The sequence below is a fragment of the Mytilus edulis genome, chromosome 7 (genome assembly GCF_963676685.1).
Source record: "Mytilus edulis chromosome 7, xbMytEdul2.2, whole genome shotgun sequence".
Classification (NCBI taxonomy): Eukaryota; Metazoa; Mollusca; class Bivalvia; order Mytilida; family Mytilidae; genus Mytilus; species Mytilus edulis.
In genome coordinates this window covers 65,272,988-65,417,166 of record NC_092350.1, presented here as the reverse complement: position 1 = coordinate 65,417,166, position 144,179 = coordinate 65,272,988, and the positions used below count along the sequence as shown (strand labels likewise).

General features: G+C 33.2%; 7 protein-coding genes across 11 annotated transcripts; 5 read left to right on the top strand and 2 right to left on the bottom strand.

Annotated features, from left to right (window-relative positions):
* Positions 1 to 26,695: 26,695 nt before the first annotated feature.
* LOC139483335 (uncharacterized) lies at positions 26,696 to 27,193 on the top strand. The gene has a single exon (XM_071267359.1). The coding sequence runs from the start codon at positions 26,696 to 26,698 to the stop codon at positions 27,191 to 27,193; it is 498 nt and encodes a 165-aa protein (XP_071123460.1).
* Positions 27,194 to 27,244: 51 nt separating this feature from the next.
* On the top strand, positions 27,245 to 27,829 carry LOC139483333 (uncharacterized). Its single transcript, XM_071267358.1, has one exon. It carries the CDS (start codon positions 27,245 to 27,247, stop codon positions 27,827 to 27,829), a length of 585 nt encoding a protein of 194 aa, XP_071123459.1.
* Positions 27,830 to 35,957: 8,128 nt separating this feature from the next.
* On the top strand, positions 35,958 to 53,327 carry LOC139481998 (uncharacterized). 3 transcript variants are annotated; one of them, XM_071265630.1, is made up of 9 exons: positions 35,958 to 36,045; positions 40,060 to 40,161; positions 41,559 to 41,855; positions 42,456 to 42,636; positions 43,102 to 43,244; positions 44,793 to 44,954; positions 46,347 to 46,493; positions 47,958 to 51,141; positions 52,417 to 53,327. In XM_071265630.1, the coding sequence occupies exons 2-8, from the start codon at positions 40,077 to 40,079 to the stop codon at positions 48,254 to 48,256; spliced, it is 1,314 nt and encodes a 437-aa protein (XP_071121731.1). In that variant the 5' UTR covers positions 35,958 to 36,045; positions 40,060 to 40,076; the 3' UTR covers positions 48,257 to 51,141; positions 52,417 to 53,327. The 3 variants fall into 3 exon arrangements, with proteins under 3 accessions (XP_071121731.1, XP_071121729.1, XP_071121730.1); XM_071265628.1 differs by lacking the exon at positions 35,958 to 36,045 and adding an exon at positions 36,943 to 37,080; XM_071265629.1 differs by lacking the exon at positions 35,958 to 36,045 and adding an exon at positions 36,951 to 37,080 and having other exon boundaries at positions 47,958 to 51,201; positions 52,436 to 53,327.
* Positions 53,328 to 54,953: 1,626 nt separating this feature from the next.
* LOC139481999 (DNA repair protein XRCC4-like) lies at positions 54,954 to 68,094 on the bottom strand. 2 transcript variants are annotated; one of them, XM_071265631.1, is made up of 11 exons: positions 67,818 to 68,094; positions 66,459 to 66,603; positions 65,419 to 65,609; positions 64,036 to 64,200; positions 62,697 to 62,753; positions 62,142 to 62,199; positions 61,036 to 61,126; positions 59,856 to 59,886; positions 59,416 to 59,519; positions 57,150 to 57,233; positions 54,954 to 55,206 (listed from the first exon to the last, which is right to left on the bottom strand). In XM_071265631.1, exons 2-11 carry the CDS (start codon positions 66,586 to 66,588, stop codon positions 55,086 to 55,088), a joined length of 1,032 nt encoding a protein of 343 aa, XP_071121732.1. In that variant the 5' UTR covers positions 66,589 to 66,603; positions 67,818 to 68,094; the 3' UTR covers positions 54,954 to 55,085. The 2 variants fall into 2 exon arrangements, with proteins under 2 accessions (XP_071121732.1, XP_071121733.1); XM_071265632.1 differs by having other exon boundaries at positions 67,801 to 67,917.
* A 51-nt stretch (positions 68,095 to 68,145) lies between these two features.
* LOC139481997 (putative GTP-binding protein 6) lies at positions 68,146 to 84,006 on the top strand. 2 transcript variants are annotated; one of them, XM_071265627.1, is made up of 12 exons: positions 68,146 to 68,268; positions 70,211 to 70,462; positions 70,882 to 70,977; positions 72,660 to 72,766; positions 73,007 to 73,194; positions 73,764 to 73,853; positions 74,227 to 74,344; positions 78,673 to 78,793; positions 80,777 to 80,985; positions 81,853 to 81,998; positions 82,801 to 82,956; positions 83,837 to 84,006. In XM_071265627.1, the coding sequence occupies exons 2-12, from the start codon at positions 70,222 to 70,224 to the stop codon at positions 83,994 to 83,996; spliced, it is 1,632 nt and encodes a 543-aa protein (XP_071121728.1). In that variant the 5' UTR covers positions 68,146 to 68,268; positions 70,211 to 70,221; the 3' UTR covers positions 83,997 to 84,006. The 2 variants fall into 2 exon arrangements, with proteins under 2 accessions (XP_071121728.1, XP_071121727.1); XM_071265626.1 differs by having other exon boundaries at positions 68,156 to 68,276.
* Positions 84,007 to 90,526: 6,520 nt separating this feature from the next.
* On the top strand, positions 90,527 to 101,025 carry LOC139483584 (uncharacterized). Its single transcript, XM_071267589.1, has 8 exons — positions 90,527 to 90,647; positions 91,979 to 92,037; positions 93,251 to 93,362; positions 93,938 to 93,996; positions 97,216 to 97,284; positions 98,838 to 98,924; positions 99,383 to 99,475; positions 100,592 to 101,025. The coding sequence occupies exons 1-8, from the start codon at positions 90,559 to 90,561 to the stop codon at positions 100,951 to 100,953; spliced, it is 930 nt and encodes a 309-aa protein (XP_071123690.1). The 5' UTR covers positions 90,527 to 90,558; the 3' UTR covers positions 100,954 to 101,025.
* Positions 101,026 to 105,079: 4,054 nt separating this feature from the next.
* On the bottom strand, positions 105,080 to 132,879 carry LOC139483332 (uncharacterized). Its single transcript, XM_071267357.1, has 17 exons — positions 132,754 to 132,879; positions 129,496 to 129,679; positions 127,224 to 127,526; positions 126,222 to 126,294; positions 125,281 to 125,342; positions 123,671 to 123,752; positions 122,508 to 122,515; positions 121,926 to 122,249; positions 121,176 to 121,463; positions 120,456 to 120,743; positions 119,610 to 119,927; positions 117,594 to 117,920; positions 117,052 to 117,258; positions 115,040 to 115,114; positions 113,859 to 114,100; positions 112,475 to 112,664; positions 105,080 to 112,083 (listed from the first exon to the last, which is right to left on the bottom strand). The coding sequence occupies exons 1-17, from the start codon at positions 132,778 to 132,780 to the stop codon at positions 105,080 to 105,082; spliced, it is 10,002 nt and encodes a 3,333-aa protein (XP_071123458.1). The 5' UTR covers positions 132,781 to 132,879.
* Between the last annotated feature and the right edge of the window lie 11,300 nt (positions 132,880 to 144,179).

Below are 144,179 nucleotides of genomic sequence, written 5' to 3'. Positions count from 1 at the left end.
GCTGCATTGAAGACCTATTGGTGACCTTCTGCTGTTGTCTGTTCTATGGTCGGGTTGTTGTCTCTTTGACACATTCCCTGTTTCCATTCCCAAATTTATGTTCAACAAATTTCAGATTTACTATAAGAATTGTACTCAGAATTTGGCAAAACTATGAAATCAAATATCCATTAAAATTTTTATTTTTTCTCAATCCGCCAAAATAGATACCAACAAAAATAAATGAATCGAAATTGAAAAGAAATTATGATGTTTTATATACTTGAATGGCTAAGTTTACTAAAAAAAAAGTGTATGTAAACATTCTTGTAAAACAAATCTTTATAAATGTACTGCTGTTGAATTAGTGTTTTCCCTTACTCTAATTTGCTGATATGTTTTCCTGTATACAATGCACTTAACTACAAGAGCTCTAGTTAGAACTTCAGCCACCTAACAGTGCAAATGCAAAGGGAAACCCGTACAGAAAAGAATTAAGAAAAATAGTTTTTTCGTGGATACTGAATTTTGTTGCTTTACAAAAGTCCTCATACAATGCCTATGGCAAATTTGTTCTTTGTTGAACATTTAAATTCTTGGTTCATCGTACGCACAAAATCCATGAACAAATTTATATCCCACAAATAAAACAAATAATAATGAATCCACGGTAAAACACAACATAAGCATACTAAGGGGTTTCACTGTAGTAATTAGAAATGTGTGCATGTTGACCTATAATGGGTTACTTTTAATTGTTACTTGGATGGAGAGTTGTCTCATTTGCACTCATACCACATCTTCTGATATCTATATGTGGTACAAAAAAAACATGTTTTTTTGTATTGATTGTTAAATCCCAAATATTTTTTGTAGAATTATAGAATTTTTTAGATTTATATAAATCTTTAATCTAAGAGCCAATCTAACAACCATTCCTCAATCTTCTCCATTGTAAGAACCACATGGTCAAAGTAAAATATGTACAATTTCCCCCTTATACCTATGTAAATTAATGTATGTATCAATAAAAGTCAATGAATATATTCATTCATATCTTTTCTTTTAGTATTGCCAACCCTTGATACTTGATACTATGTGTCAGGAGTGTGCCTGTGTCATGATTGTTGGAGAAGTAGGAGACTTAGAAGAAAGATGTCAGTCAACATTTAAAGGGAAAGAAGTTACTCATATAATTCTTTCTGGTTCCAAGGATAAGAAGAAAATAAATCCAAATAAAACCAGTTGCAATGGGGATAGGAAGTGGAGAAATTTCATTTTTTAAGTAAAAAAGGCTTGCCAAAGCTAGAAAGAAGGGGTTCTAGTGATCCTGAAGAACAAATGTTAACAAGTGTCTAATTGTTTTTATACACATATATGTTTTGTATATGTACACCAAATTGAATGTTTTTCTACAAAATTTGTAACTTCTTATTTTATATATGATATTTTTATAGTTCTCTTTAAACTTATATGATATGATCTTTATTTTAATATTTTTGTATTATATGTGATTTATGTCAACCACACAATTTTTATATTTACACAAACATAGCATAGAGAGACCAAAATCTCTCTAATACAGAAACCTATATACTTTGGATTTATTTATTTTCGGGGGTACCAATTTTCGTGGATTGAGGAAAACCACCATATTCGTGGATTTGGCAAAGTTTGCATACATTCCTTTAGAAAATTTGTTATTCGTTGAACATTCAAATTCGTGGTTCCGCAGTACCCACGAAATCCACAAAAAATAGTACCTAACAAATATTGATGAATCCACAGTTTACTGAACTTTTGCATTGGAGAAGAAACTGAACATCCTACATTACTTTGATTTGTGTAATCAAACCCTCATTTCAATCCTTGAAACAGTCAAGGGCATTATCTTAACTAGTCACGTTAAAAAATATTCAATATATGTTTACAACAAATGGAAGTTTTTAACGACTTTGACTGGCTATACAGCCCTTGCACGGTTGGTGTTATGTGAAAAACTATCTGATTATTAGTAAATTTCTCAATCAGGAATTACAGGCTAGCTTTTTCTGTAATGATGCTTGTATAGATTCTCAATTAGCTGTGTTGTCCCAAGATCCTTCATTGTAGTGAGAGCCAATACAGTAAACATTGAGAGTCCATAACAGACAGCCAGTAAATCACAATAAAATCTTGGATTGTTTTGATAACAATGATGTTTTGTCATCCAATGATGTGTGTGATGTTTGTGTTGTAAATGTTACTTCGTCTTATTCTAGTCCTATAATGACTATAAACTGCAGCTCATAGTTTTATCATGTTTACTCAAGAATATTTATACATATATACATATTATAAATTGTTGCTAGTAACTTACGACAAATTTATGATTGGTTAAATTTTAGCAATCCTAACCTATCTTTTTTATTCTTGTATATAAATTATAAATATGTAATAGTTTACTTTGGATAGCAAATTAAAGAGTAAAACGTTAAAATTTTGAAAATATTTAATTTATCAATAGCTGCCTTTACATTGATTTTGTTTTCTTCTGGAATTAGAATTAAAATACATGTATAACTATATTATACCTTGATATTATTTAAACAATATATCTAGTCTTTTATTCAATAAAACTTTTTTTGTTTTATTCAAAATATTTGATTTCTTTTTAATGGTTTGAAATATACAAACTACAGGAAACTTACAACTGCTGGTCATCCACAATATTAACCAATAAAAAAAGGTTTCTTAGAAAATATATCTGTATTACTACCGGATGTTGAGAAAACACCAATCAAAACAATTGTACTGGAAAAATCATTGAAAACTGCAGACATGCCAACTATCCCGAATTATGGTCATAGGGGATATAAATTTGACCTAAATTTTAAAATTCTTTATTTGATAAACTGAGAACATCAAAACAGCCATTCAAACGAGTTAAAAGGGTATTTAAACACCAATCTAATTAAAAACCGATCTCTCATCGCTCCTGTTTCTGATATGTCGCGTGACATATCAGAAACAGGAGCGATGAGAGATCGGTTTTTAATTAGATTGTTTAAACACCTACATACTCATTCAAACGATTTAATGGTCATAGGGGATATAAATTTGACTTGCATTTTAAAATTCTTTATTTGATAAACTGAGAAAATCAAAACAGCCATTCAAACGAGTTAAAAGGGTATTTAAACACCTACATACTCATTCAAACGATTTAATGGTCATAGGGAATATCAATTTGACCTGAATTTTTAAATTCTTTATTTGATAAACTGAAAACATCAAAACAGCCATTCAAACGAGTTAAAAGGTTATTTAAATACATACATACTCATTCAAACGATTTAATGGTCATAGGGGATATAAATTTGACCTGAATTTTAAAATTCTTTGTTTGATAAACTGAAAACATCAAAACAGCCATTCAAACGAGTTAAAAGGGTATTTAAATACATACATACTCATTCAAACGATTTAATGGTCATAGGGGATATAAATTTGACCTGAATTTTTAAATTCTTTATTTGATAAACTGAGAACATCAAAACAGCCATTCAAACGAGTTAAAATGGTATTTAAACACATACATACGCATTCAAACGATTTAATTATAGATTAATGACACTTGTAACAATAAAAGAGGAGCATATTGAGTTCCTCTTGCGCTTAAAATCAGATTTTGAAAAGTTGGCAGGTATGGACTAATTAAAAGTGCTTTTTGAATTTGGTTTTGACAAAAATTGTATATATATACATATATAAAATCTTAATTCATTTTGTCGTTCAAAGTATTTTCTTATTTATAATAGAACTATAACACAATGACGGGATCTTTTAAAGTACAGAGTCGCGTTATTAGAACCAAAGAAACACAAAAAGTCGCATATACAAAACACACCAGCAAAATTGAAAGATAATACAAACACATTGACGGGATGTATAAGTACCGAGCCACGTCAAATGGATATCACAGAAAACAATCCAAACAGTAAAAGTAATATTAATATTAGAACAAAGACAAATAAAAGAACAATATAACACGTTGTTATAAGAATGATGATAAACAACGTCAGTAAGTGTTTTATTGCATATGTAACGTGTTTGGCTTATGAACTATATGTTCGTATCCGTTTTCACAGAATCTGAGACACTCCAATATCAATCTTTTAATTAACTCAAAAACCCAACTACAACTTGGAGGCTTTACTTAAAACTACAAGACAAACTTTGAAACTTAATAAAGAAATAACACTATTTACACAAATAACTTTGTATCAAAAAGTAGTCTGAAAACTAGAACCTCAATTTATCCTTGATCCTTTCACTGACTCCGAGGTCCCAACTGATTTGACAAACAATTATATTAAACTTAAGAATAAGCTTCAAAAATCCTAGGTTCCTGAAACACCTAGTCCCGAGACACCCAGTCTCTGAGACAACTAGTCTCTGAAGCACCTAGTTCCTGAGACAACTAGTTTTGAAGCACCTAGTCCCCGGATCACCTAAGTCACCAGATTATTACAAGCTATATGTTCGAGGGACTGCGACCATTCCCGAAAGAAATTACAGTTTCGGAACAACGCGGTAGCTTGCAATAATTGTAATACTTAGTCTCCGAAGCACCAAAGTCACCAGACTTTTACAAACCACCTGTTCGAGGGACTGCGACCATTCCCGAGGGAAATTACAGTATCGGAACAACCCGGTAGCTTGCAACAATCGTAAAGACTTCAAACACCGCTTGCTTCAAAACCACAAGCTTTCAACTCAAACTAGGTTTACAAACTTTCCTTTTAAAATACTTTATTGGCTGGTATTCACTTTCCGATGTTCATCCGTCGACGGCCAATTAATAAATCAGCGACTTGCAATGAATCGGTGTCTTTATATACCAAGAGCGCGGACCTCGAAGAGAGCACCCTAGCAACAATTAACGCGTCTCATAACAACCAAGGATAAAAGACTGATTTTATATGTATTATTCGTTAACGCATTGTTCAAACGGGTAATTTATTATGGATAACAATTCAACGATAAATTACAAATACTAGTATTGTCTTATGCCTAAACTGCATTTTTGTCACATTACCCACGCCTCCGATTTCATGCGTCCTCGCATGACTAACATACTTTTTTTTCTGTTATAACGTCTGTAATTTTGAGCGTTACTGTCAAAGAATAAGTTTAAAATGTCCATAACAAATTTTGCCTCTGCAGCGGCCCCAAGGAGCCTACTCTTAACGAAATCTGCAGGAGGGGTCTTTTACATGCACAGGGCATGACATGTTCCTGTACATGGGGCCTCGGATTTAACGTCCCCGTCCGACGGACTCTACATATATATCTATATATTTTTTTTCTCTTTGCTGAGTGTATTTCAACAGACCTCAACAGTTACAATAACAATAACATTTTATAAAAAACAACAACCAAACATTGCTATCTCAATAACCATTTAAACTCAACAAAATATAGAAAATTCTTCCTGAACTGTGTGTTTTGATTCTTTATTATTTCCAATATATCTATTAACAGTTACGAGAAATTTCAAAAGATTAAGTGATTTTTCATTTCTTGGAGCCACAAATTTCACTGGTCCTGACGGCCTTATTGTGCTCCTCGTTTTAAGACACATTTTATTAACAGTCTCCACATCTGTTTTGGGCTCTCTAACAACTTTTTCTTGTATCAGACTGTTTTCGTCATTATTGGCCAAGTTCTTCAACTCTACAAGATCTGACATCTCTTTTCCACTGTCGTGTGTTTCATCTTGATCTTTTGGTAGCTCAAAGATTTCAGCACCATTAACCTGGTGACACCTTGTCATATGACGTCTATGATATGCTGTCTTTTTATACCGTCTGTTACACTGGTTGCATATCAACTTGCTCTTCTCTTGATCTTTGTTTATAATTATAATACCAACTTCTGGCTTTGGTATAACAGGTTTTTTATGTTTCTAGACACCATTACGTCACTAGTAGGAGGCAGTTTTATAGTTGTTGCAACATCTACCCTGTAGCAGCCTATCTGACCTTCAAAATGTAAACGGTTCTCTCTTCCGTTTACCCAAATGCTACCTTTAGTGATATTTATTACACAATTATGGCTTCTTTGAAAGTCTATTCCCAATATACCATCTACGTTTAGGTCTGCTACTACAGCAATGTTTGAACAAACATGTCCATTTAAGTCAATGTCAATTATAGTTTTCCCAAACAGAATTAAGGGAGAACCATTTGCAGTCAGTATTTCTCTGTCCATTGGTGACAGAACCTGAGATTTCATACTGTCAAACATCTTTTTTGAAATAAGGGATACTGTCGCCCCTGTGTCTATAAGAATCTTTGCTTTACAACCATTGACCTTAGCCTCTATAAACATACCAGCCTCATTTGCTAATTTGTTAACTCCTATTACACCGTTCTGTTTTTCATGTGAAACTTCGGGTAGGTTTTGGGAGTTTGGATGTCCTCTTTTCACACTACTATCGGGACAATAGTTCTTGAAGTGTCCAAATTTTCCACAATTGAAACATCCTCGATTCTTGTGATTCTGGTATTGCGCCCGAGTCTGCTTTAAAGCTCTAACTTCTTGCTGCAGATCAGTCAAAGCTGTCTGCATGTTTTTAAGTAGCTCTACTGTTTTGTCGCTAGCGTCACTGTTGGTCCCGTCTCTCGTTATAGCCCCTGAATAGCCCTTCCCATTATCTTGCTTAATTTCGGCCTTATTAAAAGCTTCAAGTTCAACAGCGTGTCGAATCGCGTCGTTCAAGTCAGCAGGTCTAGCTTGTTTTATCCTTAGCCTCATGTCTACACTCATGAGTCCGTCTATAAACTGCTCTTTAGCAAGTGTTTCCCTAACGTCATTTGGGGCTGTTGGATATGAAAGGTTCACTAAGCGTCTTATGTCCTGACCTAATTCCGGAAGGCTTTCTGAAGCCTTTTGACGACGCTCCCGTAATTGTGTTCGGTACAATTCCGTTTGATTGGCAGGCGAAAATCTCTCTTCAAGAGACATGACAAGCTCTTTAAAATCTTGTCTTTTATCTGTGGGTAAATTTCCTAGTACCCCCTGGGCCTGTCCTCTCAATGAGACTGCCAAATATAAACCCTTTTCTGACTCTGTCCAGCCATTTATACGCGAACAGGCATCAAAATGAGACTTGTAATCTATCAATGATCCTTGGCCGTTAAACGTAGCGGGCTTTATGATATTTTTGCTTTTGTTGTCTCCCCTATATGCACCTAATTTATCTTGTGGTTTTGGCAAATTTTTCTTTAACCTTTCAGTAACAAAATTTGTCTCGAAAACAGAGTCTGAATAATTTTTCATCTCTGGAGCTAACTTTATCGAAGCTGGGATATGTTTATCAGGTATTGCAGGCCGTGGCATAACTTTTGACTTAGCCGCCCCTTTCCCAACATTTGAACTTTGGAGTATATTGCTGCCTGTAACAAAGTCGGGGTCTGGAATAATGGAAGTACGAAATCCAGAGTCAGATTGTCTTGGCCATGTTGCTTGATTGATAGGAATTGACTGAGAAAAGTCTGGGGCATTCTCAAAACTCTTAGATCTTTAGCATTCTATTTCCTTGTTTAATCTATCTAACTCCCTGGTCAAATTTCTTGTTTCGACACTGTAAGGGTCATACAACATTTTATCTTCTTTGTATGTTCGGGACATATTTTGAAGAATAAATTAAACAATTTTCCAAATATATTTTATTAAACAATTTGACAATCAATGTATTTACAAAACAGTGTGTTGCTTCTTGCAATTAAGGACAAATAGGAAATAATGACAATAAAACAATGTGATTATTTACATATAATACTGAAGTTTCTCAGATCCCACCGCTGCCACCAATTTTGTAACGTGTTTGGCTTCTGAACTATATGTTCGTATCCGTTTTCACAGAATCTGAGACACTCCAATATCAATCTTTTAATTAACTCAAAAACCCAACTACAACTTGGAGGCTTTACTTAGAACTACAAGACCAACTTTGAAACTTAATAAAGAAATAACACTATTTACACAAATAACTTTGTATCAAAAAGTAGTCTGAAAACTAGAACCTCAATTTATCCTTGATCCTTTCACTGACTCCGAGGTCCCAACTGATTTGACAAACAATTATATTAAACTTAAGAATAAGCTTCAAAAATCCTAGGTTCCTGAAACACCTAGTCCTGAGACACCCAGTCTCTGAGACAACTAGTCTCTGAAGCACCTAGTTCCTGAGACAACTAGTTTTGAAGCACCTAGTCCCCAGATCACCTAAGTCACCAGATTATTACAAGCTATCTGTTCGAGGGACTGCGACCATTCCCGAGAGAAATTACAGTTTCGGAACAACGCGGTAGCTTGCAATAATTGTAATACTTAGTCTCCGAAGCACCAAAGTCACCAGACTTTAACAAACCACCTGTTCGAGGGACTGCGACCATTCCCGAGGGAAATTACAGTATCGGAACAACCCGGTAGCTTGCAACAATCGTAAAGACTTCAAAAACCGCTTGCTTCAAAACCACAAGCTTTCAACTCAAACTAGGTTTACAAACTTTCCTTTTAAACTACTTTATTGGCTGGTATTCACTTTCCGATGTTCATCCGTCGACGGCCAATTAATAAATCAGCGACTTGTATGTGGTGGTGTTTAACGACCTTGACTGGCTATACAGCCCTCGCACGGTCGGCTCGGTGCCCGAAGGCGATTGGTGAGCGTTTGAATAATTTCTGCCGTGGGTCAGGAACAGGTAGTAAGGACGCCGAATGGAGGCCGCCATCTTGGTTTTGTTGAGTTGATTTTGCTTTGTTTACTATTTTGGATTTTACTTCTTCACAACGGCTGCTTTCAGGGCCAGTTTGGTCAGCTTGGCAGCCCGCTAACCTCGATGAGTGAGTACTGGTAGATGAATGGTGGACGTAGTTCTAAAGATGACAGGAAGCGTTATCAGGACCAAAGCCGTGAGGCAGTGAAATGAAGGTCGTATCACCCAACAGCCTAGGATACAGCCCTCGGACGTTAATCGGCATAACACTCCCCATGATACAATGGTTTTGGAGTGCATGTTAACGCGGGTACGCCAACTACTACGTCTATCTGTACGGCATGGATTGGTTTCTGTCATCTTAAGTAGTATGTCGTTGTTCATCTAACTGTAAACCCTCATCGAAGATAGCGGGTAAAGGAGAGCTGGCCCAGCACGTCCGTTCCGCTGTAATGACTGAGACGTGACTGATACTTGCAATGAATCGGTGTCTTTATATACCAAGAGCGCGGACCTCGAAGAGAGCACCCTAGCAACAATTAACGCGTCTCATAACAACCAAGGATAAAAGACTGATTTTATATGTATTATTCGTTAACGCATTGTTCAAACGGGTAATTTATTATGGATAACAATTCAACGATAAATTACAAATATTGTCTTATGCCTAAACTGCATTTTTGTCACACATACACGAATGTAAAAAATACGAAGGAGTAAACCCAAAATACCCGACCAAAATAAAACTGCGGGAAATTTTATTTTTCAAAACACTATCAAGCATTTAAAGAAAAGCAAGTTCTTGCAAAGAAAACATTATATAACATGTTTGCGCGTTGATCGAGGGTCTGGATGCGGATCCTTCGTTTATTTTATTCTTTAAGGTTCATCATAACAAATGGACAAATATGGCCGTATTTTCACCTCTGTGTACAGACTTACCTGTGCCGTTTGGAAAGTTTTAAGGCCTAGCATCCACTAGATATATAAAAATTTGAAGCATTTTTTGTTTAAGAAAGATAAAATATTTTTTTTGGTTTTTGATGGGCATTTTTTTCCTTTCTGCAGAAGGTGTAAAAATAAACAAACACCTGAATTACTTTGGTACTATCCACTCAGATAAACTCTTTAACTCACCTATAGTTTTGAAGCTACCTGTTGTCCATGTCAATTAAGGACTATCAATACATTACAAACCGGTTTTTACCTGATGGAGCATCTCAAGTTGTCCCACACCTTACGCATGAAGGAAAAAAATGCCCATTAAAATCAAAAAGAGATTTTATTTTTCTGAAACATAAAATGCATTTAACTTTTATATATATAGTGGATACCAGGCATTAAAACTTTCCCAACTAGACAGGCCGGTATTAAGTCTGTCCTCAGAGTAGTTTTTGGCATGTAAAACAGCCATATTTGTCCGTTTGTTATGATGAACCTAAATTTATATAATTTTAATATTCTAGAGTTATCAAAACTGAATTGAAATTTAATTTGCACTACGGAGATCCTAGCATCTAAATCTCAGTCTCATATATTACTGATGGGCCTCTGTGTCAGAGTGGTCTAAGTCGTTACTTCTGTAATCACTAGCCGGTCAAGTTCGAACCCCCTCATGCGGGTGAACTCGACTCCATTCTTAATTGACTAGAATTGTCAGTTTTCCTGTCTCGAAGGTCTGTGGTTTTCTTCGGGCACTCCGGCTTCTCAAGATCCACTGATAAAACTGGCTGCCATGCATGATATAGCCCAAAAGCTGTGTTTAAAAGAGGCATTATAATACAAAAAAACCAAATCAAATCAAACCATTTGTTACTGACTTATACATTTGTAGAAATTTTTCATAACTTTTGAATTGTTCGAATATAACTAAAAGCTTAACTGTGACTGATGGGACTATGTTGCTAAATGATTGAGATTCAGAGTATGTGTAGTCCAATCCTTAATACCGCAGTCCCACTAAGCCACGATCACAATACGATCTGTGAAAAAAAGGCAAGTTTTGATGATCGTAGTACGATCGTGTAGATCGCAGTAAGGTCGTACCATGGTCGTGGTTAGGTCTTCAAGATCGTGATGAGCGTTGCCAACTTTGGACATGTTCAAAACAATCGTGGTGCGGTCGTGGCGAAATCAGGTCGTATAGTAGAAGCGTAGTGAGAGCGCACTAAGGTCTAGTAAGATCGAAAAGGTCGCTGTACCATCGTAGCGAGAGCGTAGCGAAAGCGTGATTCTATTCAGAGAGACTGAACTACGATCTCATCACCGTGACCTAACTACGCTTCCTAAAACGTTACGCACGCTGTTCCTACAACCCCTAGGATTTAAAACAGAATCTTCAAAATTTCCTCCGCAAAACAAAATAAAAATGTTAGCAAACACGAACCACTATTAAAACAAATTCAATATATGTTTTGAATTATGTTTTTATAGCTCTTGATCATATACTAAGTAATATCCAGTATATTTGAGGATTAAAATAACAAAGATATGTGAAAAAAAACGGATGTCCAACGTTACATTTATGAAAACCTGGTTTAACTCTTATGTATAGTGATCCTATTTCTTATCATCTGATCTCCCGGGAACTTGGCAGGAACAACGACATGTGTCGGTTCTTTGTGTCGTTAAAGCCGTTATTTTGCCAAATTTCATTTGAGTCGGTGGCTGCATATTAAACAAGAATAAGAAAAATGTCCAACGACGTTTTTCGGTAACTTAACGACTGAAAGTGAATTTTATAAGTAGATATAGCGGAAAATGAATAAAAAGAGTAAGACAATAATAACATCTACCGAAAGTACAAATATTTGCCTCATTGTTCGTGAGTTCAAATATTGCAGATTTTATAAAATCTTCTCTACACAGTCGTTTTTCAAGCGGTAGCCATTTTGTCCAAGTTGATATTTCATTTTTCAAAGGTGTTAACGCGTATTTTTTAACTAATATTTCAATAAGTTATTTATAATTGATCAAATCAAAAGTTAGATACACGAAGAGTACAAAATGCCAAAATTCTTTTCTTATAAACTACATACTTAGGTCTTAAAGGAATAATTTTTTTCAACACATTAAAAAACGGTAGCCATTTTGTCCAAACGTCTAAAAACGTCGAAAAATCCGAAAAACGCTAATTTCCGACGTTACATGTGCTAGTAAAGTTTCAATTAAATGTTTATGATATTTAAAACATATCGTTTGGTGAAATTTGGAAAAAGATGTTGATGGCTGCCGAAAAAAAAGAATAGTGCATGTTGCTATATGTATAGACTCCGACCGGGACATAGATTCGACACAGGTTATTAATTAAATTTTGCAATTTGTATTGATCGTTTATAGCTTTTATCAAATTTATTTATAAAGAATCGTGAAAAGGGAAATTAAATCTCATTACATGAACTTCGTTCAACTTTTGCAAAGACAAATTGGAAACACCAAGTCAATCCTCTAAATGTAAAATGCGAATTTTAATTTATGTTGCGGAAGGACTACGAAATAGATCATTTAAACTTGTCATTTCAGTAAGGTGCATTCACCAATTATATTAAAAGACTTAATACAAGTCCACGGAATGTTTTACTTCGCAATTTGTCCTGCTATTCATGTTATAACTGAAAGTAATTCCTGTACTACATGTAGTAGCGAAGCCGGAACTTTTCGTCAATATTAAGTTGTGCATGCAATTGAGGTAATTGAAAGACAAATCCAAAACAGCGACCAAAACCGTTTCATTGAATTAATAAAACTCGGGATTATATTAGCCGTTTTTACAGACAATACAGGAGTAAATTACTATATTTTAAAATGTATATCAGAAGTTAAACAATTTAAGCAAGCAACTTTAGATGACTTAGAAAATAATTCTCAAGCCAAGATTCAAGAAATTGAAGGGGTGCATTTCGAGAAATTATGTGCCATGCAAGGAAAATACAATTCTATTCAAATTAATCAAGGTTAAAAATGTTTCGATTTACTTGCAGAGTATCAGATATATTTGTATTGGGGTTAAATTAAGATATAGAAATTTTACAATAACAGATGATATGCACCATGAAAGTTAAACATCCTATGATAAAAGTTTTGCACATTATTTATGGAAAACCGTATACATGTACTTCCGTCCAATTTTTCCTTCCTACATTACTTGCGACAGTAAGCACTACATTTTTAGGTGAAATAACTTAAAAGGTAAACATTATTAAATCGATTTCCACAACTTGAGGTAATTTATGATAAAATGATATCACAAAAAGAACAGAACCAGAATCAATCAACAACATATAAAAAACGAATAAAATTTGCAAAAAATAATCAAAGTCAAAAACCCTCTTTGACGCCGCATTTTTAGTGTAACGTCGTGTTGTAGGAACATCGTACACAACGTTTCTACGACTATGCCACGTTCGCACCACGCTGTTGAAGATCATAGTACGATTCTAGCACGCCCATGCCGTCCTCATCACGCTCTTCTTACGACCTGACTACGTTCCTACTACGACCATGGCATCATTCTCATTGTCATTTTCACATAAAATATATTATATATCTACAGGTTTTGTTTATTTGTATGTAGTTCTTGTTCATTTTCTATAACGGCTCAACCATTCTTCTCGTTTATATAGATTAGACCGTTGGTTTTCCCGTTTGAATGGTTTTACATTTGGGGCCCTTTATAGCTTGCTGTTCGGTGTGAGCCATTGCTCCGTGTTGAAGGCCGTACCTTGGCCAATAATGGTTTACTTTTATAAATTGTTACTTGGATTGTGAGTTGTCTCATTGGCACTCATACCACATCTTCCTATATCTATCGACACATCTGTGTCATCTCTGCTATCGTTCACTATGATATCGTCAATTGCTCTTTATGGATCAGCAAAATGTTGTAATTTAAATAAGAATGGATTGGTCAGTCCAAAATATCTGCTTGATCAGGATTCGTTACTACCAGAGCTCCCTCTGCCTCTACATCAACCCCTACCACCGCGCCCACGTGTTCTAGAAGATTTTGGTGGCATGACTGTATTGTTTCCGAGAATTCTATGTATTAATCAGATATAGAAGGAATGGAATTGTATTGATATGGAAGACGATGTTGGCGTTATTACTGTGCTAATGTAGTAAGATCACGGTATGAACGTAGTCCACAATCGTGGTAAGAACGTACTATAATCGCAGTAAAAGAGTGGTAAGATCGTGTTGCAATCGGATAACTCGTGGTATGTTCGTAGTGAGAACGTGATGAGCGTAGAAAGATCTTGATAAGCGTAGTAAAGTCGTAGAATAAGCGCGGTGAGAACGTGGTATAATCGTAGCGGGATCGTTGTAGAAGCGTAATGAGGACGTAGTAGCATCGTGAAAGCAACAAAAATTTACATTGTCATGCCGATCATACCGCGACCTCACCACGATCTGGATTTATTTTAGATCGTGGTGAGCGTAGTGCGATCGTGGTCTACATGGTCTAGTCGGACTGCATGGGGCTTAAGGAGTAAAGTCTAAATCAGATTCATATCTCCAAATGCTTTCAAATTACTAGTACAAAAAAATCTGAAATACCATAAAATGTGTAAGTATGCATGTCTTTCGATTCTAATTATTTTTTTATAGTGTGCACGTGTCTTTCCACAGTCACTTGTTGTCTTTCTGTGTTGTGGTGTAACACTATTGTTTCAGGTAAGGGTGAAGGTTGGTACTTATATACATTTAAACCCGCTGCATAAAGTGTTTGTCCTAAGTCATGAACCTGAATTTTCGACTCTCCTTTGATACCATTTGCGAGTATATATGGTCTTGATGAAACGATAATAGCCTCAGGCGGAAAGGGACTATATATATAGTCATTCATATCTCTTGCACGTAAAATACACTCTTGTAGATTTCGAAAAAGAGCAGACTTATGCTGCTACAAGGCAGCATCCTCAAAGGGGAAAGGGATTTATATAAGTTGCAATAACTTGTTTCCCAATATACTATAAATAAACCGCGCTAAAACCGCGCTGAAGTACGTCCATTATTCATAGTTCATTATTCATTATTCAATAATGAATAATGAAATAGTTCACTATTCACTATTCGTTATTGAAAAATGAATAATGAATAATGAAATGGTTTATGTTTCATTATTCAAATTGAAGCGGTGAATAGTGAAAAAAATATAGAAAAAATTGACTGTGACACAATAGCTATATTTTGATTCGAAATGACCATAAGAGGGTTTACGGAGGACCTAAATGCCACAAAATGCATAAAAATGAGGAAATTTAAAAAAGAAGATGTGGTATGATTGCCAATGAGACAGCTATCCAGAAAAACCACAATGACATAGACATTAACAACTATAGCTCACCGTACAGCCTTCAACAATGAGCAAAGCCCATACCGCACAGTCAGCTATTAAAGGTTCCGCAACGAATATTAGAAGTCCTAAATGCCGAAATACGCGTGAAAATCAAGAAATAGCCAATTTTGAATAATGAAATGGATATTTTGAATAATGGAATGGAGTGCGGCGACCCTATAGGTTGCACTTTGTAAATACAGCTGTTTCTCAAAACACGCCTCTTTTGGGGAGTAATTGAATATTCATAGAAAATTCATTTTGTTTACATACTGGTTCCCAGTTATGCTCTCTGTGTTCCATATCGCAGAGACAGAACTTGGGAATGTTACCAGTAAATAAACACGTGCATATTGTTTACATTGAAATCTGTGGTAACCTTTCATTCGAGGTAGGGGTAGTTAAGAAAATTAGTGTAAGTTTAAACTCTGAGAAGTTCAGGGCATATAAACGTTGAAAATATGCCGCACAGCCCTATATTTTGACCTTTGAAAAAAATTGTGGTGCATATGAACTTTCAATTCTAGGATAAGATTTTTTTCAAAACTTCATAGTAAAAGTGGTACAGTTTTAGCCGTAAAAGGAGTTCCTATGGGAAATTGCATTGTCAATATTTACAGAAATGCAACCTATAGCCCCCAATTATAGATAAACCTTATACCTCATTCGAAAGCTGATTACAAGACAAACAAAATGTTTATAATCAATATGTTCCGCAACGAATATTAGAAGACCTAAATGCCAAAAAACGCGTGAAGATTAAGAAACAGCCAATTTTGAATAATGAAATGGATATTTTGAATAATGGAATGGACTGTGGCGACCCTTTAGCCCCTATTATAGATAAACCTTATACCTCATTCGAAATCTGATTACAAGACGAACAAAATGTATATAGTCAATATGTTCCACAACGAATATTAGAAGACCTAAATGCCTAATTACGCGTGAAAATTAAGAAATAGTCAATTTTGAATAATGAAATGGATATTTTGAATAATGGAATGGAGTGCGGCGACCCTTTAGACCCTAATTATAGATAAACCTTATACCCCATTCGAAAGCTGATTACAAGACGAACAAAATGTATATAGTCAATATGTTCCGCAACGAATATTAGAAGACCTAAATGCCTAATTACGCGTGAAAATTAAGAAATAGTCAATTTTGAACAATGAAATGGATATTTTGAATAATGGAATGGACTGTGGCGACCCTTTAGCCCCTAATTATAGATAAACCTTATACCTTATTCGAAAGGTGATTACAAGACGAACAAAATGTATATAGTCAATATGTTCCGCAACGAATATTAGAAGACCTAATTGCCAAAATACGCGTGAAAATTAAGAAACAGCCAATTTTGAATAATGAAATGGATATTTTGAATAATGGAATGGACTGTGGCGACCCTTTAGCCGCTATTATAGATAAACCTTCTACCTCATTCGAAAGCTGATTACAAGACGAACAAAATGTATATGGTCAATACGTTCCGCAACGAATATTAGAAGACCTAAATGCCTAATTACGCATGAAAATTAAGAAATAGTCAATTTTGAATAATGAAATGGATATTTTGAATAATGGAATGTAGTGCGGCGACCATTTAGACCCTAATTATAGATAAACCTTATACCTCATTCGAAAGCTGATTACATAACGAACAAAATGTATATAGTCAATATGTTCCACAACGAATATTAGAAGACCTAAATGCCTAATTACGCGTGAAAATTAAGAAATAGTCAATTTTGAATAATGAAATGGATATTTTGAATAATGGAATGGACTGTGGCGACCCTTTAGCCCCTAATTATAGATAAACCTTATACCTCATTCGAAAGGTGATTACAAGACAAACAAAATGTATATAGTCAATATGTTCCGCAACGAATATTAGAAGACCTAAATGCCTAATTACGCGTGAAAATTAAGAACTAGTCAATTTTGAATAATGAAATGGATATTTTGAATAATGGAATGGAGTGCGGCGACCCTTTAAACCCAAATTATAGATAAACCTTATACCTCATTCGAAAGCTGATTACAAGACGAACAAAATGTATATAGTCAATATGTTCCGCAACGAATATTAGAAGACCTAAATGCCTAATTACGCGTGAAAATTAAGAAATAGTCAATTTTGAATAATGAAATGGATATTTTGAATAATGGAATGGACTGTGGTGACCCTTTAGCCCCTAATTATAGATAAATCTTATACCTCATTCGAAAGCTGATTACAAGAGGAACAAAATGTATATAGTCAATATGTTCCACAACGAATATTAGAAGACATAAATGCCAAAATACGCGTGAAAATTAAGAAATAGCCAATTTTGAATAATGAAATGGATATTTTGAATAATGGAATGGACTGCTGCGACCCTTTAGCCCCTAATTATAGATAAACCTTATACCTCATTCGAAAGCTGATTACAAGAGGAACAACATGTATATAGTCAATATGTTCCGTAACGAAAATTAGAAGAGCTAAATGCCAAAATACGCGTGAAAATTAAGAAATCGCCAATTTGGAATAATGAAATGGATATTTTGAATAATGGAATGGAGTGCGGCGACCCTTTAGACCCTAATTATAGATAAACCTTCTACCTCATTCGAAAGCTGATTACATGACGAACAAAATGTATATAGTCAATATGTTCCGCAACGAATATTAGAAGACCTAAATGCCAAAATACGCGTGAAAATTCAGAAATAGCCAATTTTGAATAATGAAATGGATATTTTGAATATTGGAATGGACTGGCAGACCCTTCAGCCCCTAATTACAGATATATATATTATACCTCAATCGAAAGCTTATCAAGAGAGGAACAAAAGGTATATAGTCAATATGTCCCGCAACGCATATTAGAGAAGTAACGAAGGACTTAAATATCGAAATACACCTGAACATTAAGAAATAGCCAATTTTGAATAATGAAATGGGTATTTTGAATAATGGAATGGACTGGCAGGACCCTTCAACCCGTAATAACAGATATATATTATACCTCAATCGAAACCTTATTAAAAGAGGAACAAAAGGTATATAGTCAATTTGTTCCGCAACGCATATTAGAGGAGTAACGAAGGACTTAAAGATCAAATTACGCGTGAACATTGAGAAATAGCCAATTTTGAATAATGAAATGGATATTTTGAATAATGGAATGGACTGCTGCAACCCGTCGCCTCTTATTCAGGATTTTTTTTACACCAAATCAAAGCTTATTAATAGAAGAATAAACTGAGAATAAACATTATGTGCCGCAATGACCATTACAGGGATTACAGAGGACCTAAATGCCAAATTACGCTTGAAAATTAAGAAATAGCAAATTTTGAATAATGATTGGGTATTTTGAATAATGGAATGGAATGCTGCGACCATTTATCCCCTAATTATAGATATACTTTATACCTCATTCGAAAGCTTATTACGAGAGGAACAAAAGGTATATAGTCAATATGTTTGGCAAGGCATATTAGAGGAGTAACGACGGACTTAAATGTCGAAATAATACGTGAATAAATTGAGAAAAAAAACAATATGTACCGCAATGACCATTTTAGGGGTTACGGGGGACTAAAATGCCAAAATACGCGTGAAAATAAAGAAATAGCCAATTTGCATAATGAAATGGATATTTTGAATAATGGAATGGAATACTGTGACCCTTCAGCCCTTTATTACAGATCTACCTTATACCTCATTCGGACGCTTATAAAAAGAGGAACACATGGTATATAGTCAATTTATTCCGCGGAGTAACGAAGGACTTAAATATCGAAATATGCGTGAACATTTTGAGGGGAGTTCTGCTGGGACCGGACTGAAAAATTCGAAAATCTTGCACGCTCGTTGACGAGGTTAAGAGGAGAAAAAGTGGGGGCTGGGGTCGTGGGAAAATGTATCTTTGTGGAAGAAAGAAAACACACCAAGAAAAATCCACAGATAATAAACACAATGGATTGTGAGATTACAAATATGTCTGATCAGAGAGAGAATATGGCGCAAGAGGTCAAAATTTTAGAAAATACTGCTGAGGAAACCCTCAAATGGCGAGAAGTTAGTCAGTACTCACCCTGGATTGTCAAAGACATTAAAGATGTTGACACAAAGTTGACACGAAATGTGGGTTCGCAAAAATCATAACCTTGTGCTGGAAAGGGAAAAATATCCGGGGATGTGAAAGACTAAACAATCAGCTGACCACCGTCGGGGCAAAGAGAGAGACCGATGGAGCAGTGCAAATCGTGAGCTATGGGATGAAAAAAAACCAGGCGCACCGGCTATGATTACCACGGCTTTTATATTTTTGATAAGGACGGTATAATTGGAAGTGTTAGGATATGTTGTTTAAGCCTGAAAATCGGGTATAAAACCATTGAATTGAGTTTTTGAGGCAGGTGACGACTTTCCCAAACTCGGCATCATAGATCAGTTCATCATTAGCTAAATCAGATCTGATACATTGCTCAACCAAGGACTCTTTGGACTGGGGCAATCGCAAGGTATCGTGGTGTTTTTTTGGTTTTGTTTTTGTTACATGCCTAGAAATTAGTGTGAGATCCATTACGGTGGTAGCATTCAAGCAAGCTAGAAACCCCAGAGGAAGGGTGGCTATAAGACCTGTACCGGTCAAAGCTGAACCCAAGGTACTGCTGGTTAACATCAAACTAACCACAGAACAAGCACCCAGTGCTACAGATACAGCTTTGTCCAGACGTTTATAGGCATTAAAGGTAGTTTGATACCTTCAAATTTCTGCATCGAGTTGATTCGACACACATTGTCGGTACCAAGAATCTAAATCGTTCATTTATTTTATAGGAGCATACCGAGGAGGGCAATGTTTTTGAAGGGACTGTAAGCATCTAAATATAAGATCAGAACGGCTCCGTCATGGAATTGCTGACCACGCTCCAAGTAGAGTCCATACCCATAGGTAATCCGGGCGTTTGGGGATTTGAGGTAGAGACCGTTGCCACTGGGATTCACTGTGTAAACGCAAGAAGATGAAAACGGATAGTGAGATGTTCACCTCTGAGATCGATGAGCCTACCGTCTTGATCGTTGATATATGTTTGCATGCGATTGCTGGTTCGCAAGATCACTAGCAAGTATACTACCAAAAGGTGCTTGGGGGTTTGAATGATTTTCATACCAGGACCGTCTGCGGGAAAAAAAAGCTGTAGATTGAAGACTGTTGTGTATCATTTACATAACTTCATGGTTGATATCACCATTCACCAGAATGCTGTTGATTCTGATGATATTTACAATGTGCTCCCCTTCTGTATAACCGTTTGTGATCATACCGAACGTGTAAATCTGCCACTTGGATCCCAAGACGGTGTTGATGTTATTGACAACTTTGAAGTCTACTTGATAGAGTTTGGCGAGGGTCAGCGTTGCTTTAGGGTCGCTTGGTTGGCATCGATGATGATCTTCGTTTTGTGTTTGTTGAGCCGTAGCTGTCGCTGGATTTCATTGTTGATGTCTTCGATGTCATAGGAACCTGTGCTCAGTGCGATGGAAAACCAGTTGGCACCATCATCGGGAGAGTAGCAGATTGAATGGTTTCCTGTATACATATGAATGTTAGGGGTGGAATTATTGGTTTTCAGATTTACCAATGCCATCTCGTAGGTCTTTGATTCCTTGAGTTGCAGTGGAGGTTGAACCGGGAAAGAATTTGGCTATCGTTTCCAGAAACGATGAAGGAAAACCCATGCTTGGGGTTGGTGATTTTAGCAATTGCTGAAACCATGTGTTATCCATTTATTTATGGTACACCATTATCACATATTTTTACTTCCACTCTTCGATACCGTCATACTGCATAGACTTCGGCAGGGCGGCTGGCAAAGAGGAGTTACTTGTAGGTGAATTTTATCCATTTTTGTACTTTTTGTACACGACGTTCATCTTCTGACTATCGGATTCAAATGGACTGGTGACTCACATCAATGACAAACAGATACAGATCGTTGAAATCGGAGGGGTTAATGTTGCAGTTGCTGATAAAACGGTCAATGTTGAAGTAGTTAGAACTCTGCGACATTCTTGTACTCTCTGGCGATCTTGGTTTGTGTGAAACTGGCATTAAGTCTAACGCCAGGTAGCGCTCTGCGTTGAGGGTGACGTAGATAGTTCGCAACCGGCAGTGGTCGAACACGGCTTCATTTTAAGTCCGATCGTACTTTTACCGGTCTGAAGGCTACGATGATGTATCTCAGTTTCTCCCGACCGCTCTTGGCAGACAAACGCCAGTGGAACTGTAAGGTTTCGGTAGCACTTGTAGAATCACACTGTCGTATTCGGAACCAAAATCGATCTTACTCTTGCTTTGGATGGTCTTTTACAACCGCAGTTTTTTTTTATCGGAAGGAAGGAAGGACGTGAGGAACAAACCAAGAGATCTTACTCAGGATGATTTTCGCCACGTCGTTGACGGCAGCAGGAGGATGGCATTGTCGTCCGAGTCGCGCACGAGTGACAATTCGTGCTTGAATCCATACACAATCTTGTTGTAATCGTCTGCAAAGCCGAAAATATGTCTCATGAGAGCTTGCATTAATTGTAACTGATAGTCTTGAAGAGAAACATGATTCCATTGTTAATGAGAGACACTAGATCTGCATTAGCATATGAACTACCGTGGTTCTTTTACAGTCGCCCCTTTACCAAGAGATAACTTTCAGCGGGATGGAGGAACAAGTCTTGGGTTTCGATGTTGATTCGGATCTCACCTGAATTATTCAGGTTGGCACCAGCTTGAGGTTCGTATTCGTGAACCTTATATTTTTGGAGACTTACGTCGTAGATCAACCCTTCGGTGATTACAAGGATGTTGGACATTATGTATTTATTTATAGCGCAGCACAAAGTCGTGGCTGGTAGCAATGCCAGAACCGGAGATCAGGTTGTTCAACTGGAGTTGCTGCGGTTTGCTGGTTGACCATTGGACTGTTGAGTGGACATTCTGCATTTTCGGGGGCGGGTCACTTTATCAACCACATGGTCGACGGCTTTGGGGCCCCTTTTTCAACACCTCTCAAGGCTTCATTGGTGTTTGCACTCACGGTCTTACTTCCTATGGTTTTGGTGGCAGAGGAAGTAAACATGCGTCCAGCCAAACTGTTAATTGTGCCAAACAGTCCTCTACCACTGTATGCCTACTTTCAGGCGTAACCTTTCTTGATTTGCAACATTTATTATAGGATACTATGATGAAGCGCCATATATTCTTCGATGCTGATATATCTACCCTTTTTCATAGCATGGACAATCGACACAATTTCGTTGCGCACACCATTATTTCCTGCTCGGTATGCTGCAGCACACAGTTCCAAGCGATCTAGAATCTGCTTGAAGTTGGAAAAAAACACGGTTTGCAGCTCACTGCCAAACTTATATTTCTGGTAGATGTGGGACACGATTCCCATCCACTTGTAATTCTTACTCGCTTTCGGGGTTCTTGAAAAGATGGAATTGCCTTTATACTAGGGATGTCAAAAGATCTGAAATTTAATACTCGGATACTCGGTCAAGATACTAGTACTCGGATGAATCTTAAACGTCTATTGAAAAGTTGAGATTTAAGGTGGGATGCAGTGTTTTGTTACATATAAAACTAACGTACTATAAACATTGCTCCTCTGTTTTTGTGTCAATTAAGCAATGAATTACCGACTGCCGTTTTTTACAAATAACCTATCATAATAGCAGTTTGTGTACGTGTTCATGAACCAAATTACAATAAAAAAAACCAAAAATATTTGCATATAAAGTCCGACAAAGTAGCCAATATATGTATCATCTATTCATGAGGAGTTGGTATCTTTTATGATAGGACTTGTCCATTAATTTGGCAACAATAATATTGGACTTCAAATAACTGTTTTGTGTTGCTTAGTCTTCCCTTTTTGCACCATCGTTTATCTGATTTTCTTTTTTTTTAAAGCCATGACGTTGTCAGTTTATTTTCGACTTTGTTTTATTTAATATTAAACAATTATAGTTAAGTTTAAAATACAGAGTGATTAAATTAATTTAATTGTACATCTCATACCAATAACGTTTACATAGAAGTCTTGATTAACAAACAAAGGTGAGTTTTATGGCTTGTGACGAGTTAATTATTAATCCATGAAAGTGTTGATCCGTATACAAACACCGTTAAAAATGTCCCTAATCTGTTGCGTAGGGTTCACCGCCGGTCACTTTGATTTTGTTCTTATTTAGAAATATGATCTGGTCAACAATTTCAGACGAAAGACTGTTTGACTTTCTATTTTTTGTTACAAGTAGTGCACATGAAAACATTCCCTCGGAAGGAAAGGACGTTGCTGATACTACTTTAACAAATAGTAGCCTCAGGATAATCATATCTATAATCTTAATTGATTTTATTTAATATTACGAAGGGGATATTTCAACGGAACTAAAGTGAGTGGAAATGTGAAGAGAAAATATCTCAAAATGTATAACAGGCAAACGAGTATCCGAGTACTAAAACTGTACTCGAGTACTCGGCCTTCCGAGCGAGTACCCGAGTACTCGAGTACTCGTTGCCATCCCTACTTTATACATATCACCGGAACTTTTCAGGATCTCTGCATAGTCGTCAAGGTCGTCGTGCTCGAACGATTCTGGTTTCTTTTTCACCATAACTTCCCAGAGGCCAAGGGTTCCTTTGTACTTTACACTATCCATGAACAAATTATCGCCGTCAAAAGTAACTGGTCAGCTTCTGATGAAGATACCATCGTTTTCAGATCGCAATCAAAAGGTGTGGTCGGCGGATGTAGTCATACTGAGCTGCAAATGCTGCTGTGCTCGAGCTCCAAGGACTGTTTCTGTAGGTGGTGCAATTAGTAGTGGGTCGGCAAACTTGGACGGTGGAGGAGGGAGTACTGGCACTGTTGCAGGAAGGTCTGCAATCTTTTTGGTAATCTGTGAAGCTGCCTCTCGCTAAGCCTCAACCACAGGCTTGAACACCTTGTAAAGGTCCCGGCTAAGTTCAATCTTGTAGAGGCGATGTTGCATATTACTGGCTTGAATCTTCCGTTTGGTGTCTTGCAACTCCCTGACAGCTGCTTAGGGTCGATAATCTTGATAAATGTCATTTATCTAATAGGATCGAATGCTGTTGAACGCCCCTAAGCGTTGGTGTGAACGCCCCTAATCAATGAGTTGCTCATGAAGGTATTACACAGCTGATACGGATCCCTTTTCTTCGAAAGATTCAAGTGTCATGGGTATGTGCACTGGTGGCCTCAAAGCGTCTTGGCAGGGCATTGAGGTTGAGAAAATCGCTACACCTTACCATAATGGTGGAGTTCCATGCATTGAAATCACCTCCACCGCTTTAGATCGGTCGAAGGATCACTCAACTGCATTTTCAACATGGAACCCACTCAAAATTGCATTTGCAGGGCCATTCGAACTTGCAGGGCTGGGGTTCCTCTGTGTCCAGATATTATCTATTTATATTATCTTATACCTCAAAGAACTCATTTAATTTGCATATTTTCCATTTGCCTTGGTGCTTGTAAAATCGATGGTTACAAATCCATAGGGCTTGGACCAGCAATGCTTACACAGAGCGTCAAACTGTACTGTTCCTTGGTGAGATCGTTGCAGTGATCGTGTCGGATGTGGTCGATATTCTTAGCATTCTGCTGAAAGAGGCAGGGGAAGTTGGCATTCTCCCGGATCGACTGGCGGGGCAGTGTGAAGTAGTTCTGGCACAGGTAGAAACAATCGACGTTGTCTTTACACGTGTTCTGTTTTCTCAGCATCAAGTCGTCGAACACCATGAGGTTCACCATGAGGTTCTTACGGCTGGGATCAAGTTCTCGGGGGTTTGGTACATCGCTTCCTTGATCGAAAAAAGTATCGATACCACTCGGGTGTCGTGGTGGTGATAAGGTGTTGACCACATCGATCAACGAGTAGGGTGACTTGCCTTTGCACTGTAGTAGGTCTCGATATCTTCTTTAGGGAAGCTTTTTTTCCAGCGCTTGCTCCAACTGCTGGTAGATAGGTTGTTGAAGCGATTATCCGTAGACGTACAATCGATTTTAGTCGGAGCCATCAATCGCGCTGGAATAGGTTGTTCAGCAGCGTCGTCTTACCACAGTCCGATTTCCCAATGATCAACTGACTTATCGATCGCTGAAGTAGGAGGTAGTGATTACTCCTCGCGGGGGCGTTGGCACTGTAGGAAATGTCTTCAACGTTCATTTATTAAAATAACATAGAGATGATTTTCTGCGTGAAAGTCATAGAAAGACGGACACAGTTAACACAAGCGCTAGCGAGGTAATGACCAGCAACGGGCGACGAAGAAAGGTTGGCAACTGCAAGGTGTGCGATGCCAAGAAGTCTCAGTTCGTTGCCACAACCGGTACAGGGTTCATGAACAAACTAATCAACCGATTACCCATGGAATTGCATGTACCCGGACACAACTTCACCGGGCGAGGGACTAGACTTAGAAAGCTACTACTTCCCGATGGCACCCGAAGGCTTGGTCAAAACCCATTATTCAAGTTGACCAAATATCTCCACGATCTTTGTTATGCCCAGCACAAGGATGCAACCGCACGCAACACCATATGTGACGAAGCTATGCTAGCCTTGCTTAACACCATTCCCAACTGTACCACACACGAACGCTTGGACTGCAGTATCGTCGGACCAATCATCGGTACCAAAGTTCGATTCCGTCTAGGTGTTAAAAAACTGTTCGCTGGACTGATGAGCTAGCTGAGGAGTTGCACAAACCAGTTTGACGTTAGTTTCATAAACGCTGTGTAGCGGTGGGTGGTGTGGATGAGACCTGGGCGGCCGACCTCATTGATATGAGTGACTTCTCTAGGGACATCAAGGGAAATAAATTTATCCTGAGCATTATCGATGTCTTCTCGAAATATGACTGGCTGATACCACTCAAGAACAGGAAGGGGCTGATGGTGCGGGATGCCTTCCAAGCGGTGTGCCCAAGAAGCTATGTACAGACAAAGGCACTGAGTTTTACAACACACATGTAAATCAGCTGCTTCAAAAGCATGGTATCGATCTCTACTCCACCGGGAACGAAGATAAATCGAGTATTGTCAAACGTTGAAACCGCACCATGAAAGAGAAAATGTTCAAATACTTTTCAGCCAACTCCACACGCACCTATATCGATGTCCTGGACGATCTTGATCGCCAGTGCAATACCACCAAGCACCGCTATCAAGATGGTCCCTGTTGCCGCAAGTCATAAGGAGAATGAAAACAAGTTGTATTGGAATCTTTACGGCAGCATACCTCCCATTAAACCACCGCGATTTTCCGAATCACCAAGATGAAAGGTACATTCGAGAAGGGATACACCCCTGTCGAGGATAAATAGAGACAATCACATTACGCGGGATTCATACATGTACTTATACGCGTTACCGCTCTCTATATGTAACGTCATGGTTGCTATATATAAACGTCATTGTATTCCAGCATTAAATCATCCATTTGTATAGACGTCTTTTTCTCTATTCATACAATACGATCACGAGATTGGTGCCGTGACCAGGATAAAAGATGGATTCGTCGAGAATCAAGTGTATTCGAGCTGGAAATAGAGCCGCTGTCACGAAGTTTGCAGTGACAACAAATATCAAAAAGGCATTTCTGCAAGTTGGACTTCATAAATCTGACCGTGATGTAACTCGCTTTTTTTGGTTAAGTGACCCAACAGATTCAACCAGTCCGTTTACAACATATCGTTTCAAGTCAGTCTTATTCGGAGCTACATGCTCACCATTTATACTGAATGCAACTTTATTAAAACACTTTGAAGAGAATCCTAGTCCAACAGCTTCAAGAATTACACAAGACTTGTTTGTAGATAATGTTTTAACTAGTTTTACTGCCGAAGACGACTTAATGCAATTTTACCGTGATTCCAGGTGTTTATTACAGAAAGGAGGCTTTAACCTCAGATCATGGAACTCTAATTCTAACAGACTACGAGAACTTGCTGAAACAGAAAACGTACTAGATTCCAGTAACGAGGTCAACATACTTGAAATGCGCTGAAATGTTGCGGACGACAAACTTTTATTTGCCGAAGTAGACATAGATTCAACCATGGTAGATGTAACCAAAAGAGAAATATTACGACAGTCGTCTAAAATCTTTGATCCGCTTGGCATACTTAGTCCCGTGACAGTGAAAGCTAAGATACTAATGCAGTCACTATGGAAACGTAATTTTGGATGGGACGAACGCTTACCTGAAGATGTAACTACGCAATGGACTACTTTATCTACAGATCTTAAAGATACAAAATCAGTTGAATTTACCAGACTACTTAACAACGATGGATTATCGCCACAAACAGCAAGATTACACATTTTTACCGATGCTAGCAAACAAGCTTATGGAGCATGCGCCTACATTGTACAAGGAAAACATTCGCAATTAGTTATGGCTAAAAACAGAGTTGCACTGCTTAAAGTAATTACTTTGCCGCGATTGGAGTTGATGGGCGCCGTAGTTGGAGCGAAATTAGCTAAACATATGTCAAATATTTTAGGAATTACAGAAATTACATTTTGGTGTGATAGCCAAATCGTTCTGAGTTGGTTGTATTCGTCAAAAATACAAAAACCATTTATAGCTAATAGAATTACACCCCCCACTGGACCGAGGAAGTATTCACCATTTCCCTAGTTTTGTCAGAGGTCAACCGGGCAATCTTTTCTGCGATCTGTTCATCTATCTTCTCAAGGGTTTCAACCAAGTCCTTGGCCGCGGTGAAAATCTAGTTTCCAGAGTGAAAGTATCTCTCGTTCTCATCATCCGCCTTACCTGTTGGATTAATCTTTTCAAAGGTACAGTGCATGATCACATTGGTTTGCCCCTTGCAATGCCCATATTCTATAAGTTCCCCACGTGACACCCGAGAGACCTCAAGGGGGGTCTGCACATCCATGCCATGATGGGGTCATATTCCAGGTAGTAAATACATCTTTAAAGGCTTTCTACGGCAAATGTACCTCAATGTTATCCCTAGTGGCCTTCCTATCTTCCCAAATCTTTTCCTGCACCTTCTTTAGCAGTCGATCTATCGACAGCCTGCTAACCCCTTTCAACCCAAGTTGTTTTGTCTGGGTGATAATCTCCTTCCTCGTGTGGGGTTTGGGACGACGATGAAATTTAAGATTTGTCTTCGTTTCTATCACCTCTCAACCAACTGATCTTTCCTCAACCGGGAATACCCTCGAAGGTGGTTCATTTTGACTATACCTCTCAGGGCTTTCACGTTTTCAACTACTAACTCCATGTTCACTATTGGATTCATGTCTTTATCCTAACAATAAAAAAATCAATTTAGGTCACCCCAAAAACACCATCCCCTGTTCACTGTTTTTCAGACCCAGTTTTGGGACCTACAAAACCTATCCTTACACTCTCGATCCTACATCCTTATGAAAAATCAGAAAGTCGTGAAACGTACCCGGTGTGTCTGGATTTTTTAATCCCATAGCTCAAAAATTGCACAGCTCTTTCGGTCTCTCTCTTTGCCAAGATGGTAGAAAGCTGCTTGTTTAATCTCTCACATTCCCATGTGCGAATAGTTTCCCCTTTCGAGCACAAGGTTACAATTTTGCAGACTTTTACTTCGTGTCAACATCTTTAATGTCTTTGACAATCCATGTTGAGTCCGGCCTTAATCCTTGCAATTTGAGAATTTCCTCGTCATTGCAGCGCTGTTCTCGATTGGCCTTAACAGCGTCCACTTTTTTTTCAGAATTTATACCTCTTTCGCCGTATTCTATCTCTGATCAGACATATTTTTAATCGTAAAATCCATTGTGTTTATTCTATTTTGAATTTTTATTGTCGAGCCTGCATCTTTTGTTGCAGAAAGCTCGACATAGGGATAGTGATCCGGCGGCGGCGGCGGCGGCGGCGGTGGTGTTAGATTACTTTTTAAAAACTTTATATTTTAGAAGGTAGAAGATCTGGATGCTTCAAACTTTATATATAGATGCCTCATGTTACGAACTTTCCGTCAGCCACATGTCCAATGTCATTGACCTCATTTTCATGGTTCAGTGACTACTTGAAAAAAAGTTAAGATTTTTTGTAATGTTAAATTCTCTCTTATTATTAGTAATAAGATAACTATATTTGGTATGTGCATACCTTGCAAGGTCCTCATGTCCGTCAGACAGTTTTCACTTGACCTCGACCTTATTTCATGGATCGGTGAACAAGGTTTAAGTTTTGGTGTTCAAGTCTATATCTCAGATACTATAAGCAATAGGTCTAGTATAGTTCGTGTATGGAAGGACTGTAAGGTGTACATGTCCAACTGACAGGTGTCATCTGACCTTGACCTCATTTTCATGGTTCAGTGGTTATAGTTAAGTTTTTTGTGTTTTGGTCTGTTTTTCTTATACTATATACAAAAGGTCTACTATATTTGGTGTATGGAATGATTGTAAGGTGTACATATCTAGCTGACAGGTGTCATCTGACCTTGACCTCATTTTCATGGTTCAGTGGTCAAAGTTAAGTTTTTGAATTTTGGTCTATTTTTCTCATACTATATGCAATATGTTTACTATATTTGGTGTATGGATTGATTATTAGGTGTACATGTCTAGCTGACAGGTGTCATCTGACCCTGACCTCATTTTCATGGTTCAGTGGTCAAAGTTAAGTTTTTGAGTTTTGGTCTATTTTCTAATACTATATGCATTTAGTCAACTATATTTGGTGTATGGAAATTATTTACATACTTATCTATAATAAAATTATGTCAGTCGCGCAGGTTTTATTTGATTGACCTCATATTCACGGTTCATTGCTAAGTGCTATGTGTTTGTGTTTTGGTCGGTTTTTCTTAATTTATAAGCAATAGGTCAACTATATTTGTTGTATTGAAGAATTGTTAGATGTACATGTCTACCTGGCATGGTTCATCTGACCTTGACCTTATTTTCATGGTTAATTGATCAATGTTTCATTTTCTTGGTTTATGTTGAGTTTATGTGACAGTTGTAATAAAGCTTTATATTTAAGACTATCAAAATAATATCAATGATTAGTAAAGAAGGCGAGACATTTCAGCGTGTGCACTCTTGTTTTTTTTTGTGTGTGTGTGTTTCTTTCTTCCACAAAGAATGTCTTGATTAGGGATCAAATGGTTGCAGCAGTCCACTCCATTATTCAAAATAAGCTATTTCTTAATGTTCAAGCGTATTTTAATATTTAGGTCCTTCGTTACTCCTCTAATATGTGTTGCTGAACATGTTGACCATATACATTTTGTTCCTCTCGTAATAAGCTTTCTAATGAGGTATAAGATTTATCTATAATTAGGGGCTAAAGGGTCGCCGCAGTCCATTCCATTATTCGAAATATCCATTTCATTATTCAAAATTGGCCATTTCTTAATTTTCATGCCTATTTCGGCATTTAGGTCTTCAAATATTCGTTGCGGAACATATTGACTATATACATTTTGTTCGTCTTGTAATCAGCTTTCGAATGAGGTATAAGGTTTATCTATAATAGGGGCTAAAGGGTCGCCACAATCCATTCCATTATTCAAAATATCCATTTCATTATTCAAAATTGGCTGTTTCTTAATCTTCACGCGTATTTTGGCATTTAGGTCTTCAAATATTCGTTGCGGAGCATGTTGATTATATACATTTTGTTCGTCTTGTAATCAGCTTTCGAATGAGGTATAATATTTATCTATAATCAGGGGCTAAAGGGTCGCCGCAGTCCATTCCATTATTCGAAATATCCATTTCATTATTCAAAATTGGCCATTTCTTAATTTTCATGCGTATTTCGGCATTTAGGTCTTCAAATATTCGTTGCAGAACATATTGACTATATACATTTTGTTCGTCTTGTAATCAGCTTTCGAATGATGTATAAGGTTTATCTATAATAGGGACTAAAGGGTCGCCACAGTCCATTCCATTATTCAAAATATCCATTTCATTATTCAAAATTGGCTGTTTCTTAATCTTCACGCGTATTTTGGCATTTAGGTCTTCTAATATTCGTTGCGGAACATATTGACTATATACATTTTGTTCGTCTTGTAATCAGCTTTCGAATGAGGTATAAGGTTTATCTATAATTAGGGTCTAAAGGGTCGCCAAAGTCCATTCCATTATTCAAAATATCCATTTCATTATTCAAAATTGATTATTTCTTAATTTTCACGCGTAATCAGGCATTTAGGTCTTCTAATATTCGTTGCGGAACATATTGACTATATACATTTTGTTCGTCTTGTAATCAGCTTTCGAATGAGGTATAAGGTTTATCTATAATTAGGGTCTAAAGGGTCGCCGCACTCCATTCCATTATTCAAAATATCCATTTCATTATTCAAAATTGGCTATTTCTTAATTTTCACGCGTATTTTGGCATTAAGGTCTTCTAATATTCGTTGCGGAACATATTGACTATATACATTTTGTTCGTCTTGTAATCACATTTCGAATGAGGTATAAGGTTTATCTATAATTAGGGTCTAAAGGGTCGCCGCACTCCATTCCATTATTCAAAATATCCATTTCATTATTCAAAATTGGCTATTTCTTAATTTTCACGCGTATTTCGGCATTTAGGTCTTCAAATATTCGTTGCGGAGCATGTTGACTATATACATCTTGTTCGTCTTGTAATCAGCTTTCGAATGAGGTATAAGATTTATCTATAATTAGGGGCTAAAGGGTCGCCGCAATCCATTCCATTATTCGAAATATCCATTTTATTATTCAAAATTTGCCATTTCTTAATTTTCATGCCTATTTCGGCATTTAGGTCTTCAAATATTCGTAGCGGAACATATTGACTATATACATTTTGTTCGTCTTGTAATCAGCTTTCGAATGAGGTATAAGGTTTATCTATAATAGGGGCTAAAGGGTCGCCACAATCCATTCCATTATTCAAAATATCCATTTCATTATTCAAAATTGGCTGTTTCTTAATTTTCACGCGTATTTTGGCATTTAGGTCTTCTAATATTCGTTGCGGAACATATTGACTATATACATTTTGTTCGTCTTGTAATCACCTATCGAATGAGGTATAAGGTTTATCTATAATTAGGGGCTAAAGGGTCGCCACAGTCCATTCCATTATTCAAAATATCCATTTCATTATTCAAAATTGACTATTTCTTAATTTTCACGCGTAATTAGGCATTAAGGTCTTCTAATATTCGTAGCGGAACATATTGACTATATACATTTTGTTCGTCTTGTAATCAGCTTTCGAATGCGGTATAAAGTTTATCTATAATTGGGGTCTAAAGGGTCGCCGCACTCCATTCCATTATTCAAAATATCCATTTCATTATTCAAAATTGACTATTTCTTAATTTTCACGCGTAATTAGGCATTTAGGTCTTCTAATATTCGTTGCGGAACATATTGACTATATACATTTTGTTCGTCTTGTAATCACATTTCGAATAAGGTATAAGGTTTATCTATAATTAGGGTCTAAAAGGTCGCCGCACTCCATTCCATTATTCAAAATATCCATTTCATTATTCAAAATTGGCTATTTCTTAATTTTCACGCGTATTTCGGCATTTAGGTCTTCAAATATTCGTTGCGAAACATGTTGACTATATACATTTTGTTCGTCTTGTAATCAGCTTTCGAATGAGGTATAAGATTTATCTATAATTAGGGGCTAAAGGGTCGCCGCAGTCCATTCCATTATTCGAAATATCCATTTCATTATTCAAAATTGGCCATTTCTTAATTTTCATGCCTATTTCGGCATTTAGGTCTTCAAATATTCGTAGCGGAACATATTGACTATATACATTTTGTTCGTCTTGTAATCAGCTTTCGAATGAGGTATAAGGTTTATCTATAATAGGGGCTAAAGGGTCGCCACAAGCCATTCCATTATTTAAAATATCCATTTCATTATTCAAAATTGGCTGTTTCTTAATCTTCACGCGTATTTTGGCATTTAGGTCTTCTAATATTCGTTGCGGAACATATTGACTATATACATTTTGTTCGTCTTGTAATCACCTTTCGAATGAGGTATAAGGTTTATCTATAATTAGGGGCTAAAGGGTCGCCACAGTCCATTCCATTATTCAAAATATCCATTTCATTATTCAAAATTGACTATTTCTTAATTTTCACGCGTAATTAGGCATTAAGGTCTTCTAATATTCGTAGCGGAACATATTGACTATATACATTTTGTTCGTCTTGTAATCAGCTTTCGAATGAGGTATAAGGTTTATCTATAATAGGGGCTAAAGGGTCGCCACAATCCATTCCATTATTCAAAATATCCATTTCATTATTCAAAATTGACTATTTCTTAATTGGGGGCTAAAGGGTCGCCGCAATCCATTCCATTATTCAAAATATCCATTTCATTATTCAAAATTGGCTATTTCTTGATTTCTTGATTTTCACGCGTATTTCGGCATGTAGGACTTCTAATATTCGTTGCGGAACCTTTAATAGCTGACTATGCGGTATGGGCTTTGCTCATTGTTGAAGGATGTACGGTGAGCTATAGTTGTTAATGTCTGTGTCATTGTGGTCTTTCTGGATATTTGTCTCATTGGCAATCATACCACATCTTCTTTTTTAAATTTCCTCATTTTTATGCATTTTGTGGCATTTAGGTCCTCCGTAAACCCTCTTATGGTCATTTCGAATCAAAATATAGCTATTGTGTCACAGTCAATTTTTTCTATATTTTTTTCACTATTCACCGCTTCAATTTGAATAATGAAACATAAACCATTTCATTATTCATTATTCATTTTTCAATAGTGAATAGTGAATAATGAATAATGAACTATGAATAATGGACGTACTTCAGCGCGGTTATAAATAAATATGTTTGAACTAAACTAACTACTGGAAAAACCTGATGTTTTCCGTGGTTGTCGCCTGTTGGTGTGGTTCATGAGTGTTTTTCCCTATTATAGCTTCAGTGTTGTTCGTTGTGAGCCAAATGCATGATCCGTGTTGGAGACACGCGTACTTTGACCTATTATATATAATGGTTTACTTTTTATACAAATTATTTCTTAGATGGAAAGTTGTCTCAATCATGTCAATGGCACTCATACCACATCATCTTTTATAAATCTATAAAAAAAAAACTTTAACTAACAGCCTGAAATAAATTAAAACTTATTTTAACGTATGTCAAGTTAGGCTGGAATTTATATTTATTACTAAGTTAAAACATGACAAACACAAGGAATAGTAAGGCGTCCCGGGCCCAGAAAAAATATCAGTAAAATATAGCCTTGCCAGACGTCATAATTATTTGGACTACTGCGAATGATAAAATTAAACAATATAAAGTTCAATTGATCAATGATGATCAATGATAACAGAGACATAATACAATTGTATTATATGTCTCTGATGATAATAAAACAAAGAATACTTGTATTGTGTTTTATGTGTTATTTTCGGGTGCTCCCATGAAGAATTTAACGGATGCACATATCGCAGAGTAGATTTAAACATCTTCTACTTGGACGGATTACCATAGAATCAGAAATACATCAACGATTTCTCAAATCTTTTGGAAATATCATAAGAAATGAAAACTAAATTGAAAGAAAATTAGCCATCAGGACAGCTAGCAACAAAATCTCTACAATCTGGAAGCTGGTTTACAAAAACTGTTGTATGACCTACCATCGCCATATGATAATAAACCCACCTGGGAAACAACTTTGGAAAAATCTGGTAAATAAAACAGTCGGTGATCACTGTATAAAACAAATGACAAATGAAGCTAAATCAAAATCTACTCTGGCTCGCCTAAATTACGAAAATGTCAAAGAAGGGAAAATATATAACATATGGAAAAGCTGTGGCACAAATCCATATGCCATCACATCTGCCTCCTTAAAGGCAAAGTTAGCAACAGGGACAATACACCTGCAATATCACAGAGCTAAATTTAGCAATGGACATGTGTCGCCTATTTGCCAGCCAAGTTATGTGCAGAGGAAAATGAAGATATACTTCACTTCCAACTAAAGTGCTCTAAGCTACAGTATATTAGAGATGAATTTCTACATATGATAAGCGAGGTATGGACAGAAAACCTAGAGGATCTTATTCAGGAATTAATAATTCCAATGATGAACATTTGTGCCAGCTAGTTATCGACTGCTCAAAATTTAGATTTTTAAATGAGAATGCACAGAATAGTATAGAAACATAAACTATTCCAGCAACGGCAATAATACTAATTGAACAGTAATCAAAAGCATGAAATACCGAGCTGAAAAGAAGGGACATACCAAAAGATAGAACACTTTTTGTATATAGTGTTTTTACATTTTACCGTTTTAATATGAAAGAACAACTTTTATATTTGAATGACGGACGTCTTTTAGTGTGTATATACCAGAGGGGGGATAGGGACCTTTATCGGGACTGCGGGATCGGGTGTTTTTAAGCTCGGGATTTCGGGATTGACCCTTTTGGGATCCGGGAATCCTTTTTTTCGGATTTCGGGATGTCGGGATTTGCTTTATTTAAATTCGGGACCTCGATCGGGATTTCGTTTTTTCAAGTCCGGGATTTCGGGATCAAGACCCCTCCTATCCCCCCTCATACCAGAATAGTGTAAATAATGGTGATAGGGTCACATCCCCCAGAGGAGATAATTTTAAAATATCTCTTATTATAGTTTTAAAAGTTTTATCTTTTAAACATAATCCAGAGGATTTTAACAGTGTTAGTGATATTACACCGATTCTAGGATTGGTGGTTCTCCTGATATAGGAGGGAGTTGCAGTACAGGTAAACAGGTAAACATAAAAAACACAGCTTCTTTCCCTTTTTCGACAAGTTTATAGGTACCACACGTCAAAATTTAGAAAGGTAGTAATTTTATTAGCAGATATTTCTTTGGTTTATCTACTCCAACAGAGAAGCCCTGTGTCAGATCAGTGTTTATTTACGAGTTCTTATGCTGTCTCCACCATAATAGCAGACTTCCATACAGAAAAATGTATCAACTGGTTAATTGATTACTTAAATTCTATTTTCCTAGTCCAAAGAATAGATGAGTGGGTATAGGACCTTTATCGGGACTCCGGGATCGGTGTTTTTAAGCTCGGGATTTCTGGATTGACCCTTTCGGGATCCGGGAATTCTTTTCTTTTTTCGAATTTCGGGACCTCGGGATTTCATGTTTTTAAGCCCTTGATTTCGGGATCTCGTGTTTTTAAGACCGGGATTTCGGGATCAGAACCCTTCCTATCCCCCCTCAATTATCACCTGAGATGGCGTCCCAGAAAAAAATTAAAATAGCCTTGCCAGACTTCATAATTCATGTAATTATTTAGACCTAGGAAGGCGTCCCAGAAAAAAATGAAAATAGCCTTGCCCATGTTGCCAGGCTTCATAATTGACCTAGGAAGGCGTACCAGAAAAAAATAAAATAAAATAGCCTTGCCAGATGTCATAATTATTCATGTTATTTGCCATGCATAATCTATACAAAAACTGGACAATTTTGTGTGAGAAAAAGAGAGGAGACACAGAATTTTTATTATAATTTGAAAAAAAAAGCATGATAAAAACTACAATTTGACAAATTATTAAAAATTTCTACGGATCTTATTTAAAAATCCCATTATCTACCTTACAAATACCGTTTTATAACAACAATCAATCAACCTTTACTTCGTAAAAATGTCTATACTGCTGAATTATGTATTCAGACTTTAGTTGACAATTACATGATTTTTAAACACTTATATTGTGTAGTGCAAAGTGGTAATCGTTTACTTTCAATTGGTGTTAATTCCTGTTTCCTGTACATAGATTATTCAATGTTTTAATTTACAACAATGATCATGATGAGATATGCATATACAATGTAATATTCCAGGATAAACTATGCTTATGTGGGTGAGGAAAAATTTTAAAATAGGAAATTTTCATGAATTATATTAGCTAGGTTATACTGCTAAAAAGGAACTTATAAATGGTTTTTGTTTTGTTTATATTTTAACAGTTGCATTATCATCTCTATTCATTCGATTTTTCTCAAACTTTTGGCACACAATTCTCTATTCATTATTTTTTGGTCCATTAATCTCTTGTCATATTTTGTGCCCACTGTCACCACCATCTACACCCTCATAACTATTTGCATGTTTAATCCTCTTAAAACCATTGAGAACATAAAATTTGTGAAAGGGGGGGGGGGGGGGGTTTGGAATAGAGTGTACATGGTGTAGTAATGCCCTATACCATGTATACCACCAGGTGTCAAATGGTCATTTTCAGCAACTGTTAGCGTCAAATTGATTAAATTTTTACTGTGATTCGTCAAACTATCCTTATCGTTATTCGTCAGAGGTCTCAGTTAATTATTGCTACCAGTACCATCATTTTATTGTCATGCATCAAAAATACACGGGGGGTAACTTCTTATTATTGGGTATACGGGGATGTTCCAAAAATATGGGTCATAATTTTGCGAGATTTTATTTCAAAATGACCCTCCTTTTTAATGACATCCTATATTAAAATGCATTCACGTTTGATAACTGTATATTGATTTGGAGTATGATCTACATATAATGGACCATAATTTGGTATTCGGCCTTTGGTTTCTTTTTGTATCCTTTTTTATAAGTTCTAAAACTTTAACTTTTATTCTGTGGGTTGTGTTGGTGTTAGAATAGTATTAATGGAACAATTGAGTTTTTCAAGAAAAAAATAATACATTTTGAATCACCGTTTACGTGACCGGAAACCAAACAGGAAACCAAACTTTATTTTCTTTATTTTGCACAATATATTTCAAAAGACATAAATGAACACGATTACTAGTGTTACTTGCTTCATGTTAATATTTAAAATCTATTTTCAATGTTAAATTAAAGTTTTTTTTAAACGCGACAGGAAACCATAAGAAACCAAAAGCATTTTTTTAGTTTTATTTTATTGCAAAATCTGCTTAAAATAATCTGAACAGTATACTTTTTCTTAAAATCCATCTTAAATGTAACAGTATTATAAAACTCCTAAATATGTGCTTGTTTTGAAAACAATTAGTACAATTTATTCAGATATTACTATATTTTCTTCATTGATACAGGATACCATAATCGTTGTATCTTGATGTTTTAGACAAAAAAATGTATTTATATTTGGTTTTGAAATTCCAGTTATATACAATTTATTCCAAATCATTGGCAATGTAAAATTCTTTAAATCCAGTAAAGAAAAAAACTTTTAACTTGGAATTAAAATCTTTAAAATAGGCACCATGTGATATTTGTGACCTGTACACCATCTACATGGTTTCCACATTTTAACCTACTTTAGTGGGCTAAAATCAATAAAGTACTTCCTTTCAAATCATGCATGGTAAAAGTTTACTTCTCCTTTGACAAGTTTATTGCGTTTCTGAAAAGTGTTTGCAGAACATGAATAAAAAAAAATAATTAAAAATTGTGACAAAGATACCAACTTTGTACATTCCAAGTGTAACGGTATATTAACATGTATTTTTTTATTAAATTATCTTTATTCACCTAAAATATCCAGTAATATTTACTGCTGAAGCAAAATCAATCTAACGATCATCGGCACAATGATAAGAGACGTAATTTCTATTGAATTTTCCAAGGACCCTTTACATCGTTATCAGGAAACAAAGTGTGTTATAACGTCTGTCAAATCTGAAATCGATTTTGTCAAGTCATTGGGCATTTATTTTCACACAAGATCGTATGTAACATTATGCACATAAGAAAAATAATAGACCCCCGGCGCAATCTCTTTGAAGATTGTATTTTCCTTTTTTAAACAAGACGAAACAAGTCTACAGATTATGTTTGCTAACATCCCGTTGGAAACAAAAACAATGTTTAGACCTAGTATTTCATACATCCGGCCGTAAGGGCGTGATCACATGTTCGTCACATGTTTCACGTATGACCGGAAATGATTAGAACTTAACGACAAAAACAATTTTAATAAAAAAAAGGAAATAACTGGACTTCTGTTTCGTTTGAAATGTAACGCATAACGATAACGTCATTTTCTAACTTAATTATTACGAAGAACAAAACTAGAATGTAAATCATCTCTGATTTACCTGTTTGAACATCTCGCGAGAGTTCATATTTGCATATTGTTATAAAGAATTCTATTACAACAAAGCAGATTACATCATCTAAAATTTGCGTTACGAAATTGGAAACCAAAGTAACGCTAGTGTTCTTACACCTGCTACAGAAATACTTATAGTTCTCGGCATTTTCATCTGACTATTCTTATTGGTCGATGTTCTTTATTATTTGAAAGCAAAAGTTACGAATTTGCCGGTGACGATTATCTATAAATCAGTCAGCGTTATGCACTTCGGAAGCGAAAAGTAACGCTAGAAACGACACAAAAATACGGTCGTATAATCTTTAAAATTTGTTAATTTCAATTTTTTTTCTAGGGAAGAGTAGCATACACTTGTATGTTGATAAAAATAAAGGCATCTTTAGATGTAGTTACAACTTTTTTTACAGTAATACACATTTTTATCACTTTTCTATAGTTATAGGAAACGAGCCCAATAGTAAATTATGGTCCATATACATAAATTCAATCTATTCTTCTGCAAATCTGATTAAATTTGCACCTTTCTGCATGGAAGTATTTGACATTTAAAAATATCATATATATTTTAAATATTGTATATAAGTATACATGTAGGTCAATCTTTCTTAAATATCTATATAACTATAGGTACTGAAGCAAAAATGGCACACCCCTACCTGGCTACCAAAAAAATATCGAAGTTACCTTTTGGTATAATACAATGTAGCTTCCTTGTGAACAGGAAATATGTTTATTGATTTTATATAATTTCATTTTCAGATTGTGAGCGACTTTTGATGGCAGTACATTATTTGTTTTTCCTATCAGTATTATTTAATACTGGTTACCAGTGTTCAAGTCTTGAAGTAGAACTAGGAAACAGTAAGTTATTATAAACTGGTTACCATTGTTCAAGTCTTGAAATAGAGCCACGAAACAGTAAGTTATTATATACTGGTTACCATTAATTGTTTAAGTCTTGAAATAGTAACTAGGAAATAGTACGTTGATTTTCATATATATATGAAAAAGAAGACGTGGTATGATTGCCAATGAGACAACTCTCCACAAGCATGACAAGAGACCGAATGACAAAGAAATTAACAACTATAGGTCACTACGACTTTCAACAATGAGCAAAGCACATACCGCATAGTCAGCTATAAAAGTCCCAGAAATGACAAATGTAAAACAATTCAAACAAGAAAACTAACAATCTAATGAATGTACAAAAAATGAACAAAAAACAAATATGCAACACATCAACAAACGACAACCACTGAATTACATGCTCCTGACTTGGGACAGGCACATGTATACAGAATGTTGTGCACATGTATACAGAATGTTGTGCACATGTATACAGAATGTTGTGGGGTTAAATATGTGAGCGAGATCCCAACACTCCCTCTAACCTGCGACAGTGGTGTACTTTTCAGTACATCACAAGAAAGAACTATACAAAACAGTTGAAAAAGGATTAACTCATCAAATGGATATGAATAGAAATACATCTAACAAAAACATAAAGTGGACGTGGCTGGGTACTTGTATATATCCCAACAACAAAAAAGACACTTAGGACTGATCTGATATACTATTATACAATTGATCTTTTCAGAAATATATTTGAAAAAGTTATTCAAGAATAACACTTTTTTCTATCTGTACTTTTCTTCAGTTTTATTTGTGAATTAAAGGAGATGTGTATATGAAGATGAGACATCAACTCTTAAATTTTAAATTTATGTTTTCCGACTGTTATGAATTTAGTGTTCTTGTTCAATCGAAGGCAACCTGTATTTTCTTTATCTATTTTTTCTTATTAAAACTGTTTCTTATCTGAACGATGAGAGGGTCAACTATGATATGAAAGTTATTTTGTAATTGAATTTATCTAATGTTTAACTAATTTTGATAACTTAATTAAAATATATATCTATATATAAAAAAAAATTTGCTGCTAGGGTTAACATGCAGTAATGTTCTCTCAAAACAAGCCATTAAAATTAATGTCAAATTTTTTGGATTTCAGAGTTATGTACACCTTCAGCATAGCAGGGTTAAATTGCTTTCAAGAATGGAGATATACAGGAATTACCCTATTTGTATGTCTCAGTCAGACTTAGGTTTTCATAAAACGGAATTTTGAAAATTCATTCAAGATTTTCAGTATGTCAACTCACTTTATAAATAATGTTTTTTTTGGTTTTTTTTTTATAGAAAATTGTATGTCAAATCACTTTAAAAATAATGATTTTATTATTTTTATTTTTTAGAAAATTACACAATTAACTTTATAACTTATACTGGGAAAAATGGAGACAAAGTGGAAATTTTGTGTCAACGTAAACAAGTAGGAGGAGTAAATATTACATGGTATTTCATACATTCATACAATCATGACAATTATCAACCAGAGCTATACCCGTTTTCTTTTTGCCAAAAAGAAAAGAACTGTGAGTTGGACAATGGAGGAAGATCATTGATTGTAAAACAGTTTGACCCATCTGCAGGTGGTAGTTACATTTGTGTTGATGGTGAAAACGGTCAAGGTTATTCAGTCCATTTTCAAGGTATCATCATCATGATCATAAATCTTTATTAAAACACAGAAATTATTGTGTGCGGTTATTATTTTCAAAAATGGTTAAGGTAGTGAGTTCAATTATTGTGATTTCAAAAAAATCTACATTTTACACATCTATGTTTTAGCTATCAAAATGCAAGTTCTCATTAATGCAATACTCACCTATATCATGTATATAGCTAGTCACATTATTTGCATTAATAAAAACCTCACAATAATTTCTGAATTTAAAGTAACCTCAAATGTGATTTTCATAATGGAGGTAAAGATGGTGTGAAAAATACGGGAAAACATCATTATAACAGAGCAGTTGCTTGGAAACACACATAGGATTTCCCATACTTTCATACTATTTCCACCTCTTTCAAAAAAATCTGCCCCCTATCCAATATGGCCGAACTAACTGTGAAGAGCCCTATTACTTTTCAGTATTCAGTCAATACTCATGATGACTTTTCATTACCAAAGTAATTGAGAGGAATGTTATATTTAGAACTTTAAAAAGTAATGGTACTCGTAGTTTAATTTTTTTGTGTATTTTTGTGTTGTTCAATGATTAAGATAATTTTATTTTTGCTTCTTGTAGAATGTGTACCACCAATAGTAAAGCAGCTTTCATTTTACAATCAGACTGCTTCCATTGGAACCAATGTAACATTTAGTTGTAGGGCAGATACTGGAGAGCCTAACTGTACCACCGATGTAGACTTTATATCTTTTCGTTTCCCAGGTGGTGAAAGATACAAAAAGAGCAAGCTGTCGAAGAGGTTAGGTATAGTCTAATAATTACATTAGATGTATGTTTCATTATAATATTTTATTCTGATTGGCTAACTGCACATCACGTGTTATTCCGTAAGCAGTTGCATTGCTCAATACAACTTTTCACTCATGATAACACGTACTCCAACAGTAAAGTGCACAGGTGAATTAAATAATAAAATATATAAAATTCGTGTTTTCATGATCATAGCTAAAAAATGTAATTATAAGTATTGAATGCTTCTTTTTGTAATTTTATAGGGTTGTAAAAGCGTTGACTGTGTGTACATTTTCATACAAAATGTACTTCGGTCAATGCTTTTACACCCCAATAAATTTACAAAAAGAAGAGAGAGAGAGAGAGAGAGAGAGAGAGAGAGAGAGAGAGAGGTCAGAATAATTTTTCAAAACAGAAAATATGTCTTTACAAATTAGTGTTGTATTCAATAATTTGGATGTATATTTTTCAGAATAGTAGATGGACGTGTAATAGTTAGCAAGAATTTGACCTTGCTGAACATCAGAAAAGAAGACTTTGGTATCAATGTAAATTGTACAATGTTTGCCGAAACAGGACCTTTACAACTACTAAGTGCATGGTTACTTGAACAAGGTACTGTGTATAAACAGAGACTGATATACACTTAAAACAAATTCTGGCAATTAGTTTGGTCAAATTTTAATGAAATGGTTGATTTTTAATGAAATGGTTGATTTTTAATGAAATGGTTGATTTTTAATGAAATGGTTGATTTTTAAGGAAATTTTTATATATTGTTGTAAAACTGTCTTGTGGGCAGTTGTTACATTGGCAATCATACCACATCTTCTTTTTTAAAGTTAATATTTTGTCAAAATTTAATGTAAAATTAAAAAGAGCGAGTTAAATCTAAATCAGTTTTTTGGGAAAACTACTTTTGCTATCAGTCATAACAATATTTGTCGAAGGGAAATCTACTGTTTTCTGTCAATCCTAACAGTAATCATTTTTGTACTTCTGTTTTTGAAACATTTTATGGTATACCCATTTCCATCTATCCATTGTCAGCATGTCAGGCAATAACTAAAAAAAATAGTTTCATTAATTTGCATAAAACTCTTGAATTTTTTATATTTTCGATTTTGGTAATTTTTAGATTTTTTTGTTTCAAGAGTTTTTGGGTTTTTTTATTTAAAAATTGGGATTTTCCAGTTTTTGAACAACTCAAAACCACTTTCACCAATTTGCAAGCAACTTTGGTGAATTGTTTATATATTTTGATGTGAGTTTCCTTCCAATTTTTATGTATTTTAGATTTTACATTTCCGATCAGTTATTTTACGTTTCTGATTAATTCAAAAATGCCTTGAGCAGTTTCAATGAAACTTTGGTGAATTGTTTATAAATATTGACGTAAGTTCCCTTTAGATTTTTACAAATTTGAGTTTTTAGGTTTCTAAATAATGGGATTTTATTAATTTAAAATGGGTAATTTTCCAGTTTTCAGACGATAACTCAAAAGTGCTTTGAGCAGTTTCATAGAATTAGACTGTTTTATATCTTAAAATAACTCTTTAGTTTTTATAATTTTCTGATTTGATATTGAGATGTTATGGAACTTTATTTTATAACTATATAGGCAAATGGTATACATTATGCACTAAAGGCGTGGCTGTTTATTCTTTGTTGAATATTTGTCCAATTGGTCCGAGACCACAATTGTCATCCCTTGATTTTCGTTGTCCCTAGTCCGTAGTATTGACAGTGGGTAACTTGCCAATATTTTTTATACCCCTTCCAAATTTATTTCTCCATGTTTTATGCTTCAAATTGTAAGTAGGGGGGTGAAATTATACTGTAAAAAAAGTTGGGTTCAGAATTTTAAAGGAAAGTAGTGATTTGGTCCAGCTGAAAAAGGTTAAAAATTAGCACTTCGGAAGCTGTCAAAAGATTTCAAGACGCCCTAAACATAAAATTGTCCATATTTTGAGTTAGAGCCGATGAAGTTTTCTATAGTTTTGATATAATTTGTCCCAAAAGTAGTACAACACACTGTAAAAATTTCATTGAGAAAGCGCAGGTGGGATTTTTTTAATTTTCATTTATGTTCTAAAAGAAATGCACTACAAATTAATTGTGGTCTCAGACCAATTACTGTTATCTCTATGCATGTTCTTTCAGATTCTTCCACCATAGAAGATACAAAAGTTGACATAAAGATAGTGCTGTCTATCCTATTGCCAGTGGGTGTTGTCATTTTCGTTATAGTTGGAATCTTCTGCCTATATCATCCACGAATTAGTTATGTTCATCGTCGTCTTACACATAACTTACCAGAGAAAGGTATGACCTTCTTTTGAATAGTTCATGTCAAATGTATACTGTAGATAGAATTGAGAATGGAAATTGTGAATGTGTCATAGAGACAACTACCCAACCAAAGAGCAGAAAACAGCCCAAGGCCACCAAGGCCACCAATGGGTTGTCAACACAGCAAAAAATCATTTTCGGGAGGCAGGCTTCATTAGTTACTTCAGTATGAATGTGGGGTATATGTTTAAGAGACAGCAACCCTACGAAAGAAATTGAGAGTAAAAGAGAGTTTTCAACAATAAGCATATGTTTATACAATATGTCAAGCTCTGCATGAGTCTATAATCAAGCATCTACCATAAAAATTCAACTCTTTAATAACTGAGATACCGTATAGTGGGTTGTAAATATTAATATCTTATTTTCGCGGATAGAACTAAATCACCTCAATAAATTCCGCCAATTTAAAAGTACACATGCAAAGGTATAGATAAAAACATTGAATCCACCAAAATGATAACCGCCAAAATATTTCGTATACCTTATTCAATGACGATCGCGAAATTTTACATCCACGAAAATAACCTGCGATACAGTATGACATTAGACAACTAACTAGCAGGACATGTTTTCTTAACTGCAGTCATCAAAGGGGATATTAAACACATGAAAAAAAAACTAATTTACAGTATATTTACATTTATGACGATTTTACACTTAAAAGAATTCCTGAAGTATAAAATTGAGAATGGAAATGTTCTAGTTCTTTGAAAATGGATGTCATATTAAACTCAGTAATCAAAAAAAGAAAACTGAAATTGTATGAACTCAATAGAGGGTGGTAAAGAGGGATTCTAAACATGGAAACATGTGAAATAAAAATCACAAAAACTTTGCATGGAAATAAAAATTAGGGAAAAAACGAAGCATGAGAAATAAAATCATAATTATTAATAAAAACAGTACTAGAAATTTTAACTCATATCAGATCATGCAGTCATTGGTAATAGAAATGAAGTCCATAATGTCACCCTTGACTAGCAGTCTTAGAGTCACCTTTTAACGTCTTGAGTTGCATCTGATTTAAAAAAATAAATATTCATAGTATAAATTTCATTGACTTTATTGCATACTATACATATATAATATCTGGGAGGATTATGAATTCATCTGGGTTACCTTTGAATCAAATGTGAGATAAGCACGAGAAATAAAAAGTACCTACACGAAACACGGAAAATAAATAAGGGGACACGAAGCACGCACATCGAATCAAACATGAGAAAACAATAAATAAAACGTCACAAAACGACAACATGTGAAACAAAAAGGCCAAAAACATGGCATGAAAATAAACCTTTTACCACCCTCTTAATACTGTCATAAATATTACTGCAATAGTTACTATTTTTGTATTCACAGGTGACAAGCCATTTCATGGTCTGATACTATACAATGAAGGTGCAGAAGTATATGACAAGGTGCAACAATTAAAATCAGGACTACACGAATATAATCTCAGAGAATATCCTCCTGGGCCGGATTCTATGGATCAACAAGCTGGTTATTGTAAGTATGAATATGTAAAAAAAAACATCTCTCCACAGGACTCAGGAGAACTTATGATGTAAAAGTTAACAACTATGGGTCACTGTAAGGCCTTCAACAATGAGCAAAACTCATACCTCATATTCCCCTTTAAAAGGCCCTGAAATAACAAATGTAAAATAATTTAAACGTGAAAACTGAAACCTTATTTAGCATATTATAGTACAATAATTGTCTATTCAATTAAAAAAAAAACAGGTTTTGATAACCAAGTAATATTTGTTCCGAGTCAACTTTTGTAAACTTCAGATGCCCATGACAATCTTTAAAAAACGCATTGACTAGTTGAATAGTGTACTTTGATTGAAATTGAGAAAAGCAAACAATAAGTAGAATTGTAATTATAAGCAAAACTGGCATTCATGAAAGTTCAAACAAAATTCAAAATGATGATTTATGACTTCTGAACAGCGGTTTACTACTCAGTTGCCTTTATTAGGGCAAATTTTAACAACCAGCCCCAAATTTTCTCCTTTGTCAGATCCGCATGGTCAAGTAAAAATATGTAGAATTTTCCCTTATCATGTACATGTATCAACAAAAGTTAATGAATATATACATTTGTATCTTTTCTTTAAGCATTGCCAACCCTACTTGATACTATGTGTCAGGAATGTGCCTGTGTCATTATATACCTTTGTTTCTTTTCTTTTAGTGTTGGCAATCCAATTTGATACTATGTGTCAGGAGTGTGCCTGTGTCTTTATATTCATTTGTTTCTTTTCTTTTAGTTTTAGTGTTGGCAACCCAATTTGATACTATGTGTCACGAGTGTCCCTGTGTCATTATATTCATTTGTTTCTTTTCTTTTAGCATTGCCAGCCTTACTTGATACTATGTGTCAGGAGTGTGCCTGTGTCATTATATTCCTGTTTCTTTTCTTTTAGTGTTGGCAACCCAATTTGATACTATGTGTCAGGAGTGTGCCTGTGTCATTATATTCCTGTTTCTTTTCTTTTAGTGTTGGCAACCCAATTTGATACTATGTGTCAGGAGTGTGCCTGTGTCTTTATATTCATTTGTTTCTTTTCTTTTAGTTTTAGTGTTGGCAACCCAATTTGATACTATGTGTCAGGAGTGTCCCTGTGTCATTATATTCATTTGTTTCTTTTCTTTTAGCATTGCCAGCCTTACTTGATACTATGTGTCAGGAGTGTGCCTGTGTCATTATATTCCTGTTTCTTTTCTTTTAGTGTTGGCAACCCAATTTGATACTATGTGTCAGGAGTGTGCCTGTGTCATTATATTCCTGTTTCTTTTCTTTTAGTGTTGGCAACCCAATTTGATACTATGTGTCAGGAGTGTGCCTGTGTCTTTATATTCATTTGTTTCTTTTCTTTTAGTTTTAGTGTTGGCAACCCAGTTTGATACTATGTGTCAGGAGTGTCCCTGTGTCATTATATTCATTTGTTTCTTTTCTTTTAGCATTGCCAGCCTTACTTGATACTATGTGTCAGGAGTGTGCCTGTGTCATTATTGTTGGAGAAGTAGGAGACTTAGAAGAAAGATATTTGTCAGCATTTAAAGGGAGAGAAGTTACTCATATCATTTTGTCTGGTTCCTTGGATAAGAAGAAAATAAATCCAGTTGTGTGGCCAAAGGAAACCAGTTGTAATTGGGATAGGAAGTGGAGGAATTTCATTTTTGGAGTCAAAAAAGGCTTGCCAAAGCAAGAAAGAAGGGGTTCTAAAGATCCTGAAGAACAAATGTTAACAAGTGTCTAATTGTTTTTATACGATCGCAAAAAAAGTTTTGGGATAGTATAATGGTATGATGTTGTCATCGTCATCTGCGTCAACGTCAGTAGACACATTTGGTGTCTAGACAATAACTTTAGTTTAACATTTAAGTAAATGGATCTCTATGAAATTTAATAAGAAGGTTTAATACCACAAGGGGATCCCAGGTTGGGATTGTTTTTGGGGATGATGGTCCCAACCGTTTTGGAATTAGGGGCCCAAAACAAGCATTTTTCTACTTTCAGGATAATAACTTGTGTATAAATATTTCAATTGCTCTGAATTTGTAACACAATATTTAATACCACAAGTCATGCAAGTAGAAGGTTTGGATTCATTTTTGGGGTTATGGTACCAACAGTTAAGGTATAAGGGCCAAAAACAAGCATTTTTCAATTTTCCAGACAACTTGTGTTTAAGAATATGGATCACTCTAAAATCGTACTAAAAGGTTCCATAATACAAAGGAAAGGCTGGGATTGAGTGTGGGGGTAATTGCTCCAAGGTGGAGTCAAAAAAATTTGGGGGTCAATTTTTTTTCTCAAATTCTAAATTCAGGCAGAATCAAGCTTGAATATAGTGTCCAAATTTGCCATAACTGTTCAGGGTTCATCCTTTGCAGTTGTATCAGGCTGTGCTCAGCGAAACATTTATTATATTTATAGATTTGGTGCTCATTTACAAACTTCAAGACACAATCAATTCTATCTCACATCACATAATTGTCTCGCCTTGACAGAGAAAAAAGCAAGACATAGGTATGCTTTTTCTGGCTGCATCGGTGTCACCATTGTATTAGTTTGTGATAAGGTCTAGTTTATAGGGAATCACTATAAGTAGGTCAATGATATTTAGTATGCAGTTGTATAAGCATTGGCATTCTGATCTACGCCACCTGAGTCATGTTTTATAAACTTTTGCTTCATTTACATTTATTAGTTTGTGATTAGTTCAGTTAAATTAGTTTGTTTGTACCTTTCACAGTCATTTTTTGTTGAGTTATTATTGTTTAAGTTTTCACACGTTAAATCAAACTTTTTAGATTTACCAATGTTCTTAAAAAGGTTAAATTGTCAATTTTTATTATACCCGGCCGAGTGGTTTGTACATTGCAATAATTTTATTTGTTCATCATTTTTAGTTATAGTTCTCAGTATCTGGATAAGTATTATCCTTATATTGTCCAACCTGAAAAACTGTTTCTCAAAAAACTTCCTGTTTTGGTCGGGCCCCAGTGGCGGAGTGGTCTAGGTAGTTACTACTGTAATCCCTTGCCAATCAACACTGAAGTTGTCAGTTCCAACCGGGTGCACTTGACTCCAATCTTAATTGACTAGAATTGTCAGCTTTCCTATCAAGGTCAGTGGTTTTCTCTGGGCACTCTGGCTTCTTCCAACAATAAAAAATGGCCACCACAAAATAGCCTAAATGTGGTGCTAAAAAGTGGTGTTAAAACACAAAAAATCAAATCAAAGCCTGTTTGGGTCACAGGTTGCAATGCAAAAGTCTTCAGCAAGTACTGAGGGAAGGAATAGTTAAGGAAGATCACATATTAAAATTTGGATACTTTAAGAACTTTGTTTTAAAAGAGAAATAAAAGTTAAAAAAAAAGTTAAGAAGTTTTCATGAAGTTTTGATCATGGTTGCATTTTCCTTTGATCTATTTTTTTTCTCTTTGAACTTTACAAATAGTCCAAATCTCACATTTGCTGTATGAAAACTTGACAGTACTGCCAGTAACTGGTCAAAACTAATATTATAGGGCAATTACAATTTGAATGCCCAAAAAGCATTGAGTAAGGTATGTTACACAGTTAATTTTTTTATTGACTTGTCATTAAATGAAAAATTAAATCATTTAAATATAATTTTTAATTATAACTTCAGATCCTTACATGTTTTGTAGAAAGATACTGGAGTTTGTTTTGTATCTTTATAATGGTGCCATTTTTGCTTCTTTACATGGAAATTACTAGTAATTTGTTTGAGATTTATTTTTAAAATGAGTGAAAGATTGAAATTTTTTATAGGTAACTTTTACATATATATCTTGTATTTGTACATCAAATTTGATATTGAATGTTTTTCTACAAAATTTGTAACTTCTATTTTTATATATGATATTTTTATAGTTCTTATAGACTTTGTGATATTATATGATCTTGATTTTACTATTTTGTATTATATGTCAAGAATTATTTTATTACATCATTTATTTTTCTACCATAAGCCTAATTCACCATTTTAGAATTTTACGGACTTGTGGGTTATTCCACTGGTACAGATATAGTTAACCAAGAGATTGACGTTCAGATCTGTTGTCCATGCTTTGCTTATAAATAAGGATTTTGCAATGCTTGGTTGTTGCTTGTTTTAAATACCTTTGATATTCTCTGGTTTTGTTCAATGACACATACTATCACAATTTTGGAGGCAAAACTCTCATTGGTTGAAGTAAAAATTACCAGAACAGAAGGGTGAATGGTGATTTGTCAGATCCTTTTAAGTGAAGTGTTGACACATGTACAGAATCCGTATTTTTATACTATTTTCATATAACAACTTTTGACTCAAGATTATACAATTTTCAACAGGTTACCTAATCTATGGTGGGCCATTCTGATACTCTGTATTTCCCCCAAAAATTGCACAGATTGAAGTGTTGTTTTAACTTATTTACGTTGCTCTTACTTGACCAAGGTATCAGGATGTCCTACCAAAGATAAGGATACCTGTAAAAAAAAAATTAACTCTGGAGTCAAAAGTCTGTAATCTGAAAATAGTCGAATAAATCATGCTTTACTAGAATGCTGAAAGTTTAAATGGTGCATCATCAATTATTTTTTGCTCCATTTGTATTATGCTTTTTAGCTCACCTGACCTGAAAGGTCAAGTGAGCTTTTCTCATCACTTGGCGTCCGTCGTCCGTCGTCCTGCGTCCGTCGTCCGTCGTCCGTCGCCTGTAAACTTTTACAAAAATCTTCTCCTCTGAAACTACTGGGCCAAATTAAAACAAACTTGGCCACTATCATCCTTGGGATATCTAGTTTAAAAAATGTGTGGCGTGACCCGTCAAACCAACCAAGATGGCCGCCATGGCTAAAAATAGAACATGGGGTAAAATGCAGTTTTTGGCTTATAACTCAAAAACCAAAGCATTTAGAGCAAATCTGACATGGAGTAAAATTGTTTATCAGGTGAAGATCTATCTGCCCTGAAATTTTGAGGCGAATCGGACAACCTGTTGTTGGGTTGCTGCCCCTGAAATGGTTATTTTAAGGAAATTTTGCAGTTTTTGGTTATTATCTTGAATACTATTATAGATAGAGATAAACTGTAAACAGCAATAATGTTCAGCAGAGTAAGACCTACAAATAAGTCAACATGACCAAAATTGCCAGTCGACCCCTTAAGGAGTTATTGCCCTTTATAGTCAATTTTTAACAACTTTTCATCATTTTTTGTAACTTTTCTAAAAAATCTTCTTCTCTAAAACTACATTGCCAAATTTAATCAAACTTGGCAACAATTATCATTGTGGTTTATAGTTTAAAAAATGTGTCCGATGACCCAGCCTACCAAACAAAATGGCCGACATGGCTAAAATTAGAACATAGTGGTAAAATGCAGTTTTTGCTTTATATCTTTGAAACCAAGACATTTAGGGCAAATCTTTCAAGATTTTAATGTCCATCAGAATAAGATATATCCCCTCACAAATTTTCAGTTGAATCGGACAACCTGTTTTGGGGTTGCTGCCCTTAAATTGGTTATTTTAAGAAAATTTTGCAGTTTTTGGTTATTATCTTGAATACTATTATAGATAGAGATAAACTGTAAACAGCAATAATGTTCAGCAAAGTAAGATCTACTAATTAGTCATCATGATCAAAAATGTTAGAGGACCCCCTAAGGAGTTATTGCCCTTTAGAGTCAATATTAAACAACTTTTCCTCATTTTTGTAACTTGTATAAAAATCTTTTCTAAAACTACTTGGCCAAATTTAACCAAACTTGGCCTCAATCATAATACTAGGGTATCTATTTTTAAAAAGAGTGTCTAATGACCCCGCCTACCAACAAAGATGGCCGACATCAGTAAACACATTAACAGGTGAGCGACACAGGCTCTTGAGAGCCTCTAGTTTTCTGAAAGTGCTACAGATCTGTTAATATTGCTGACATCTAAAAACAAGAATGTAACATACAGAAACCAAAACCTCTCTAATTTAGAAACCTATATGTACTGAACCTTGGCATTTAGGAAGACAATGAATTTCATACATTAGTTTGACTTGTGTGACCAAAAACCCAAAGTTCAATCCTTGCGAAAGTCAAGGGCATTACTTAAACTAGTCATTTTCAAATTTATACAAGTTATGTTGACAATGATGCTCTTTTTATAATGTCTATATATGAGAATTTCTGATCATTATTAATTTCTCAATCAGGAATTACAGGGTAGCTGTTTCTCTTATGGTGCTAGTATAGATTCTTATCTAGCTGTTTTGTCCCATGATCCTTCAGTTCTGGGAGACAGAACAGTTAACATTGAGACTATCCCATAACATATATAGCCAGTCAATATTTAATTATACTATAATCTTGGATTGTTTTTTTTTTAAGAATGTTGTATTTCTATCAAACAATATTTGTGATGTTTATGCTTTGTATGTTTCTTTGTCTTATTCCAGTCAGATAGTTTCTACACATGCTCATAGGATTTTAACCATGTTTACTCAAGAATATTTATACATTATACAAATTATAAATCATTTATATGTAAATTGTAGCTAGTCAGTTATGACAAATATATATGATTGGTTAATTTTTAGCAATCATACCCTATCTTTTTATTATGATATATGAACTATAAAAAAGTAAAATTTTACTTTGGACAACAAATAAGTGACAAACATTAAAATATTTTATTTTAGCTGCCTTTCATAGTTTTGTTCTGGAAGTAGAATTGCAATACATGTATATGATATATCTTGATATTATTTAAACAATGTATCTAGTCTTTTATTCAATAAAGCTTTATTTTTTGTTTTTATCTGTATATTTGTTAATGGTTATGAAATATACAAACTACAAGAAACATACATTACAAAAACATGTCAATTCCTGAATGCCCCTTAATTCAAGAGGAGCAAAAATGTTCCTAAAATTTTTTGCATTGCCACTGGATGTTGAGCAAACACTAATTGTACGTACCAAAAATACCATTGTATAGTAGCTTTGAATTCTTGGTTTTTGTTATTAATCTCTTAAAAAAACTATAAAATCTGTCTAATCTCTAACAAAAAGAAACTCTACAATCACGTTCTCAGAATATTAACAATAATTTGCTTACAAACTGATTGGTTCAAAGTGATTTCATTGGACATAAACAAACATTAATTCTATCATGAGCATTAAATGTGCAACATACTTAACAGTAAAGCTACTAGTACAATTGTATATGTGAATCCTCTATGTATATGCTGAACATTAAAAAAATCTGTTACATGTGGTATGAAATTCAACATCAAATACGTCTTATATCAAAAACAAATAAATTTCTAACACATAATTAAACATAAACACGATAATAATCAAAGAGCTTTATATATAAGCACTGAATGGTAAAGATTGCTTCAATTTATCAGTGGGAATTAAAATTAAATATTGCTTTGGTTGCAGTTGAATTAACAGCAATTCTAGACAAAGGAAGATAAATCCATTGTTATAAAGATGACTTTAACAAAAACATTTTTAGAACAGGTATGAGATATTAGGATGTATAAAATGTTATGATCAATGCACTATATTTTGTGTATCAAAGAGGTAGTGTGATAAGACTTAGAGGATATAGATATCAAGTCAGTCCCCTAAGGTTTTGATTGCATTTCAAGCAATCTTTACCCCAAAAGTATTATGCATCCATAAAGTATAGATTGGTCCATCCCAATAATTTCACTTCGGGTTAACCTTAAAACACTTATTGTTTTTTTATAGACATCGGCCTCAATTATGGTTACCTTAATTTTAATTAGTGAATAAATTATTATATTTTTAATCAATGCAAGTCAAAACTACAATGTAATAATTAACAAGAATGTGTCCCTAGTACACGGATGGCCCATCTGAACTATCATTTTCTATGTTCAATGGTCTGTGAAAATGGGGGAAAATCTCTAATTGGCATTAAAATTAGAAAGATCATATCAAAAAGAACATGTGTACAAAGTTTCAAGTTGATTGGACTGCAACTTCATTAAAAATTACCTTGACCAAAAACTTTAACCTGAAGCGGGACAGACAAACAGACGAACAAACAAACAGACACGTTGCATTCTTAGGAAATTTGTTTCATAATCTACACATATCAATAAAATTACATTTCCATGTCTTGGATCACATTGTTAAAATATAAAAAACAAGAATGTGTCCATAGTGCACGGATGCCCCACTCGCACCATCATTTTCTATGTTTAGTGGACCCTGAAATTGGGGTAAAAACTATAATTTTGCATTTAAATTCGAAAGATCATATCATAGGGAACATGTATACTAAGTTTCAAGTTGATTGGACTTCAACTTCATTAAAAACTACCTTGACCAAAAACTTTAACCTGAACAAACGGACGGACGGACGGACGGACGTCCAGAAAACATAATGGCCCTCTACTATCGTAGGTGGGGCATAAAAATCAATATAACAATAATAATTCCTAATACAGTACAAATCCTTTGATGGTTTCATATGAATTAGTAATCTCTATGACCCTGAAATTATAAAAATCACAGTAAAATTTTGGAATTTAACAGATTATATTTCATCAAGCATAGCGTCAGCATCATTGTCATATGAATTCCCTGAGGATGCCCTTGATTTCCTTGTACTTGATGGTCTCTCTGAGGATCTACTTGTTGATGGTCTTTCTGATAAACTACAAAAAAATAATACATTTATAATATTGAGAAGTAAAATATTAAAAATGCTTAGGTATAACTGTAGTAGAAAAATAATCAGTTAATATTGATTTGACGTATCAACGATATAATGATGAGGCTTAGAAACCTGGGAAATGCGAGGCTCTGTCAAGCTTTTTCCATCAAAAGACATATTAACACAAGTGGACATTATTGTATACTGTATGATATCCTCCTAGATGCCTTTACTGCCTTGGTGGTCTTGAGGTAGTGTGGGAGGTTGTGGGTTTGAACCCTGGCTGTGCAAACCAGACTTAACAAGAATGTGTCCCCAGTACACGAATGCCCCACTCGCACTATCATTTTCTATGTTCAGTGGACCGTGAAATTGGGGTTAACCCTCTTATTTGGCATTAAAATTTAAAAGATCATATCATAGGGAACATGTATACTAAGTTTGAAGTCGAATGGACTTCAACTTCTTCAAAAACTACCTTGACCAAAAACTTTAACCTGAAGCGGGACAGACGGACGAACGAACAGACGGAGGGACGAACGGACGCACAGACCAGAAAACATAATGCCCCTCTACTATCGTAGGTGGGGCATAAAACTCAGTATTTCCTGCTTTTCCACTTATAACGCACATGGCATCAATGAGTAAGAGTAACGATTGGTTGGGTTGGAGTCCAAATAATGTGTGCAGGTAAAAAGACATGTCCTCCTGTGAACTGTTACCTTGTTATGTGGCTCAGCAGATATGTCAGTCTATTACAAAAGCAGGGTTAAGATATCGCATCCTGAATGTGCATATTAATTTGCCATATAGCCTTTTTGTACTGAGGTGATGTAAAGGCAGAAAGCGTCAATGTAAACAATCTAGTTTGTCTTTTATAATGTTTTGTTGGGTTGCTGTCTCATCAACAGATAACACATCACATTTTATTTATACCCACTATTTAAGTATGATGGGATGATTGAGTCTAATAAAATTGAGAATGGAAATGGGGGAATATGTCAAAGAGAAAACAACCTGACCAGAGAGGAAAAAACAAAAAAAAACAACCAAAGACCACTAATAGTTCTTCAACACAGCAAGAAAATCCAGTACCCAGAGGCTGGCTTAAGCTTTGAGCTGATAAGATCCAAGGGTTGCAGAGAAGAAGATTGACAATGAAAGTAGATTTATAGTTATGATACTGTTGTCAGGTCACTAAAGATTGCTTATTTTGGCGTTAATATTGATTCACTTATAGGGTCTTTGCATCTGAGCTTAACACATTTATTAAAAAACCAGTTGTTGGCATGACACGGGTTATGTTCTTCTCATATATGTTATGATGGTATGATACTAATCCCCTAACGGGAAGGATTGTACCTGATATTCATATGATGAAATCATAATCTTTCAATCAGTTTAATTGAAGTCTGGAGCTGGCATGTCAGTTAACTGCTAGTAGTCTGTTGTTATTTATGTATTATTGTCATTTTGTTTATTTTCTTTGGTTACATCTTCTGACATCAGACTCGGACTTCTCTTGAATTGAATTTTAAGTGTGCGTATTGTTATGCATTTACTTTTCTACATTGGCTAGAGGTATAGGGGGAGGGTTGAGATCTCATAAACATGTTTAACCCCGCCGCATTTTTGCGCCTGTCCCAAGTCAGGAGCCTCTGGCCTTTGTTAGTCTTGTATTTTTTAAATTTTGGTTTCTTGTGTACAATTCGGAAATTAGTATGGCGTTCATTATCACTGAACTAGTATATATTTGTTTAGGGGCCAGCTGAAGGACGCCTCCGGGTGCGGGAATGTCTCGCTACATTGAAGACCTGTTAGTGACCTTCTGCTGTTGTTTTTTCTATGGTCGGGTTGTTGTCTCTTTGACACATTCCCCATTTCCATTCTCAATTTTATTATAAAAGAAATGCACTTAATAACCATCTATTTAAATGGAAGTACCTTGTATTTGAATCCTTTGAAGAAACTTTAGGTAGAACTGGTTTATTAGGTGTTTTCTTGTTTGTCTCCCTGGTCCTTCTTGGTCTATAAATATAAAATTCGATACAATTTATACAGTACACATTAACCCCAAAAAATCCATTTGAATTTTCAAAATGAATATCTAATGATTGTGGGCGATGCACTGAAATCTGTTAAAAAATAACTGCATAGCATAAATCTATCATAAAAGTCAGCAAGGAATTTTTTAATGTTTCAACTCCGTGTGTATAGATATAGGAAGATGTAGTGTGAGTGCGAATGAGACAACTCTCCATCCAATAACAATTTAAAAAAAAGTAAACCATTATAGGTCAATGAACGGCCTTCAACACGGAGCCTTGGCTCACATGGAACAACAAGCTATAAAGGGCCCCAAAATTACTAGTGTTAAACCATTCAAACGGGAAAACCAACGGTCTAATCTATATAAAAAAAAACAAGAAACGAGAAACACGCATAAATTACATAAACAAACGACAACTACTGTACACCAGATTCCTGACTTAGGACAGGTGCAAACATTTGTAGCGGGATTAAACGTTTTAATGGATCCAAAACTTCTCCCTTTTTCTGAAATAATCAGTTTTCGAAATCATTTGACAAGATTGTATGATGAATTCATGCATTCTATGTGTCCACAAAATACTTAAACAACCACATCAATCAATAAAACATGGTAACAATATTTTGAAACATGACAATTCACTGTAATTTTGTATACATGGTATAGGAGGAGATAACTCAGATAATTAAATGTAATATTATATATATAGGAGATAACTCTATACTTCTTATAATTGGTCCTTAGGACAGTCAAGGGTCTAACTTAAATAAGTTATTAGAGAAAAATAACCTGCATGTGTTATTACAGACACTTTCATGAGTTGTCTACTCTTTTTTCCTTAATCTGTAGTAACATATGTTTGTTATCAGTTAAATATATCATAAATATTTTATCTTTTGTGGGCACTTGGGAATACTTGAAACTTTGCACAGTGGCTTAATATATTACCTTGATAACCAATTTCCTAATTCCATTAATACAATTTTGATCAACCATAGTTAATCAATGAGACAAGGCCTTTAAGGGAAAATTAAGCTATAATAACAAGGCTTAGTTATTACAGGCATGTAACTTATTATATGAGAGTAAATGAGACACTTGGGAATTACTTGGAATCTTGCACAGTGCCTCATTACAAGTTCTGATCATCATTTCTTACAATGAATTGAAATACATTGTGATATATGTCTGAGCAAAGTCTATAAAGAGATTTAAAGAAGCTGTAATAACACCCTTTCGTTATTGCAGGAATATATTTTCTGTAATAACATAGGTGTACTATGCATGATTGGTGAACTATGAATTGCTATATCTTTACAAAGTTTAGTATACACAAAGAAAATTATAATATCAATAGAACTTGTGAAAAATTTAACAAAATAAAGTTTGTATATTGTCCCTTTGAAACATGTAACATACATATGTTATTACAGTATTTTTATATTTTAGCCCACAATAACGACATGCATGTTATTTTTCTCTAATAACTTATTTAAGTTAGACACTTGACTATAGGATAGTTTTTTCATGCAATATTAAACTTTTTTTTTAAATTTTACAATTCTAAAATACTGCTATAGGATATTACAATCAACATACAATTGTTATTTTAAGTGCCTTATAACCCAAACAGCATCTTATACTCTTATATATGAAAAAAAAACAAGGCTATAATAACTTTCACTTGTATTTTTGTCCATCTGATGAGTTAAGCCTTTTTCAACTGATTTTTGTAGTTCGTTCTTATGTTGTACTGTTATACCACTGTCCCAGGTTAGGGAGGGTTAGGATCCCGCTAACATGTTTAACCCCGCCACATTATTTATGTATGTGCTGTAATTCAGTGGTTGTTGTCTGTTTATGTGTTACATATTTGTTTTTCGTTCATTTTTTTTACATAAATAAGGCTGTTAGTTTTCTAGTTTGAATTGTTTTACATTGTCTTATCAGGGCATTTTATAGCTGACTATGCAGTATGGGCTTTGCTCATTGTTGAAGGCCGTACGGTGACCTTTAGTTGTTAATGTCTGTGTCATTTTGGTCTTTCGTGGATAGTTGTCTCATTGGCAATCATACCACATCATCTTTTTTATATACTCATTTTACATTGAATCATGGGCTCATTCGTTTGACTTAACTATGATAAAACTATATACAAACCTTGCAACAGTTTTTGGTTTGTCTTCATTCTCATCTTCTAGCACTAGGGAATCTTCGTCCATTGATCGGTTTGACTGCTTTGCTTTCTTACTGTGTTGTGTGACCTTAAAAAGAAATTTTGAAAAATGTTTATAGAAAAGAGAATATTTATTTATAAAGTTTGAATATCATTGTGATTTGCAAAACAAGGAAGATCCCATTTAAATCAACAACTGTATGAAATAAAATAAGACTTATTATTGCATTAATTTTTACCAAAATATTTTGTCAAAATGAAGAAAAAAGGCAGCTAGGATGAATTCAAGAACAATTTAATGAAGAGTTTAAAGATTATCTGTAATTAGCCAATTATTGAAGAAAATATTAAAGGCTACTTGCAAAGTGTTTAAATAAAAATTTCTTTCCTTTAGTTTAACTTAATATATAGAAGTGAATCTCACCTTTTCATCATCAGTGGTATTTTCGTCATCACTGAAATAATCAAAAACATCATATTAAACATGTACAACATCACAGATTAAGTTATTGTTGTACTTATCACATAAACAAACATGGGAGCATCTTTATTCAATCTTTACATTGTGTTAAAATTTCCAAAAAATATATTAAATTTTAATGAATATTTAACTTTGATTAAAGTGTAAAATTACCTCTGATCTTAAATTATAAATTACGTCCAAATTTCTACATATGACATTCAGCAATACTTAAGATTATGGTTGATCATATCCATGAGATTGATTTTCTTGCTTGAGCCGGTACCGCAAAAGTGAGAAAAGCAATGAAGTTGAGATGACCAATGATAATCTGTTTATAGCAATTTTACCTATGACGATGTTGTCAATTTCATGTCAATTTCATTGACAATGCCACATGCCCCCTTAGTTACTAGCGATAACTTTTCATATCACTCGACTGCTGAGAAAGGAAATCATCAAGATCAAAGGAAAATTCAGTAAAATAGCGATAAAGGCACTTAAGGTGGTACCTAACAATACAGGGAGATAACTCTGTAAAATCAGCTAACGTTTTAATTATGTTACGTTGTTAAGGGAATATTAAGCTTCTCAATGATCAAAATTTTGTCAAACTGCTATATAACCAGTGTAATTTTTCTGATAAAACGACTGGTTCAAATTTTTTGAAATTTTCATATTTTTGTCAAACATTGTCAAAGTAAATAATTTGTCAAAATTTTATTAAAATTAAACTAGCCAAATTAATTTTAGTGAACGTGTTGGGTACCACCTTAAAGATAGACTATTTAATGATTTAATATTTGATTCAACATACAAAAAGAGGCAGGATGGATAGGCAGATGCTTACTATTATACAGCCTGTCTATATCTGGCTTAAAAAGAGCAAAGGAATAATTTGTAATATGGATAAAAAAAATCTCAGTGAAGAAGTATTTGTCATAATGTTTTTATTCTTTTAAATTATCTGATATATTGCTGGTTAAATTGTTTAGCCCATTGGTCTGTACAATGAACTGCTGTTTTCGTTTCTCCAACACCCCCTTCCCCCTTCCCTACTTTAAAAAAAAAAGAAAAGACCTAGGGAGTTTCCATTTTCTGAGTTATAGTTAATATCTATTTTGTTTATTCTGTAGTAAGTGACCTGTAATTCATCTGCTTTGCTGAACGTTTAGTACTTTGCGTTGTTGTTGTTGTTCTAGAAGGTCCAGGGTCACCATTATTTACTGCCACACCTGTGAAGAATAATTATCATAAACTGTGATTTTAAAGATTCTTCATATATTTGTACACATTTTAAAACGTAAGAATATTTTTTTTTCATCATTATGCAAAATGTAACAGGATATAAGTACATTTATTAAATACATTACAGTGGGGGTTTCAGATCTCTTTATAAGGGTGCCCACCACAGTCATGCTTCAGTGATTCCTTAATTCATTAACCAAATAGGAAGTACTTCATTTCAGTATTACATTGTTTTGAATTTTAGGTTATTTTTCTCTAATCTTTATTCCTATTCCCCCCCATCCCCATTATTCTCTATTCCTTATATTTTAGCACCCCATTATTCACCTGTCCTGATTTTTGTTCTATTTTTCTCTATTCTTTACTTTTTTCTTCCATTTTCTTTAGTATTGGATCATTATATATATTCTCAATAAACAACATCCGGACCGTTTATAAGGTAGATTAATTGATTGTTGGTGTATTAACGCCACTTTTTAGCACCACATTTATGTTATTTCGTGGCGACCAATTTTTATTAGTGAAGGAAGATGGAGTCCCTGGAGAAAAACACTGACCTTCAATAGGAAAACTGACAATCCTAGCTATATAGTCAATTAAGATTAATGTGGAGTGCACCCACATGACTGGTGTTCGAACTCACAACCTCAGTGTTGACTGGCTAGTGATTACAGTAGTAGAACTACGTCAGTGGCGGATCCTGAGGGGGGGGGGGGGGTTCCAGGGGTTGGAACCCCCCCCTTTTTTCTTTGGCTGATGAATGCATTTGAATGGGGACATATAGTTGGAACCCCCTTTTATCCTGGGTTGGAAACCCCCCCTTTTTAAAATGGCTGGATCCGCCCCTGTACGTAGACCACTTGGCAACCTTATCAAGGTAAAAGATGGCCTTACTGGCAAAGTGGGTCAAAACTAAATGTACATCTGTGCCAATATGAAAACCTATCGACTTTGGTAAATTCTATTTTTCTAAATGATTTGTACAATTGATTTCAAACAAACCTCCAGATTCTTTCAATTCTCTGATCTTCTCTTTTTTACTGTTTAAAATTGCTGCAAACTAAAAAACAAAATTTAATAATTAAATAAGCAAGTAAAGACATACAAACTGTAAACATGTTTGTTCTTTATAGTTGAATTTTCAAAAAAAAATTATCATGCATATTTGTTAATCATTTGAGCTGAGTACATACATCATGAAATTGCTGTTATATTACAGTTATTGGAGTTTCTTTAATAGTGTTTACCCTAAACTATTTTATATACTGTACATGTGTCTAGATTGGTGCCTTCATTTCTGCATTCTTCAACTTTCAGACTATTTTTCTTAATCTATTACTTGCTATCCTTTTTTTTTTTTTAAACATTATCCTCTATTTTCTATTCTATTGGCCCATTTCTCATTTTCACTTTTTAATTTTTTGTTGGTTAATTTTTCTGAAAATGTGTCCCATTTTTCTGTTTTTCTCTTTTTTGTTGTTCCAATTTTCTTAAAACCTTGGTTCATTTATTCCTTATGTAGACCCTCGTATACCAAGCACAATTTGTCTTCCTTACTTTAGAATAAAGGTCCCTTTCTAATTCTTCCTTTGCAACAACACATTTTTCCAATCTCTACAAAACAGAGTAAGTCATGATTTTTTTCTAAACATATTTCTTTGATATGTACAACTGATATATCATGTATATACGAGAGTAAAATATCCTTGGAACATAAATTTTCTAAAATAAACTGAAGGAATCAAAATATATAGAAAGTGTTAACTTTAATATATACATAATATTTCATCATAAGGATAGGAGAAACATGGTTGACAGCCCAATGTGCACACCTTCTACACAATTACAAGAAGCTGTTGTGGTTGTCCTTGAACCATGTCTTTTCATATTTGTTTCTTGTTAATTGTTTTGTTATGATTATTAGGCCAGCAGTTTTTCACAATTGAATTGTTTAGTATTTTTCATGTTGGAGTTTTTATAGCAGACTATATCATATGGTATTGGTTTATCTCATTGTTGAAGGCCATATGGTTGTCTATAATTACTTACATCCACTTCATTTGATTTTTACTAGATAGTTGTCTCTGACACTGGCCATCACACTTCATCTCTTTATATTGATAATTTTAAAAGTAAAAATATGATATTGGAAAGAAAAAAGTATGCAATAAGAAGGAAGAAATGTAAGGGTGCAAAATTAGTTAATGAACACCTTATCCATATCTAGTGTGAAGCATAATGAAATTTAATAAACAAATGTTACATTTTTTTTAGTTTACAAGACATTTCTTCGTTTTCGATTTTTCAAGTATACGTTCAAGCATGCTAGTACAGAAAATAAGGATAAGAAATTGTCTTAAGAACTTCCTGACTGACTGGTAGTCAGGGATACTACTTAAACAAGTTAATTTTATTTACTTGAACAGGTAAAGAAAATATACACATATAAGTAAATTTGTAAGATACTTATACAAGTGAATTTTATTAGTTACATGTCCCTTAGACATTCAGAATTTTTTACTTGCCTGCAGTATAGGAAAAAAAGTCATCCTTTCTTCTTTTCTTGAGTTCTTACGATTGCTTTGCTCTAATAGAATTTTAACTTGTGTACCCTTTGCAGATGTCTTTACTAATCATTTAAGTGTAATTTCATGGAAAATGAAAATCCCATTTGTCTGTTATCTTCTTAACACTGCTTATTTACATGCCCAAAAGGAGAAATTTTTGAAGGCCAAATATACAAAATCTTTGCTCAATCAGTTTCTTTGATGAATTAAAAAGACATCAAGATGTACACCATAAGAAAATAGTCTTTAAATGTACAAAGAAAATACCAAAAGATACAAACCTTGCAAATACCAAATGTTCTTGAAAAATGAAAAAATAAATGTCCTACCTTTAAAGCATTAACTCTTTCTTGAGATAATCTGTCATTATCTGTTTGTAATGTTGCTATGTCTACTTGCTGTGATTTTGCACATTCAATACAATAATTAAGGACAGAACTTATGGCATCAGTGGCAGATGTGGACGACTTGAGTGTAGCTCTGCCTAACTGGAACTACACATGCATGTGATCATAGTAAGTTAAATTGTAATAAAATCAAAATAGTCATATTTACTTTTCATTCTATCCTTTACTTATTTTTTTTTCATAATTAAATTTCCTGACAGTCTATTTAGAAGTTCTTATTTTGTTGTTGTTGAAATTTTCAATATAACATAACTGTTCATAATGTTTCAAGGTTAAACATCACATTCCCCATTGTTCCCTGACAGTCACTAAAACCTCATTATTCTAGATTTGTTACATATACAGATTCACAGATGTCATAATTAGTTTCAATGTTTCATAGAAAAAAGTAAAATCACAAAAATACTGAATTAAGAGGAAAATCAATTTGGAAAGTCCATAATCACATGGCAATTTCAAATAACAAAACGCATCAAAAGTGAATGGACAAGAACTGTCATATTCCTGACTTGGTACAGGCATTTTCAAATGTAGAAAATGGTGGATTAAACCTGGTTTTATAGCACTAACCCTCTCACTTTGATGACAGTCTCATCAAATTCCGTTATATTTACATTGATGCGTTAACTAAACAGACACAATAAATAAATAGTCAAAATATAGAAATGTAGTTTGTTTTGTTTTTTTGTGAACTTTACGTGGTTTTATGAATTCATTTCAATCATTCATTATGTTCATCATCAATTTCCTTGTCTGTTGAACCTTTTCAGATTTGTTCTTATTACCATTGTGTTTTTATAAAGGGACATAGCAGCACTACTAAATATGCATTGAAATAAACCCGCCTATTAGCCTAAAATGAAATGTACATTGTACCCACATGGTTGTTTTAACCAATCATATTCCTGAAAATGTTCAGCAAGGTAAGATAATTAATGAGTATTAGACATGTTATATGTTAAAAAGTCTTTATTTAAGGAATGACTGTAATATTTTTTCTGTCTATGAAGAAATAACATAAACAATTTGGTGCACACTGAATAACCCGTGTAGCGGGTTATTTAACAGTGTGCACCATATTTTTATGTTATTTCAAATAGACAGAAAAAATATTACAGTCATGTCTCATAATTTAATTCTAAATTCCATTTTAAACCGTAGAAAACCATGAAAAAATGTTGACAACGTCACGGTCACATGACTAAATTATGTCTATGGGCTGATAACAAAATAACGTCAGCCAATCAGAAGACATGTTACTTCCAAAATTAAATTATTATTAAATAAATACATGTATTATCTTACTGTAATATCTTCTGCTGGAACATGTTTCTTCCAGATCAACTCTAAACTGTTATCTTTCTTATGTTTGACTTGGTAATTAAAAACAATGTCTTTCCCTCCTGATTTTGTCAATGCTTGTAATGTCTGTCTTGTAAATGTATTAAGGTCCATCTTGATAGCTAATCTGAGATTATCTAGATCATCTTCAGAAACTAAAAGTTTAAAAAAAATAAAAAAAATACTATAAACATTTATAAACATGATAAATTCAGAAATCATTGCAATATTTTTATAATTCAAATAATCATGATAATGTCAGTCAGGGGTACTACTTGTACAAGTTATTTTTATTTACTTAGAGATGTATAAGTAAATAAATTGTGTTTGAATAATCTCCCCTTAATTTTCTCAAAAATTTACTTGTATATAAGCATGATAAGTAAATTTTTCTTGCAATCCCACAAAAGTCCTCAAGTTTTGAGATGTGAAATCATGCCATTAATGATTTTCCCCAGGTTTGCACATTTTTTTTTAATTAAAGTTCAATGTTTCATCTCATTAATTCAACAAAGAAACTGATTGTGCAAAGATCTTAAGTATTTGCACAAGGCCTTCAAAAATTGCTCCTTGGGGGCTTGTAAATGAGCAGAGTTCTGAAGATAACAGACAAATGGGATTTTCATTGTCCATGAAATTACACTTAAATGATTAGTAAAGACATCTGCAAAGAGCAGATAATTTAAAATTCTATTGGAGCAAAGAAATCGTAAGAATTCAATAAAAGAAGATAAGATGACTTTTTTACTTCTACAAGTAAAAGATTCTGAATGTCTAAGGGACATAACTCAGTCAATATTTTTTTTTACCTATACAAGTAAATAAAATTCACTTGTATTTATAAGTATCCTACAAATTTACTTATATAAATATATTAATATTACTTCTTCAAGTAATTAAAAATAACTTGTATAAGTAGTACCCCTGACTGGATGTAACTGGCTAAGTATAGCATTACCATGATTACTATTATGATACCAAGTTCAACAGGGTTGATATCTCACCTTGACCTTTCCAAACATCTATGCCATCAATCAAGGTAAGCTTAAATCCTGACTTCCCGTCATCCTGATAGTCTGTCTGCAGGAAGCAGCCATTCCCATCCAACAAATCTAATTTAACCAAGGATTTCATGCTGGTCAAGTTTTACTGTAAAAGAACATTTTAAATTGTATTACATTATTTAACATGTTTAAAAGTATGGCTTTGAGGGTACTATCCCATGATGGCATGCATGATGCTGGTATAGTTTTACTTATTATTAAATATAAAACATTCCTCATTTTTTTAAAATCATATACCATTTTCAAGCATTGCAGGTTAAGGGGTATCTAACATGCATACTTGATCATGATGATGTAGAAAAATTAATTGTTTACTGTGTAAATTTTTTGATTTTTGTACAATCATGACAATACCAATTTTGTGGGTTTTATTTCTACAAATTTATGTAGCACAAAATTTAGACTTACATATATATTTATTAATTATTTATGTCTGAGCTCTGACAGATGATGACCCTCAATTATATACATAAAACAACAGGAATCAGAAATTCTATCAATAATAAGGTATAGGGGCAATTATTATTCTCAAAGTTCGCCCGGCAACCACTGCCGGCAACTATAGTATACTAAACAGGGGTGGACATGCCAGGTGGATCCAGCAAGGGGGGTTACAACCATTTGTCCCCATTCAAATGCATTGATCGTCAAAAGAGAACCCACCCCCTGGATTAGCCACTAAATAAACAGTGCCTTATTATTCTTAATGTTGATAGAATATTTGATTCCTGTGATCAAACGCCCATTTGTCGCTAGCTGATGTATGCAGTTTGATTGTTACAAGAGAATTTCCAAATAGTGTTTAAACTAAATTAAATTTGAGCAATAAAATATCTGTTGATTTTCAATTGATCTATATAGTGTACCTCACATAATCATGATAATGCTTAGTGCAAATAATTATGACATCTTGAAAGGCTATTATATTTTTTTCTTTGATGCCTTACCTTGACTCTGTAAAGGATACTTAATATGCACACAGTCACAGGCACTTGTTTCTATCCATAGAAGCTTTATATGGATAGTCGACCTTTCTATGGATAGAAACAAGTGCCTGTGTTTATGCATCTCAGCCTTGGGAGGCAACAAAAGATGGGCTATGGACGTCAAAGCAAAAATTTAACATAGCCTTCCAAGACCTGTAATTATTTGGACTAGATAATGCTCATCTTCATGTCATGTTGCATGATTGTTTTGATTTTGTGTTTGGTTTGACAAGATCTGATGTTTGCCATGATTTATCAAAATCAAATGATTGAGAAAATGTCTCATGAATTTATACCTATAAATATAGCTTACTATGTAAGAAATTGAAATATCTGCACACAATGTTATTATTTCTAGACTAAACAACTTTTGTTGCACAGCAAATATTCTAATGTTGGAAGATGACAAATACAGAGGTTTTCCGAGTAGTCTACTTATCTGTAGTCTCATGAGCAATTCTTAACTATTCAATGATTGCACCATTACGGTAATCTAAGCGATGTAAATTTGTCAAATGAAGAAAAAGATACAATTATATGATCATAATTATGAAATAATGAGGTAGAAATATATGTGAATAAGATATTCCGGGTTCACATCCGACATTCGATTCTGGATTTTAGAAAAAAAAACATCATTTGGTTTTCTCTAGGTTTTACAACATCAATTAAGGATTTTCCAAAGTAAAGACTACATTTTTTGTAAGTTACCAAAAAGTTAAAAGAACAAAAAAGTGAAATCATCTTGCAAGAAAAATATTGTAGTAATAATGTACTTCACTTTTAAACTATTTTTACACACCTTCAATAACATAACAATATAGTCTTAGCTCTAGACTTGTTCAATTTGTTTAATTTCAAGGCTTGCAATTTTAGAGAATATAATGAAGTACAAATTTTGAATAATAGAATTGAGAATAGAAATGGGGAAGTTGTCAAAGAGACAACAACCTCAATGCAGAGAGAAACTTCCGCATTCAGAGGCGTCCTTCAGCTGGCCTTTAAACAAATATGTATACTAGTTCAGTGATAATGGATGTCAAGTGAAAAAAAATGGATGTCATGCATTATCATACCTAACTCTGAATTATACACAAGAAAAAAAAATATATATACATCATGTTTATACATGATATATAAACATGACAAAACAGGATTAATTTCAGAGGAATACATACACGCGCCGTTTGCATTCTCAGCTACTCGAAAAGAGAATTATTCTGTTAAGACTTCGTAAAATTTTTTTTAATGTGGTTTGATTGCAGTTGTAAAAAAAAATGTTGTCAATCTATTAAAAATAAATTCTAACCAAAATGAATTAATTATGAGGGGGGCTGGACCTTTTTCAGGATGTCGGGACAGGGGTTAAAAAATCCACTAGCCAGACGCCCGGGACTAGATCATTTACGCCTCGGGCAATTAAAATGTGTAATCCGATATGCCCGACAGACTAGTAACAAAAAATTCTTGACGTTTCCAAAATAGAAAGTGAAAAATCCCTTTATCAGTATTCTATGTTAGCCATTTCGATTCAATTAAGTCATCCGGGATTCCAAGAATTTGAACTGGTTTGTACAGGTCCTGTTGTACATATTTTCAACATAGAACAAATAACTCTGGCATGTCTTGGCGGCCTGGTATCATGTGTTGATTCTCGTACTTTAAATATCGATTTCTCATACCATGGATTGAGGTATTGTACATTGCTTATCATGCCGAGATTTTCAATTAACGTTATTTGGGTGTATGATGTATTGATTGGTATTGACATGTCTTGTTGCACAGCTCTTGAGCAGGAAACTATGCAACAAAATATTTCTTAGTATTTTAGTACGGGAACCCCAGGAACTTTGTCAGTTTCAAAACGAAAAACGGTAGATGAATGGAGTAAGGAGGCTGAAAATTCATCCCCCAAAAATGCTAAATACAACAGGGAAAAACCGTGAAAAAAATAATAGTGTCCAGGACAGCAGCAGGGCTGTCAAGTCTTTAGCGCGAGACTCACACATGTTCATGCTTATTTGGTGGCATTTTCCTTTGATCTATTGTTTTTTCTCTTTGATCTTAACAATTTGGCCAACAAATCACGCATTCACTTCCTGAAAAGTTGGCAGAACTGGGACACAATGATTACCCTGGCAAGGTTGGCTGTTGCTGATGAAAAAAAAACAGACAATGCTCTGTGAATATTGCCGTTAGTTGCCCCAAACACGTCAATAAAAAGTCTGCTTTGAATGTGGGAACATCTTAGTTAGGTTAAGCACCAAAAGAATAATAACAGATCAACAAAAAATATTGAATACAGTGTATAATGTCTCCTTCAAAACAAAGGGCACCTACTTTGTATTATGCAGCAAACTCTTAATTTTTAAGGCATACTAGGGCTAGCAGGTCAGTTTTGATGGACTAGCAGTTCTTCCAACAGGGCTAGTAAAATCCTGCTGCCAATAAGTCCTGGGGTAGCTAGCTGTAACAAAATTTTTTAACCCCTGCGGGATTGGGTGTTTTTTAGTTCAGAACAATGCAGAATTTCAGGATTGACCCTTTTGGGATCCCGGATTTCTTTTTCGAATTTCGTAAAGTCAGGATTTGATTTTTTTTTAATTTTGGGACCTCAGGATTTCATGTTTTTAAGCCTGGGAATTTCGAGATCAGGACCCCTCCTACCCCCCTCTTTTCTGTACTGTACACTTCCATATATTTCAGAAAGAAGTTGAATGTTTCTGTCAGCCGTTAATAAGACGAAACATGTGTGTACTAAGTGTGTGCATCTACAGTCAACAATTAGAAAACTAAGCCACCAAAGCCAGCTCTATACATATGGAAGATCAGAGATCACAAAGAAATCTCTGATAAGAAAAACAAGTCTTTTATATTTAGATGGATCAAAATATGGTGCACCAGGAAATTTTCACACATCTGCTCTGCTATGTCAGAATGACGATTCTTCAAATGAAGGTAACCAATATTTATGAGAAGAATTTATTTACATGATTTATCAGCATAAATGGCATATGCAGTGTTTTTATGATATCATTTTGTATGAACATTTGATCATGATGTCAAAAATAGGGATAAATTTTAATAACAAATTTTAAACATTGTTAAAAATGATTATACATGTTGGTTATATCAATGAGAAAGCAAACCAACAAAAAAGCTTTTTAATGTTTGAATTGCCTTGATTAAAAAAAGTGCTTTTTAAGTGGTGAATTAATATAATCTGCAATCAACAACATAATTAAAAAAAACTTAACATTAACATGATTCAAATACATTACAAAAAAACTAGCCATTATTAATATCATTTATTTGTTTCTCCATGAAATACTTGTCTACTCTATTAACTACATATATCTTTTATTTTTATTTTACAGATGAAAATGTTATAGACGACCCAGAGTATAAAGAATTTGTACAAGAATATCACAAACATTCTAACAACGGTCACAGCCTCTTTGTTATTCATCCAGGTTTGAATTTACCAAAGAGTTTAAGGTGGTACCTAACACCTTGACTAATATTAATTTGGCTTATTTAATTTTCATAAAGTTTTGACAAAATATTTACTTTGAACCTTTGACAAAAATATAAAAATTTCCATAAATTCAAACCAGCCACTTTGTCAGAAAAATTTTGTTGGTTATATCATGTATATAGCAGTTTGACAAACACTTATTTTGATCATTGAGAAGCTTTATATTTCCTTAAGAAAACAACGTGATAAAAACATTTAGCTGATTTTTACAGAGTTATCTCCCTGTAGTGTTAGGTACCAACTTAAGTCTTCTAAAAGGACTTTTAACATTGTTTTAGCTAGATGGCAAATCTGGCTAGTTTTTGCATGATCTTTTTAATATACTTTATGTATGTGCCTGTCCCAAGTCTGGAGCCTGTAATTCAGTGGTTGTCGTTTGTTTATGTGTTACATATTTGTTTTTTGTTCATTTTTAGCTCATCTGGCCCGAAGGGCCAAGTGAGCTTTTCTCATCACTTGTTGTCCGTCGTCGTCGTCGTCCGTCATTGTTAACTTTTACAAAAATCTTCTCCTCTGAAACTACTAGCCTAAATTTAACCAAACTTGGCCACAATCATCATTGGGGTATCTAGTTTGAAAAATGTGTCTGGTGACCCAGCCAACCAACCAAGATGGCCGCCATGGCTAAAAATAGAACATAGGGGTAAAATGCAGTTTTTGGCTTATAACTCAAAAACTAAAGCATTTAGAGCAAATCTGACAGGGGTAAAATTGTTTATCAGGTCAAGATCTATCTGCCCTGAAATTTTCAGATGAATCAGACAACCCGTTGTTGGGTTGCTGCCCTTTAATTGGTAATTTTAAGGAAATTTTGCTGTTTTTGGTTATAATGTTAAATATTATTATAGATAGAGATAAACTGTAAACAGCAATAATGTACAGCAAAGTAAGACCTAAAAATAAGTCAACATGACAAAAATGGTCAATTGACCCCCTAAGGAGTTATTGCCCTTCATACTCAATTTTTATACGCCTGTCAAAATTTTGACGGGAGTTTTATGGTATACAAATGTCCAGTGTCCGTCCGTCTGTCTGTCCATCTGTCCGGCTCTTTAGAGCCTCTAGTTTTTATATAAATAAGGCTGTTAGTTTTCTCGTTTGAATTGTTTTACATTGTCTTATCTGGGCCTTTTATAGCTGACTATACGGTATGGGCTTTGCTCATTGTTGAAGAATGTACAGTGACCTATAGTTGTTAATTTCTGTGTCATTTTGGTCTCTTGTGGACAGTTGTCTCATTGGCAATCATACCACATCTTCTTTTTTATATTTAAATTCAGAGATGATTGTCTGCATTTATTATTCCCATTTTGATGTGACAGACAAATGTATGAGAATGATTAATATTATTGCAATTACAGGTAAAGCTGCATACACGTATATATACATATATCATTATTCAGAATGCAAGTTTTTATTTTGTGATCCTCACGGAATTAATATTGGAAAAATCACCCCAGCTTTTGATTACTGGAACAAAAATTGACAATATTTAACAAAAATGAAGTTAGTTCTTATTGGCTTGAAGTGAGCTGTCTGAGATGAGAAGGGCGAGAAGGGAAAGTGACAAAAATCTATATAAGTGTGATGTGTCCATACTTCTTGTCTATATTTCAGCTGTTAGATATGATCGACGTAACCCCCAGCTTACAACACCTGAGTTAGAAATGGAGGAGGCCTGTACACTAGTTAGAACATTAGATAAATGGACCGTTGCTGAACAGGTAACAGTTTGAAAAAAAAAACACAGAAAAAAAAGATAAATCCACACATTTATTCCTGACTTGTATTTAAGGAAAAAGTAAAATAACAAAAAAATACAGATCTCATAGGAAATTTTAAAACAGAAAGTCTTTTATCAAATAGCAAAATCAAATGCTCAAACACATCAAAGGAATGGAAAACAACTGTCATACATTCCCCATTTCCATTCTCAATTTTATTATCATAAATATGTTTTTCAGAAAATAGTAAAAGTCAACATTGGCACCCTAACAACTGCAAACATGTTTGGTGCAAATGTTTTTAAAGAAATGTGTCTTAAAATTCCAAACAAGAAGAACATCTCTGCTGTGTTCCTTAATGTGAGTCGTCTAAACAAGGCACAGATTATGAATTTCCAGGCACATTGGCAGCTACCTGTATTTGATAGGTAAAGGGCAGGAAAGTTTATGGCTGTTCCAAAATTGATTATGGTGGGGGGGATCCCGGATAATATGCTATTAAATTAATATTCTGCTGGTTGCTGCATTTTCATACAAGTTTTGTAAGTATCGTAAATAAAAAAAAAAAATGAAGCTTGTTTTTTGGGTGGTTAGGCTAAAAAAAAATGTCCCCCCCCCCCTTTCAACCCTAGGTTTAAAGGTTTAATTCTGGAACAGCCCTTATATAATTTTTAGTTTCGTAGTTTATATCTTTTTTTTATTCTGACATATTTTGTAATCACTTGTTACCTATATATATTGAAGCCCAATCAAAGTAACTATGCTTATATTGATGTACAATTTCACATAAATGATTATCTCTGTACGGCATGTTGAATTTATAGGCTGGTGAAATTTTTTCCAAAAGACCATTAGTGAAAGACACCCAATGGAACCAACATACAACTGCACGATATTTCATTGGAAGGCTTATTTATATTTGTAATTTCTGTTTTTGCCAGATTTTGAAGGTGGTGTTAAAAACCAAGAATCAATCAATCAACATAATTTATTTCAGATACTCTATAGTGATACAAATTTTCAAACAACATGCTTTATCAAATGTGGCAAAGCTCCAAGTGGCACTTGCTGAAATTCCAGTAATAAGGTAACTAACTTCTTTATTTATTTTAACCTGCCTGCACTTTCAACCACCTCCAAGACAAAGAAACATAATGAACATTGCTTACTTGAAAATTCATAGGCCTTGACTATCATTAATTTACAATGGTTAGTGTGATAAAATTGAGAGCCAAATATGACAGAAATGTGCATGGATCAGCCTATTCAAATACAGATTGTTTCAGTCTAGTGAAAGGATTAAGTTAAACATTTTGTTTTCTAGATTAATAGTTGTACATGCTGTAATAGTCTTTTTTTTTTTGCTTATTTTGATTTTTTTTTTATTGATAAATGAAACCCTTAGATATGACCATCATCGGTTATAAATGTTCAAACACTATTTTGTATCTTTACTGCAGAGATAGGTTAGAAGAACTTAATGCAGCCAATCCACGTCAAATTCAGAGTGGTCTTGCCAAGTCAGCTCATGGTCGTGGTGCTAAAACTCCATTACAAATCAGAAAGGCTTTACTACAGGTAAGTAACAGAAGACAAATGTACTAGCAATGTTCTCCTTGAAGGATTGTATAGCAAATGATATTCTGTAAATTCAGAAATATTTGCCAATTTTTATGTTGTATATTGGTATCACGTTGGCGCCAGTGTAGTCGTCGTCGTCCGAATACTTTTGGTTTTCCCACTATAACTTTAGTTTAAGTAAATAGAAATCTATGAAATTTAAACACAAGGTTTATGACCACAAAAGGAAGGTTGGGATTGATTTTGGAAGTTTTGGTCCCAACAGTTTAGGAATTAGGGGCCAACAAGGGCCCAAATAAGCATTTTCTTGGTTTTCACACTATAACTTTAGTTTAAGTAAATAAAAATCTATGAAATTTTGACACAAGGTTTATGACCACAAAAGGAAGGTTGGGATTGATTTTGGAAGTTTTGGTCCAAACAGTTTAGGAATTAGGGGCCAAAAAAGGCCCAAATAAGCATTTTCTTGTTTTTCGCACTATAACTTTAGTTTAAGAAAATAAAAATCTATGAAATTTTGACACAAGGTTTATGACCACAAAAGGAAGGTTGGGATTGATTTTGGGAGTTTTGGTTCCAACTGTTTAGGAATAAGGGGCCAAAAATGGGCCCAAATAAGCATTATTCTTGGTTTTCGCACAATAACTTTAGTATAAGTCAATAGAAATCAATGAAATTTACACACAAGGTTTATTAACACAAAAGGAAGGTTGGGATTGATTTTGGGAGTTAAGATCCCAACAGTTTAGGAATTAGGGGCCAAAAAGGGGCCAAAATAAGCATTTTTGGGGGTTTTCACACCATAACTTTAGTATAAGTAAATAGAAATCTATGAAATTTAAACACAAGGTTTATGACCATAAAAGGAAGGTTGGGATAGATTTAGGGAGTTTTGGTCCCAACAGTTTAGGAATAAGGGGCCCAAAGGGTCCAAAATTAAACTTTGTTTGATTTCATCAAAAATTGTATACTTGGGGTTCTTTGATATGCTGAATCTAACTGTGTATGTAGATTCTTAATTTTTGGTCCCGTTTTTAAATTGATCTACATTAAGGTCCAAAGGGTCCAAAATTAAACTTAGTTTGATTTTAACAAAAAATGAATTACTTGGGGTTCTTTGATATGCTGAATCTAAAAATGTACTTGAGACAATATCTGAAAAAGTCTAATTTCCATGTCCCGCACTTCACCAGCAATTATTTTTTTATTCAACCATCTTTTTTGAAAATTTTAAGTTTTAGTATAAACTAAATTATATAATGCACCATGGCCTGCCAATTAAACACTCATTCTTATATTTCTTCCAATAAAATATTGTAATTTAAATGTTCAACCCCCCCTAAAATCATGTTGTCCCCTGTGTTTTTTTGAAAACTAAATCATTCAAATAATATCCAAATTAACTAAACAGGCGTCCGATTCTCACATATATGATATATTATTTAATAAACTTGCCCCTAATTTGTCTTTTTATATTATAACTATAGCATGTAATAAAATTTTGCAAATTTTAAGAGAAAAAAAATTTGTCCCCAGGGGTGATTTCCCTCCTGTTACCACTGGTTTTTTTTTTACCTGTGGAAACGTTTACAAGACCATAAGTTATTTTCCCATTATGTATTGTGAAGAGCATCATTCCCTGAATGTATTAGTACAAAGAAATAGTTGGAAAGGCAGCCAGGTTTGAAAATTCAAGCCCATCCAAGGTATGAATTTATAGAAAAATACTTATTGGTGTTCTATCCTGTTATAGCCTTTTTTTACACTTTCTGAGAATATTTTTAAGTGTGCACCACAACATTAAGTGTGTTTTTATATCATCTTTTTAAAAGTTATATGTCACAGGAAATACACTTACATTTAATGTGATAAAAAGGACAAAAACTATCGCGTAATTCCTTTCTGTTACGTTCTGTCATGTTACCTGATCAAAAGTAACAGCATAACCATCATCAGTAACAGGAAGGATGTTCAAGACAATTTCACTGAAGAATCGAACAGTTAATCTACTATTTGCCAACCATTTCATTTAATATAAGTTATCACCCCCATATCAAATAAATTTCAAAATAATATACAGTATATTGAATAAAAAAATAGGTTTTTTGCTTTTGATAACAGCAGAGAACATTGTGCAATTCTAGTATAGTAGATAGTAACAGAAAGGAATTTATTTTAGAATTTTCATTACCTGGGCAGATTTTTCATCTTGCAAATACAGTTTCAAAGGATAAATGACATTGTTTGCTGTTATCTTCCAATTGTGACCAATCTAAAATGATTTATTTTTCTTAAACTTTAAAATAAAGCAGAAAAATCCTTTCTGTTACCAACTCTGTCCTGTTACCGTTGTCCTGTTACTCAAGATTCTTTCATGTTACCGACATATCTGACTATATTTAAGTATATTTCTAAACCTTTTGTATTGCAAATGCTAAAATCAATAATTGGCATTTGACAAACTATTGCAGGATATACTAGTAAACCACTAATAGTGTCTTAAACTTATTCCTTATTCCCATTAGAAACTTTTTAAAATTGATTCACTTTGGTCAATGTTGGTAACAGGAAAGAACTGGATTTTTTTTGTACCATTTTTTAAATTGCCATTGTTTCCTTATTAAACAAGTATTTGAATTACAGACAACAGTTCCTAGATCCCCAATGTGTGTTCTTCGATTTGTGCTATTAAAATACCGGGTCTAAAGAATTTTTTTTTGTTTTTTCTTATTGCCAAAAACTAGACTTTTTCAGATATTGTCTCACTTAGATTTTTTATTATTGGCCCAGTTTTCAAGTTAGTCCAAATCGGGGTCCAAAATTAAACTTTGTTTGATTTCATCAAAAATTGAATAATTGGGGTTCTTTGATATGCCAAATCTAACTGTGTATGTAGATTCATAATTTTTGGTCCCGTTTTCAAATTGGTCTACATTAAAGTCCAAAGGGTCCAAAATTAAACTAAGTTTGATTTTAACAAAAATTGAATTCTTGGACGTCTTTAATATGCTGAATCTAAACATGCACAGTATTGTTCAATAGCAAGAAATTTTCAATTGCACAGTATTGCGCAATAGCAAGAAATCTTCCAATTGCACAGTATTGTGCTAAGGTCGTTAGTTTTCTCGTTTGAATTGTTTTACATTGTCTTATCGGGGCCTATTATAGTGGAATGTGCGGTATGGGCTTTGCTCATTGTTGAAGGCCGTAAGGTGACCTATAGTTGTTGATGTCTGTGTCATTTTGGTCTTTTGTGGATAGTTGTCTCATTGGCAATCATACCACATCTTTTTTTTATAATAGCAAGTATTTTCAATTGCACAGTATTGCGCAATAGCAAGAAATTTTCAATTGGAGTTATCTTTCTTTGTCCAGAATAGTAGTGGAATCAACTTAAATCATTGTATTATACAATATACAATGTATATTCACTTTTACTACCAACTGATAAATTAAAACAATCTTTACCATTCAGTGATAACAAGCACTTTTTTTATATTTTAATATTTTATGATGTATTTAAATGAGTAGTTATTGTTGCAAACTCTATTAGTAATTTGAATTGAGATCAGTTTTGGAATAAGGGAAAGGGGGATGTAAAAAAAAATTGGGGGGGGGTCAAGTTTTTGTTGTTGAGAGGATTAATATTCAACAGCATAGTGAATTGCTCAAAGGCAAAAAACAAATTTTAAGTTTATTAGACCACATTCATCCTGTGTCAGAAACCTTTGCTGTGTCAACTATTTAATCACAATCCAAATTTAGAGCTGAATCCAGCTTGAATGTTGTGTCCATACTTGCCCCAACCGTTCAGGGTTCAACCTATGCGGTCGTATAAAGCTGCGCCCTGCGGAGCATCTGGTTTATTATTGTAAAAAAAACTGTATATAGGTTTCATAAAAAATTTTTAAAAAAAAATTATATGTTGATAGCATTATTGGTTGCATCATTTAATGAAATCATTATACACTTGTATGTAATTAATCTTATATGATTGTCTAATGCTCACAGATAGCAATTAAGTAAATGAACACAAAAAATTCAGAACATACACTGGTTTTTATCCTGCATAATTGTATATTAACTATTTAACTATGAAATTGATATCAGAGTACAGTATAGTTTTACTCATTTGATCTATTTTACATAATAAGGGTATAATAAATCCGCAGAATCTACCAAAACTTAAGTCCCATGAATCAACAGTATGAAGAACAAATACATGTGTTTGTATAATTGATGAAGAAATCTTTTCCCTCTTGTATAAGAAATGAATTGTGATCTGCCACCAGTACAATCAGATCAAAATATTAAATATGTTTCAGGACACAGAAAGAAAGTTAAAGAAAGCACTTGCTAAGGTCAAAAATCAAAGAGAACTTCTGAGAACAAGTAGAAAAAGGAAAGAACTCCCAACTGTAGCAGTTGTTGGCTATACAAACAGTGGTAAGTAGTATAAACAGACCATTTTTTGTAACATGGCCATTATGACACTGGTACAATACTTTAAAGAAACAGTGTGCATTTATCTGAGCATTTTGTTTTTGATATTTATCAGTGATAGTATAAGTTTGTTGGTGACAAATTGGTATCCAGAAAAAATTTGAAATATGATATTCAGACAATTAACTCAGAAAAGGGAAGCTTGTTTATGGGCGTTTTTCAATAAAAGCGTTCCTTTCAGACCTAAAAAAAATGGAAAATCAACTAGTCTAAAATTTATTTTCAAGAGTTATTTTGAATACCTCTATTATAGACCTGTTTGTAAACAAAAAGTGCAATCTTAAATACTCTTTAAAATGATATTATTTTCATAATTTGTGTACTGTTTCGTAGGGGACTTTTGTCCACTACGAAACTGCTTCTAAACACACATATTTTTGCAATTTTAAATGTTTCCTATAGACATTCCAGTTTGTTTACTTTATATACTAGAAAAATCTCATTTTTTTCTGAATTGGAGAACCATTTTTTATCGATAAAGATTAGAAAGTACTTCACATATAAAGGTACAACTCATGTTACGTAGTGGACATTTTGATGCGTTTCGTAGTTGACAAAACCGTTTCGTAGTGGACAAAAAGTTTCGTAGTTGACATCAACCCTATTCTGTGTTAATAAAAACATGATAAAAATTACATGAAACTAACCTTTGTTATTTGCTTTGCACGAATATAATTGAAAAAAAGAGTAAAAAAAGACTGCATGGTAGTGGTAGTGTCCACTACGAAACGTTTTTCTCCCAAACTTGTTTCGTAGGGGACCGTTTCGTAGGGGAGTATTCACATGTTTTATTTTTTTCTCACAACCCCAATATTGCAATAGTAACAAGACTGACTGTATTCATCAAAGCGTTATTAAGCTGTACACTGATATTTTTTTCATAATTTTAAAACCAGTTACTGAAGAAGATTTGACCCGTTTCGTAGTGGACATTTACAAAAATACGGTATCACTCTGGTCCATTTGATGTGCTCAATTTTTCTTACCAACAGATTAATTGCCGTTATAAAAGCATCACTTCTTTTGTAAGACCCTAATGTTTATCTCTCTTGCAAACAAAAAATTAAATTGATTTTATAAAACTGTTTATAAGCAAGTTTTAATGACTTCGTTTCGTAGTGGACATTGTGTTAGGGACACACCTTCTAAAATAAAAAATCCTATGTTAAAAGCTGTTTATTAAAATATGTTGGCTCTAAACATACTTTTGAATTATAAAAGAACTTATATTAAGTAAAATTAATATTTATTTCTACATTTTTTACGATATTTGAGAGTATGAATGTTGAACAGGCGGTCTAGGGACATGCCATCTTGGTTGTTTTGGACCATTCATGAATCAATATCTTATCAATCCCTCTAAAAATAAACTGTTTCTTTGCTTAAAAATGTTATATCTAATTCAATGTACTGACTGCACAAAAAATTACTTGGAAAGATCAAACACATTTTTTTTAAAGTAGCTGGGACGAGAAAGTACGTTTTTATTGAAAAACGCCCTTATACTTATTGTTCTATGAAAGAAAAATATTTAAAACTACAGGATTTCCAAAAAAAACCAGTAAATTTGTAAATAAAGAATAAGTGCTTATGCTTTGAACATTGAGAAGGATAGATATTCAGAAAAAAAGTATACTGTTAGATAGATCCCAGTTAAAATTGCTCATAGTTTGAAAAGGTTGAGGATGAGCTCAGTTTTTTTATTAGTGTCCACTTGATAATATCAAAATAGTAGATTTTTATCAATACATTTATAACATTTGAAATGATTTTAAAAACTTAAATACATTTTTCATATTTGTAATTGTATGGCTCTTGACACAAGAGGATCTTATGGAAAAATGGACTGTTCTGAATTATGGAGATCAAGTCTGAATATTGATTATAGATTAAAAGAAATCTTTGTAATGCAATTTTTACATACAGGTAAAACAACACTGATCAAAGCTCTAACAGGGGATGAGAGAATGCTACCAGAAAATCAACTGTTTGCCACGCTAGATGTCACTGCACATGGTGGACTACTGCCCAATAAAATGACAGTTCTATATATGGATACTGTAGGATTTATATCTAATCTTCACCATAATTTGATTGATGCATTTTCTGCCACGTTAGAGGATGCTTTGGCTGCTGTAAGTTAATAGTTTGGGTTTAATTATTAGCTGTAGATATGAGGATATAAATAGGTATCCGAATGTGTTGAAATAAGTGTTAAAGTCACTAATACTGTGCTTGTTTGTCTTTATGTTCAAAATCTATTTCTTAGGCACCCATACAAAAGTACGAAGTCATGTCACAAACAAAAGACGTTAATTTGCACCTATATTCTCAGCAACATTTACAGAATACAGAATAATGGACTAATACTTCATAAATATGGGCCAAAAAAATGATGGCGAAAAATGGGCAAAAAAAAAATATAAAGAAATGAGATTAACGTGGTGCTTAACTATAAAGAATGCAAAATGATAAGCAAAATTTACAAAAGAAAAGAGAAAAATGGCAACGAATTTACCAAAATTAAAGAATTAACAGAAATATAGAACCCCCTATAAAGCAATAGATTTCAATAAACTGTTTTCTGCTCTTTAGTGAGGTTGTCTGTTCTATGGTCGGGTTGTGGTCTCTTTGACACATTCTTCATTTCCATTCTCAATTTTATGGTTGGGACACAAGACATAATTTTTGTTCGGACAGAAAATATGAGATTGAAATATGTAAGTGCAGTTATCACCCTTTGATCAACCACATATTAAAGAATACTGTTCTAGAAAATAACATAATTATTTAAAGGTTATCTCAAATTTGATTTGACTGATATTAAATATTATTTCTGATATCTTGAATTCCAGATATAAAAGTAAATATATTGCAAAACTGCAAAACTATTAATAAGGACCAAAACATTATAATGAAGTTGCTCATTTTTGTTTTTTTAGATATAAGAGTTTGTTATAACAAGAATCATTTTAATCAACTATATTCATTTTTTAATTCAGGATATAGTACTTCATGTTAGAGATGTCAGTCATCCTGATGCTGTCAATCAAAAAGTTGGTGTTATGAAGATATTGAAGGAAAAACTGACCAAAGATCAAATGGAAAACATTATAGAAGTCTGTAATAAAGTGGACAAACTTTCACAGTAAGAATAAATTAAAGGATAATTCTTATAGACAGATAGAAAATCAATATAAATTGGTTATGTTTGTTAGTTGTATTTTTTTATTTTTTTTGTTGATGTCCAAAGTTTTTGACAGAATAGAAACCAGTAAGATCAGAAACTTACTTGTCTATTCTGAAATTTGTTTTATGTTGATGATTTAAACAAATAATAAAATTGAGAATGGAAATGGGGAATGTGCCAAAGAGACAACAACCCGACCATAGAAAAAAACAATAGCAGAAGGTCACCAACAGGTCTTCAATGTAGCGAGAAATTCCCGCACCCGGAGGCGTCCTTCAACTGGCCCCTAAACAAATATATACTAGTTCAGTGATAATGAATTCCTATACATCATACAGGAAGCACTATCCCCATCATCATGACTTTTTGGTCAACATATTCCTTGTAGTGTTTTCATCCTTTTCACATAATTTTATATTGTTGGCAGATATTGTGCAGTGCCAGTGTTAGGTAAATAATATATACTACACAGCTTCCAGGAACAATTTAGATATTGAAATGTAACAGAAGTTCATTTTGCATATATAGAAGCCTTTAAATGTCTTTTGTATTGTATTGTTTGTTGTGGTTTCATTGAAGCAAATCTCAAACATTCTTTAATTAGTAAGAAATCCTTGATATGATTATCTTGTTAAAACCTTGGTTGCTCATAAAAAACAGGTCATAGTGTTCTATATTTGAATTTTATTTTCCTTTTTATACGACCGCAAAAATTTTAATTTTTCGTCGTATATTGCTATCACGTTGTTTTCTATTGTAGGAATTATTTTTTTGAAGGCAATGAAATGCCTATATCTGCAGTAACAGGACAAGGCCTAGATGTTTTAGTAGAAAAAATACAACACAAACTAGTAGGAGAAAATTCTATATATTTGGAGAAAAGACTGAGAATTCCTGATTCTGGAGATCAGCTGAGGTATAAATATCCATTTGCTCACATTTTTAATAATTAAATTATTTTCCAACCTTGAATGAGGTAGTGTTACTCAGATGCTTTTATCAATTTTAACTACCATGTAGTTAAGAAGAAAAATAAAGAAACTGAAGGGGGACCATGGCCAAAACGTCTTTAATATAAAAGGTTTATTACAACAATCATTTTAACTTTTGGCAAGGGGAATACTGTACTGTAGATATTATTGAGTGGCTTTTATAATTATAGAATAACTAATCGAAGAATTCAAATAGAGAAAAATATTCAACGAGTGACCGAACAACACATCAATTCATGAATGCGCGTAGCGCATGAGTTAATTATCAGTGTTGTTCGGTCACGAGTTGAATATTTTTCGATATTTGAATTGTTTAATTAGTTATTCTTTTTATTACATTGGCAAATGGCTTTTTTTAAAGAAATTAATGTAAAACATGTATGGAACTATATCTTTTTTTCTACGCATTCACAATTTGTTTTGATCCGCCGGTATCGACGTCTTGACAACGCCTATTGTTGTATGACGTCAGAGAGTGAAATGACCACGTTTATTTCACATGTGAAATTATCGGTTTTTATTTAACTGGGAAATCAATGTAATTCATTGCAACCAATGTAATAAATTGGAATAATGCCACTTGGTAAGTATTGCAATAATAAAAATTTGCATAATGATAACTGAAACCTAGATCTTTATGCATATTTTTTTCCAAATCACAATAATAAAACTCACTGGAAAAATGGTAATAATAAATAACGCAATAATTTCTTAATTTATAGTATATAATCTATATTTTAATAAAATACTGTTATGATTGTAACCAAATCAATTTAAATTCCTTTATTTTTTTCATTATTTCAGTTGGCTGTATCAAGAGACCAAAGTACAAGACATACAAACAGACACTGATAATCATCTTATTGTAGATGTTGTAATATCAAAAACTGCTTACGAAAAATTTAAAAGTAGATTTTATAATGTGAAACAGAAAACAGACTTTCCAAAAATTAAAAGAAGTTAAAAAAGATATATATCAACTGGTGGCATCAGATATTGTTTTATTTTCAGTTATGTTTAATTCTTATTCCTTAGTGGTCTTTGTACTTCAGGTTAGAGTTCAGTTTAATGTAAGGGTTAAATTTGAATGTTAAGGCTTGTGTTATTTCTAGATATAGTTTAGGATATAATAATAAGTTTATAATAGCCTGTTGTTGGATGGAGCCTTAAGTTAAAGAACCATGTGTTTTTTATACCCTAGCTTTGAAAAAGTGGGGGTATACTATTTGACCTCTGTCTGTCAGTCCATCCTTCCATCCCATGAATATTTTTCCTAGCAATTTTCTCAGGAACTACATTACAAGGAATTCTTAAATTTTGTTTCAGTGTTTATATATTTCAGCTAGACCATGTGATGCGTTTTCAGATTCATTACTCAACAACTTTCTGTTTACCGGACACTTACATCATTTTACACATGACACCTATATTGAAAATGTCGTCACATTTTTTGCAGGAACTACATTACAAGAAATTCTGAAATTTGGTTTCATGGTTTATATCAGTCAGCCATACTGTATGATGTATTTTCAGATTTATCACTCAACAACTTCCTGTTTACTGTCAAGTATTTGGGCGGGGGTATCATCAGTAAGCATTAGATCACAGTTTCATTTGTTGCGTTGTTTTTTTAATCGTTCCTGTTTGTTGTTTGGTGTGAGCCAAGGCTCTGTGTTTAAGGTCGTACATTGACCTATAATGGTTTACGTTTTACAAATTGAGAGATGGATGGAGAGTTTTCTCATTGGCACTCATACCATACTTTCCTTTATCTATGATAATTCTTATAAGCCAATATATAATCACAACCATATTGTCGGTTATTAGCTGATTGTCGCCATTCCCTATCTACCGAAACACTTCCATACTAGAGGTAGTAAAAAAAATGACATGATATTCATGCACATATCTGATAATCACATGCCTTAGGAATAACCTGGTGACTCAAAAGTTTGGAAAGCCAAAAATATAAAACATATGAGAGAGAGAGTATACAACAAAAATGTCAAACAAGTGAGGTGCTCTGGTGGCGGTATTGTCTAGGTAGTATCTACTGTATACTCTAGCTTGTCAAAACTGAGGCGTTGAGTGAGAACTTTGCATTAGCAGGTACTTCAACTCCAATCTTTATTCACAGAATTGCCAATTATTTTTTGCTGAAGCACTCCTGCTTCCTCCACCAATAATAACTGGCTGCCAGGATGGAGCCTTTTATTCTTAAAGTGACATTAAACACCAACAGTCAACCAATCATGCACTCTTTAATAAAATATTAAAACAAATTGCATGTTGGATTGCGACCCTAGTGTAAGAGTAATTATGTTCATGTTATGAACTGAAAGGTTTCATTTTAGTGAATTCTCTTTTTAAAAATTCAGCTTCACCTGGCCACTGAAACGTATTTGATACAGTACTTGGTACACTGTCCAATTAAATTGATTATGTCATCTACAATCCACATATCCTATCAAAAAAACACCAGTCAGTTTTTATTGCCTTTTTTCTAGGGTTAGTCATAAAAAATTTAGGCCATAAAAAAGATTATGTTTGTTTGCCCTAACCCTACCTACCCAGAAAATAACTGCCTACTCAAAATCTTGTATTGTCCTGATGTGAACAAATTTTGTTTTAATCCGATTGGCATAGAGAAAAAACATTTGACGATTTTATTTCTCTTTGTTGAAAAATGAAAGAAAATGCCTACCTACCTACTCACTGCTTATGGGTATGGTTTGGACAAACCAAAATATATTTACGTGTGGCCTAATATCAAATTTTTAATACTGTAAATTCAGAAATTATTGGGTGCATTTATTATTGCGATTTTGTCATTTTAGACTTAAATGTGATTTTAATTTTTACGATTTTGAGAAAAATCCTGTTTAATTCATATAAAATATTATAAAATAATAAAAATTATATAATATAAAATTTTATATTATTGCATTTACAACTCTGTTGCATTTTTCGCAATAATAAAAACCTCGCATTAATTTCTGAATTTACAGTACAACATGTCCTTATTTTTATATTGACTGTCTTGACATGAGTCAATTAAATTTCAGTTGTCCAAAAGTTAAAATCCCTTATTAATTTTTTGTGTTGAAACTCAAAATCTTGAGCATCAGATAACTGTTTTTATATAGAAATAGCACTGTGTCCAGCTGTGTGCACTTGTAGCCACCAGATTTTACAAATTTTATAAAGAAATAACGTTGTGTCCGCCTGTATCCCCCTATTTCATAAAGTTTTTATATAGAAATAGCACTGTGTCCAGCTGTGTGCACTTGTAGCCACCAGATTTTACAAATTTTATAAAGAAATAACGTTGTGTCCGCCTGTATCCCCCTATTTCATAAAGTTTTTATATAGAAATAGCACTGTGTCCAGCTGTGTGCACTTGTAGCCACCAGATTTTACAAATTTTATAAAGAAATAACGTTGTGTCCGCCTGTATCCCCCTATTTCATAAAGTTTTTATATAGAAATAGCACTGTGTCCAGCTGTGTCCACCTGTAGCCTGCAGATTTTATAAATTTTATAAAGAAATAACGTTGTGTCCGCCTGTATTCCCCTATTTCATAAAGTTTTTATATAGAAAAAGCACTGTGTCCAGCTGTGTGCATTTGTAGCCATCAGATTTTACAAATTTTATAAAGAAATAACGTTGTGTCCGCCTGTATCCCCCTATTTCATAAAGTTTTTATATAGAAATAGCACTGTGTCCAGCTGTGTGCACTTGTAGCCACCAGATTTTACAAATTTTATAAAGAAATAACGTTGTGTCCGCCTGTATCCCCTATTTCATAAAGTTTTTATATAGAAATAGCACTGTGTCCAGCTGTGTGCACTTGTAGCCACCATATTTTACAAATTTTATAAAGAAATAACGTTGTGTCCGCCTGTATCCCCCTATTTCATAAAGTTTTTATATAGAAATAGCACTGTGTCCAGCTGTGTGCACTTGTAGCCACCAGATTTTACAAATTTTATAAAGAAATAACGTTGTGTCCGCCTGTATCCCCCTATTTCATAAAGTTTTTATATAGAAATAGCACTGTGTCCAGCTGTGTCCACTTGTAGCCAGCAGATTTTATAAGTTTTATATAGAAATAACGTTGTGTCCGCCTGTATCCCCCTATTTCATAAAGTTTTTATATAGAAATAGCACTGTGTCCAGCTGTGTGCACTTGTAGCCACCAGATTTTACAAATTTAATAAAGAAATAACGTTGTGTCCGCCTGTATCCCCCTATATTTCATAAAGTTTTTATATGGAAATAGCACTGTGTCCAGATGTGTGCACTTGTAGCCAGCAGATTTTACAAATTTTATAAAGAAATAACGTTGTGTCCGCCTGTATCCCCCTATTTCATAAAGTTTTTATATAGAAATAGCACTGTGTCCAGCTGTGTGCACTTGTAGCCACCAGATTTTACAAATTTTATAAAGAAATAACGTTGTGTCCGCCTGTATCCCCCTATTTCATAAAGTTTTAATATAGAAATAGCACTGTGTCCAGCTGTGTCCACCTGTAGCCTGCAGATTTTAGAAATTTTATAAAGAAATAACGTTGTGTCCGCCTGTATCCCCCTATTTCATAAAGTTTTTATATAGAAATAGCACTGTGTCCAGCTGTGTGCACTTGTAGCCACCAGATTTTACAAATTTTATAAAGAAATAACGTTGTGTCCGCCTGTATCCCCCTATTTCATAAAGTTTTTATATAGAAATAGCACTGTGTCCAGCTGTGTCCACCTGTAGCCTGCAGATTTTATAAATTTTATAAAGAAATAACGTTGTGTCCGCCTGTATCCCCCTATTTCATAAAGTTTTTATATAGAAATAGCACTGTGTCCAGCTGTGTGCACTTGTAGCCACCAGATTTTACAAATTTTATAAAGAAATAACGTTGTGTCCGCCTGTATCCCCTATTTCATAAAGTTTTTATATAGAAATAGCACTGTGTCCAGCTGTGTGCACTTGTAGCCACCATATTTTACAAATTTTATAAAGAAATAACGTTGTGTCCGCCTGTATCCCCCTATTTCATAAAGTTTTTATATAGAAAAAGCACTGTGTCCAGCTGTGTGCACTTGTAGCCACCAGATTTTACAAATTTTATAAAGAAATAACGTTGTGTCCGCCTGTATCCCCCTATTTCATAAAGTTTTTATATAGAAATAGCACTGTGTCCAGCTGTGTGCACTTGTAGCCACCAGATTTTACAAATTTTATAAAGAAATAACGTTGTGTCCGCCTGTATCCCCCTATTTCATAAAGTTTTTATATAGAAATAGCACTGTGTCCAGCTGTGTGCACTTGTAGCCACCAGATTTTACAAATTTTATAAAGAAATAACGTTGTGTCCGCCTGTATCCCCCTATTTCATAAAGTTTTAATATAGAAATAGCACTGTGTCCAGCTGTGTCCACCTGTAGCCTGCAGATTTTATAAATTTTATAAAGAAATAACGTTGTGTCCGCCTGTATCCCCCTATTTCATAAAGTTTTTATATAGAAATAGCACTGTGTCCAGCTGTGTGCACTTGTAGCCACCAGATTTTACAAATTTTATAAAGAAATAACGTTGTGTCCGCCTGTATCCCCCTATTTCATAAAGTTTTTATATAGAAAAAGCACTGTGTCCAGCTGTGTGCATTTGTAGCCATCAGATTTTACAAATTTTATAAAGAAATAACGTTGTGTCCGCCTGTATCCCCCTATTTCATAAAGTTTTTATATAGAAATAGCACTGTGTCCAGCTGTGTGCACTTGTAGCCACCAGATTTTACAAATTTTATAAAGAAATAACGTTGTGCCCGCCTGTATCCCCTATTTCATAAAGTTTTTATATAGAAATAGCACTGTGTCCAGCTGTGTGCACTTGTAGCCACCATATTTTACAAATTTTATAAAGAAATAACGTTGTGTCCGCCTGTATCCCCCTATTTCATAAAGTTTTATATAGAAAAAGCACTGTGTCCAGCTGTGTGCACTTGTAGCCACCAGATTTTACAAATTTTATAAAGAAATAACGTTGTGTCCGCCTGTATCCCCCTATTTCATAAAGTTTTTATATAGAAATAGCACTGTGTCCAGCTGTGTGCACTTGTAGCCACCAGATTTTACAAATTTTATAAAGAAATAACGTTGTGTCCGCCTGTATCCCCCTATTTCATAAAGTTTTTATATAGAAATAGCACTGTGTCCAGCTGTGTCCACTTGTAGCCACCAGATTTTATAAGTTTTATAAAGAAATAACGTTGTGTCCGCCTGTATCCCCCTATTTCATAAAGTTTTTATATAGAAATAGCACTGTGTCCAGCTGTGTCCACCTGTAGCCTGCAGATTTTATAAATTTTATAAAGAAATAACGTTGTGTCCACCTGTATCCCCCTATTTCATAAAGTTTTTATATAGAAATAGCACTGTGTCCAGCTGTGTCCACCTGTAGCCTGCAGATTTTATAAATTTTATAAAGAAATAACGTTGTGTCCGCCTGTATCCCCCTATTTCATAAAGTTTTTATATAGAAATAGCACTGTGTCCAGCTGTGTCCACCTGTAGCCTGCAGATTTTATAAATTTTATAAAGAAATAACGTTGTGTCCGCCTGTATCCCACTATTTCATAAAGTTTTATATAGAAATAGCACTGTGTCCAGCTGTGTCCACCTGTAGCCTGCAGTTTCTATAAGTTTTTTAATACGATATTAATTTGCGTCCACTTGTGTCCGTCTGTAGTCACTAGTTTTAAATGTTTTATATAGAAATAATCTTGTGTCCAGCTGTGTCCGCCTTAATCGTAAGTTTTATATAAGAAATAGCACTGGGTTACTGTATCCACTATCAAAGACATTTATCTGTTTATATAGTAAGAACGCTGTTTTTATTTGTACTCTTTTCAATGAAGCCATACATACATGACATACGTGTCCATGTATCCCCGGACACAAAATGCATGCTAACTATATTTTGCACCGAAAATAGGACATATCTAATATGAATAGCTAGTTATGAAAATCTAGGGATTTTTGGGAAATATCGTTTTATTTCAAAATAGTGCATACTTAAAAAGTGGGTTAGGACACGGAAGTATGACTCATATGGATTCCTTTCTTATGGCATACTTAAAATTGACACAAAATTTAAAATTCAAAATGTTGATTTTTTTAGATTTTTACTACAAAGCAAAGTTTTAAAACACTCATTTTTGTCCAATTATGTTTATGATAAACGGATACCTGTATTTACTTTATACTGACCGAAACTCTATATATAGATTTTATAATCAAACATATTTAAAGGACAAAAAAATATTAGTTTTAATATCTTCCGTCATTAGATCATATTAATTATATCAAAGGAACCTTTTCATAATCTTTTTTTCCCGGAATACGTAATAGAAGGCCTCGGATTTTCTCGATTTTTGTTCCATATTTGAAAAATTAAAGGTTTTCCCGTTAGAATTGGTTTTCAGCAAGCTGTCTGATCTCAAAGATAAGTCATTAAAGCGAATAAGACAATATGAAGAAACACATGTTTTTATTATTGTTAGCAATATATTGTTCCTCAGCCAAAACAACGAAAAGTCCAGAGTGCTTCAGAAGTGGAAGGTTAGTCAATGAAATTTAAGTTTTATCTCGCCGTGAACATGACGTGACCTGTCAAGTGTAATTTGGCGTTGATAGCAAAGTTATAAATACATTCTATTAAATTTTCATTTATTTTCGAGTTTCATTCGGAAACCCATGGGAATCTTATTTAAAAGGAATTGAAAAATATTGTCACCCCTTCACTTCTGCCTTTCTTCCAGTAAAATCATTATCTGAGATTCGAGATAACAAAGTATCGTAATATGCTATAACGATTTGTCTTCAAGATGATAAACTGTCATACAATGTAGCGCTGCCTAAAATGTGCCATTTCATTATTCTCGAACGTGGTAGCATGCTCACACGCACCCCTTTTTTCTAAATATTTTTTGTTATGTTTTAAAATGTTTGTTAAGAAACTATTTTGTTTTACCTAATTTTCAATTATTTAAAGTGTTTTTGCTCTTTTCCGTCCGATTTAACATAATCATAACAATAACAGAGAGGGAAAATTATAAAACTAATGGTATTGTTATATCGTATAGAAAAGATCGAAACACATTGAATTAGTGAAAATAAGTAAAACTATCACCGTGACACAAAATACGCTAAAACAATGCAAAAAACAAATATTGAGAGAAAAAAGGGGGTCTATATCATAATCGCATGATAGCGTACTGTGTCAGTTAACTGCTAGTAGTCTGTTGTTATTTATGTATTATTGTCATTTTGTTTATTTTCTTTGGTTACATCTTCTGACATCAGACTCGGACTTCTCATGGACTGAATTTTAATGTGCGTATTGTTATGCGTTTACTTTTCTACATTGGCTAGAGGTATAGGGGGAGGGTTGAGATCTCACAAACATGTTTAACCCCGCCGCATTTTTGCGCCTGTCCCAAGTCAGGAGCCTCTGGCCTTTGTTAGTCTTGTATTATTTTAATTTTAGTTTCTTGTGTACAATTTGGAAATTAGTATGGCGTTCATTATCACTGATCATGAACTAGTATATATTTGTTTAGGGGCCAGCTGAAGTACGCCTCCGGGTGCGGGAATTTCTCGCTACATTGAAGACCTGTTGGTGACCTTCTGCTGTTGTTTTTTTCAATGGTCGGGTTGTTGTCTCTTTGGCACATTCCCCATTTCCATTCTCAATTTTACTCAACTCGAATGCATGATGTCGAGGAATTGATCTTAAAAAATGCATGGTATTTCCTGCTTTCAAATAATATGCACCAGTAAGAAATAAGAGCAAAGACTTAAGTATCAACTCAAAAATATATATACATTGTGTTAAATTATTGCCCTTTTAGAACTAAAATGTAGTCTTTCCAAAATAATATAATTTTCAGAGATGGGATAAGAACATTCTGTTGTAACAACCACGAATTGAAGAACGGACGATGTGTTGGTATGTATTTATATGCTTTTAGAATATTCAGAATTGGTAACTTGATCGAGAAGACAAAATTAACATCTTTAAAGTAATAGGTTCCTTCGCAATGTTTAACACTGAGCAAAATCAGATGCCGAAAACAAATGTGAAACACTTGGGAAAAGGTGGCCATTGGTATTGACCTGAATGGACGAAATACGCCAGCAACAAAACAATACATACTCTGAATATTGATGCGTGTGTGGTTTGTTGTCGGTGGTGGGGATAAAAAGGGGGGTTGACGGGATTTATATTTGTATTCTTTAAAATAAATTATGACATTTTTCTCTATTTCAAAAAAATTATAGTGCCCCATTATGTCTATCATGTGAGCTTGAACCAATTATTTCCATTTTATTTCGTATTCTGTAAATCCAATGCATCACCACATATGTTGGTTAGGATATATATATGTATTATTATTAAAGTAGATTGTATGTAATCACTGTATTGATACGATACGGTATCATAGTTAAAGGATCATTATCAGAGGGGCTGGATGGGTATGTAATCACTGTATTGATAAGATACGGTATCATAGTTAAAGGATCATTATCAGTGGGTCTGGATGGGATGTTGTTTATTTCGTTATATTCTTTATAGTTTTTGACCTATCTAACTAGTCCTAATTTTTTGGACCTTGGTACTTTATTTATCTACCATTATTCTCTTTTCTGTAAACTCCACCGTGGCAAAAAAACAAAAAATACATCACACAGTGCAACACTTTTTAGTGTTAGGAAAAAGTAAAATCACAAAAATACTGAACTCAGAGAAAAATCAATTCGGAAAGTCCATAATCACATGGCAAAATCAAATAACAAAACGCATCAAAAACGAATGGACAAGAACTGTCATATTCCTGACTTGGTACAGGCATTTTCAAATGTAGAAAATGGTGGATTGAACCTGGTTTTATGTCGTTTGTATAACGAAATAAGTTACAAAAGGGGGCCTCGAACTGACGCGATTAAAACAAAATATTTTCCTGTAGGCACGGGAAAAATAATAAAATCTATTCGGATAGAGTCCCTTTCCTTCTTTAAATGATGATATTAATTATTATTAATTATAGTCTATTAATTTATAAACCTTTATTTATATTGTTTGTAAAGGGGGTTTGAGAAATTTTGGTTTTGTTTCATCCATCATAACTATCTGATTCAGAGTCTACAATATTGTTTTCTAGAATGCACAGCCGGTTACATGTCGTCGGGATACGGTAAACCTTGCGAGCCTTGCCGAAGTAATCGGTACGGCCCTAAATGTGGTTATGGATGCAATTGTTCACCAAGTCAAAGGTCAGTTATTTTGTCTGCTTTTCCATTCTTCCGTCTTTTTATGATACATTTTCCAGATACAGTAAAATAGATCGCAGAGTCGGAAGATTTTCTTAACTTGTAAATTTGGGACAAAACAAAATATTTACGGTTTTAAAAAATTACGAAAGAAGGAAATAATCCGAAGGAAGTTTTTATTAGGAAAATTAATCTTTTATAACGCCTTACTTTCGTGATATTCATAATAGTAAACCGATGTATACCTTTAAATAAAATCTTGTATGTTTTTGTAATCAGGACTGCATGTAGTAACAAAATCTAAACACATTTGATATAAATTTTAATGAAGAAGTGATATATCATAGATATCATGCTTTAAAAGTAGAGGGTCTCATAATTGAGTAGGTCGATGTATTTTAATACACTTGCTTGTCAAATAAAAGTCATCATATATGTCAACACTCTAATGTTGACCACTGAACGTTGGGTAGATTTGATACTACAACAAAATTAACAGTACAGCAAATACAGATCTAGTACTGTATATATGAAAATAATAACTTTTCTCCAAATTGATTTATAATTTTTTTTTCTAGATGTGACCCAGTTATGGGATGCGTGGTAGATGAAGAAATAGAGTTGGACATTTTTGTCGGTAAATATATCGTGATTTCTCAGCTGGCTTAAAATAAAATAAGACTAATTAATATGACGTCATGTTTCAGTTGTACTCTTTATACCTTAAACTTTTTCCAATCCGTTTAACAAGGCTTTTTGTTTTAAAAAGTTATATACATAAAAATGGAAAGCAAAATTCCTAATAACGTATTTGTTCACAAACAAGTGATAGCTTGAACGATACGTTTTTTTTTCTGTAATTTTGGCCTCATAAATATGTATGAAATACTAATGACAACTAATGGGTACTATTGCTCTTTACTGCAGCGATTCAATACAGTAAAAAAACAATAGCTCAAATCGTATTTCAAGTCTTTTTAGAATGAATTCATGGAAACGGATCAACTATATTATACATGTATCAATGATAGATACAATTGAGAATAGAAATGGGGAATGTATCAAAGAGACAACAATCCGACCATAAAGCAGACAACAGCCGAAGGCCAGCAACGGGTCTTTAAAGCAGCGAGAAACTCCAACACCCGAAGGCGTCCTTCAATTGGCCCCTAAACCAAATATGTATACTAGTTCAGTGATAATGCACGTCATACTGAACTCCGAATTATACAGTACGTTTATGACATAAGAAAGTGTAGAATGTTTGATAGAAGGTGTGGATTACAGAACAAAGAGAAGAGAAAATGACCGAGGCAAAAAATAAAGAAAAGAGAATAATTGGGTGTTGAAACTTTAAGAATAACTGTAAAAAAAAAAAAATGGGTAAAAAAAAAATTAAAAAAAAATGGGTAACAATATATTGATTACCGAAAAATACTATGTCCAGAATACAGTTATCAAGTAGTTACGGAATAACCATCATTTTTCAAAGAGAATAATGAGTGAACAAAATAAAGAATACAAATATGAAGGAACACCAATTTATACTCTGACGTTACGCACGGTATTCGGTCTATGTTTCATTTGACCATTTCTTGATGTAAGTATGACAAAAACAAATCAAATCTACGCATTATTGAATAGTAACTTGTCTTGATTTTTCATTTGAATCGAAATCAAATATAACCTGATTTTAATAAATTTAACAGGGGCGGATCCAGTCATTTTAAAAAGGGGTGGGGGGGGGGGGGGGGTGGGTTCCTAAACCAGGACAAAGGGGGGTTCCAATTACATGTCCCCATTCAAATGCATTGATCGTCCAAAAAAAAGGGGGTTCCAACCCCCGGAACCCCCCCTCTGGATCCGCGCCTGTTTAATGTTATGTCTCATTATATGATTAAACAATGATTTTGTGTTCATAATTTGCCGTATTTGCCGTGTAAGACGTAACAACAAGCACCAACCATCTAAATATAAACGAAGAAAAAATACTAACTACTGAATGGATTTCGATAAAATTTGTACAGATAAGATATGATATGATCATATTTATTATGTTAAACGGTCACGATAAATATCCTGTAAGTTCGCAATCTAGCAGCCATTTTCGAAATTCCATATAGCTGTAAGATTTGAAAATTCGAGTACACAAAAATGAAAGCTAACACTTCAATATTATAATATTTTTATATGAATAATAGGAAAGGTTCGCCACCTCTACATAAAAATGTGATTTTATTGAATTTTACAAAAATATTTTTATTTTTAACATAGCTTCTCCCATTTTATTTTTTTCAGTATTTTCCGTGTCTCCCGTAAATGTTACCATAGAGCCATTGTTCAAGATTTTTGAGTACGATGATAATTTAGGGTATTTTAGATTGGTGACAGACAAACGAACTATGCAAACAAATGTTATTACTGAAATGTGATTTTTTTTTAAAGATTTGGTTAAGCCTTTAAGGTTAAGGACACGCCAAATTTTTCATCAATTTCCATCAAGTTGTCCGTGTCTCCCGTAAATGTTACCACGTCCAAATTGAACGATTTTTGCACGGACCGTGAATGCAACGTTATAATATATAATTGTATTTCCCATTTACTGAAAGTGTAGCATGTTGTCTCTTAAGCATTTGACACGTTCTGTGTGATGATATTATTTTGGGAGATATTTTTTTTGAAAAATTATTTAAATCAACAAGAAAATTTGACTTCCATCAAAATTTTTAAGCCATTTGCTGATCGTAAAAGCGTCGGATAAATAAAAGTATCATGCAAAAGATTAGGTATTTTTAATGCAAAAGAATTGCATTTTAAACCAAGTGACACAGAAATTAACAACTGTAAGTCACCGTACGGCCTTCAACAATGAGCAAAGCCCATACCGCATAGACAGCTCTAAAAGCATGATTCAATCATGATTTTCTTGATATGATCCAGCGATTTTCATGTGTTAATATACATGTAAATTTATCAAAATATTACTCTAAATTTTCGGATAAATATATATGTAGCACAAGCTTTAAACATGCCGAAGCTTTCGTTTTTGGATTCTAGTAACATAGATGCGTCTGCTAGTACGATTGTATATGTTCTATACACTAAAAGTCATTTCCACATATATATATAAATGCCTAGTCCTAGATACTTGTGATGACGGAATTCTTACTAAGAATCATAGAGGATATATAAATGCATTTTGCAACAATTGACATGCTTGGGCAGTGACAAATATTTGAAACATACACTTTCATTTTGTTAAGAATATGATGTCAAAAATATATACTAGTAATCAGTCATGTTAACATGTTTTTTTTTTAAATACATAGTTAAACATCAAAATGCAAGCCGTTTTATAAAAAGCTGCAAAGCTTTGACGTTTGGTACAGAAGTTGGATGAAATAATTGAAAAACGACGTCAACTAACGTTACCATTACTAAACCGAACACCGTTCGTAACGTCTCTGTGTTGTGATGTTACACTTTATTGTTTCATCTAAGGGTGAAGTTTGGTACCTTTTAAAATGTTTAAACCCGCTGCAGTTATTTTCACCTGTCCTAAGGCAGGAATCTGATGTTCAGTAGTTGTCGTTTGTTGATGTGGTTCATAAGTGTTTGTCGTTTTTCGTTTTTTTTCCCCATTGGTTTTACCGTTTGCATGGTTTTACACTAGTCATTTGTGGGGCCCTTTATAGCTTGCTGTTAGGTGTGAGCCAATTCTCAGTGTTGAAGACCATACTTTGACCTATAATGGTTTACTTTTATAAACTGTGACTTGGATGAAGAGTTGTCTTATTTGCACTCATACCACATCTTCTTATATCTATTTCTGTATTTTCCCTCCTTTTTCATGCAGAATTTGAAGATGAAAGCAGTGACGGACACATTAATCAAAACAGAACCGAAAAGATTATAACAACTGCAGGTATTTAATTTCCTCTTTTTATTTTTCTAGCTAAGCTATAATATATATCTGTACATGCAGTTTTTAAAAATTGATATACATTTTTCAGAGCATAGCACCAAACCAGGAATTATTTTCAGGGAAGTTACTGGTAAACTAGTAAACTAAAATAGGATCTGTGTGGATAACCTATACTAAATTAATCATACATTAAATAGCTATCGACAGATTTTTGATATATTTTTATTTTGAAAAATTTCAAACACCATGTAAAAATATCTGAAACCCAGTGACACATCGATATCAATTTTATTTTTATTTTTATCAGTTTTATGAGTGATTTAAGGCCATTTGAACTCATTATTACAGTTTGTTCTTATTTTGTACTGTTACACCACTGTCCAAGGTTAGGTGAGGGTTGGCGCCTTCAAACTAGTTTAACTCCACAACATTCTGTATTCAGTGGTTTTCGTTTGTTACTGAGCTACATATTTGTTTTTGGTTAATTATTAGTACCTAAATTAGCCCGTTAGGTTTGTCGTTTGTCAATTGTTTTGAATTTGTCATTCGGGGCCTTTATAGCTGCATGGCTATGCGGAATGAGCTTTTCACATTGCTAAAGACCGTACAGTGACCTATAGTTGTTATTTTTCTATTGGTCTATAGTGAACCGTAAAATCATCCCTTCATAACTCTCACGGACGCCATCACGAGTTGGTTGACCGTTACTGAATAACCGTTTCGCAGATGATATCGGATATGTTCCTTATGTCGTTACTACAATCCCCTTCCCTTTTCACGAATGTGACCTACCGAATTAGACTATTTACCGGATTTGTAATAACATAAGCAAGATCACCCCCAGTGTTTTGCTGGGGTTCATGTTGCTTAGTTTTTCGTTTTCTATGTTGTATCTTTTGTACTATTATTTTGTCTGTTTGTCTTTTTTATTTTTAACTATGAGCTTGTCAGTTTATTTTCAATCTATAAGTTTGACTGTCCCTCTGGTATCTTACGTCACTCTTTTGTCTCATTGGAAATCATAGCACATCTTCTTTTTATATTCATATCCGATTTATCTAATTTTACTAGCAAAACAGATAGTAAACAATTTTTTATTGTTTGTATTTTTGTTCATAAACTCTAATAATTTTAAAAACAAATTTAATAAGAACCGCCAAAAAAAACCCCAAACCCAACGTGGCCCAAATGAAATGTACATTGACTGCTATCGCTTTCCCTCCTAGAAAAAAAAAGATAAAAAAGATACTGATTTGGTTATTTTAAACATTACAGTATCAATCATCGAGTCACAGGGGCGGATCCACTTATTTTTAAAAGGGGGTTCCCAACCCAGCAGAAAGGGAGTTTCCAACCATATGTACCCACTCAAATGCATTGATCGTCACAAAAATGGGAGTTCCAACCCCAGGACCCCCTGATCTACCACTGAAGCACCAAGCTCATACTAAAAAACCTCCGTCCTGATTACGATATCGTGTATTATAGATATATGACGTTGTCAACAAGCTTTGAATGTTCTATTTTTTTCAAACTTTAAAATGTTTTTCCAGATAGGCTTGCTGATATATCAACTTCTGACCCCGTAAAGTACGATGGACAAAATCAGACACTGTCTTCAGAATATACCAACAGCACAGGTAAATTACAGCTAATAATTTTCATTTGTAGAAAAACAACAGTGAGCTAATTCCTTATTGTTTACGCATAGTTTACATACTTTGGTATCTTGAAATACAATTTAAGTTTTTTTTACTGATTTATTTTAAGATAAGCCTTGACCATGTATATATGCGTTAATACACCTTATATTTCAATCAAAAATCGCGTTATCACTTGTTTTGCCCAGCTACGATAGTAGAAAGTCATCGTGTTTTCCTGTCTGTGTGTTCGTGCGCTTGTCAAGCATCAAGTTACATATTTGGTTTAAGGGTTTCTTTGGTCCCTTTATTGGTTAAGTCGAAACTTAGTACAGATGTTCATTATACAGTCAACTGTTAACATGATGGTAGTTTGAACTGAACACAATGTGCCACGGGGGAGGGATGCCCTTTACCACATATTCTTGTTTTTTCAATATTAAATATAATGTTTGTAGGAGATATAAATACAACGTCGTTTCAAACTGTGTCAACAAGCGTTGAACAAGGCTATGTTCACTTTAACATGTCAAAAGAGAAAGTACATTCAGGTAAGATAAATACCAATAAGATGTCGTGTGCCTTTGTCTAACAAACTACCAACACACATCCTTATATGCCATAGGATAATCATTTTACACGCTTTAGGAAAAGAAAATTGTAAGTACGAATGCTTTTTTTTTTTTTTTTTTTTTTTTTAAATTTGTTGATGTCTAAGTGTTAGACAACGAATTAAATAAACGTTTCTATTAAGGGAACGACCATTTAACTTGAAATGGGAGGGATTGGCTGGATAATGTTTTTTTTTTAAATAAAATACATTGTATTCCAATTTGTCGAAGAAGAAAAACATGTGGTCAAACACAAAACCATTACCGCCTCCTCCCCATGAAGTAAAATGGTTGGTTGCTCCTTTAATGTCAAATCACTAAATATTACAGAAAGAACTACTGACTCTTCCATAGTTTCTGAGATCACCTCGATTTTTGGGGATGTTCTTGTGCCAAATCTTTAGTTTTCTGTGTTGCAGCATTTGTTTTTGTGTAACGGTCGTGTTTTGTGTATGGTGTTTTCTCAATTTGGATTTTCTGGACTTGTGGGGATTTGATTTAGTTCCTTCTCTTCGTACACTTTTAGATACTAGTAACCAATATCTTGTGACTTAACACCAATGTCCCATGTTATAGGGGAGGGTTAGCACCTTCAAACATGTTTTGCAAAATTTTATATAAACTGTCCCAAATCAGAAGCATGCAGTTATTTTGTTGTCGTTTGTCTATGTCTGTCATATTTTTTTTCGTAAATTGTTTTATTATTCCGTCATTAAACCGTATGTTTTCTCAATTTAACTGTTTCATATTTTTTATCTCGAGGGCGACTACAATATACATACGGTATGGGTTTTTATCATTGAAGGTAGTATGCTTGCCCATAGTTGCTTACATCTACCGCTTCATTTGAAATTCTGTGGATAGTTGTCTCATTACATTCATACCACATTTCCTTATTTTAATTGTGTGTTCAAATTATGTAGTTTAACTCTTTTTTCCAATTCCATTGATGTCTCTATCATACAGACAATAACTATTTTTTTTTTATTTGTCTATACACATACTCAGCAATCTGATAACAGTTATAATTTACCGGATTTGTTTATTTCATTTCAGAATTGTCGATAAAATATATATTAGCATATACATCAGCAGCAGTTGGTTGTTTCGTACTTGTAGTTGTATTAGCTTACTATAAATGGAGAAAAGTATCTGAGAATCATACACAAATCAGGGCATATCGGATAGTTAATATTGATCCACCAGAAGTACACATTAGAGGCGAAGCTTTATACGAAACTATCGATGTCAGCAAAATGAATCAAAATAACAATCTCGTTTTTTACCCTGAAAATATTACAATGGACGTTGTAAGTGAAACTTACGAGGATACGATTTCATTGGGTGATGCAGAATGCTTAAATTCATATCTGGAATTTGTTTCTGAGTTGAACGAAGCAAATGCTTCTTATTGCTAATGATTGGTTTACAGACAAAATATGATCAATGAAAAATAACCTAACAACACATGATCTATATTGTGCATTAGAATGTGCACCAACACAATTTATAGGAATCACTGCGAGGACAGATAATTTAGTTGACTAAAAGGAACGTCCATATCAGTCAAAAGTGTATTGACATTTTTTTGTAGGATCTTAAACCGCGATGCGTATGATAGATGCAAACTACTGTAAATTCAGAAATTTTTACACTTGCTTATAATAGCCAATGTTGAACAAAAGATAATAATTCGAGATGAAATTTTTCGATTTGAAGGAATGCTTATTACAAATAATATCATCTGAAATCCATAATGCGATTTTTTTGGAAATTTGCAAAAGCTACCTAATTGGAAATCTCGCTATAATAAAACACATTTCTGAATATACAAGAATAGCTCCTGGACAGGTAGGCATTATGCGTCTGTGTAAATGTTAACGATGCTGTATAAACTATTCTTTCAATGACTTTTCCGTTCAATTCTGACACCTAAAGGGGTATGTAAATATGGTTCATTTTGGTATTCTTCCGACTGCTGTCGGACTGTCCTATAGCCATTTCCCCCATGATATTTTTCCCGGGGGAGAAGAATTGTGTTGCCGTTCTCTTCCCTTCCGAACCCCAATTGCAATACCTGTTATTATTTAAGTGGTAATTGGTTCTTGTCTTTAACACGCATGAACGATTTGGCCCTTAGAATCAAAGCAAATAATGATAAATGAATTTGAAACTTTAAGCTAGGCTGATATATAGTTGTGACTGATTATCCACTTAGTACGAATCAGTTGTACTAAGTGGACAACCAGTTTATTCTTAGCTAGAAGCCTGGTAGATTAACAATAAGTGTGAAATAAAATATCTGAATTTACTATTGTTAAAGGCCATACGATAACCAACACCTACTAGCATTTACGTCTTCTGGTATCTGGTGGATCGTGGTCTAATGAAAATCATACCACCTCTCCGTACATTATATCAATAGTAAGTTTTGAAAATTACGGAACACCACACGTAAACGGTACAAGACATGTTAGAGAACAGTAAGATATGATAGTTTCAGTGTTCCATGGGCAGATCCAGATATCATTTTCAATATTAATCGTACTTGTATGTGAAATCTGGCAATGTGATACTCGACTAATCGATCTCCTGTTAGAATGTTGTTGCTTTCTTAATCTTAAAAAGAATTATTTTCATTGAGAAGGCCTCCCGTGTAATTAAATTCATTTAAAATCCCACCAAACAGAGGTAGCATATATGAACAAGGGCACCCTTCAAAGGCTTATTCTTTTAGCTAATCTGAGTCATTCTCCCACCTCGAGCATCCCGGATGCGCTACATTTGGTGCTAATGATAGATAGGAAAAACATTAACATAAACATGACACGACAAATATCAAATAATTACAATATAAGTATTTAATAAATTTAATTCTGGTTATTGACAAACTTACAAAATATTATTTTATATCATAAAATATTTAATATGCACAAATATGATGTTTTTAATATTTCTATGAAACTTGTTTAACCTTCTCTTCCTTTTTCCAAGATACCAATAATACAATACAAATAATCATTAAATTTTGTTTTCTTTCAAATTGCCTTTTTCTTTACATCCGTGAACTACATGTACTACATACCATTAATAAGATTTGTTAATGCAAACATGTATCTTGTTATAAAACTATATACAACTACAAAAAGTAGAAATTTTCTAAATAATAAGATTACCATTGTCAATGTTTATCTAAATATCTATACAACGTTTCACTTTGCCTTCCGATGTTATCAAATTAAATAGATCATACTTATTCATTTTACAATTCGGTCGCTATTTCAGAATATAAAGGACTCTGAGAAATCTCATTGTTCGTAAACCAAAATGAAAATAACGTCACGTCATTGGTTGAATTTATATTGTATAGAACGTTTCAAACTTATCACAACATTTTAGTTTACGCTTTTGAAAATATTACTTAGAATGAATTATTTTCTGAAACGGCGAATTGATAGACCCAGATAACAATAACTGAACATACTACACAACTTTCCCCTTCGATAGAAACAAAAGACAATCGAGGACCCGACGGTTTGATGTATTCATTGTACAACCGACCCGTATCATGTTGTTAAAAAAACCGACATATTCGATCAAGCACCACTATAGACACGCAGTTCGTATCGAGATGTATTTACTGTATTACCTATCTGAGAATTCTTTAACTCATTTGGGTTCTTTATTTTACATCTTAGACTAAATTGACAGGCACCAATTCATTATAAAACTACCCCCCTTTTTTTCTTCTTTTTTTCTTTTTTTTTCTTTCTAAAACATAACACGGCAAAGGTTTGTAAGTCTTTAGTTTATTTTCAAAAATAAGCAAAAATCGTTAATTGTTTTAATAACTAGCATGACTAGGTGATTTATAATTGAGCGAATATTCGAATAATCATCGTTAAAATATTCATAACCAAAAGTTTATTAATTTGTATCTTCACGTTATTATTCAAATACAAATACACAGGACGGCCCATAATGTATCATTGTCATCCAAGAGTACCTCGTAAATTCATCCCATAAACATAACTGTTTGATTGTTTGCCTCTTGAATTTCACATTCTCTATATAGGTAATATTTCTTTAGTATTAGTGAGTTATTTTTATATGATATGACAAAGGGAATTACACCAATAATCTATTCAAAGAATATGACATAAACATGATTGTATAAATGAAAATGCACTTGAACATTTTCATTGTGATAAAATATTTTGACAATTTGCATTAAACGAAAACACGATACAGTCTTTTTCACCAAAAAAGTAAAAAAAAAAGGATTAAAAATGAAGTCATTCCTCCCATACCTGATATTGGAATAGTAGTGCACGATCGTATGCGTTAATTTTTAAAACAAAATGACAAGAGTGGGTTGTACGACTTTATGTTCAAGGCTTTCGTTAAGTTTCGATGTTAATGCAGGTGCATGTTTATATTTACAAACATATGTTAATGTTATGCATGAGTCATTTTAAGGATGTATTCTTCTGACGTTTCAGTCTCATTGAAATCACGTTCTTGAATTATTTTGAAAACGTTTGAAACAAGTGGAAGCTATCAATGAATTTAAAAGTTATTATTTCCAAACTTAACTCTGTAAAAAGATTGTGTAGTAATAAAAAAAATAATTCAGTCAACATGATCAAGTCAGTTTTATTAGCCAAAATGTTGAGAAAATAGATGAGGGGCACAAGAATTGACTTGACCAAATACATGAACATCTAATTCCAATTTTTTTCTTTTCAAATTTCTTGGATAATATGTATTTTCAATCATTTATATCAAAGAAGTAGAAATAATATGATGTTTGTTCTAAAAAAAGGAGAAACCAACACAAATTTACGAAATTGAAAGCAAGCTAAATTTTTACACGAAAAAGCAACAAACTATGATAAAACTTTGTTATATTAACACCTATCTATAGTTTTTTAAAATTAGATTTATTCAGATTGGTCCACCTTATATCTTTTGAAAGTATAAAAAGGGTAATATTGTGGAACTGCTATTTGTCATGATAATAGCCTAAAAATGCGTTAAAAATTGATAAAATTTCAAATGGTCATAGCAACGGAAAAAAAAGTACATAACCATATGATTTTTGCTTTAACAATTAATTATTTACATTCATATCAACCTATAATAAGGTTTAGAAAAAAGTTGATTCTAGAATTTCTACTAATTTTATGTGAATTTCGTGGATATATGTGAACCAGGGATTACAGTTATTTATAAAAATATAGATAATCTCTTACATGCAGAATTCGAAAAAATACGAAAATACGCTTTCCTCATTCCCTCCCCCCCCCAAAAGACTTCTACTCAAAAGTCATAACCATAATGTTTACGTACACATTCATCCTTAATATATATGCGTTAGTTGAACAAGTCTAACATTGATAATTTAAAAACCTCATAAAAATTTCTGAAATTACAAGTATACATATATTAAAAAGTGTACATGATAATAGTTGGTAAAACAATCAAGTCAGTTTGTGGTACATTAATGATTAAACCAGTTACTTTAAGCTTTGTATTAAGCGACTATGAAACAGGACAACCTGGATTAAAATCATCGTTTTCTAACATCGACGCTAATAAACCAGACAGTAAATTGTTACTTTCATCATCGTCATCTTCATCAATGTCGTTAGAAGAAGATTTCCGGATTGTCAATTTTATTTGTCCCAACCTCTTGCCAGATTCTTCGTTGTCTTTGTCATTTTCCTGATTATCGTCCTCATCATCACCAATTGAGCCTTCCAATGATTTTCTAAGCAATTTTTCTATACGCCTTTGCCCCATTGCTTTAGCAATAATCATTGGAGTTGTAGAACCATCATGCGCTGTATATTCCACATCAGCTTTGTTTTCTAGAAGACACTGCACGATCTCTCTATTTCCGTGTGCACAGGCAGACATCAGAGGAGTCCACCCATCTTTGTCTTCAATGTTTACATTTGCTCTGTTACGAAGTAACGTTTTAACTGTATCTTTGTGTCCAGCTCGACAGGCAATTTTCAAAGGTGTCCAACCATCACTGTCCGCTTTATTGATATCGGCATCACGATTCAAAAGTAGTTCTGCAACCCTTGTATGACCCATACTGCAAGCGATACTAAATGCTGTTTTTCCTTTACTATTAGCTTTGTCAATATCGATAATGTTGCTGATTAAAAGATTGACAATATCAATATGGCCACTTTGACAAGCTGACATTAGGCATGTCCATCCATCTGTATCTACTAAATTGACATCGGCACTATTTTGAATCAAACACGTAACTATCTCCTCGTATTTCTTACTCGTAGTTGAATCAAATGATGATTCGGTCTCACACTCTTTTGGAAGTCCTATAATATTTCCAAATTTTAAACAAGAATTCAATTTGTTTTTAAGATCACCGACACATGCGCCTTTCAGGGGACTCCACCCTTGTTTGTCAACTTGATTAACGTTTGCCCCCTTCGACACTAAAAACTTCACAGTTGATGCCTGTCCATAAATGCATGCGATTCGTAAAGCTGTCCAACCATCCACCTCTGTCATATCAATACCTGCTTTCCAGTTTAGGAGTAGTTCAGCGATATTATCATGTCCATGTTGACAAGCAGACATAAGAGGAGTCCAGCCATCGTTGTCTTGTTTATTCACATCTGCATTATTTTCCAACAACAATTTGAAAGTTGCAAATGTCCCATTGAAACACGATGATTTCAACGGGGTCCAGCATCTGTGGTCAGCTTTATCTACTTCCGCTTTATTTTGAATGAGAAAATCGGCAATGTCGTTATGACCCCCATCACAAGCAAATCTAAGAGCTGTAAATCCGTCATTGTCGCTGGAGTTTATGTCCATTTTCGTTTTGGCAATCAAATGGACTATCTCAATATGACCGTTTTGACATGCTGCCATTAAGGAGTTCAAGCCTTTGTTGTCACACTTACTGATGTCTGCACCTTTGGAAACCAAATATTCTGCAGTATCATATTGTCCAAGTTTTGCGGCAAGCATAAGAGCTGTTGTGCCTTTCCTATCACCCAAATCGATGTCGGCGCCATGCTGTATTAATGTTTTCACCACATCTAGACAACCACCTTGACTAACAATCATTAATGAAGTTCTACCTTCTGCATCAGTTTCATTTGGAATTGCATCATTCTTTAATAGGATTTTTACAGATCTAACAAGACCCCCATTGCATGCCGTTCTAAGGGCAGTCTGTCCAATTAGGTTTCTGTGATTTATATTTGCCCCTCTTGTCACCAGGTTCTCGATGATGCCATCATGTCCACCTTGACTTGCTAGCAGGAGCAGACTATTGCCATCACCATCAGCTGCATCGATTTTATCTTCACTTTCAATTAAAATGTTAAATAATGATTCATAGCCACCCTTACAGACACTTTGTATCAGTTCTTTCCCATGTGTACGATCTAGTAATGTTCGGACATCGTATTTTAAAGGTTTATACGATTTTTGACTAACAAGGTAATCTACTATTTCATAATTTTCAGTGTAACAGGCAATCATAAAGCCAGATAATTCACTGGATTTGATGTCCATATCAGCCCCGTATTTCGTCAAAAGCTTTACGCATGATAGTGAACCTTTTTCACAAGCAATCATAAGAGAAGTAAGTCCAGTGTTGTCACACTTGTTTACAGTAGCATGGTTTTTTAATAAGATTTCAGCAATATCTGTATAGCCTTCACCACATACAAACATTAAAGCCGTTTTTCCTTCCGATGATTCTGAATCTATGTCAATACCCTTTTTAACAATGACCTCTACTATTTTCGTCTGGTTCATCTTACAGGCATACATCAAAGGAGTTAAACCTTCGCAAACAGGAGAATTTAAATCAGCTTGTTTTTCATCAATGATTAATTCAACCAAAGCTTTGTATCCATTTTTACAAGCCATTGTAAAAAAATCATTCCCGCCTCTCTGTTCATTACCGGATTCAGTAGTAATGATACTTAGTAGATCTTCATGGTTTAATCTAATTCCCATTTCTATAAAATAATCTACAATTTGCCATGCGTTTGCTTGTTTTGCCAATGTCAAAGGTGAACATGAATTATCAGAAATAATAGTAATACTGGCTCCATTTGAAACTAAAGATTTTACTGTGTGCAAGTCCCCATTTTCACAAGCATACATAATTGGTGCTTTACCACAGTCATCTAATTTGTCCACGTCTGTTCCGTTTAATATGAGCAACTCTATTAATGGCACGTGTCCTCGGCTTGTGGCTGCTGTTAAAGGTGTATATCCATCATTGTCCGCTTTGTTAAGATAACTCCTGCAAGAGTCAAGGACTATTTTGCTATTCTCGTCAACGACTTTTTCTAGTTTTTCTAGGAGTAGATCAACATTGTGTTTGTTTCCGTTTAAACATGCATATATCAAAGGAGAAATTCCCCTTTTGTCTGGTTGAAAAATATCAGCCCCGTGCTCGAGTAGATATATCAATGTTTCCGTATTTGCATCTCTACAGGCTTTAGCCAGAGCAGATAAACCTTCTTCATCGAACTCGTCAATGAGATCCTTTAACAAGGAATGGTCAAATGTTCTTCCCTTCTTTATGAATAAATCTAAAACAACAAACTGTCGTTTTTCAATCACCATTTTTAATGGATTTATGACCCCTATTTCTTTTGATTCGATACTACAATCTTGGTCTAGTAAAAACTGAATTATAGGAAGATGTCCGATTTCGCACGCTTTTGCTAAAGATGCCTTGCTTTTGTCTGCTCCCTTCTTAATTAGAAGATTTGCAATTTCGTCATCATGGTTTTTTATGGCGATGAGATAAGGATTCCATCCATCTGGTGTAGATTTATTTATGTTTGCTTTATTACGGATGAGCAGTTCAACAAGTTCATGGTTTTGTGTTTCGCAAGCACTTATGAGCGGTGTGTAGCCATTCAGGTCAGCAATATCGATATTGGCTCCAGCTTTTATCAATAAATCAACAATTTCTAGGTACAGCCCTTGACATGCAGCCTTTAACGGACTTACACCATCCTTATCTGTGACATCTTTATCAACTCTATAATCGAGTAACTTTGAGACATTTTGCGTTTTCCCATACATGCAAGCAAGTAAAAGAGCAGTTTGTCCAATATTGTTTTGCTTTTTCCAATCTGCACCCTTTTCCAACAACAACTTAATAATTTCTCCATCATCACTATAGGTACACGCTATGATTAATGGAGTGTCCCCTGTAGATTCACTATAACAATTAACATCTGCCGCGTATTTTACATGTTCCAATAGAACATTGATGACTTTGAAATTTCCAACTTTGCATGCTGCCATTAATGATGTCCACCCTTCATGATCAACTTTGTTAATATCTGCGTTTTTCATCAGTAGTTTCTTGACAATTTGATAATGTTCATTGACCGAAGCACTTTTCAGTGGCGTCCATCCTTCTTTGTCTTCTTTGTTTATGTCTGCATTATTATTCAAAAGCACTTCTACTGTGTCTTCATCGCCAACCCTGCACGCAGTTTTCAGAGGAGTCCAACCATCTTTATCTACCACATTAACATCAGCCTTGGCATTTATAAGAATTTGAACAAGGCTGGCCTTTTTATTTCTACATGCAAACTTTAGGGGAGTCCATCCTTTGTTGTCAGCCTTATTAACATCCGCTCCACTCTGAATAAGAATTTCTGAGGCTTTTATGTGTCCTCTCATACAGGTGAAATGTAACGGTGTCAATCCGTCAACATTAAAATCATTGACATTTGCTTCATTCTTGATAAGAATGTCCATTACTTCATTATTGTTATTTTGACATGCTGCAATCAATGGGGTTAATTTCTTCAAACTCTGGTGGTTTACACATGAACCATTTTTTAGAAGGAGGTTTGCAATATTTTTGTAACCAAACTGACATGCCGACATTAGTGCCGTCCATCCATCGTCATCCAATTGGTCAATTTTGGCATTATTCTTCAAAAGCCATTCAACGATATCTGTTTGTCCATTTCTAGAGGCAATATGCAAAGGTGTACATCTCCTAAAGTCTGCGATGTTGATATCGGCTTTATGAGACAAAAGCAGTTTACATATTTTTAGATGTCCTGTTTTACTTGCAGTTTGTACGGGTGTCCATCCATCATTGTCTTTTCTATTAACGTCTGCACCCTCTTCGATGAGAAGTGAGGAAATCTTGTAGTATCCATTCCTGCATGCTATTTTAAGTGGTGTGTAACCCTTTTTATCAGGTTTGTCTACATTAGAACGTTTCTTAAGAAGAAGATCAACAGCTTTTTCTGCGTTAGCATTACATGCAACTCTGAGTGGTGTCCATCCGTCGTTATCATCGAGATCAACGTTTGCATTGTTTTCAAGAAGTAAATTGATGACAGCAATATGATCATTCTGAGTTGCAGTCATGAGTGGCGTTACTCCGTCATTACTCCTATGATTTACATCTGCATTGTTACATAGTAAGAGTTCTGAAATCGTTACATGTCCCTTTTGACAACTTGACATAAGTGGAGTCCATCCATCATTGTCAGCTTTATCAATTTCAAGTTTATTTGTATTTAACAGGATATCAACAATTTTACTATGCCCATTCAACGATGCCTTTTTTAAAGGTGTCCACCCGTTATTGTCTTCGATGTTAAGGTCTATAGTTTCTTCGAGAAGAAGAACGTCAACAATTTCTTCTGATCCTCTATTACAAGCACGACCAAGTGGCACCCATCCCTTATTGTCACGCGAATTGATATTCGCTCCTAATTTTATAAGACTTTTCACTGTATCCCTGTCCCCATTAGTACACGCCATTGCTAAAGCTGTCTTCCCTAATTTGTCTGTGCTTTCGACATCGAAACCTTTGTTTTTTAGTAATGTGAGGATATGATCATGCTTTTCTTCAAATGCTATAACTAGTGGTGTCCTACCATCGTGGTATACAGTGCTGGAGTCGGCTTCATTGTCTAGAAGCAAGGAAACGATATTTTCATGCCCACTTATACATGCATATTTTAGAGCGGACATTTTTCGGTTGTTTAATACGTTGATGTCCACCCCTTTCTTAATCAGCAATTGCACTGTTTCATTTAATCCCGTGTAACATGCTAACATTAAAGGAGTAGTTCCTAATGTATCAACTGTATTGAAAATTGATCCTTCATCAATCAAAAAATTGGCTATATCCTGATTTCCTCGTTGACACGCAGCATTTAAAGCGGTCCATGAATCGTCCCAAACAAACTTCAGATTGGCACCACTGCTTTTCAGCAATTTTACTACTGATAATGGGTATCCTTGATCAACTGTTATCCTAAAAAGTGCGGAAACGGTTTTATCTTTGATATCGTTATCTACATGGCGCAACATAAAAGAAACAAGCTCTTCATAACCATGGCTACAGGCCACCAATAATGGGGATCTCTGAAATTTTCCGGTGATAGCGATTTCTTGTAGCTCTTTCGTATTTATGATACCAATTGTCCAAACCCCTCCCATTTCGGAAACCTGAACAATTAGTTTTCGTCTAAATACTGGAACTTGCATTTGTCTGGAATAAAATACACTGTAATCTTTTCGAGACACATCATCTAGTATTCGACTAAAATAACGTTCCTCTTGTGAGATATTTACAGAAACGAAGTCTCCGTCAACATGCGTTTGTGTACATTCTAACAGTAATTTCCCATAAAAAACCTTTCCATCAACCAATTGCAAGAACAAATCTTGCAAATACTTATGTGCACAAAAGTAACAACAGAGAAAATGAAACATCGTTGAATTCGAAATTCTGTACTGATCCCCATCTTTCAAAATAAAACTTTCAGAATGATCCAATAAGCTAGCTCTCACTTGATCACACTCAAGAGAATATTTCTGTAGAATTTCTTGCATTCGTCCTTCCAGCTGAGTTTCATCTTGTTTAAAACATAAAGTGCTTATACAACCATCATTTATTGTAGTAAGGAACAATGCACAATGTTTGGACGTATCATTCAAAAACCAGTCGTCCAATTGATCTCTCCAAGTAATTTCAAATTCGTCTTTTCTGACGATTTGTTGCGGTGCATATTGATCTGAATATTCGGGGGCTAAATCCTTTATATGTTTCCTGAAGAACACATCAGTTTTCGAAAAAATCGTTTTCCAATACACACATGCGGTGAAAGAAATCATGATTTTTGTCTTGCCTGCTTGTACCATTTGTTTAAAATTTCTGTCATGTTCAATCAAATACTGAACCGACTCTTGTACAGGAAAAAAACGACCACAAGCATCTTCTAAAACAAACAATTGATGCCTATCAAGCTTATAGTGATTTACAACTTCAACAGGGGATTTACAAGGAATTACAACATAACAGTTATTGTGCTCTACAAAAGAAAGCGCAATATGATGTAAAATAGCGTTTACTTCTTCATTTTCTGTTCCTACCAGTGTCAAACATGATGAGTCTTCAAGTTCCTTCTGCAGGTCATCGATACCACCTTTGACATTAAAATTGTCTGTAACTTTTTTCCAGGTCCTGATTTCTAGATGGTGCAAATCTGTAAAAAATATTTTCGTGTAATAATATATAATACTGAACCATAGGTGTGTATATCTGTCTGTTTGTCTGTCTGCATTCCTGTCAATATGTCTGTTTGTTTATTTGTCTGTTTTGTCTTGTCTGTCTGTCTGTCTGTCTATCTGTTTGTTTGTTTGTTTGTTTGTTTGTTTGTTTGTTGTTTGTTTGTTTGTTTGTCTGTTTGTCTTGTCTTGTCTGTCTGTCTGTCCGTTTGTCTGTTTGTCTTGTCTTGTCTTTTCTCTCCGTCGGTCGGTCTGTCTGTTTTTCAGACTTTCTCTCTATATATTTGTGTGTGTGTGTGTGTCTGTCTGTCTGTCTATCTGTATATATGTATAATAGACAGTCATTAGGCAAGACATTAGTGTATTCACCTTGACAGGAACACTCGTGCGGTTCTGAACTCTTGTTTTCTTGTTCTCTGAGAATAGCTTCTACAATATCCTGGTTCCCGATTTTTTCATCATTTGCATTTGACATTTGTCTAGATACTTGACTTGAAAGCTGACGAAGAAGTCTAGTGCATTTTTCTTCAAACTTGTAACCACCAAGCCTGACAACAGCCTTAAAAGAAAGGGCATTTAAACATTAAGTTAAAGAAATGAAAAGGTGATAGTTTACATAGTAAAAGTTAAGAAGAAGTTGAATATCAATATCATAAAGATAATATCAAATGGGATTATTTTATATAAAGACATTTTGAGAATATCAAAGCAGCATTCCTTAAACATTTCACATTTGTATAAATTCTATATATAAGATACATCTGTACCCTCAAGTGCACATATGTCGATTATGCTGCCACGTGCACTCTGAGATCAAATTGTGTCGAAACACCCATAATTATTTGAACAAAGTATTTTACGAAAATTAGATATAAACCAGCATGATATATTGTTCCGCTAAAACAATTTGTAGCAACATAAATTCACCTTGACTCGTGTTTAAGTATCAATGACAATACAACGTTAAAATGCGAGACGAAAATCAAATTTGCTCTAAGAAATAGTATCTTTTGACGTAAGGTTTTGTTCTATACCGACCCTCAATTCGCAGATGTTGATCAATATATATAGCATACTAACATGACTAAGTTGTATCTATAGTAAACATTATTTCAAGTTCAATAAGATTGATGCGTTCGAATAACATAGTGAGTGGAGACATATCGGAGCGTGAAAATTAAGGATACTACTAACTGAGACACTATGAAGTATGTTCAGAGCGAATAAAGAAACACGTCGACAAGAGACTGCACTCAGACTTTATATTCAGAGAAATACCAATTGTTTGTTGTGAAATACAGACTTCAAGCATAACAATTATGTTGTCCAAAAAGATAAACAATCCTGATAATAATTGATTCAGAGAATAATTTGTATCTTCGTTGATCGTTTCATTTCATAAGATAAAGTTTGAACACTTCTATGAATCATTGTTTAAGTTAAGAATGGGAATAATAGTCAACAAGGATAGAAAAGTCAAATATACCATTATAATAGAAAATAGACTACGATTGTATGCACACTGGTGTTCAAAACGGAAGAAATTTCTTATGATTCCAGTCGTTTGGTTAAGGTGACCATTTCCTTCTAAAGAAATATTCCAATATCTACAAAAGATACCAACTTTGCTGTGAAAAACAAATATCATCCAGCGCTAACCAGCTTACTTGGTTTCTAAAAAAAGGAATTTGTAAAGCACATAAATTATTTATTGATAATCTTAACTTTATATACATTGAACATGCATACATACCATACACAAATATTTCCATTCTTCATCAAATTGTTTTACTGAAATCGTTTTTATTGATGAATTTTGATAACGTTTCCTCGTCAAATATATTCTAGATAAATCAGCTTGTATACTTGTATCAACTTTAGACGGCTTCTTGTCAAACTGAATCGTTGGAACTTCTTGTTCATTTGAACTTAACCAAAAACGTAGCAGTAGAATAAGATCATAATCCATGGACGATGCGGCTTCATAATTATCTGCTTAAATTAAAAACAAAATCGATTGATTGTCGAATTATGTAACATTCAATATTTCTGTTTTCAATTACAATATTCTAAGGCAATTTTACAAGTAGGCCTACGAATGGTCTAAATTAAATCTGTAGAATGATGTAATAATTAAAAGAAACAAGCTTCTATGATACAGACGTTTGACTTCTCTGCCATAATCTAATGTAAAGCTAAAATGCGGACACAGCTGCGACAGGTGGGAATTTTCAATGAACAATTAATGGAGGTGATGGATCGACAAAAGACATCGGAACAAATGAACATAGATCTAAAGGGCGCTTGTTTGTCACTTCCGTTACAAAAAATGGTGTCTACTTTAACATGTACACCAATGTTTTCCCTGTGCCAAATTTCGTTTTGCCACCTCTTTCCTCAAAAACAAAAGTTTATATTGCAAACTCACATAATTTTTTTAATGTTTCTTCTAGCTTTAAAAAAAAACCCCAATTTAAAGCAGTTTTATCTAATCTAATTTAATTCAACACCATTGTTAAGCGAACATTGTAATAATTTATCACTTAATAATAACTAGTGTTGTCAATGGTTAACCGGTTAACCGTTCGAACGACCGAATACCGAATACCAAAAACGCTAACCGGTTAACCGGACTTTTTTCAATTTTAATAGATTTGATAAAAAATCTATATTGCAATCATTTCAATAGATGTGTTTTCTTTAAAAATTGTCATCGTGGTAATTAATTTAACTGACCAATTGTCCAGTTTATTGATTACTATTGTTAATCCAAAAATATAAAATTAATTAGCACTTGTCTCTCAGCTCGGGGCTAGATCTTAAGGAAACATAATTAGTTACATGTTTTAAATAGTAATTTCTTATCAGTAACACGATTATATTTTACGATTTACTTCATTATTTCATTTTTGATCTTATATTGTTTAGACCCACATCTCAATGTGTAATCTCCGTCGTGCAAGTCTTTGTCATACTTTAAACTAAACATGCTAAATGCTAACTCAAAAACTGTAAAAAGCAAATCAACGTGAATTTAATTAATGTATACTTACAAATAACAAGTTTAATCAATTTGAATTGAAACACCTCACAATATTTTCGGAGACAACAAGACAAAATGGAAGAATTATCGGTTTCAGACATATTCAATTCTAAGAGATCAAGACGTTTTTTTTTTAAATTTTTTCAACCTGAAGTAAGTATAAACGCCATAGTTGATACCATGTATTTGATAATGAACTTAGACAGGAATCTTCACCGACCAGCCTTATAATACCAAAGTACAAACTTCAATTCATTGTATTATAAAAACGTAAAAGTATGACTTGGATGGAAGGTAGTCACATTGGTACTCATACCACATCTTCTTATATCTATGTGTAGGGTACTATTGGTAAGGTCTTCGAACATCAACTTTAACTACCGGTTAACCGGTTAACCGGTCGAACGATTATACGAGTAACCGGTTAGGCAAAGTGTACAATTTGACAACACTAATAATAACAAATATTTGCTTTTTATATACTGTGGATTCATTTTTATTCGTGGTATACCAATTTTCGTGGGTTTCGTGGGTCACAGCGAACCACGAATTTAAGAATTCAACGAAGAATAATCCCGATAAATGTGTACGGAGTCTGATGTTTATTTGCGGTTATGTTATACAGTTCTAGTATAGTGTTGACTAGCGATAAACATTGTAACATAACACGTGTTTTTTATTGAAAGAAGATACAAGTATTTTAATTAAATCAATAATAAATATATCGAATGTCAGTGATAATTTACTTTTTAAAATTGATTAAAACTGTTCATGGAAAATAACTGTAAGTTGTTAATTACCGTGTCATAGTTTGGTTTACTAGTGATTGGAAATCAATAGGATTAAGTACGGGGATATTGCCCGTAGGTAATATTGTTTATGACAGGAACATTTATTTTCACACCTTTTACTTATATGACTGTTTATTATATCGTGATTAGGGAAATGAGCTTTCAATCAAAAAGTTTTGATTGCCTTATAGAATTCCGACAAGAATTTATAAATTGTAAAACAAACAAATAATTAGTTGTCTTTGTCCATTATTGTAATAGAAGTTTTCAATGAACACTTTAACCTAAAATGACCAAGCGAGGATTTTGACAATTCAAAACTTTTTCATTGAATTCCTTCTTTTTTGTTTGTTTTATTATTGATCAAACCAAGGAGGTTATATGATCCCCTAAATCAAAAGGAAATCCACGAATTACGTATCTGATTTTTTTTTTGTTTTTGTTATCAGCGATCCACGAATTTACGTACACCACGAAACATCTTTTTTTCTCTATCCACGAAAATTGATACCCACGAAAATAAATGAATCCACAGTAGATAATTTAAAATATGATATTTAGATCATCATATTTGACTGCTAGGAACAAGTGATTCATCTCCAATAAGTTAATCGGATATTTCATGTTCTCTTTTTCTCATTTTTCTTCTTCATAACAGCAAGTTGAGACGTAAAGATATACTTCAAACACATGCTTCGCTAAAATGATTTTGAAGTACCCACTTCAAACAATTATTTCTATCAAAGATGTTAAAGAATCCTGTTGATATATGACATGTGTCGCTATTTAACGACACCATTTCATTAAACAATCAACATTTTTCTAAAACTACCCATTGTTGCTGATAGGTATCATATTTGATCAGCTGATTATTCAGTTTCTGTCCAAATCGTAACACATGACGAGTTCAAGGTGGGAACCCTGTATTGTTTGATAAGGCAAAAAATCCGAGAAATTTGAAAAAAGAGTAAAGATTGTACGAATTTTAAGTTGAACCGTTGTATTTGTTCGCCAAATTCGTTCGCAAATATTGAAAGTTAATCTCCAAGATTTTTACTTTTTTGTCGGCGTTCACCTTGATGTATACATTAAATGCAATATGTAAATTATACCTTTCGTGCCGTAGATGAATTCCTTGTCATCTTTAGACAGTGATTTTAACAAGTCTGCTACAGTATCCAAATGAAGCGTTTCCAGATTTGTTTCTGATATTTTTTCTTCAATTTTCTGAATTACAGCACTGTTTGCCATGTGGAAAAGTTTTTCTAAACGAAGAAAATTCTTTTTCTCTTCCTTTATTTTTGTCGTTTCACATATAACTGAAATACAAAAATTCGTATACATATAATATATTAGTTAAGGATTATGTGCCCTTTGCTGTACGAAAAAGATTTCAGTATATTGTTTGAAATCTTAATACTAAAACAGAACCAAGCCTTTGACAAAGGTTGATGGATTATTTTTATAGATGATGATGTTCTGGATATATTGATTTTTATCTTAACTGAACGGACATAATACTTGAGACGTTAATGTCTTTTTAAAAAAGATGCTCAGATAAACATGTTTCTAACCATAGTTATTCTCACTAGTCCTAATCACACGTACGATATGTTTACTGTCTTTAATCAAACTGTTTGTAACAAAATAGTACCTTTTGTTACACATTTGACGATTTTGCTTGGAACACTTTCAGTATCACATGGCAATTGGCAAACTTCCCTAAAATTTGTTGGACCTTTGGCGGCTGTTGCAATGGTAAAAGAATATTCTGTATTAGAAGATACATTCGACATCAAGATACTTCCATCGCCCTTGTTGTTCGGTTTAATATCCCTTGTTTGCGTTTCATCGTAAAGATTGGTCATAACTAATTTATAGCATCGTATTTTGTCTTGGGTAGGATAGTCCGGACTAGTCCAAGAAACCATTATTCCATTCGGTCTTGGAGAAGCTATGACATCTATTGGCTGTAAAGGATCTATGATACAAAAAGTAATAGAATATAATAAAATAATTGCCGAACACTTATATTGCTTGCTATACATTAAAGTTTTAAACAACAAAAAGGGTTCCTCTATAAATACTAATTGAATATTTAAAAGGTGTCTCTACTGTATTATACATTGTTACTCTAATGTTTTTTTTTCAAATAATAATACATATTCATTTTTATGCGTAGTTATGGTGAGGATGATAATGATATTATTATTAAAATGTCAAATAAACGTAATTGATAGGTCTTTTATTTTTAAAATGTAAAACATATGTTTAGATAAAGGTACAATGTATTAAAAATCATTAAACAAGTAGTAATGTTCAATTCCAAGGTCCACTTAAAAATAATATACACTAAAAACCCTTTCAAAAAGATAAAAATAAAAACCACATAATTAATCTGGATCATAACCTTGACCTTTTGACCTTTGTCATTCCTAAAGACCCCATGGTTCTAGGTCATTTGGTTCAGTAGTTATAGCTAATTTTGCATCAACAGAAACTGTTAACAGGGTTATGCCCCTTACAACAAGGTCAAATCTATTCGGTCAAACTGTAACAAAGTTGCCGCTTAATGATCCAAACATTATCCACTATTCAGGACTTCTGTTAGTTTTATTAATAGTTTCTGATATTATCCATTAACAAGGTGTTAGGTCAAAGTCAAAGTCAGCGTATACATTTGACTTTAAAGTCACACGAATTTACGATCATTGGTGAAGATTTTAGGTGGCCACAACTAATGGTTTCTGAGTTCAAATGGCCAACGGAGATCGGTTAATTTTCAAAGGGGCATAATCTGTCAGTCGTTGTATCTTTTCGTGTTGCTTTAGAAGAAACACCTCAGTTATGATTTAGTATCTTATGTACTAAAGTATGGTGATGATTCAACAAAATTGTCTTGCGTCTAATTTGGGGACAACTTACAAGACTGAAAAGAGAAAATATATACGAACCCAATTACTTCTAAATTATTATCGAAATATGAATAATAATTTGAGAGTTCATGTAAAGCGAGTACTTGAACCTTTAGATTGACACTTTAAGTAGTTTGTTTTTTTCTTGATTTTAGTGACAGTCATATTCGGATGAATTTAACTTTTGAACTGATCTTGTAAAAATAGATTAACGAAAATATCAAACACCAAGGAATATTCAAAACGGAGAGTCCCTTATCAAATGGCAAAATCAAAAACTCATACATTTCAAACTAATGGAAAACAACCGTCATATTCCAGACTTGCTACAGTCATTTCCGTATGTAGAGAATGGTGTATTAAACCTGGAGTAATAGCTAGTAAAACCTTTATTTTTCTTTGTAGCAACCTATTTTCCAATGGTTGTATGGGCTTTGCTCATTTTTGAAGGCCGTACGATGACCTATAGTTGTTAATTTCTGTGTCATTTTGGTGAGTTGTCTCATTGGCAATCAAACCACATCTTTTTTTTATAATAGAGATTAGTTGTGTACATTAAAGAACGCCATGCGAAAAATTATGAGTTGATTTGTAGTTATTTACAACCTTTGATCTTTGGTGGTTAACTGTTTCATTGGCATTCAAAGCATATCTACTTATCATATAAAACGACACCACATGGGATAATCTATTTTTGAATATACGGTCAATTCAATTCATGTCGTCTGTAAACAACTTGTTAGTGAGCACTATACCTGGTGTTTTACAATGGATCAATTCAGTATATTCACTCTCAGTTTTAATTCCACTTGACTGGATCACATCTGTTTGAATATTATTTCCTGTTCTTACACTTATTGCCATGCGAATGGAATAAGATGTTGACGGGAACACATCAGATATCAGGAGGGATATTTTGTCTGACGATACGTTGATAATGTCTTTGTTACCAAAATTGATTTCCACTATAAAGTGTCGGATCTTATCTATCGTTGGATACTCCGGTACAGACCAGGTCAAATAAATGCCTTTAAAGTTGGCTATAGCTTGCAAATCCTTTGGCGGAAATGGTTCTATCAGTGAAAAAATATAATAATTATGAATTGTAAGCATGTGAATTCATTTAATGATGTGGCTGTCAGTAGTTGTGAGTAATTATATGCTTAAAGTTGTTAACTTTCCCGGGTAAAGAACTATAAATTAATATAGTTCAAAACACTAGTGTTGAATCTCATTTATGCAGTCTATAATACTCAGGTTAAACAAATTAAGATCGAAATATGTTTTTCAATTTTAGTACAAAAGAATACAACATACACGGTATGTTTAATATCAAATTCTATTGTTATAGATTTCATAAAATACCAGCCACTCTAATACCTTTTAATAATTCTTTTACCATTATTTTTACGTTTTGCCCAATCTGCAAAAAGTTGATAGATTTTCAAATCGAAAAAAAAATATTTTGGTTTGATTGTCTTGCAATTCAGAAAAAAATAATATCGTTTCCAATGTTAAAAAAATAAGCAGTTTTTGCAGTAAATCTGTGTTAAAGTCAAGAACTGAGACCATAACTCTGTTGGAGCAATTGGATAATTTACCTTTAGCGGTACAGTTGATAGGAACGCTGAAGTTACTTTCACATTCCTTGTCGGACGTTAAACAGCATGTTTTAATCGCAAAAGAATATGTCTGAGATGGCACCACGTCTAACATTAGATAAGAATTCTTCTTTTCGGATGAGTACAATATATCTGTTAGACCATTAGTTTTTTTTTCTATTTTGTAATTGTTAATTTTTGCTAAAGATGGGTACAACGGGTGATCCCATGTCAGGTTGATGCCATTTATACCTGCTTCACCTTTTAAATTCCGTGGGTGTTTAGGATCTAATAACAGAAAATGACAATGGGAAATTTATGAAACTAAGTAAATAAACATAATTTATTCAAATTATTAAAAAATATCAAAGAATCCATAATCTATATTTTAGAGAAAAAAAGTATTACCAAGTTGTACTAGTCATTTATGCTTTGTTTAAAAAATATTAAGTACTATAGGATGAATATCAGTTATTGTATATAGTATGTACATGCTACATAATTTGACACAAAGCTTTTGACAATTATAATGTATTAAAAAATAATTTTTGTGCATGTTATTTTACGACAAAGCTGTAATTTGAAGTTTATAGACATTTTCATAAAATTTTACAAAAAAAATAGTAGTACACGCCCAATAATTAACATTAAAATAGTGCACTTTAGTTAACATGTTTAACACATGTCAACAGTGAAATAGATACAACAATGTGCATTTACCTTTAGCAGTACATTTAATAGAATGGCTCAATTCGCTATCACAAGTATTGTCCAACGTTCTGCAAGTCGATTTGATGGCAAACGAATATGTTTGCGATGGAAACACATCTGACACCAAGTAAGATGACTTCTCTGCCGGTACACATATCGTTTTCTCATGTCCACCGCATATTTGTTGAACCTTGTAATTAATAATTCTTGTAAATGACGGGAACCGTGGCGGTTCCCATGAAAGGTTGATGCCATTCAACTCTTCTATAGCTTTCAAATCTTGTGGTTGTTGTGGGTCTGCATAGAATAATATAAAACTAACATGTTTAATATGGAAATTAATCGTATGAATTGGAAATTACATTTTACGTTCCAAATGACTTGTTAGTTTTAATTCCCAATATATCAACGCAAACTACACTGTATTAATCATCAAATATAATTTCATAGGTTGTATCATAAAAATCACTTCGATGGCTGCAATTGTAAAAGCTACACAAAGTTATAAACAAAATCCATAAATAGGTTTAAGTCGAAATTACCAAATTAGTCAGTCATGATCATGATATGTTTTTTTTTCAATTATTTTCAATTGAATCAGTGAATACTTATTATTCATGAAATTGAAGTAGAAATTTGCTTTGTGTCACAACATTTCAATGTTCAATGCACTTACTTTTTCAGATTCATTATTTTTATAAATTTACTCTGGTATTAAATGATTTTCTTATACACTGAAAGCTCATTATTGATTATTACCTTCGGTTGTAATCGTACTTTCTGCGCTGGGTTCACTTTCTCTATAGTAGCCACCATGTTCAGTATCATCAAATTCACTTATACATGCTGTCACAGTAATTTTGTATTCTGCACATGGAAAAACATCAGGAATTTTATATTTGTTGACTGTACCTGCTACTTTGGGTGAACACTCATCCACTGAGTCATTTACTCTCCATTTTATTTTGAAATGCCATCTTTTATCTGCTGATGTATGTGAAGGATGAGACCAAGTTACAGTTATGCCATATGTATCTGCATCTGGGTGTAACAGTATGTCATTCGGAGCCAGTGGTTTTCTTTCTGGTTTGAAAAAAAAATATCATAACTTTAAAAAGGTTATTGAAAAAGATGTCTGCGTTGGCCTATCAGCTGTTGCTTCTGTTTAAAAATGGGATCTACTACAGGTACATATACATGATATTAGAATATGTTTTGCTATATTTAATGAACACATGGGCACTGTGAATATCCGTCAATACCAAGTATTGGCTCACACATAACAGCAAGATATAGGCCTAACAATGATAATTGTAAATATATTCAAACAGGAAAACCCACGGTCTAATCTATATACAAATATAAAAAAAGTATTGTATATCTTTTCAAATGAAGCAAGTTTCGACTCACTTATAGTTAAACAGAGATTGCATATGAAAACGAATAAGTCAGTTAAGTAGATTCTGAAAAGCATGGAATTTTCGTTTTGAAATTGCATACTCGTTCGTAAATAAACTATTAGTATTAAAATGATGAAGGTAACAGATGAACTTTTAATGTAATGTCTTATTTGTCACTTCACTTACCTTGTCCTTTATAGCAAACAAATACAAGCAATCCTAAAAATATATATGACAACGGTATCATGACAAAGCATGCAACATTCACAAAAGAAAAGAGTTAATCATTGTTGATTTATAATAAGTGGGAATTATATAAAATGCACATTTTTCAAGTATCGTTGAGTTACCTTTTACGTTCATCAAGTGTAGCACTGCGAGGGGATATCTTATATATATATGGGTTTAGTAGATAATTCCCCTAATTGTCCATAAGTTATGGAACTCAGGCCTTCAATTGTGTTGAACATAATACCACTATACATAACTAATCGAAACATACTGGGTAGTCACAAGGCCGATAAATTACATAATGCAGTCGCTTGTCATTCTAATGTTCAACGGATTGTATGATCAGAATCAATGAAAAATTAGAGACTTCCGATTGTCATCTATATGTCAACGTTCTACTATCTTTCTTTAGCATGTTTAGCGCAGTACTTAGACGCCTAATCGATATATACGAATATAATGATGTACTAAATAAGGGGAAGGACCCAGAAAACTGTAGATAAATTTGGTCCAGCGATTATTTAAGATTTATTGGTAATACATTTTGGTAATATTTTAGGTCAACAATTATAGTATAATGGGGTGCTGTTTTCTGTGTTAAAATAATTTGCAGTAAAGTATATTTTTCAGATGTTGCATTTGGTATATATAAGGTATATACTCAGAGGATGCAGACATTTCAGTCTACAACCAGCCAACATAAGTTTTCTTTATCTGTATAAATACACCCGCATATAGATATGTTTACATACCTGTTTATGTTGATTACGGGCGCAACATTTTTTTACGTTTAGAAATTCGTATCCATTGCCTACATATTTCCGTGAAAAGGGTATATTTAATTGTTTACTTAACGTTTAAATATATATTTACTTTCGCATAAACATACCTTCTACTACTATAAGGAGTGTGCATACAGCAGTTACCAAGAAAGCTATAAACTTTGGAGAAAATTCTGAAAAAATCAATAGATTATAAAGTATGAATATTTTTTTCTCTTCTAAATATAATCTTTTTCTGTTAGATGAATAAAATGCGAAATATTTAGCGAATGATGCCTAAAAAAGAAGACATAATAGCATGGTTCAAAGTAAAACTTTGAAAAGATGCATACGATTCCCTCGTTAACCGATTAGAAAAACATGTTATATTGCCAATTGAAGATCTTTCGAATGAAGTTTTGTTAAGGGCGAACATATCTGGATATAATGACGTAACTAGCATTGAAAAGTCTTTTCTCTACAATAAACCGTGAAAAGTTAACGAAAATGAATTTTCCTACTGATTTTAATAATTAACTTGTCAAATTTAGAGCATATTTATATACCATGTTCACTTTAAATAGCAGGCTGTTGATAATTTGTTTGTATTGACAATGTACAATTGTACAAAATAGCTTGACTGCAACATTTCTAAACAAGAAACAACATGAACAAGATGGAGAGTTGTCTCATTGACACTTACACCACATCTTCCTATATCTAAATTCATGTGGCATCAAAACTATACCGCATCCCCCGAAGTACAAACGAATTGTCAATTAATTTGTACAGCAAGTTAAAAAAAAATATACAAAAAAAAAATGATAAGAACTGAAAAGGCAGTAAGAATAAGAATACCTTTCAACTGTTTTTTCTTTTTTTAGTATTTCCTCTTTTTACCTCTAATTTTGATAATAGAATAAGGCACACAGCAAGGTGCAACTTAACCTGTAAGATCTTAGGATCGAATGTTTTTGCAGTGGAATGAATGCAAATGATTGGATCCTTTAGACAATCATGTCATTTACCCATTTCCTTTTTCGTCTATAGAATATAACTGTATTTTTTTTATTGCTTTAACTTTTAAAAGTTATCAAAGGTACCAGGATTATAATTTAATAAGCCAGACGCGTTTTGTATACATGAGACTCATCAGTGTCGCTCAGATCAAAATAGTTATCAAGCCAAACAAGTACAAAGTTGAAGAGCATTTAGGACCCAAAAAGTTGTGCCAAATACGGCTAATGCAATCTTTTCCTGGGATAAGAAAATTCTTAGTTTTTTGAAAAATTTAAAGTTTTGTGAACAGGAAATTTTTAAAAAAAATACCGTACTAAAATAAATCAGCCACAGAGTAATTGAGTTTATATAAAACATTTTGACCAATTATGAAAGTATGAACTATACAATTAACAATATTGAGTTACACTTTTTTCATTCTAACGAAATATACTTCTTTTTTGTTATGGTGCTATTTATCATAATTTAATCGAAACACAAGCCTCAGTAGCATTAGCTTTATATTTGCTGCCAATTGAGGCAGTACTAGAAAATGAACAGTGTGGACATTGCAGCTATTTAACTAACCAAATGAAGTTTACATAGGTGTTATGGCGCAGGATATTTTACCTTGTATCGTATGGAAAAACAGCAAGGAGTCCGAACATTTGACACGTATTCAAAAACCTCACTAAAGTACATCCTAAAGTTTTTGAGACTTACCGTTCCACAACTTTTTCCACAATAAGTTATATTGGTTGATAGAAAAACTGTCAGTTGATAATCTAAATAATACAAAGCAATTAGAAAAATATTTGATGTTTAAATACAAATCAAAATTAAACAATATCATTAGCATTGATGCCCGACCCTTTGATAATTGCAATGCATTTGAAATTACTGTTTCATGGTTCGAATTACAGACATTCATCGATCGCAAAACGAAACAATCAAAGGCTTCTTAAAGAGTATTGTAACCTTCAAACTAAACATCTTTTTAGAAAGCATTTATTTGACTTGTTGAATTGTAAAATTAATGTAAATACTTTTGAAAACGAAACGAAATGAAATTGCAATGAAAAACGTTTCAGTTACAACAGATACACTCATGGTCGAAATAGCCTGTACCAACAAGGCTATTCTAAACAAAATTCTGTCCTTATTTTCGATCAATCTTGCAAAAACAATTCATTCAACATCTTTGCTGCTCAATATTAAGCACACAAAAACAAATACAAATTAAATACATAAATATTCGATTATTTATCAAAACCGCAAGTGGTATAGCTTAAAAAACCTCAATAATACAAGCAACATTTAAAGTTGACGAAATACTATCATGACTATGTCGTATTAAACCTTCCGAAAAAAAACTTTTCAAGACGATTTAATTGAGTTTTCAACTATGATAACCTGGTTAACTTTGCTTTATTTTGTGTAAAAAGTTACTTTCAATAGATTCAAAGAAGCCTTTTAATATCGCAAATAATTTGAAAGACTCAGATTTCAATTCAATACTAGTAAACTCAAAATTGTGTATGCCAGACACGCAGTCAGAAGAGCATTTTTGGGGCTTTGTTTTACACTAGTAGTGTTTTACTAAAAGCAGACCAATGTAACAAAATAATAACACTTTCAGTTTGAAAAAATAATGTTATTTATACCTGTCATTCACAATAATTGGACACCTATAGCTTTCTTTCTCTAGAATATCGTCTTCTTGTTCGCAATCATAATCTAAAAAGAATTAATTGCTACAAACTACTGAGTTAAAGAAATAAATATGAATATTTATTGTTAGCATGGATTTTTTTTTATCTGAAAATGTAGAATTGTTGGCTGAGACGAATTTTAAAATAGCATGCCTATGTTTGTTCCAGGTTCAATTCATTTACATTCCTTATGAAATATGATAATCATTTTGTTTGATTAATATTATTGGTACAATAAGAGTTCCTGTTTTATTTTAAATAATGTTAAATTAAGGAACATTTCTCCATATGCTTGGAATCCTTATCTTGATTTTGGTTCCTTTTTATCTGCTCTTCCAACATTCCTAATAGATGTTGGAAATTTAAATATCTAGATATTGTCTGCCGATACATCGATTGTCGAAATTCGCATCTGATGCCTTACAATCGGTACCGTATATGTTATTACATCAGTAATTTAAATGCATAAAGCATATTAAATGTTCGATCTTACAATTGTATTGAATTTCACTATTTCTTTAATTATATCTAAAATATGTTAGAACATATATATTCTCTATTTATCATACTATGTTTTCGATTGCCAGTTATAATTGGTCTTATAGAAACTTAAGGATATGGAAGTCAGAGATTTGTTCTCAATCATGATCAATATCAATTAGATAAATCTTTGTTTAAAAGTATCAAGTATGCATTGTTCCTACTTTAAGAACATTTTTAAGTTGATATAACATTATATTTAGAAGTCCATTCAGTATGCATCTGCAAAGAGACACGCAGAATTTTTTTTCTATGAAAGTAAATATGATACTTAGAAGACAATCTTCACAATCTTAACTATAATTTATTATCAGTTTGGTACCTTTTGCAGTTGTTTGGTTTTGTGTTTGTTTGCTGTTCCCAGAAAATCTTTACAAAAAGTTTATTTAGTAACTAAAGGTCTACAATATCTACCTGGTGTTAGAAGTGTATTATGCGGACAGTACTTTTTGTAGCAACTACAATCCTCCTCCGAAGGAATACAATAACATAGATGTCTTGGTTTCTTAATGAAAGCATATCCATGTGTATAATCACAGCGACAGGATCGGTCGGATTCAGTTGTACCATTATTATACAGAAATTGACCATCACTTACACACTGTGACTTCTTAAATATACACTGTCCACTGACATTTGACCACAGTCGGAATGGCTGATACCGATGTTTTGCACATGGTGTAAAATCGGGTTGTCCTCTTTGTACGTATTTATTACCTGAAAAAATGTATTGCAATAAGTAAATATACAACCTTTATCATATAATCAGACATAACAGAAAGCTAAAATGACTTTACAGTCAGCATTTCTATATCAGCAAGTCACTAAGATAAAAAGAAATTTCTAGTTAAGTTATAGGTAATAAACAGCGGTATATGTTCAACACATTAACTATAACCTAGAAATGAAATACGGCCTTGAATTTAAATCATATATTATTTGAATAAAAAAAACCATACACTATTGGAACAAATTTATATCATGTGATATTATTGAAATTAAGATTAAATAATTGAGTATTCTTTAATGCTATCATCAATTGCTGTTAAAATGGCAAAAATTAGCCAACAAAGAGGTGAGGACAATTTTGTTATCCTATTACCAACATTATATTAGATATACAATGTAAAGATGATGTATAATTTCCAATTCGACAACACTTCTCTCGAGTCAAAATGGCTTAAAAGTTGGCAAATACAGATCCCCGAACGGCCTTTAACAATTATCCTCAAATCAGCAAAGTACGAAATAACGAAAGTTTGAAAAATGCTATTTAGCTTAAAAATCAAAGGATATTGTTTATAATAAATGATTTTTAATGTTTGTTTCCCTTTTTCTGTGATCAGGAATATATTTTATTAGCTGTTTTTTGTCAAAACCTTTCGGAATTTCGTGTTCATAAATCTGTCTGTCTTACAACTTGATTGATCATGTTGTTTATTCCAACATCTCTTTTAAATATTAGGTCGACGAAACGCGCGTGTTACGTTCCCAATTACAAGCCTAATATTTTGGTTGATTTTGTTTATCATTGTTTAGTAGATTTTATTGACGTATGCATCTTATCTCGGCCTATATATATATATATATATATGCCCTCCATATATCAACATTATTGACTATTGACATGAGTTGACATTCTCGATTAAACGGATTTGAATAAAATCAAGAGTTTTCGTTACATTATTTGTATTTGCATTTACTGATTACACAGCTTAGAATTCGATATCGTTCCCTTTCCATGAGTGTGACCTGTCTAATAAGACGTATCACCGGGTTTGTTCTTAACTGTACGAGAAACACGATAGGTATCACAAATAGAGCAGGATCCGCTTACCCTTCCGAAGCCCCGGAGATCTCCCGTCGTATTTTTTTTGTTTGTGTTTCTCACTCTTTAGTTTTAGGTGTTGTGCTCTGTGTCCTGTTTTTTTGTTTGTTGGTCTTTTTCGGTTTTAGCCATGGCGTTGTCAGTTTATTTTCGATTGATGTGTTTGATTGTTCATTTAGTATCCTTCGACTCTCCTCTAAATCTGCTGAATTGCAATTGAACTAGCTCTACCAAAGCATTGAAATTGTTGGAACATATAGACAAATGTTGGTATTCCTCGCTTTTAAGTGTTTATTATTACCACTAACACATATTTTCGTTTCAATAAAAAAAAAGAAGGAAATAGCGCTAATTAGCGTTCCGACTTTAAGAACGCAAATTAAAACCTTGACAACTTTTAGTATTCAAAACATTCTCTTGGTTGATTAAAAACGATTTTTAATTAAAATCGTGAAAAATTTGCTGGTGGTAATTGATTTTAAGAATCAACTTATTCTGTGTTATTGTCAATAACAGCCGTACATAATATTTTATAGATATAAAAGGATATGGTATGAGTGCCAATGAGACAACTCTCCCCCAAATCACAATTTGTAAAAAGTAAATCACTATAGGCCAACGTATGGTCTTAAACACGGAGCCTTGAATATATTGTTCTATTATTGTTTGTTGTAAAGTCAGGGTGGCTGTGAGTCTTTTTCCTGGTGAGTATATATGAAAAGTATAGTTTAAATGTCTTTATACTCGAGCACCAATCAACAGGTAACATCAAAATAAAATTTTAATTTAATGAATTCAGTGTTTTTTAGTTAACAAGGGTCACTTACTTGGGTAAAATTAATAAAAAAAAATATATACCTGGCGGGGCAAAGTCTACTGTTGCTTTACACGATTCAACGTTTACATCTCTATTTTCGTCATACAGACAGGAATAGGTGAATGCTACAGATTTGTTACAAAACGATATTGCTCTGAATTCTCTCTCTGAAGGTCCTGGGCACTCTCTCTTAAAAGCTATGCATACCGGTAAACAGAACGCTACCTGCAAGTCAACATAATGTTATTTAAAATTTTAAGTATACCACCACAACCAAGCGAGGGCTTCATAACCAGTAAAGGTCGTTAAAAAATCCATAAATAAATAATCGTTTCTCTGATTTGATGATAATACGCCAGATTTACAAAAGCCATAAAGCGCTTGTATATAACATATTGATGTGGATAGAACTTGCTTTTCTTGTTAAAATAAGACCATTAGCATGATTATAACTTTTTTTATCGTGCAGCTTTTGCACTAGTATATATCATCGTCAATATTAACAAAATTGTAATAAAATAACATTTCATTAAAGGGTTGTCGAATCCCTTTAAATAAATCAGAATAAACTCTAAAAACCATCAACAATTGTATATGTTTGGGAACAACAGATAGGAATTACATCATCTACACAGATCGGTTATAGGAATGACATAATTTTACACATTTGTATTAAATGAGAATGACCAACATGTAAGCGACTGAAATTCTGCACACTCACTTTATTTGGAAATTATAAGTATTAAACCTCTCATTTACCACGAATTGGTTATATGTTTATTTATCTTAATAAGGTTGCCGTCCAATAACCAATCCATATATTCTGATCAAATAAAATAAACAAAAACTGTTGATTCTGCACTGATTAAAAAATAAATGTGTCATATTACTAATATAATATCACTGTATATTGCGTACTGAATATATAGGTTGATACAAGTAGATATAGAGATATTTTTAGACGTAAGGCTCGTGACTCCTCCATCAACATACAGTTTGACATTTGATAACGGACTTTCCGTTTTGACTTTTTCCTCGGAGTTCATTTTTTTGTATGTTTTTAAAATATTTGCTAGTTTGGGAAAATTTATCTACAGTTCTAAATGTATTAGCAAGGAATGATCGGACAATGCGAACTTACTATTTTGTTCATATACAAAAATAAATGTATCATTGACTGGAAAATATAAAAAAAATCTTCCTTTGCCATCGTCAGTGCATTTTTTCTTTATCTTCCACAATTTTTGCAACAAGCGATATAAGCACTACAACTGAACACATGCCTTTTAAAAAAATCGTTTCATGTATCATATTCCATTTATCAACAGGATTAAAGACGTCACATATGTCATTCTATAATGAGGGGAGAGTTTTAGTTAGATAAAGATCAATAACTTAGTTGAAAATGTTTTAATGGTTTTAAGGAAAATTAGACAGGAACAACAGCCCCTTTAAATGTCACTAGAAACAAATGATAAATAAAAAAATGTGTCATATAAAATACGTCCCGCTTGCACTTTCACATTTTCCAATTTTCATCAAAGAGGTCAAAGCTCAACTTTGTATACAAGATGAACGGTTCATTCCATGAAGAATAAGTCTACTTTAATAAGTGCCACACAAAGAGAGGAAGATAAATTGGACATTCAAAATTTATTTATAAGTCAATGGAAACAAAATTAGCCTTTGTTAGAAGAAAAGATAAAAAAGAATTAAAGAAACAAAAGTCGCCAAAAAAACCGACCCAATACCAAACCGGGGTCGATGTCAAAAGCTCGAGTAAACAGACCTGTTCAAATTTAATCGACAAAAACAGGGTGGAAACCACTTAACGCTTGAATACAAGCACATACCTTTAAAACATTTAACCGTCTCCTATATAAATGGCAAAGAAAAGTATCTGGTAAATCCAGTAAAATTGTAAATCTCTTTTCGATTTTAAAGGATATATATGCATTCATATTAGAGTAATTAAGTTTTAATTGATTTGTTTTAGTACCCCTACCGTAAAACAATAACGAAATGTAATCTCACGTTAATTAATCACTCTGAGAAACACTCTATACATAAAAGGTTAAATATATTGAAATTATTAAAGCAAACGCCGTTGTAAAAATTTGTGAAATAACATAGTATCTTAATTATTATGTTTCATACGTTCGTTATGAATGTTTCAGTCTTTTCTTTTTCGGATATTTTATACAATACGATGATTTTGTTTTTTCTCAAAGAAATGAATAGAGACCAAAGTTCCATCTTTTATAAGTGAAATTTTGCTGAATAAGTATAACAGAGTAAAAACCAGAAATTCGAAGATGAACATTTTCATATTATTCAAAAGATCGTTTTTCAAATCTCTATATCTGCATAATATTTATTTGTTGAAATATATATTCTAAATTTGAATTACAAGTTGATCTTTTAGATAATAACTTTTCAATATATGCATCAGTTAAGATGATTGCAGATGTTGTAAATATAATATAGATTATGTATAAAAACAAGAAAAAAATATTGTGCATATGTTATATATATGATGATATAAGCAATATAACATTCCAAAATTTTGCTCGTTATTTGTTCTTCAATAACATTGACAATACTACAATTTCTGCACCATATGCGTATTCCGGCTAATAATATCTCTTCCGTGCTTAAACATGTTGAATCCATAAGTTTTTGTTTCAAAATCAAAAATGTAATTCAAACGCTACATGCTGATCAAGGACAATATTTATAAAAACCTTATTTTGTCAATCATTGTAGGTGGCCGTGTGCGTAATTTGAAGATAAGATCACTTTTGTTATATGATACGTCGTATATTGATATCTAAAATCCGCCTTTAAAATTTACACACCTTTTTTTAAACGAGGATGCATGACATATTGAATGAGATATAGGTAGCTTTGTTTACTGACGATTTTAAGTTAAAATTTGTATCAATCTATTAAATCAAAACTAAACTGAAACAAACTGATAGATACTTCCCTTTAAAAACTAAAAAACAGTATGTGACTTTTTCGGAAAGAAAGAAAAAAAAAAACAAACAAAAATTTGCATAAACTTATCACTCTGTCAGACACTCTTTACTTGTTTTGACAGTTTTAACCTTTTTAAAATTGTTACATTATTTCATGCAGATGCCATTTTGAAATATATCAAATTATTTCCTTTAAAATATCATATTTTTTGCTATTTCCGATATTTTGTCTAATATGCTGAATCAATTTCTTCAAAGAATGATACAAGACAATAATTCTGTCTTTTGTAAAATAAATAACAAATAGAAAAGTCTAACCAGAATGTCATAGAAGAACTTTTTCATTCTTATTCATGTGATCTCTCATCAAATCTTCTCATCTTCTCAACATTTGTCCATCTGTGAAAATAGAAATTGATATCAATAAATAAAGCTGCTTTACAAGTTGAATTGTATCCGGACAATATGTTACGAATCATTTTCGGTGATCATGTGTGTTTTGTAAACATACGATTACATTTGCCTTAAAAATAGCCTGCAGGAATTTTCACGCATTGAACTAATTATAACCGATGATGCACAATTGGTTTAGATGTTTATAGAGTACCAGTTGAAGGGGTTCACAAAACGATATTTTAAAACTTTGAGATGAATGTCTCACAATATATAGTACGAGAATGTTACCACTATTTTTTATATAAAAGATTTCACAAGATTGATGTTTTCTTTAACTATAACTTATATATGATAGAAATACATTTGATATATGAATTGTAAAACCGTTTGATAAAAACATTTCAAATGTTGAATCTTATAATATTTGTCTTTAAATACAAAAAAAAAAAAAAAAAACAAAAAAAAAAAAACACGTTGCGTTAATCTGAAAACAAACACAAAAAGTTAGAGTGCTTAGTTCAACAAATTATGTCTTCTTAAGCATGTTAATTTGAAGTTAATAAAAAGTTCAGTTTTTTCGTACGTCTTTTTTTCGAAAAAAAAATGTATTACGCCTGTGATATGAGACAGCAAAGTGATGCATATTTCATCATATCTAAGACATGTAAAATAAGTACACTTGATAAGTCTTACAATAATTTACGTACTCGAAATGCATACATCTCAATTGTAACTATATATATTTTCGTACGGGAAATATGCTGTAAATCGACTTAGTATTGCTTTTCATATTACATCAGTTCTAAATTTAATTTAGGTTTCCAATTATCTCATTGGATAAACAATTGTGTTCCTATTTTGTTTTTGTGCAGTCGTGAATATGTTTAGTTAACGATATTTAAATCATTCAAGGGAATTTTATCACAAATTAGGTCAGTTAATTCTGATTTTAAGTAGGGACTTCAGTGAAACTGCAAATACCAAAGCAGGAACGAATAACAATTTCAAATAAATTGAAGAGAAATAGATGTTCAATGCTATAGATAAAATGATAACCGTATTGGTACAATATAAAGTAGAACGGTAGAGCATGTCAGCAACAAACACTATACTATATTCTAGTGTCTATGAAATTTGTGTTGCCCTACATCACATATAGTCATTAAATGATATAAATAAATTTTACAAGCTTTAAAGGATCTGCAATCTATACCATATTTCATACAGAATATAATACACCATCAAGTTTTGAAAAAAAAGTTTTTCCATCATTTATTTAACAAAAAAAAAAAACCCAGTTTACAGAGATATTTGAAGACCTTTTTGGTCTTCAACTGTTATTAGTACTTATATATTCGTGGTATGTAAATTTTCAGCTTTAAGCGTTTCTGATAGCGGAAAATCCAGTAAAACGGTTTGGACGAAAGCAATTGATAATTTTTTTTAAAGAAAAATATCAGATAACGTTTTTCTCTGTCCTTTAGAACTCTATTTCATCATTCTATTATAACTCCATGACAATGATTCATTAAAAAAAACTGAGAAAGATAATAAATATAAGTACTTTCGCTTGCGTCCTTTGGCCTCTGATTAAATATTGTTTTATTTGAAATTAAATCTCTTTTTTATATATATTTCAAAAGCTGTTGCGTATTTTTGGTATATACTAACATCAATATAAACTTCATGCCTTAAACCTTGCGAATAATAATGTTATCTGATTTACAACCTTTTCATACGATTGTGCTGATACCTATATTATCGATATGATACAAATTTTTTAAAAGATAATAATAGAAAATCTGGTCACATGTCACATAAACAAGCTTAAACGAATTTCTCACTCACAAACACACACTCTACTCAAACGTAATGCTGTAAACGTTATGGTATTCACTACCGAACATCAATCATAAGAAGAAAAAAAAATCACAGATAAAATAACATTTCTTGGTTTAATTACTTATCGTTTAACCAATTTTATTAACGTGAAATATATAAAATATATATATAAAAATGATAAAAAGCGGACGATAAAAGTGGATATTCAAACTCATTAGTCGACAAAAAAGATAACGTCTTTACAAAAAATAGAGTTTCTAAAGAGCCAGTGTCACTCATCTTGGTATATGTGCATATCAAATAAAGCAAAGTTTAGAGGACAAACATTACTTTGAAGAGACCTTGAAATAAATCATGCCTTGCTAGTCATTTTTATGATTTAAAGTGTTTATTTATCTGTGATAATTCAAATCATAAAAGGCATTACGGAAGTAAAATGTTTCTCTTTTAATATCATAGTTTTCATTATAATAGGCAAAACTGAAATGGGTAATATTTGTCATTTATGGGAAATATCTTTTATAATAATTTGTCGAACAGTTTTGACGTATATGGATATTGGCAGAGCTCATTAATTTGAACATTGTTACGCCTTTCAGATTTTTCCTATTGAAATGTTTGTAATTTAATAAAAAAAATAAAAAAAATGTTATAATTGACTAAAGAGGTCAATAACTCTTGAAGGGATAAACTGACAGTGTTGGTAATAAACTCATCATAGATACCAGGATTAAAAATTGATATTTACGCGCGTTTCGTCTTTAAAAGACTCATCAGTGACGCTCGAATCAAAGAATAAAAAAATGTTTAAAAGGCCAAATAGAGTACAAAGTTGAAGAGCATTGAGGACCAAATTTTCCTAAACATTTTGCCAAATACAGCAAAGGTTATCTATTCTTTGAGTAGAAAAGCCTTAGTTTTTAAAAAAAATAAAGTTTTGTTAACAGTTAATTTATAATTATGAACATATCAATGATAACTCAAGTCAACACAGAAGTTCTGACTACTGGGCTGGTGACACCTTCGGGAAATAAATCTCCTCCAGCAGTGGCATCGACCCAGTGGTTGCAAATAAACTCATCATAGATACCAGGATTAAAAAATTATATTTACGCCTTTATTGGTCTTATTGCTTTAATTGTAGACCTTACTTTGCTAAACAATATTGCCATCTACGGTTTATCTCAATATATAATAATATTCCATATACTTGTTATAACCAAAGAGTAAAAGAGGGACGAAAGATACCAAAGGGACAGTCAAACTCATCAATCTAAAATAAACTGACAACGCCATGGCTAAAAACGAAAAAGACAAACAGACAAACAATAGTACACATGACACAACATAGAAAACTAAAGAATAAAGAACACGATCCCCACCAAAAACTAGGGGTGATCTCTGGAAGGGTTAGAAGATCCTGCTCCACATGTGGCACCCGTCGTGTTGCTTCTATGATAACAAATCCAGTAAAAAGTCTAATACGGTAATTCACATTCATGAAAGGGAAGGGGATTGTATAATTTTATTCGATATTATTTGTGAAACGGTTATTCCATAACGGTCAACCAACTCGTGATGGCGTCCGTAAAATTTAAGAAGGGATGATTTCAACTTCAGTATTTGGATCTCTTGGTTTAATAGCTTCATCGTGAGCAGCAACCCTCTATCAAGAAAATCATGATAGGAAATGCAAGCACGGGAATATCGTGTCAATTGGGAAATATATACCCCGTATGCAGGTGTTGCTGGAATGTAAATAAAAAATTCACAATTTGAAAGCTGAAATCATCTCTTTTGTCGTAAAGTTTTGTTTTCAACCGACCCTCATTGTCAATTTCTAGATCTAAGTCAAGATATGAGGCCAACTTAAATATATCTTTAGTATCCTTTACCTCTAGTTCGATGGGATAGATGCGTTCCACATAGTCACCAAATTTTGGATTATTTAGTGAAAGAACATCATCTATATAGCGGAAAGTAGAGTAATGTTAAAGGTTATTGCAAACTTCTTGTCTTTCTTCCTAAGAAGTTCCTGCATGAAGTCAGCCTCATAATAATAAATAAATTAGTGGACGAAAACGGACTACGGACGACGATTTCGACGACGGGTGACGGACGCAAAATGATGATAAAAGCTCACTTAGGTAGCACTTCACATTTAGGTGTGTTGTTTCGCATGTTGGCCTCTGTGGACTTTTCAAATATGCGGGCTACTGTGCAATAAATTCATTTTTGGATATCTGAATATTAAATGGCCAACATAGTGGGTTAATAGGAAAATATGAGTGTGTAATGTATGTAATATGACCTGTTTCCTGTATAACAGTCCGTATTTTCATATTCATATCAACATTGGTCCAGCAGTTATTGTAATATTTTTTCCAACTTTTTGTCGCCCGAACTTTGTTATTTAGTTTAATTAAAAACTGACATTAAAGACAACAATTTTGGCAGATAAACGCAGAATGTTGCCATGAATACCCAAAAAAGGAATTGTATTTCACCATTTTAAATTTTGAAAATCAAATGTATGAAAAATAATAATCACATACATATGCACATGTATGACACAAACAGTTGGATTAATGTATTAGAAAGCCATAAATATTGTGTGGTCCAATTGTAATTTAATTTTCTAATTGTTGAGTGCTACCTTAGCCTATTGGTTCAGTTGAGCCAAAAACAAAAGGCGACAAAAACAGGCAAATTGTTTTTACAGCAATGGGGACATATTGGTGGTCATCTCTGAAACATATTCCACAACGACTTATCAACTAGGAAGGTTTTAACAAAATCTTCTAAGGCGTGATTTTAACTTTTATGCTTATGTTGATTAAATACAAAGCAAGTCATTATCACCTTTTTAAATAATATAATTAGTAAATGAAATATAAAATATTAGATAAAACCAACATTATCAATTTTTGTTGATATAATCAGTGAACGAAATATAAAATATTAGATGTTACTATATTTAATTCAAACAGTATACACCCCCCTAATGATAGAGATTTTGTGTGTGATGACAAGTATTAAATGATATTGCAATGGATCTAAAAATAGGTAACTGTATATTTTCTTGACTGTTGTCTGTGGTCACGGATTGTTACGATGATAATATTGTTGGATATAAAAAACCTATTAGAACTTTTGAAATTGAAACTATCAAATAAGTATTGACAAGGAAACCATCTTTAGTTTTAAATTAACCGTGGGATTTTTAATAAAATAAGAGTAGAAAATGTAAGGAACTATACCTTTTTAAGCATTTACCATTTGCTTTGAGGCGACGTTATGACAACGCCTATTGTTGTATGACGTACACGAGGGTGATACAACCTAGTTTGTTTCATATGTGAAATTATCGGTATAGTTTCACTGAGAAATCATGGTAATTAATTGCAACCAATGTTATAAATATGAAATTGTATAACTATTAAATTTTATAATAATGAAGTGTTATAATCATGAATAATATAAAATCTAACCTGTTATCTTTTACTTAATAACATTTGCCAACACAATCAGAAAACGAATGTTGTAATACGGAGCATGATAAGTAACAATATTGACGAAACATGAATCGATGACATAGCTTTTAAACATCTGCGAAGAGTGGTGTCATTTTAGATCTGTTTTAAATTAGGTTAAAATACTAAATTGTATTGGACTACAATCATTCAGGGCCAATATAGTGTGTTATCTAGTAACCATATATATTGTCGTAATACTATAGCATGGTATTCGTACGTATTTCAAAAAGCAGATTTAATTTTAAACATAAGTATGTTCAAACAAAGGAATATAAAACACTTAATACATGAACTAAGATAATATGAGTTGTTTAATACTTACGGCAGGGTTTTTGTTAGCTAGGAGAAAAGAATGTTGCATCGTCACTGCATTTGAGCACTAAGAATCAACTAATTTTATTTATTTAAAAAAACAAAAACTCCTTAAAATTCAACTTTCTGGACTGTTTTTGATTTTCATTTTTATTCAATGTTTTCGTAAGGCCTGTGTGATGTTAGATTCAGTCTTTCAAATTTCAGATTAAAAACTATCTCATCGACTCAAGTTTCGTTTAAATGGCAAAGCAGTAACACAAAAATTGAAGTTCATATAAGCCGTATGATCTAATTGTCAGGAAATATCATACAATCAGCTTAAAGATATGAGCCAGTCCATGCGAAAAGGTACAAAAACGAAAATTTTACGAAATTCTAAAAAGTGTGCATAATTATTGGTAGTAGACTTGTGATTTATAAAACACATTTACCTTTCCTCATATCCTTAAGCTGTGAGCTACACGAACCTGCAAGTGCTGAGACCCCCATCTTAAATAATATTAAATAACTAAACTTTCAATTACTAAAACACAAGAGGTCATAGTTTTTGTATTTTCCCTCATGTTTTAATGTTGTCTTACTTTCCTTAAACCGGTAAAACTGAAGAAAATTATTGACTTTTGTCTCTCAAGTGTCGTAAAATTTTAAGTTTCTGGTCGGTATAGCATTAGTCCGGGGAACAAATGATTTTACACTTACTCAAATACCAAAATATCAGATATATCTACGTCTTTTGCTGCATGTTTTAATCACAAAATTTTATGATTAAAAATATAATTTTCCATTTATTTAATCAAAGCGATTAGACTTTGACGTGGGAGGGGAGAGTGACATCGTGTAACCTACCCGGATGATCTCTTTTGTGTCGCAACAGAATTGACGGCTTCGCGTGTCCTACCTCAATTTAATTGAGTTATCAGCTTTCCGTCCGACAAGATTTCCTTTGATAAGCAAACATTGAGATACTAAGTATCTATGTTATCAAGCAGATTTTATTAATCATGCATTAAGGTAATTTATACAAATAATAGTCATTAATAATGAATTACTTGTAGATAATAAATGTGGGATTGGACTATGATACCATTTTTCAATGAAGAATCATTATTGAACGTGTAAATTGTACTTCCTGTTGCTATTTCTTAATGTTTGACACCCAGAATATTTATAATGACCTACTTGCATATTTTCTTTTTTAATCGTTATTTGCAGCGCTTCTGCCAAGTTTGTCATGGGTGACGTCATAACGTCACAACTCTAAATAGTAAGATTTATTTATATTGATCGTCAATATACATAAAAATAAAAACATTTCAGTCGTTTAAAACGAAGATCCATGACTAGTTTTAATGTTTATCGTATATAATCTAAGTTGGTATTTAGAGGTCACACATGTCATGGAATGTACTAGTGTTAAAGAGGTTTTTCTATTTGTCGAATTCTCATTATTGATGCTGAATATCTTATTTGAGAAAAAAAACCAGTTAGTAATCCTTTGAATGGAAGTCATTTTTAAATAACATGTTAAGATTATTTTGAACAATACCGAGTGTTAGCTTTGTGTAATTATATCACTAAATGAACACAATGTCAGAACTATCATTTGTTAAATAATAATGTTATCAATTATGTTGCATATCAATCATCTTTAAAGCAATGTTGTGATTGATGTGTTCAGTAGATATATCAACACATTTGTAAAGTCTAAGCACATGCCTTTACCAGGTTATTTCGTTAAAAACGATTTAGACTAGCTGAGTTCTTATCTAGCAAGTAGAATAACATAGTGGCAATTCGGATTTGATATGTGTCTGTAAATTTTTACATAGATATTTACAAATACTCTTTTTCCAAATTGCAATTCAAAATTCCTTCATTCATTTATAATTGTGCTTCGTAGTTCGACTTGATTGATCCTTACACAATATAACTGAGCTGTTTGTACACCACGTGCCATTAAAATATGGTCGATGACAAACTTTCGATAGGAAAAATGGGAATAACATGACTCACATGTGTATGTGGCTAGGATGATTTCTAATAAACGTATCTTTGAGAAATCTTTCAATGTGTGCCAATAGTAATTTTATCTATTCCGTCTTTTATTATTTTTCTGAAATATTAGTTATATCTTAATCTCATAAAATATAACACTGTAAAACATCCAGTAAATGTTAACCTATATATGTTATATTTAAGGTATCAACATAACTTTTCTGCATATAGCACAGGAAAATTAATAGTTTACGTGTGGTTGTACTTTAAAAGGATAAGACTTATGAATTTCGTAGGAATTGAAAGTACAAAATCTATAGAGATTTATAGTGACACACTGGAAGTGAAATAGTTATTTTACTTGTTAAATGTTACATTATAATGGTCTCTGATATAATAACAAGCTGCCTTAGACGTTTCAGATAAAAATAAAAGTCGGAATAACAAACAAAAAATCAACCAAAGACTATTTGTTTACTTCATCACATGATTACAAAGTTTGAAATGACAAATTTTAACGCAATAATTTGAGTCATTAAAGGTATATCTTTTACAAATCATTTTCGTTTGATCATACAAACAATGCAAAACACGTTTCATCTTTGACAGCTTTAAAAGCTATGCGTTAATATATAAATTACGAGCAAGCCAATGTATTTATAAAAATTATAAGAAACATACCATATTTCCGTTTGGAAAATTAGAACATCACATATATAAATATTTTTTTACGTTAATGAAAAACTATACAAAAAATGCAATACAATCGGGTTTTTATATTTCACTGGTTCTAAATTTAGATTTGATTTTCGAGTATCTCATTGGCTAAAACATTGTATTATATTGTTGTTTGATACTTTTTTCAAGTCATTAATTAAAGATAGTTAGAATAAATTTAAACATCCTCCATTCAATGAGCTTTTATGATAAAAAGTTAGATTACTGCAGTTTAAAACTAATTGTTAAGTATTGGTAAGGATATCAAAGGAACCGCATCATATATAGCGAAAATGACTTTTTTCTATGTGAAAATCAAAAGAGAAAGATTGTTTACATGTATATATGATAGGACGGAATGAGGTTATATCACACTTAAACCACGGAAACACATCAAGAGGTCAAAATACAAAATATGTCTTGCTCTATTTCACAAAGATTACAAAACTAATAACATAATTGCAATTAAAAAAAAAAAACCCTTCACCATGTTCACGTATGAATGTGATTTGGAACTATGAATCAAAACATCAGCTATCCAAACGTTAGCAGTTTCTTTTCTTCTTTTAATAAATATACAAGCTGCATTGTGAATGTGTAACAAATAGCTGCACTGGATAAAAACCTAAAGATAGGGGTAATCTGTAATAAATGTGTATTTCAGGTCTCAGACAGGTTTTATACTGTGACATTCCAGGCTCAGTGGATATAAACTCTAAGACGATACTGTCATAGTATATTTCCTGTTTGATCCCTGAATAACATATACTATTTTTTCTTCAATTTATCATTTTTCGTGTATTTTCATTAATTTTAACTACATCTTCAATTTAACACGTACTTACGGAAACTATTAAAAAAGTCTACTTTTCTGCAATGAAATCGTTATAATATTTCATGTTTAAATAGATATCGGAATATGTGGTGTGAGTGCCAAAGAGACAACTCTCCATCCAAATAACAATTTAAAAAAAGTAAACCATTAGAGGTCAATGTACGGCATTTTACACGAAGCCTTTGCTCACACCGAACAACAAGCTATAAAGGGCCCCAAAATTACTAGTATAAAACCATTCAAACTGGAAAACAATCGGTCTAATCTATATAAAAAAACGAGAAACGAGAAACACGTATAAGTTACATAAACAAGCGACAACTACTGTACATCAGATTCCTGACTTAGGACAGGTGTAAACATTTGCAGCGGGATTAAACGTTTTAATGGATCCAAACATTCTCCTTTTTTCTGAAACAATAGCATAACATGACAACATAGAAAAGCACACGATAAAATGCATTATAATATTTTATACACATATCTATTATTTAACTTTATTTTCTGCTGTTTTTATACCTTTTGTCCTCAGATTTATGATAAAAGAATAAGTGAAAGGTTTTTCTATCAGCATGTTTCATTAGGGATGTTTTTTCTTACACTTTAATTTTTTATAAATATTTCTTTTATATTTGAACAAATCAATAAGGAAACCAAAATCAGGGATTTTCAAGTAAAATATTTCAATAATCATAATGTTTACCTTTTTGTTTTTTTCCCTTTAATAACGTTTTAGACATAAGTCCTTTTAAATATTGTCCACTTCATCTTTCCATAACAGTCCAATAATGTAATGAATGTTGTATGTACGTTTCTCTATGATATTTGTTTTAAAATAAAAACCGAAACAGATGTTATTTCACTATTGCAAAGGATCTTAAAATAGAGTATACTAGACTTTTTTGCTATTTTATTTTATATTTCAAAACTGCCAATGTGACTGCTGTATAATATTTCATAGCTGACGTTTAAAATACATACAATTGATATCTAAAATCATTTACTAGTACTAACGTTTTATTAAAGAATACAACTATAGATAAATATCAATTTATGGAAAAAAATGTTCAATTAGATATTTTGATGGTACTACACACACAAATGTCGGTTCTTAGTCTTTTTTATTGATGAACAAATTGGTACCTTGCTCCCCTTGTATTTCTTAGCCATTTTAGTAGTAACACTAACCATGCATTCTTTCACTCATATTTTATACGATATTTTTGAATATTTCTTGAAAGACAGGCGAAATGTACTAATAGGACATTCAAACTCAAAATCGAAAATAAACTTACAACGCCATGTAAAAAAAAAGAAGAAAAGGTAAAAAAAACAAGCAGTATACAAATCAATACATAGAAAAACAAAAGACTCAGTAAAAAAACCCGGAAGTTATCTAAGGTGTTCCGGAAGAGTAGGCAGATCCTGCTCCACATGTAACAACACCGTATTCATGTTGTTGTTTATGAAAGAACAAATTCGGTGATTGGTCTAAATCAGAATGTCGTATTCGCGGATTGTGTATAAAGTCGGTATTAATACATATCTGATTTGGTTCATTTTGAATGGTCATTAAAACAACTGAATCATAAGCTTAAGTCCACAGTGGGTATGGTTGTCCTGCGAGAGAACGTTCTGTGCTGGTGATTCGGTCCTGACGGGTGCTGGTGATCATTGAAAAAATGTAAACAAAGACGAAAATGATGAGTTTTGAAGTTTTCTCTCATAAAAAATGGAAGGAAACAGTTGAGATTTTTCAATTTTGTTTCTTATGAGTTTAAAAGCAAACCTTTAAAAATTGACCCTCTAAACTGTTTCAGTAAGCGTAGCACAAAAGGGCTCATTTTCAGAAAATCTAGAACTGGAAAAATAAAACTAAAATGCTCATGAAGTCCGCTTTCTATACTCAAATCCAAAAGACAAAATTATTTTATGAAAAACCCGTGCATTTTCTCAGTTTATTTATGTCCTGATACTGTGCTGGTGGGTCTTGTCATTGTGCTGGTGGGTCCTGATACGGTGCTGGTGATTTTGGGTAAAAAGTTTGTCATATTTGAAACAAATGTTACAAAATCAATAAAATTTGGATGATAATTGTATTCAATCGG

Coding starts and splice junctions, on each gene's coding strand:
- LOC139483335 (XM_071267359.1), top strand. CDS start 26,696: ATGGATTCGTCGAGAATCAAGTGTATTCGAGCTGGAAATAGAGCCGCT.
- LOC139483333 (XM_071267358.1), top strand. CDS start 27,245: ATGGTAGATGTAACCAAAAGAGAAATATTACGACAGTCGTCTAAAATC.
- LOC139481998 (XM_071265630.1), top strand. CDS start 40,077: ATGGCAGTACATTATTTGTTTTTCCTATCAGTATTATTTAATACTGGT. Junction 41,856..42,455: donor TTATTCAGTCCATTTTCAAG/GTATCATCATCA, acceptor TGCTTCTTGTAG/AATGTGTACCACCAATAGTA. Junction 42,637..43,101: donor AAGAGCAAGCTGTCGAAGAG/GTTAGGTATAGT, acceptor TATATTTTTCAG/AATAGTAGATGGACGTGTAA.
- LOC139481999 (XM_071265631.1), bottom strand. CDS start 66,588: ATGAAATCCTTGGTTAAATTAGATTTGTTGGATGGGAATGGCTGCTTC. Junction 59,887..61,035: donor GCAAAGCAGATGAATTACAG/GTCACTTACTAC, acceptor TGATTATTTCAG/TGATGACGAAAATACCACTG. Junction 55,207..57,149: donor TCAAAGGATTCAAATACAAG/GTACTTCCATTT, acceptor ATTTTTTTGTAG/TTTATCAGAAAGACCATCAA.
- LOC139481997 (XM_071265627.1), top strand. CDS start 70,222: ATGTTTCTGTCAGCCGTTAATAAGACGAAACATGTGTGTACTAAGTGT. Junction 70,463..70,881: donor TGACGATTCTTCAAATGAAG/GTAACCAATATT, acceptor TTTATTTTACAG/ATGAAAATGTTATAGACGAC. Junction 80,986..81,852: donor TAGAGGATGCTTTGGCTGCT/GTAAGTTAATAG, acceptor TTTTTAATTCAG/GATATAGTACTTCATGTTAG.
- LOC139483584 (XM_071267589.1), top strand. CDS start 90,559: ATGAAGAAACACATGTTTTTATTATTGTTAGCAATATATTGTTCCTCA. Junction 90,648..91,978: donor GAGTGCTTCAGAAGTGGAAG/GTTAGTCAATGA, acceptor TATAATTTTCAG/AGATGGGATAAGAACATTCT. Junction 92,038..93,250: donor GAAGAACGGACGATGTGTTG/GTATGTATTTAT, acceptor ATTGTTTTCTAG/AATGCACAGCCGGTTACATG.
- LOC139483332 (XM_071267357.1), bottom strand. CDS start 132,780: ATGAAAAAGTTCTTCTATGACATTCTG. Junction 121,464..121,925: donor AAGTACGATTACAACCGAAG/GTAATAATCAAT, acceptor TATTCTATGCAG/ACCCACAACAACCACAAGAT. Junction 120,744..121,175: donor TATTAAATGTACTGCTAAAG/GTAAATGCACAT, acceptor TTCTGTTATTAG/ATCCTAAACACCCACGGAAT.